General features: G+C 43.1%; 1 protein-coding gene across 1 annotated transcript; it reads left to right on the forward strand.

Annotated features, from left to right (window-relative positions):
* Positions 1-25,011: 25,011 nt before the first annotated feature.
* On the forward strand, positions 25,012-95,930 carry LOC143388185 (arf-GAP with SH3 domain, ANK repeat and PH domain-containing protein 1-like; the record flags this gene model as incomplete). Its single annotated transcript, XM_077108035.1, is given in 23 exon segments — positions 25,012-25,086; positions 25,605-25,654; positions 27,619-27,748; positions 29,209-29,294; positions 37,877-37,952; positions 39,305-39,391; positions 44,230-44,238; positions 44,785-44,859; positions 44,861-44,886; positions 48,942-49,011; positions 59,796-59,910; positions 61,972-62,020; positions 68,443-68,606; positions 70,019-70,152; positions 72,019-72,110; positions 77,837-78,023; positions 78,253-78,338; positions 79,891-80,006; positions 80,153-80,220; positions 81,712-81,819; positions 82,877-83,105; positions 91,688-91,858; positions 95,923-95,930. Coding segments are annotated over 23 exon segments (2,211 nt in total), but the record flags the coding sequence as incomplete, so codon positions are not given.
* Between the last annotated feature and the right edge of the window lie 14,545 nt (positions 95,931-110,475).

Below are 110,475 nucleotides of genomic sequence, written 5' to 3' on the forward strand. Positions count from 1 at the left end.
AGCCGGGCTGGGCAGAGCTGTGGGGTGGCTCAGTGTGAGGCAAGAGCCTGATAAGCTGCGTGTGAAGCTGACTGAAGGCATTGCAGGGGGAGAAACCCGAGAAGGAGGAAGGTCACCGCAGAAACCTGATGGGGTGGGAGAGTCTGCGTTTGAAATTTTAGGGAGAAGTCAGGTCAGTTTACCTAACTGTCCCTGGTTTGCTGATGCTAGACTGAGTGTGAAGGACCGGGAGTACAAAGATGGCTCCCAGACATTGCCGCGAGGCATGCAGTCTGTTAGAGGACACTCACAGCTAATCATGTTGTGTGAAATGTGACGTGATAATGACTTTTGACATAATCTAGATCTGGAGTTTGCCACACCAGCCTGGTGAAACAGGCTTTTGTTTTACAGATGAGGAGGGCTTAGGGGATTTGCTCCAAGAACTGGGCTTCACTCCTTGGCCTTTGGAGTTTAGGTTCCCATAACAGCATCAGGCTGTTTTCTCATTGGCTGGAAAAATTAGCCTAATTAGCTCCATCATCAGTTTATCTCCCTTCTCAAAGATGGATGGGTGAACCGGGCATGGTGGTACATGCCTCTAATCCCAGCAGCTCAGGAGGCTGAGGCAGGAGGATTGCAAATTCAGAGCCAACCTCAGCAACTTAAGCATCTAGCAAGACCCTCAAAATAAAAAAAGATGGATGGGTGAATGGTAGGGGTGGGTGGATAAATTAATAAATCACTTAGCATTGTTCATAAAGGAGGGTGTGGTTTCTTGAGTGCATACATGCCACCACCTACTTGGTCTAAGTTCTTCCTAATCTGAAACAACCATACCTGCTTTTTTCTTATGTGAGATTATCCCCCAACCTCAGTCAAAACGTCCTCCACCCTGTCATTTTACCCTCTATCCATTATCCGTGTAACCAATGTTTGCCTGTTCTAGGCTATGCCACAGGCAGGGAACATACCCAAGATGTGTGAAGTCCTCTCCCTGACTCCTTGGTGTTTATGTATTCATCCTTGATGAGAATCAAGTGATTCAGCTTAACACTCTTCCCTGTGTTCCTCCCTGCTCTGATATTAGGAATCACTCCCTCTTTTTGAGCAGTACCCTTGAAGGTCCTCCTCAGGTTGGTCTTCTGGGATGTCTTCCACAAACGGTGCTTGCTTTCCTGTTTTGATCTCTACAGTCCTCCTCAATCTGCACCATTCTCTGTATTATGAGGGTCTGTTTTCTTAAAATATTAATATATATCTTGTTAATAAACAGATGCCTAGACAAATGTCCCTTGAGGGTGTGAACTTATTCTTCCTTATCATTTCATAATGATGAGCACATAGATAGGGCTACGTTTGGGATGTTGAATGTTCCCCAAAGTCCCTTGGTCCCCAGGGCAGCTCTGTTGGGAAGTGGTGGACTTTAGGAAGAGGAGGGGGATGGTGAAAGGTTCTTAAGTTGCTGAGGATGTGCCCTTGAAGGAGATTGTGAGATCTTGTTCCCTTCCTTTTTTTCTTTTGCTCTTTGGCCGTGAGGCAATTTTACTCTGCCACACGTCCCACCATGATGTTCCACCTCACCACAGGCCCAGAGTCATGGAGGGCCAACTGATCATAGACTGGAATCTCTTAAACTGTGAGCTAAAATAACCCTTTTTCTCTTATAAATTGATTTTCTCAGGTATTTTGTTATAGTTGCAGGAAGCTGACCAATATAGATGTTAGGTTGTTTGCTCACTTGTGCATTGGTTTGGGCCCTTACATACCTTTTTAAGCTTGGTAAACATGTTGAATGTTGTGTATTTTGATTTCCTTCCTCAGTTTTGGTGTAGATGTGATGAATATAGAGCTGGGGTGTGACTCAGTAGAGCACTTGCCTAGCATGTAGAAGGTTCTGGAGCACTGCAAGCAAATGAATGATATAGAAGGATCTGGAGGTGATAATGGAGCCCCTGTTGAACACTGTGTGCATCAGGCATTGTCCTGATGCTTGCATGCTTTAACCATTGGTGCATACAGCTGCAGCAGCCCTCATTTGATAGGGGAGGAAACTGAAGCATGAAAGTATTAAGTAACCTTCTTGAGCAGGACTAGAAGCTCATGAATTCTGGCTCCTCACACCTGCAACATCAGCACACTCAGTCCAGAAAAGGGATCCTCTAGCTGCTTGATTTTGTGAATCACATTTGTGTTTTATGTCACACCAAGTGTTGGGCTCAAGCCTAAGGTAAACCCCAAATCTCTTGTATGTGCTGGGGAAAACAGCTGCAGAGTGAGTGCTAGCTTTGCCATTGGCGAATCCTGAACAACCCTGCGGATTCGTTTTGCAGCAGTTTTTACTTTGGTCCTGTTTTCCCCAAAGCTCGTTGCTAGTATTTTATAAGAAGCCTGAGACAGTGGCCTTTACAACGTGCTCTTCCCTCGGAGCCTCTTGAAACCTTGAGGAAACCCCAGCGCTTCTCCAGGCCTTGTTTTTCTCATCTGGTAAATGGAGGTGATAGTTATGCCTGGCAGGTCCCTTGTGAGGGAGGAAGGCAGTGCCTGTTACCTCCCAGGTCCCGACACCTGGGGGCTCCCAGTAACTGGGAGCTGAAAGCAACAGTAGAAACCTGTCCTTGCAAGCAGTGGGTTTGTTGGTTGGTTTGTTTTTTAATTTAGGGCAGGCACCAGATGATTATTTTTGTGCCAGCAGGGCCTTGGGATCATTATTTTGTTTATACTTTTTATCAATATTCGGGATTTGTTGATACTTATCAGCAGGAACAAACCATCCTCAAGTCACAGCAGGAACCAGAGGTGGCAGAGCCTCCACTGTGATTGGCATAAACAAACCTTTCATGTTGATAAGGAAAGCCTGGCCATCGCCTGCGGAAGACGTGCACTGGTGCACCCTTATTCCAGCGAGATTCTGAATGCCAGATTGACACCAATCGTGGCTGCCTTCCCGGGGCTTTCAGAAAAACAACCAACCTGATGTGTTTATTTTCCCAAAGATGTCCGAGTTACAATTGGCTGGGTGTCTGAGCTGCTACATGTGTCACAACGCTCTTCATTTCTGTAATTAGAACAGTTTGTTTTTTAAATGGCTGTTGAGTAGGTAAACAAGATGATGATTACATTTTTCTTTGATTTTTATTTAGACCACCAGAAATGTTCCTAATGATAAGATCATTGTGTTTTGGCCAACATGCAAAGGATCTCTTCATTCATGAAATTCCATGTTCGCTTGTGCTCACAAGCTGGGACCATTTCAGTTTTTTCTTGGTGGCTCGAAACTCCTGGAGTCTTCTACTTTTACTTGGGTTTCTAGAAGGGCATCATGGAAGGCTGACTACTTCAAGTCATCGCTGGGCTATCCTGGGGTTTATTTTGCTAGTACTTTCCTTTGTGCTCGCTGGTTGAAAGTGTGCGCTGGTTGGCAGCCCTTCTTCCTCTCTGGGGTCTGGTGGTTCACTGAAGTGGCTCACGTTTGGCTGGGAAGGAAGACTGCACTGTCAAGGAATCAGGAGGACCCCTATTGTTGGGGAGGGGTCTGTTTACTTTCTCAGGTCTGGAATAGGACATGGGTGGCAGAGTTTTCAGTTCCTTCCCCATGGGCATTGGGACTAATCTTTGTGAGCAGCCATCTGTCCTCTCTCTGCAAGTAGTTTAAAGAAAGGGGTGATCTGTTTTGTTACCCTCTAAGGAGAGCTCACATTCTTTGTGGCAGGAAGGAGACTCAGGAGGGCTGTTTTTCCATCTCTGGGGACTGAAGCCCTCATGCTTTGTCAGTGGTTGCTGTGATACAAGTGACCCTCCCGCCAAGGCTGTATCTTACATCACTCTGTACGTGTGGTCACCAAGTTTCATTGTCACTGGTTCCCAAACATAGGCAAGGAAGTGGCTGCTTTTGTTGGTGGTGACATTTGTCTTCCTAAATCCCCACTGTACTGGGCTCAGATCTCAGGCCAGCTTCACTCTCACTTGCTCTTCATAAAACTCGGCTCACCTGTCCTGCTTCAAGTCTGTCTTGGGTTCCTGCTCCCCGTAGGGAAAAGTTGAGTTTCCACAATTGGGCTTTTGCCTTTGTGGCCTTCCATTGCACCTGAATTCTGGGGGCTGAATTACACTGTCATTGCTTGATGTCAGCTATGTATGTCATTTTCATTTGCCCAGATAGCATTTTCCTGCCGTTACTACTCCAGTCATTGAGATCTTGGGTTTATGATTACTAATTTCCAGGTATTATTATGCATATTTCTAAAGGCATCTTTAGGGCCTCCAAATTTAGGTGCCTGCACATTTAGTTGGTCATGTTCGTCCCTTTTTAGGGCTGGGTCTCATCTTGGAGCATGTCTGTCGTCGGTGCCTGTGAACTGGGAGTTTAGGGAGGATATGGTGGTGGTGAGTCTAACAGAGCTGTCCAGATCACACATTGGCTCCCACCGGGTCATCCTGGATGGGAACAGGGAAATGTCCACTCTGGGCTCTTTGCTTCCTCGTGGTTCCTGGCATCTTCCTGCATCTGATGAGTCTCTGCGACTTGGGATCTCCCAGGAGCTTTGCCTTCCATTCAGGCCTCAGCAGCACCACTGCGAGGCCCTTGGTCTTTGTGGGAGTGCATCACGGCTTTTCTGTGTAGGCAGCTGCAGACTGATTCTGCTCTGCCTATCAGCAAAATTGGAATTCCTGTTCCTGGTTTCAAGGCCTTCTGTTTTTGCCTCTGCCGCACGCCCAGTCTCACTAATGACTAATGACTCCATGTCCTTACTGAGTTGGTGTCCTCTCTTCACTCCAGGGCCTCCATCCTCCTCGCCTGCTTTGGCCCCTCCACCCTTCTCCAGCTCTGTGTGTTGGCATCTTTTTAAGCCAGGCCCACCTGTCCCATGTTCTCTGCAGAGTGACCCCTACTTCTCCAGCCCACCTGGATGTTTTTCTCCTCTCCTGTGTTAGTTTCTGCATTGCTCACGAACTAGTGGTCCACTTGCCTCGTCCAGCCAACAGAGGTTTCATATGCTGTGCCAAATTTGACTTAATTTCTCTCATTTAAATTTCAGGAAATGTAACATAAATATCAGATTCTAGGTTTATTTTGAAAAATCTCTTTAAGAAAATCTGATAACTCCGAATCCCTTTTCCCAAATGGCAAAAGGCAGCTAAAGCTAATTAGTTTTCTTAAATGGCGAAGGCTGTTGTCACTTTGCTACAGTCACTCTCCCTATTATGATAACACAAGCTTGCTGCTCTAACATTATTTTCCTGCCTCTAATTAGCTTTTGAGTTGTGATTCCTTGTTTCTTGTCTGTACTATCCTCTTCCACCCACCAGTCTTGCTATTTTCAAATTGCTGTTTGTATGGTTTTCATGAGAATAGGGATGATACCCTTTAAATAATTATGTGTGTGTGTGTGTGTGTGTGTGTGTGTGTGTGTGTGTATTTATATGTGTTTGTGTTTCTCAAGAGCGAGTAATCTCTTGGATAATTAGCAAATAAGTGATTGATTGGTGTTGGCACTGTGGCTTAAATATGATGATTGATGTACATGTACCAGAACATTTTTTTCCTGCCTAGCTTAAGCAGTGTTTGAACATCTTAGTGCCCGAATGCCGTGGCAAACAAGCTCTATGCATCTTATTTCATAGTCTCCAGGGCTAGGCTGGAGCCCAGAGTGTGAGGGTAGGCCCAGCACAGGAAGGGAGCATGCTGGAGGTGAAAGGAGACTTGTGTTCTAAGTTTCTGTTTCAGCATCAACTTCTCCCAGCTCTCTGTATGGTGTAAATGTCCCTTTGTCTTCCCATGGCTTTTACTGAGTGCCTCTTTTCTCCTCTTTAGAGCCTTTGCCCACTGTATTTCATTTAATTCTTGCAGCCCCGTGAGCTAACTGCTCTGACACTGTTTTACAAGGAGGGAACTGAGGCAAGAAGTAGTAAGTTCCCTAACTGGTAGCTCAAATTTGTCCCAGGTTTGTCCCATTTCAAAACCAGGGTTTGAACCACTGATCTACCCACCTCCTGTCACCATATTAAGTGAAATTAGTCAGATTCAGAAAGGAAAGACAAGTATTCAGTGTTTTATTCCATACCTAGAAACTAAACTTTGAAAACAAGAACACAAAGGAAAAGGGGCTGGTGGGGAAGGGGAAAGGTCACAGAGAGAGGGGCGGGCAATGGAGGTGGATATGATCAAAGTTCAGCACATGTGTGTAGAAATGTCCCATTCAAACCCATTAATAATGTGTTCAATTTATGATTTAACAACAAAAAAAAATAACTGCCCCTTCTGTGTAACACTTTTCTCTGGACTGATGGATCTAATGCATATGATTTTGCTTTCCTGCCTGAGTTTTTGTAGGTCAGGTAATGGGTTTATTTCTATATTCCCAGCCCCTAGAGTGAGGCAGGCACCAAGGAAACGTTTGCTGGAAGGTGTGTGTGTGTGTGAATGTGGGGTTTTACTGTCGATTCTCGTGTCTCCTCACTTACAGTCTCATGTGGTCATTCTAGGCTTTTTTTTTCACGTCAGGTACTACTTGTAGAAGGAGAAGGTTACTGAACCTGGTTAGCCTTTGGTTTGGAGATCTTATTAGGTGTTCACAGGCCCATTCACACTGCAGGGTTGATGATAATGGGTGTGTGCCCAGTGCAGATAGGACCAAATTGGTGGACCACATATGGTTTCAGATGAGATTTCAAAAAGGTTTCAGTTTAAGTGTTTTTGCAAGTAGACTGATAATAATTAGGCCATTTTTTTGTAAATATATTTGTTAGTATACAAATATAAATGGAATTTATAGTTTTTACTACAGCACTTAAAAAATAGTCAAAATGTAATTTTGTTCATAGGTCTTTTTTCCTCTTTGGCAAAATAGAGAGATTATTAATTCCTAGATTGATTATTGGGTCCCTAAAACTGTGTAACTCTGCTTTGACAGTTCAGTCAAATGAAATTGGATTCTAATTGACTTATATTACAAAATTTAGAACATATGCAAGGCATATTTTCCTAGAGGAAAATTGGCTAACCTACCATGATTGTGTGTGTTGATTCTGGGTTCCCCACAAAGCCCCTATAGATGTGAGCCAGAGAGAATGCGGGGAAAAAAACCCAAAAAAAGTAATTGTTAAAAATTGAGTATATTTTTGAGGATGAAAACCCTGGAATCATTAAGAAATCAAGGACCAAATAAGGATTCCCTCTTTACCAGTAGTAAAATTTCAAATCCAGTATATATATCAGTTTTTAATGGAAAAAAAATCTAGAAAGTACAATGGCATTGATCATAGGAGATTTGTAAAAACTTAAAAGCCTGGGGAAAATCACATGGTAGAGAAACATTGTTTCTTTTGTTTTGTGGATCTCTATTTGAAAAAATAGAATGTTATTTTTTTTTTGGAAAAGTACATCTGTAAACACCATATTCATTCCCATCATCTTAGACAAAACAGTGTCTGTTACACTGCATGGATGTGGGTTACTTTAAGTCAAATGATGCTGTTAATGCCCAAGAACAGTGAACTGACAAATTCTCATTTCCTGTTTGTTACTTTTAAATTTGAATAACTTGAAATGTGGTTAAATTCTAATGTAGAAAATTGAATTCACTTTTGGCACTCTTGCCAGCCCTAATACCTAATTGTTCTGAATTTTAAATAAATAGATAATTTTTACTATTTTAAATTTTCATTCTTAAATGGGACCCTTGAGTATTTATATACCACTATCCCTCTTTCCTGTTGCATTTTGTTGACTTAGATGAATGATTTTACAACTCAAAGCTGTTAGGGTTCAATAGGGTGACTAAATTGTATTGCATGACAGCCATCTCCTCACAAATCAGCCCCACTATTGGGGGGTGCCCAGTAAGAACATTGTTGTCCAGATTCTGGAAATGCTCACATGATTGACTGCTTTCTACCATGGTAGCCTGTATGTCAAGGGCACCCCCCAGTAGTGGGGCTGATTTGTGAGGAGATGGCTGTCAAAATATGTGATAACAGTGATTACACTTAAGCTATCCCCAGCGTGCCAAAAGCACTGGGAAGTACGTCCAGCAGCACTTGTGTTCCGGGTCAACACTACCATTTTATCCTGATGAGCTCTCCTGAAATCCATCAGAGGAGGCTTAAAGAAGGTGGGAAGGGACAGCAGAGAATACTGGGAGGAGTGCTGCACAGTCTGTAATGTCATCTTGGTTCAGGTCCAGCTGTGCTGTCACTGGCCTTGTGAGTAAAACAGGCAGGTCTGCCTGCCGCCTGCCTCTGTTTTATTGTATTTCAAATAAAAAAAAAGGAACATACAAACAGCAGTTCGAGATATTCTTATTACTAAATTGAGACACGGGCTCAGCTTCTAATCTGGTACATAGTTGATGTTCACTAGAAATTAGTTCCCATCTCCTCTTTCTGAGCTGCAGATTTTCTGTTGATTTCTGGTTCAGAACAGCAGTGGGTTCTAAACAGAGCAGGGGTGCCATGGGGATCGATGGCCCCATTTCACTAACCTTTGTTCTTCCTTCCCACCTTCCCTTCTCTTTGTTCTCATTCTCTCTCCACTGTATTTCCGACTTTCTGATCTTTCTTACAGAAATGACAGGATGTTTTCAGAGTCAAGAGAGATCTAGTTGGACATCGTCTAGTCAAATACACTTACTTTGCACAGAAGGAAATAAAGACACAGCTAATAAGCAGGCAAACCTGGATTTGAACTCCTGTGCTTGTTTCAAAAGCAAATCCACTTTTACCATACTGTGCTACCTTTAAAAATTGTGTTCCTATGGAATGGGTCTTCCCTGCCCTAGTTTTAAAACATGGTTAAATATTTACCCAGATGTGGATATTTTGCACCTGCCACTGACATGCCCTGTGTTGTGAGACAACCCTCACATTTCTGAGTGTCATGTCCAGGGCCCCATGAAGGACAACTGATGGAGCTTCAGACAGGCAGCTGGTGGCAAAAAGTGTGAGTACTTCAGACACCCTAACCCCAGGTATAGGAATCAGACCTGGCCCAAAAGAGCAGTTTCCTTCTCTTCCCCATAGACTCCTGGCCTAAAGCAACCACACAGTTTCAAGAAGGATATAGGATTTATGTAATTGCATTCATGTTTTTCCCCTTAGTTTTATTGTGAATCAGCTACTTGCTGTTTGGGGGTTTTGCATGAAATATGGGCCGAGCGACAGAAACCTGATGCAATCTATTCCCGTTAGTTGTCTCACTTTTCATTGATGCCCATACATCAACTTCCGTAGCTGTGAAATGGGTTTCAGGCTGCCTGCTTTGTTAATCTCCAAGATTTGTTTTGAACAAACCAGTGAATGAGGAGGGGCTGTGGAGCCATGCTCAGTGCCTCTGTGAGGGCTTCTATGAACATACCTGGGTTTCCATTTTGATTCCTCAGCGTGGGTAGCTTGGTAAGGTGAAAAGCTGGGTGGCCCAGGAGCAACTGCAGTCTCTCCTCTGTTCCACCCCTGCACATCTCTATTTAGAAGGGATATTTAATGCCGATAGGTTAAATATTCTGGGAATTACTTAGGCTTTTTTTTAAACCCCAGATCACTCAACTCCTTTATCATGTGTCTGAGTATAGCATGTGGACTGTTAACTACAGCTCTGGGTGATGTATACCAAAGAGAAACAAGAAGAAATGCTGATTTGCATGGAAGACTTGCAAAGAAAGAGCAATGTTTTCTCATTGGCAGATATTGTCTTCATGTGTTCCTAATGAAACAGAAGCCAGTGGGTCTCTGGTTTATTTGTTTGTTCCCACCCTGACATTGATGATGTCAGCAAATAATGGAGTTCTTTTTTGGAGAGGGTTATTTTTTTTCTCTTTCCATTTAGCATAGAAATAGTAGATTCTACCTGCCACACCCCTTTAATTTAATAAAATGTGTTTAGGATATAGGGTGTGACTACAGTTTTCTCTGGTTGGTTAGATCCATCCTGAAGATCTAACCTCAAGATTATTTTGGAAAAGCTTGTGCAGCCTACGGAATATTTACTCTGCTTGTTTCTTCCATACTACTAATACCGTGGAGTTAAGTAACTTTTGGGGGCTGTTGGTGCTAACTTATGTGCTTAACTTTCACATGGCCCTTGGATAGTTTTCGGATTTTTAACACTATGTCTCAGGGTGCAGTGAAATAAATCTTCAGTCTCGTTGAGATTACTTCCTTTTGGGATTACTTCCTTTCATTGCTAAGCGTACTCTGACCCCCTTGAGCTCCACCCAGATGAGGCCCTCTCTGGGGGCTTCCTGTCTCTCTAAACACAATTTGAAGTTAGAAAAGCATCCTGGAGAGGGCCGTGTGATGAGCCTCAAGTACTGACAGCTCTCAGCAGACGCAGTAAAAGCTGGAAAGGCTTTTATGTATCTGATGACAAATGTGAAAACTCCTGTGAGAAATCTCACACATCACTTCCAAATGTGAGCTAATGGATGTTGGCCATGTTTCCCAGGGCGTTCGAAGGCCATTCCAATATCTGGACTTCCTTCATTCCCACTCATCAGACACATCGGTGCCCTGCTAGATTTTGAGCACTGCAGCACTTCTTTTGGATTTTTGTCATGAAAACACAATCACAGTCTTACATTGTGTATGTGTTGTGGGTTTTTTTGTGTGTGAGATGGGATTGCCTAAGCATTCTTACTTGTGGTAAAAAGGGAATTCATGTTTGAATTTGGTTTTGTTGCATCCTAGTCTTTGACCTGAGCTTTGTCTGCTTTAGCTTTATTCTTAAACTCACCAGGTGTTGAGAGTGAGTGTGGCTTACAGATGTTGGTGTTTGTCTGCTGTTGCCTGCACACAGTGTCCTCATCACAGCGTAGTGTTCACAGGGAACCACCTTGCAGGGAACAGCCAGACTGGGTGAAACAGACCACTTGGCTCCTCTGACTCTTCAGCCTGTTTGACAGCTGCTTCCTCCCTAGTCTTCCTGGGTTAACATGGCCTCTTGTCCCAGTCAGAGCATGCAGCAAAATCAGCATGGGGATTCTTCTCTGGAAGGTCTGGTGTGGGGCCCAGGTGCCTGCAGTTAAAAACAAAGTGATTCTCATGTGGGGTGGGTAGGGGGCTGCCCAAGGCCTTACTCCACCTACCTCTGGTCAGCTAGGCCCCACACAGTTAAGGAAATGGATTTATTCCCCGACGAGGGACTGGCCTCCTTCCCAGCTGGCAGAGCCCCCTGTCCTCTGTGCTGTGGCCACTGGGCTTCCTGAGCCAGCCAAGGTAACTCTGGCACCATGGTGCACTGCCCTCCCTGTTCCTCTGCCTCTGTTACTTGGCCTCTGGACTCACAGTTTCCTCATAGTTTAGGGTCACTCATGCTGCCATGGGGTTTTTGGGGGAAGCACAGGTGTTTCCAGTCCAGGCTCACATTATCAAGTGACATACTCTTCATTTTTCTCAGTTTAGGGTGGGCCTGCAGAACTGTCAAGGTCTGCTTGGTCAGGTGTTCATTTAAGATTTTCTCAGCTGTGGCTGAGATACTGTGACAGAAGTCCTGGTTGAGCTCATCCAGGACACTCAACACCAGCGTTGCTTTCTCAGCATATTTGTTAGTGATGTAGATCATCAGTGGTCTTAGCAGGCGTGCTCTTTGTATTCCATAATTAGCTATAAAAGAAAACCTAGGTTTGGATTTAAGAGTTCTGACTTCAGTCCTTGTTAGCACTTGTTAGAAGTATGGTTTGGGGCAAGTCATTTAACCTTTATAAAATCCCTACTACAGCCCTTACCATAGTAATGGAGTAGGCTGGGATTTATATGGAGTGTTCTTCTGAACTGAGACAAATGAAAGAGGTTGTGGTGGCTCAAGTATCCAGCTCCCCATTCTTTGACATTTCTTTTTTAAAAAAACAAATGAGGAACCCTCTTCTGAAGTTTGCTGTGTCTAGGAACACTAAACTTTGTTAACATTGCCCAGAATTGGGAAGCCAGTCTCTTGGGGCTCTTCTTGTGATACCTTTTTTCCAGTGAAGGCATCCATTCATGGAATTAGGCTGAGCCTTCTCCCTCTCCTCCCTTGGAAAGCCTTGCCTGTGTGTAACTTGCTCTTTCCTTGACCACTGTGTCCTAGACTCTTGCCTCTTGACAATGAAGTTGTCATTTTCAGTACTTTTACTTCTGCAAAAAGGTGGCTGGTGTGCCCTTCACCTTTGTGTAAGTGTCTGTGTTCTCTTCTAGCTCATTGCTCTAGTCTTTGTGAGGAATTAGGTTTTCTATGTCCTTTTTCCATTGGAGAGTCAGAACAGAAAGCAAATAAAATAGATTTATTTGGTCTCGATATGGCTCCTTTAATAGCCATTTTACTTCTCAGGATGAGCCCTTTGCTCTGTTGGTCTCTCTTTCACAAGTGCTTCTTGGTTCCTAGACTGGTCATGAGGAAAGCTCTGCAGACAGGCAGCTGGGGAGGTGCCTCAAGGGAGTGGTAATGGTGGAGAGGTATTGACTCTGGGTCATCATTCTGAATGTGCCTAAGTGCTGCCACCCAAAGCCATTATTACTGCTTTCCAGGAACGTTTGGTAAATGAATTAGTGGTTTTTTATTATAGTTTTTTTTTTCTTTAAGCTCTTATTGACCTTGAAAAGCCCTGCTTACAGGCTTTATTTATTCACCATTTATTTCCTTCTTTGGGGGCCAGGCATACAACCACATGCAGAAGTCTCCCAGCTCTGGGTTTTAAAGCATTTGGAAGGTAAGGAAGAGCTGCCCTTGGTTAACAGTTTACTGAAAACTAGCTCTGTCTCCTCATTTCATAATCACTAGTGCTGAAAATGATTATGCCTTCCTATGGCACAGAGTAAGTGACTGAGGCTAAGGAAATCAGAAAATCAGCCTAAGGTCACCCAGCTTTGAGGAAGCACAGCTAGGATTTGAATATGGAGCTGTAGTCTCAAGAGTCTGAAGCCAAGCACAGTGGTGCATGCCTGTAATCCTGGCAACTGGGGAGACTGAGGCAGGAGGATTGCAAGTTTGAGGCTAGCCTCAGCAACTTTTCAAGACCTTGTCTCAAAGTGAAAAATAAAAAGGGCTGGAGATGTAGCTCAGTGATAATGTACATCTTTGTTAAATCCCCAGTACCTAAAAATAATTAATAGGTAGGTAGATAGATGAGCAGAAGGAGAAGATGATAATGCTTAAGGCATCATGATTCATACGCTAGAATCATGTACCCTAAAGAAGTTTTACTGCAAGTGTTTCCTTTTTACATATAGGGAAACTGAGGACCAAAATAGATGCCAAGATTTCTGAGGTAGTTAGTAATGAGCCAAGACTAGGATTTGGGTCTTTTTACTCGAAGACCCAGCTCTGTGTCTATATCACGGTCTTCATCCAGTGGAGAGTGCTGGGACTGATAGGATTTTGAAAAAGTCTTGGGAATACAGAGTAACCAGCTTTGTTATCAGACCAGACCAGATAAATGGGTTACTTCTATGTGGCAACTATGCTTCTCCTTTCCCTTCTGCAACCCTGAGTGGAAGAAAGCAGGCCTGGCCTGCCATGGCACGTTTCTGTGAACTTCACCAAATTCACATAGCAAGAAAAGTGTTCCCGTTTCCCTTTCATACATATAGGAACCAGCATTGCACTTCTGGCTATGAGGAGTACCATCAAAAGGAGCAAGGACAATATATTCCCCCTCCTGAACTTTTTTTTTAAACTTCTGTCACATAAAACTTTGCTTTTTAAAATTTTTTCCTGTTTTTAAAAGAATAGGGCTTACATAACAAAGAAATGAATATTATCTTGTGTATAATATTTCGTAGATTAAAAACAACAATGGCATTTGAAAAGACAGCATCTCACAAGACACACATAATTGCAAAATGCATTTTCATCTGGATCCTTTTAAAAGAAGTTTGGAATTTTCATAAGACAAAACTGCTCATATTTATCCTTAGACATAAGGATTCATTTAGTGGTTATGCAGATCTTTTGTTTGCTTATATTTTTCTTTCATATTATTAATTTGGGGTAAAGTAATAATATTGGCGATATTCTGAGGAGTTTTAGTTGAAAACAATTCTTGTAGCTCTAAATGTGGGAGACTCCCTCCCCATCTTGATCCTGCCACTTTAGAATAGAATATGTTTATTAAAAGCTGTATTAGGAGTCTCCTACACCTCTGATATTGTGTAAAGTTTTTCTGATATCTAAAATCTAGGGAATGTTGGAAAACCAGGTTTATTATAGAAGCATGAAGTGGACACCATAGTTGAGTTGAGTTTTATGAATGTTAGAGACTAAAGGAAATTTAATAGTCCTAGAAAACAAATAGAAATGTGATATATGAGTTTAAAGATGACTTTTAGTAACTTAGTTGCTTTTAAGTCTTCATTCCTTCACAGTAAAACAGATCTACCGTTATGCCTTCATAGGAATAATTCAAGGGCTAGGAGTACTCCTATAGGGTACTTATGATTGAGGGTAGAGGGGTGTTGTGTGTACCTCGGTGGTGGAGTGCTTACTTAGCATGTGCAGCCTATTCCCATCAGCACAAAAAAAGAAAGGAAAAAAATGAAGATAGGATAGGAAGATGAGTCTGAGCTTAACAAATATTGTTGGAATATAAATCCTGCCTGTAGCCAACTCCGTGAGGCCCTCTAACTTCTCATGTGGATCATACTTTGTCCAAAGGTCTGAATCTGTGCCCTGGGAGGAAATGTTTTTGCTTTTTGTTTGTTTTCTAATAATGAAGTCATTGGGTGATCTACATGAAGATCAAATAAGGCCATCCCAAAACATTCAAACACATACTTACCTCCCACCCACCAAAATAAGTCATGCACAACACAATTAAGGATAAATAGTATAAGTTAGACCTCTAGTTGAATAGAATAGTTGAGGAGTAACTCATTCAACTTGTTAGTGATTCAGTAAATCTTGGGTTTTTTGTCTTCCAATGTAATAACACAGAGGGTTTTGTTAATTTTTTAATTCCTACAAAGATTTTTATGTATGGTAAAAAGAAACAGTAGAGCCAGGCTTGGTAGCACATGCCCACAATTCCAGCCACTTGAGAGGCTGGGAAGGACAAGTTCAAGGTTAGCCTCAGCAACTTAGTGGGATTCTCAACAATATAGCAAGAGTCTGTCTCAAACTAAAACATAAATAAATAAAAGTAATGAGGACATCACTTGGTGGTAAAGTGCTGCTGGGTTCAATCCCTATTGCTGTAAAATAAAAAATTAAATAAAAAATAGATAAACTGTCTTGTAAACAGTAGACTGGAGAATGGTAAACTAAGTTATTTCCCATCAGAGATGATTACACACAATTCATCGGGGACCATTTCAAATGATATGAAACCCCATCAGTGAAAGCAAGTTTAGCTCAGTGGGTGAGTAACCTAATAGTTTAATGTTTAGTTCTATTGTGAAAACCTCTTTGCTCTTATATTCCTAAAGGAAACAAAGATAAGAGCAGGAAATATCGATGTGAGTTGGTAGGTGAGGGAAGCTAAATTGCAAGGTTAGGCTCTGCACGTAGAAGAAATGCTCCTGATTTTTTATACCTTCCTTCCTCTTTGAAGTGGTATGGTATTCTTTTTTGCCAAAACTATATAAGGTATAATTTCTTGGTAAAGAAAAAATACCTAGGACTTAAACGGCATACAAATGGTACAGTCTTTTAGTAGCACACTACTATGTTTTGCCTTTTATTTTGTTGAAAAAGTCTAGAGTAAAGCTGAAGGTACTCGTGGGGTCAATGGTCTCTTCAGCAGAGTACGACCTGAAGGTTCACCCTTGCATGGGGATCGAGCCCTTGGTGGTAGAGCTCCGTAGTGAGCATAGTCACAGCCCTGTTCCCCACAAGAAGAGTGAGAGCTGGGGAGTGAGGGGGATTTGTCGCTCCCAGGACAGGTGAGACCAGGTCTGAGCAGCAGGTTGTACTGATCAGGGCCTCACTGGAGACCCTCAAGCAGTTCCTACACAGGAGCTGCCTGGTCCCCAGACTATGCCAGCGTTCAGGGACCTGGGAAGATACTGTTCACTCGTGGCTGTGTTGGTGACTCATCTTACACTCTGGGATGAGGGGCTTCTTGGGTAATGGCTATAGGAAAGATTTGTTTTTATAGAAGTAGAATTATTAGGAAAAAGTCACTTGAGCAAATTAGGAAAATAACTTCTAAAAGAAAGAGAAATGGGGGAATAAAGTCTGTAGTTCTTGTCTAAGGTTTGTTTTCCCCCAGCAGCTTCTGCCTGCTGGAGGGTAACCTTCCTGAGGTTCTTCTGTGTTTTGGAGGGTTTATATCTTTTGTTTTTTAAACTTATGTGTAAGGATTAAATTATCTTCTTCCAAAGAAATATACAGAGTGAAGATCTGGCCTAACTGCTTTAATTTTTAGACCCTTACACATGCTTTAATTGAGAGACTTAATTTTATCCATGCAGAACAAAATATCAAAGTAAAAATCTTGGAATATGTAAGATACTCATTCTTACAACTAGGTATTCAACTAACAAACTTTTTATATACTTTTTATTTAATTCCTTTGGTATTTTTATATTCAAAGCTGATCTCTAACTTATTAGAGATCACAAAGATCCGACTGAAGGAATGTTAGACTCTGGCACCATCAGAATTTATTTCTTTCAAACTGCAAGTTACAGAGTATTAGTAGGTCCAGAAATGAATTTAGTGTGATTTCCTGCCCCCAACCAAGTTTTATCTACTAAGATTGAGGTTACAGATCCAGATAGGGCAGTGGTTTAGTCTGGGCCTTTTGTCTTAAATGTTAGTAACTTTATGCACTTTGAAGGATTCCCTCAAAATATTGTGATTCTGAGAGCTGGAACACATACTTGGTCCCCTTATCTAATCCAGAGACCTGATAAGGTGACAGTTAAGAACTTTACTCTGAAATGAACGTAAAGGTTTATTCATAATAATCCAAGCCCCTGCCTTCATGTGCCTTTTCACTTTCCCAGAACAGTAACGCAGCTGCCAGAGACACTGAGGCTGCCGTTTCTTGTCTGAGCAAAACCTTTTTTTAGTTAGGAAACTATCCAGGGTACACAAGAGGCAAGAGAGACAATCACACGGTTTTCAAAACCCTCTTTTTCTGCATGATCTGAGATTATCACCATATCGACATGAAACAGAGCCTTGGTAGGTGGCACGTGTTGCCCGAATAACAATTTAGAATGTTGGCACGTAGGTTTTACATCTTTTTTCTCTTCTGCGGAGGCCTCCCTAAGCATGTGTGAACAGCCCTTTGGACTGTCACCACCTGTATTCCCAGGACATCTTGTTAACTATAGCTTTCATCTGCATCCTTGGAGCAGATGCACACTCAGGTCACACAATGGCCATATTATTTGCAAACCATATCACAGAAATCTGCACTGGCGTTCTGTCCCTGTTGTATGGGTAATTCTGAAAGCCTCGGATTTTACTTTCAAATTCATCCACAGCTAAACCAGCCTCTGCCTTTTTTACTTGGTCTGAAGAATGCATCTTAGACAAAAGGCCAATTTCAGTTGGCCTTAATTCTCCCTCTGCAGCATTCCTTTAGTTCTGAGTGTTTGAAATTCAAGGCCTGTTCTGGTTTCAAGTACACTTTTTAAAAAGTCTGAAACAGAAATGTATTATTGGACTGATAATGTCTCATGGAGGCCAGTAATGTTTTTATGTACAAGCCACAGTGCTTTTTTTGTTAGTGGCTTGAGTGCCTCTGACTGTTCCTTCTCCAACCCCTTCTCCTCCTGCAGGTTTCTCCAGTCGTGTTAAGTAACTTGATATCGCTCTTGTCCCGCATAATGCAAGCTAACATTGGCAAGACCCTTGAGGGAGTGCTGCAGGGAAAGAATTCAGCTGAACACACAGTAGTATAATTTTGTGGAGACTGCAAAAAGTTCAAGGTGCTAACAAGCACCTTGCCCAGGTCACACAGTAGGTAAACAGGGAGCTGGAAGTCAGATCCAGGCAGTCCAACTCTGCAGCTGGGCTCTAAACTATTCTGATATCTCAACAGAATCCCTTTTCCCTTAATAAAAATCTACTTTGTAATTAATAAATGAATTATATGTTGAAAGAATTCCTCGGCTGCATCCTTAAAGAAGCAGGGTGGAACCTACTAGCCCATCCCATAGAATCCCCTTCCTTCACAAGAGCAGTGAACTCAGCTGTAACTAATATATCCTCTCCTCGGGAAAATACCCTAAGGAGCTTGTTAAAAGGGCTATTGAGTAAGGCCCTCTCTAGCACAAACTCGGGAAGCCACTAGCACTGAGCTGGCCAGAGCAGCTGAAAGAGTACTCTTTTCTAAATCATGGCTTTTTGTGGCTGGTGGTGCTACACAACACTCGATGCAACATGGCAATCTAGACAAGTCCCATAAAGAGAGCACTCTGCTTCTTCTGTCCAAGCAACTCATTTCTGAGAATGTATCACACAGAAATAGTTCAATAGGAAAAAAACAGCTAATGACTCAAAGAATTGGAATATAGTGCTGGTGGCTATCAATCAAAAAATCGGCCATTTTTTCAGCGCTAGTAACAGAAATGATTTAGGAAATTAAGGAACATCTCTACATGACATTATGTGGCCCTCAAAGTAATGACTACAAGATTATAGTAATGACAAAGTAATGACTACAAAAACTATATACCCATCAACAGATGAATGGATAAAGAAAATGTGGTTTATGTACCCAGTGGAGTTTAACTCAGTTATAAAGAAGAATGAAATTATGGCCCTTGCTGAAAAATGGTTGAAACTGGAGAACATCATCCTAAATAAAATAAGCCTGACTCAGAAAGTTGAGGGTCAAATGTTTTCTCTCATATGCAGAAGCTGGAGCAAAATAAGGAGGAAATGGGTTGGTGGGGACCCCATGAAAATGGAAGGGACATGAGTGGAGGAGGGGAGGTTAAGGGTGGTGGGGGAAAGGGAAGGAACATGGGAATGAGGTTGACCAAATTATGCTGTGTGCATGTACCACAGTGAATTCCACCTTTGTGTATACCTGTAAAGTACCAATTTGTAAAACCAGTAAATAAATGGGTGAAGGCCAGGGGAGTAGAGGGATCATGCAGAGGGGAGAAAGGAGGGAGGAAGTAAGTACTGGGGACTGAAATGGAGCAAATAATATTATATGCAGGTGTGATTATGTCAAAATGAACCTCACTATTCTATATAGCTATAATGAATTAATTAAAAAAAAATTTCAAAAAGATTTTGCAGGAAAAGAGACTCGACTTTGGAGAACAGATCTTCATTATTAACTTGACCATCTATTCTGCTCACTATTTGATTTTAGGCAAGTTCCTAATTTCTCTGAACCTGTTTTCCTCATTTGTTCAGTGAGACTAAGACCCATTCAATAGAATTATTTTGAATAGTAACTTTAGATAATATGTTAAACACAGTACCTACTGTCGTTTTAAAAAACAACGTAATTCAGGCTGCTCTGCTTAAATGAAACAGGGTATAATGGGATCTTTCATTTTATAGTGACTGTCTTGCAGAATGAGGCCAGGAAACAAGAACTAGGAGACAGAAATGGAGAGAATGTGGTGTGATAAGTATAAAGAGTATTTTATAGCCTTAAAAATACCTGAAATATTATTATAGTTTGCCGGTTTACTTAGCCTTTAAGGTGTAAAGAAATCTATGAAAATAGCCTAGTTACATTTTTTTGAGTGTGTCTTGTTTCTGACATTTTGCATTCATTTACATCTATGGACTCTCTCGCAATCCCTTTGGTAGCATATGGAGTGGGTTTTACATTCCCACTTCACATTCTAGAAGGTCAATTCCCAAAAGGTTGAGTAATTTGCCCAGGTGCACATCTAGCTGTGTGTGAACAGTCACACTGGCAGCTGAGCAATATACTCTTCAAATCCCTGAGCAGCAGATCAGGTGGTAGCAGTAACCCACTCATGGATGTGGAAGTGCCCTCTATTTGTTAGCAAATATCCCTATTTTCCCTCAATGCCTGTGCAACCAAATAAAATCAGTCTTAGTTTAATAGGTCAGTAATGACTGGTAATAATTGTCCATTCCATGTATATGGTATATTTTTGTCTTTAGAATATTCTGGTATCTCTAAGAAGATAGTGTTAATGAACAGTTCATTGACTGTGGAGCTATACCTGGTTTATTGATTGATCCTTCCACTTAACTGGATGTGTGTGTTTGAGCAAGTTTCTTAATAATACCTTATGGGGTCATCAGGAGCCAATGAGGAGAGGGTGCTAATAAAAGCATCCAGCTCTGGGGCCTCATGTAAAGAACTCTTGTTAAATTTTATTACTGAAGACTAACGGTTTGGAAGTTGAGTAAATGGAAATAGAATAGTCAACAGAATTTTTAGCAGTGTGGATGGGAGTGAAGTGGTGCTTCCCTGGTGTCAGTTCTGCCTTGGTCCAGTCCAATGGTGTGGGCCAGTTAAAGAAAGTGCTGAGACACCAGCAAGGTCAAACAGTTTGCCAGAGCCACTCACTCCAGGAGTGTTGAGTGGCCAGGTACCTCTGGGTTTCTTTGTTCTATATCACAATATTATAGAAAGTGGCATACCGACAAGGCACAGTTTTAGATATTCAAGGTAGGAAGTACATAGAGCTGTCCAGGGTATGAAAGAGTTAACACATAGACAGAATACCTAATTTATACAAGGGAATTGCAGGCTTAGGCACTGAGAAATGGCTCATTATTTTAATTGGATTTTCCAGCATGTTAAGCAAGTCAGCAGATTTGCATTAGCTTTACTTGCAGAGAAACTGTTTCTATGTGTTGACCGGAAGAAGAGGGAGAACCAGTGGACAGCAGAGAGAGACTGTCAATTACCGCAAGGTGACAAAGCAAGCAGATTGCGTCCTCACTAATTAATAAAGTCTTCCATGCACGTAGGTGTGGTGGAAGTCCCCTTTGTGGGGATGTGCGGCTCTCTCCTCTTCTCAGAGGCAAGAAATGGAGGCATTGCTGGCTCCTGGCTTTTCCGCAACAGCAGCAGGGCCACTCAGGCGCCAACCAGCTGGCCCACGGAGGGACTCGGAGCCTGGCCGTGGCCTGCCACTGCTTTGGGACTCCTGCAAAGGATGAGCACTCATGGAACAAAAAGACCAGGGCCCTCCCTGCCCTCTGAGGAGAAAGGCAGTGTATCAGTAAGCCAACAGGATTGTTCCAAATGTGGTAAAGCTGAATAAGAGGGTGAAGAACTAAATCAAGGCAGACTATATTTTAAGTTTGTGTACTTAGAGGAAAATTTTTATGAAGTCTTTTTCAGTGGCTGGGATTGTGGGGGCTGTTTGTATAATATCTGTCAGCATTGAGCAGTTCTGAGAAGAAAATGGTTATTTTTATTACCACTAATTTTAATTACAATTATTTCTTCAACAGGTTCCATCTTGCATAATGAAGGATAGACCTCAGCCTCCCTTTGTCTGATTTATTTCCGTTTTCTAGTTAGGCTGGCTGTATTGGCAGAGGAAAGAAATTTAAATAGTAATTTTGGGGGGAAAGGAAACATATTTACCATACCTAAACATCATTCCTGAAATTGTTTTTAAAATGTTGTTTGATTAATAAACTGGAAAAAGTGGTACTCCTTTAAGACTTCTTTCAGACTTGAATCCTGCACAGAACTTGTTACTTCAGCATTATTGTTATAGGAAAGGAGTTGGTTTGGAAGTTGAGTGAATGGGAATAGAAGAATCAGTAGAATTTTATTAACATGAATGGTGAATAATTCCACAGTGGATTTGAAAGGCTTTTAAAGTCTGTTGAGATTGGTCTGCTTCCTCTCTGTCTTTGTGTTTTTATAATGGCACGCAGGGGGTTGCTAGTACTTGTCATAGAAGACAACCTTCTTTGTCAGTTTTTAAAAATAAACTTATTTTTTCCTGAGATGTAAGGTGGAAAAAGTTTGTAAGTTTTTAAATATTTTCCTGTGGCCTTTTAATAGGCTAGTCAATCACTGAGAATATTCTGACTTATAATACATAAAAAAGTGGGTTTTTTTAATTAGTCCCCAAGAATATGTGTATATATGCCAACAAAAGAATACCAAGAATTCCGCCAAGAATTCTTAATTCTTGAGCTTTTCAATCAGTGCAACTACATCCACACCCCATGCCTGACCACAGTGGTGACATAAAAGGTTGCTATTGTAGTCAGTACAGGACTTTGAAGGGACTTTTTCTTTAGAACAACTATCACATTCAGCACTAATTTCTTTGTTGGTTTGTAATACAGCTTTCATTTCAAGATAGCAATAACAATGTATTTTTTTCTTCATTTCACAAGGTATTTGAGGCATGGATGAAAACCATAATTTAGGATAATAAGTTTAAAAACATTTATAGTTGTATTCTTTTCATATTTTTAAATTTTTACCTTTTTTTAAACTAACAATATGTTACATTGCAAACATTTTTTTTTTTTAATGCAAAAGTCCCCTCTCCCACTCTGTAACTTTGCCCAGTTTTAATTCCTGGGAGGAACTTATATCAGCAGATAACTGATTTCATTTTACTAAAATTCTATTCTCATTTATTCAACTTCCAAACCAGTTCCTTTCCTGTAATGATAAAGTTGTAGTAACGAGCTCTTCTTGGGAAGCTGAGGCAGGAGGATCTCGAGTTCAAAGCCATTCTCAGCAAAAGTGAGGTGCTAAGCAATTCAGGCCCTGTCTCTAAATAAAAATACAAAATAGGGCCAGGTATGTGGCTCAGTGGTCAAGTGTCCCTGAGTTTCATCCCTGGTACCAAAAAATAAAAATAAAATAAAATTCTGTGCATGATTCAAAAATAAGTTAAGCGCAGACATTTCCTTCTCTTATAAAAATCCTTGGGGCTGAGGTTGTGGCTCAGTGGCAGTACTTGCCTCGCACATGTGAGGCACTGGGTTTGATCATCAGCACCACATAAAAATGAATAAACAAAATAAAGATATTGCATCCATCTGTAACTAAAAATTTTTTTAAAAATCTGTATGCACCTTAAGAACTGTTTTATACCTTCCTTTTAGTAATAATGGACAGATTTCCAAAGTTAATCATAAAGAACTCTCTTATTTTTATGGCTGTTTAAAAGTTCCATAATGTGTTAGCCAGCGCTCATTGGTGGGCCCTTCACTTTCTATCAGAATTAACAGCCCTATCGAAAATATCCTGGTGCCCACATGATATGTTACCTGCCTTCTGCAAGTCCTTCTCGTCCGACCCCTCAGTGCTAGGCAGTGTTCTGAAAATGGGGGCGATAGCCAACAGGTGAAGCATTCATACACAAGTGTTTAAGGAAGAGTACTTTGAAGAAAAATCACATGGGGATCTTCTTGAATGGGGAAAAGGTAGATTCTGGCTTGAGTAGTGGAGGGCAGGGCAAGCCCCAGCCTCACTGACCCACCATCCACACAAACTTCTACAGTCTGTGGGATGGTGGGCTGGGGACTTACACCCCAGGAATGGAATTGAGAACTCGGAACAAGTTGCCCATTTCGGGTAGAAGACAAGTCCTGTTAATCTTTATTTCTTCCCTCTCACGCCGAAGGCAATGTTTTTCAACTTCATTTATTTATTTTTTAACATCATTACCTGTACCCTTCGTCTTTTTCCCCAAAAAGCTTTTTTGGAAGTTTCCCCCCTCATTGTTCTCCACATGTAATACCATTTATATACTGTGGCCATTTGGAGGGCCACAGACGATTATAAAATCTAAGTGGGCTTTTTGCCCTACTTCCCAAAAACCAATGCCCTGAACCCTCACAGAACACGTGGACTCAGCTTAGCCTGTAGCCCTCAGGCTGTTCTCTGCACACACAGTGGCAGAAGCACTTGGACAGAATTGTCTTGGTAGGACTCTTTGTCTTTGCACTAAGAGAAGGAAAAGTGGTCGTTTCCACCACTTGCACTTGTGTGTAAAACTAGTCGGGGTTCAGGGAGAGTGAAGGGTTAGAGTGACTTAGGAGCTGCAGGAAGCCTGGGCTGAGAACAACAGGAAAGCATCAGGGGGAAGTTCAGAGCCAAAGGAAATGTCTTCTCTTTCCCAGCCCTGCTGTGTTCCCACGTTGCCTTACTCATTTAGCATCCCCATGACATTTAAAAAATAAACACATTCAGCACTTTCTGGGTTACCAGGGCGTGAACAGCACTTCTCACTGCCTCGGTTGACACATCTGCTCAGTCAGATCTCACACCCCACACTGTGGATGTGGTTCAGAGGGTCTGCACAGAGCCCCTTCGGGTCAGAGTTAGTCCTTCTCCCACCACATTCCCCACGTCTTGCCACATGCATGGCAGTGTGTGGCGGCCTTGGCTCCGCCCACCCCCTGCCCTTGGAGCACAGATCCCTTAAAGGCAGGAACAACATCCAGCTGATCATCTTACTCATCAAGCACTTGGGCCCAGCAAAGTGCCTGGGCTCAATCCCCAGGACCACCTAGTTTCTAGTGTAGTGTGTGGCCCAGAGTCGGTGTTCAGTGAGTGATGGACAGGCAGGTGAACAGACAGGTAGACAGACTGATGAGCACAGATTGAGTGGGAATGTTTCTTGAGTGAGGAGATCCATAGGCCTTTCCTTCAGTAATCTGGTCCTGCGGATCCCCGCAGCCTCATTTCTAGGTCACTAAAACTGATGTCGTCAGGGTACCAGGAGGCTTCTTAAAGAGACCAGGTCATAACCTCTTCTCTGTCCTTGTACTGCTGCTTCTTTCACTGTCCCCCACCCCCCGTTCTTCTGTTGCTCTTCTCTTCAGCTGAGCAGCAGCACCATCTCCTTTCAGACTCTCCCTGTACCTTTAAAGGAAAGAGCCCCAGGCCACTGCCTCAGAGCATTGGGAAAAACCTGCTCCCCTGTGGGGGCTGCACTTTCATCAACATGCCACTTCCATCCCCATTTCTCAGTGCCAAGTGGCAGTGGTTGTGCCACCTCCCCAGGGAGACATCCTGTAGGTTCTGTGAGGGGATACACACGCCGCAGCCTTCCAGAGCCTTCCTGAACCCGTGTGTGAGAAATGCTCAGTCAGCAAGAGCTGGTTTTATTGTCTTATGTGCTGCTGTTTTTTTTAACTGTCTTCCATCTTTCCTTTGTTTTGATTTTCAGCTCCAGGGTCGGAGCCACAATGTGATCTTCACCTTGGATTCCTTGTTAAAAGGAGACCTAAAGGGAGTCAAAGTAGTAAGTGTCCAGAATTCCAAACTTTTGATTTTCACTTTAACTGGAAGGATTGATAGTTTTTTTTCCTGTTAAGATCATAATAGTACTTGTACTTGAGAGGTACTCTGAACATTTTTAGCATTAAAATAATGTTCTTCAAAAAACGATCGTTGGAAATGATGTGCTGCTTGATACAGGGTAGAGAGAGAGAGAGGAACGAGAGTAGGCACTTTCAGGAGATCTGTGAGTGCCTCAGTCGGTGGGCCTGTGTTGGCTCCTCCAGTGTGTCCACGACTGACCAACCTCTTGGAATTTCTGGGTCCCACTCTGGGGCAGCATAATCAGGAACACCCACCTTGCCTCCCTGTCAGGCTTCTGTGTGTAATAAGTGGTATAATGTGCACCCAGCCTCTTGGGAAAAGTTTCAAATGGCCCATAAAAGAGGTCATTTTTGCTAAAATGTTATTTCAAAATTATTTGTTTTTTTTTAAGCAGAAATAAATAGAATTCAGGTTTTTTTTCTCTCTCTCTTTTCTAAGGATCTCAAGAAGCCATTTGACAAAGCCTGGAAAGATTATGAGACAAAGTTGTAAGTGTTTTTTGTTTTGTTTTGTTTTTGTTTTGGGTATTGGTGCTTTTTGTTTGTTTGTTTTCATAAGAAAGTAACTGGGAAAAGGCTAGAGCCCCTAATATCTTCTTAACAAAACACTTAGTATGCCCTTGGAAGACCTAAATTGGGGGTGCTGACCTAGTTTAAAAGTAGTTATGGCCAGGCCCAGTGGTGCACCCCTGTAATCCCAGCAACTCCAGAGGCTGAGGCAGGAGAATTGCAAGTTTGAAACCAGCCTCAACAACTTAGCAAGATCCTGCCTCAAAATAAAAAATTTACCAAAAGGCTAGAGATACAGCTCAGTGGTAAAGTACCCACGTTCAATCCCAAGCACCACCAAAAAGAAAAAAAGAAAGAAAAAGAAAAACACAATCTGGTAGCCATCAAGCTGGCATTCACTCCAGTTCTGTCTACCCCAGAGCCTAAGCAGCAGAACATGGGCATTGGGGTGAGACCAGAGGGAGGGATTAGGGAAGTGAGCACTTTGCATGCTGCCTGGCTGGTGTTTATACCATAGGTATTGCACCATGGCCCTTTGTTACTACTCTGGGAAATTTGTAATATCAGGCAGTAGAATAGGGTGGGAGATGTGTGTATTTTAAAGCTTTTAATAAATTTCTTGGCTGTAAAGTTGGGTAACTGTAAACATAAGAGAATAAAGACATTTCTGGAAGGCAGCAATAGCAGCGGAATGAAAAGAGAAGCAAAAGAAGAACAAGTTCAGGACTAAGCCTGTTTCCCAAGCTACTTTTGTAATTGATTATGTAACAAGTGCGTTGTTGGGCACTTGCCATCCTAGGGATGCTTCTGTGCATGAACAGCTAAAAATGCAGCTGGGAACCAAAAGGCTGTAACAATGGTTGACCAATGCTATGGGCCATTTCTTTCTGTATGAAAAGTGGGTCATGGACACTCACAAAAATTCAAATAGTGAGTTCAGTGGGTTTCAGTTATATGACCTTGAGGAAGGTTTTTGTTTTTATAATTTAAATAAATTATTTTCTTTCTTTCTATTTATTTTTTTAACTTATTTATTTTGCACTGGTGATTGAACATGGACACTTACTCCTGAGCTCCATCTCCAGTCCTTTTTGTTTTGAGAGAAGCTCTTGCTAAGTTGCTGAGGCTAGCCTTGAACTTGAAATCCTCTGCCTCCACCTTCCGAGTCACCAGGATTATAGGTGTGCACCACCACACCCAGCTAAATAAATTCTTTTCAAATAATTACTTTCCCAAATAGGTCGATTTCTTTCTTGTGGTGCAGGAAGGAAAAAAAACAAATTGTCTCTTTTGTGTAATAGGTCTCATTTGTTTACATCACAGAAAACAAAATGACTTTTACGTACACACAGAGAATCTATTATTACCTTCCAAATAACCAAAAAAGCCTGGACATTTTCTATTGTCTCCCCCTGCTATCCTCACTAGGGATTGAAACCAGGGTGCTTTACCGCTAAGCTACATCCCCAGTCCTTTTTGTCGTTATTTGTGTTCTGTTTTGTTTTTGAAACGGTGTCTCCCTAAGTTGCTGAGGCTGGCCTCAAACTTGCCTTCCTAGTGCCTCAGCCTCCTGAGTCACTGGAACTATAGGTGTATGCCACTATCCCCAGTTCACAGTCTTCTGTTTAGCACCCAGGAGGCAGTGAAACACAATGGTTAGATCACAGACTTCAGTATTTTTTTTTTAGGTTGTGATCTTGAGCTAGAATAGTAAAGTATGTTTTAATGATCCTCGCTTGTTAAATAATATGAAAATTACCTACTTCTTAAGGTACCGAGAGTTCCAATATATTCTCTGCCCCACTCCACACACAAAGCCACCCCTGTTATCATCAACCCCCATCAGACTGGTACATTTGATAGAATTAATAAACCAGAAGGATTCACTCTTGGTTTTGTGCATGAATGTGTTTGGAAAAAAATTATATCTGCTTTTATTATAGTACAAAAATTGAAAAGGAAAAAAGAGAGCATGCAAAACAGCACAGGATGATCCACACCGAGATAACAGGAGCTGAGATTGCCGAAGAAATGGAGAAGGAAAGGCGCCTGTTTCAGCTCCAAATGTGTGAGGTAGGAATGGACTTTTCCATCTCTGGCCTGGAGCTTGGTAACTAGCATCCTGCCAGTCAGCAGGCTGTTGGGGCATTAGAGGAGGGGACTCTTTCCTAAGGATTCTAATCTCCGTTTTTCTCCAAGCCTTTTGGGATCCATCATTGCCCTGTTGTCTCATATTTTGAGCCTTGGTCCTATGGGTCTCTTTAAGCCAAAACAGGATTCTTTGGTGAGAACCTTAATGTTGCTTGTGAGTGAGTGATTCGGGGGATAAATTTTGGTGAGAGGTAACACTGATGACATTAAAAATTTAGAGCATGCTTTTCTTAACCATGAATTCAGTTGGAATGAAGGAAAGACTGAAATGAAGGAGTCATTGAGGAAGTCTGAGTTTATGAAAAACATGCAGTCAAGAGCATGCTGCCTAAGCTTAGAGCAGTGATTCTCCAACTGAGTCCCCACCAGACACTAGCTCTGCTTGACCTCAGCCTGTTCTAACCTGTTCTAATGCTGGCTGCTTCCGGGTAATAGAGATGCTTTTGCAGTTTTTGGAAAATATTTAAAATGGAAAAATTTCTCATTTCAAGTTTTTCTCTCCTGAATTTTCTTTTGTGTTTTCTTCCTTGTAAACATTTGACTCCTTAAATTTGTTTGATCATGAAATCTTTTCTATGATAAAACAAAGTAAGCAAGAAACAATGTCAATAGAAAAATCTTGGCTAGTAATGAAAATCAGAACCAGTGCTGTTTAGTTAACTACATGAATTAATAACAGATTATTATTATTATTATTATTATTTTCATTTTTAAGTTACAAGAATTCTTTTTGATTCATGTCTTTGGATTATAAGTTTTGGTATTTTATGGCATGTTTCTTTTCTCTCTCTCTTTTTTTTAAGCAGATGTCAGGGGTAATATTAGGGATTGAACCCAGGGCCTCGAACATCCTGGGCAAGTACTCTAGCACTGAACAAGACTCCAGCTTTTTAAAATTTTTATTATTTATTTTGAGACAGGATCTCACTAAGTTTCCCAGTCTGGCCTTGAACTTGTGATCCTCCTGCCTCAACTTCCCAGGTAGCTAGGATTACAGGTGTGCGCCACTGCACCCAGTGTCACTTTTCTTGAAGGGACTCCTGTTTTCTGCACAGAGCTGTCTTTCAGGAGCACGTGAACTATAAGTCTGAAATGCATTGCACCGAGGGGGAATGCTTAGCTGTTCTAGAATGTTTTGCTGTGTTTTATTTCCACTTGTCTAGTAAACTAATTGTGAAAATTTATAAAATGCTAATGCTCTAATCTGTTTTACACTCTCTGTGACTGTGCCAAATCCTCATTCCCCAAATCAAGCTCACCTTGTCTGAAGCCACTGAGGCTCTTTGACTTGTGTAGCCCAGTGTGGTGGTTTGCCACCTGAACCCATGATTTAAGAACCCTGCCTGAAATTAGCAACATAAAATTCTCTTTTATCTCCACAGTATCTCATTAAAGTCAACAAAATCAAGACCAAAAAGGGTGTGGATCTGCTGCAAAATCTTATAAAGTATTATCACGCACAGTGCAAGTAACTAGATCATTGCAGTCATAGCCTTAGCCCGTAACCCAGGGAAGTCCCCTTTGCTTCATTGGTTTTCTTGGCTTTTTTTTTCCTTCATTTAGGGCTGTATATAACTATATAATGATATTCCACAGCTCAGTGGACAAGAAATGGTGTTGTGTTCTATCTTCAGAGTTTTATATAAATTAATAGCTCAAAATGGAACAACTGACTGGTCACTTGACACACTGTCTTCCATTGACATGCTGAACTTGCAGGCCAGCCTTTGCAGCCTGTTTCAGAGACACACGAGTCCTGTCCCAATGGGGGCCTTTCGATGACCCCTTTTCCTCCCGTACTTGTCATTTTACTGTCAGAGGGTCATTTACACCATGTATTCCCACCTGGATTTGTTTTGGGTGTTTTCTCATCATCTAAATAAGTGAAATCGACTGCTTTGGGCATGAAGATACTTTTCATTTGAACATAGATTTCTATGAAATGGTGTTATGTTCTGAGAGACATCCACTGTTGTATGCTGGCTCTACTTTTGTTTGTCTGCATTGTAGGGCTGCCTTTTTATTCTTCTCACGATTCTCTGGCAGCACATCTGTTTACTTTCTCTTTACTTGTTGGGTTAACTTGCATGAGTTTTCAGGAAGAGTGTTATGTGAAAATGTGCCAGTTACTATTAAAGTCTGGTATTAATTGGTAAAAATTATAGAGAAGATAGGGCAAGGACCTTTCCAAAGTGGTCCAGATGGCTCTGATATAAATTTATGAGTAGAATAATGTCAAGGTCATTTGGACTAGGTTACAATGCCTACTCTCCAAAACATTAAATACATAATTCCCTTTGATCTCTTATTCCTTTTAATAGTAGCATTATCTAGACAGATCTTTATATACAATTGAAACATTTAGGGAGGTCAGCATTAATCTTATGATAACAGCATAAGGCTCAAGTCATGTAGTAGATTAGATCAAGTTCTGACCCTGTGGCCGGGGACACGTGATCAGGTCCTTCACTATCAGGTTCTTCACCAAACCTCAGTGTCCTCATCTGTCAAGTTGGGGTAAGGTTTGTAGTACCACTCAGGGTTCTTTTGAGGATGTGTAATATATTTGTTGTTGGGATGTCTCTCTTTTGGAAAAGTTTTTTAATGATCACATTGTTATTTACATAAATTTAACTTGGTAACTTTTTTTCTTTTTTCAAAAAATTCTACCCTCGTATAAATGTGTATCAAAAATTAAAAGCATATATTTAAGTGGAAATAGCTTCCACATTTATAGGATAGTGTTTGACTTGACCGATGAAGGCTCTTACTAAAGACTAGGAACTTCCTTTTGACTTAGTAGTGGAGTAGGACAATTATGAAACTTGGAAGGATATTGTGGTGATCCCTGATTTTAGTTTTGGGTGGAATTTTTCATCTCTCATCAATTTCAATTTTATTAAGAAACATTGATTTGAAACTTTTGCCAAAATAAGTGAATCTCTAGATCTTCTGAATTGCAACCCTTTGGTAGCAAATCTGATTTAACCTGATTTTAGAAATCTTTTTGATCTCAGATTTTCTAAGCCTGAATGAGAGTTTGAGCTACACAAACATGAGTTTTCCAAATATAAGAGGCTTTGTAAAATACACACATTATAGCCTTATTAGCAAAGATGAGAAGAGCAACCCTAACTTGTATTAGCTAATGTGTCCTCCCTTTACTCTTTTATTCTTTGCTTCTCCCTGCTCAGAAATATTAATCAATCTCCTACCAAAGGCCAGCTACTTTGCTGGGTTCTGGGGAAGAAATTAAATAAGGGTTCTCTTCTTGGGACTTAATTGTCTGGTACAGGAATTAGGTCATGCACATTAGAAATAGCAGTGATTCTAAACAGTAACTGGTGACATAGACATAAAAGGAGACAAAAAGGAGACATTTTTGGCCAGGAAGGCTGAGAAGGTGGGTCACTGTACCCTGGAGGAGGTAGTGGTACTCACTATTGGACTAGGATGGCTGACTTTTTCTGGTGAGAAAGTCTTCCCCTAGGACAGAGAAGTATGAGCAGAAGAAGAACTCTGCACGTGAAGAACCTTGTGTGCAGTTCTAAGACCTCATGGTAGAACTGGGTTATACTGAAATTCAACTATAAGTTATCCCATGATTGGACCTAGAGTTCCATCATAGCAAGATGCCAGGGTGGGGGTTCTCTTTCAAGGAGCATTTTATTTTTTTCCTACTTTAGCCAGTCCCTCAGAACTCCTAATAGGCATGTTGTGGATCTATAAAGCATTCTCTACTCAGATTTTTGTTTTAAAACTTTCTTCTTCTGAGCATTTATTCCAGTTCCCAAATCATTTTCAATACAGCATCAGCCGGTACTCAAGAGTGAATTTGCAAGGCAATACCTCATGTGTCATGACACCGTAATGTGGATGCAGCTACAACAATGAAGAAATAAAGGGAGGAGGAAAGAGCTCTTGACTTTTTCTTACCCATTTCAGCTCACCCACTCTAATTACTCCTTACTTCAAACACCAGCATGGTTGGTAATGTGCTGCTCTCAAAACAAACACATCCTCTTGCTCACCTACTCCCTTTATACCACCTGGGTTATCACTATAATCTGCACAGTCAAGAGCTTTTACAAACATTGCTCTATTATCCTTCATCTTACAAACAGTAATAAAACCTGACATTTGCCAAGAGCTTATTTTATAGGCCAGGGTGTATAGCCTTTCCAGAATTCTCTACATGCATTTTCTCATTTCCTATTCAGAGCAGTCAGAAAATATAGCACAAAAAGGATAAAGAACTCGCTGGAAGTCTTGTTCATTCATTTGATAGATATCCAAAAAAAATGTGTCAATATAGACATAGCAAGCACAGAAAACCAAAGAAAGAACTGGACTCCCAAATTTATAACTTTGGCTTATGAAAGGATGTTGTCAAGAAAATGAGAAGACAGCTTAGAGAATGGGAGAAGATATTTGCAAACCACTATTTGATAAGGATCCAGTATACAGAATGTAGAAAGAATTCAACAAGACAACTCAATTTTTTAAATGTGCAAAGATTATGAATAGCCATTTTTCTAAAAGAGATACACAGATAACCCGGAGCAAGCCGGCTGCCCACTGCTGGGCTCCAGCGGTCCTGCCCATCACAAGCACTCAAAGGCATCTGGAGAGCAAGAGTCTGCTCTGAAGGAAGCCCTTGAGCCCATCCATGGGACAAGGGTAGGAGACACTCCCCACCAGGCCTGGAGGACCTGCTGCTCCCAGGGGGCAGAGCGAGGCCAAGGCAGCAGAAGGCTTTGGATTCTGCTTTGCCCATTTCTCTCACCAGACGCTATCCCTGCACACTCTGGTTCAGAACTCAGTGCCCCAGCTAGGAGGTGAGCAGGAGCCCCATAATAGGCTGGGGGCTGCCTCCTCAGGCAGTGTGTGACCTGCCTCTGCCTCTAGTCTTTGATGGGGCCTGTGACTGGAGTATGTGTGTCCTGGGCAGGAGGATGTGTTGGCCCAAAGATGGGTCAACACCTGGGAAACGATAAGGACTCGGCACTCTTCTAGAGAGCCCCGGCAGACATTTGGGGGTGCCAGAAGAATGTGACTTGTGATCTTACCATGGACACGTTATGGGGCTTGTTCGATCTTAGAATCTTGTGCCTGGAAAAATAGCCCAACATGGTTCAGGAAACAGAGAAAGGGTGCCAGACCATCTTATGGCAAAGACCAGGGCCAAAGGCCCCAGGATTGGGAAGAGACCAAGGAGGCAGCTTTCCTGAGGGACACCAGTGCTGTTTGACCCATTTTCCCCTGTTCCATCCATGTTTTCCCACCAGCCTCTGTGGCCAGAGTTGCTGCTCCAGCTATCAATATCTACTTCTTCCAGAGAAATAAAGTTAATTTCTATTTTATGTTTAAAAAGAGAGAGAGAAAAACAGCCCAAAAGTACATGAAAAGATGCTTGACATCATTGGTCATTAGGGAAATGCAGATCAAAATCACAGTGAGGGGCTGGGGCTATAGATCAGTGGCAGAGCACTTGCCTAGCATGTGTGAGGCACTGGGTTTGATCCTCTGCACCATAAATAAAAAATAAATAAGGAGGTTCGTTCACAACTAACATAAATAAAGAACATATTTTAAAAAACACAGTGAGACACCACACCCACTACAGCCCTGTAATTAAAGTAATAAAAATAGAAAGATTATATATATATCCATCAGCTGATGAATGGTTCAACAAATTTGATGTCACCACACAAGGGAGTTGTATTCAGCCGTACAAGAGAATGAAGTACCAATGCATGCTATAACAGAGATGGATCTTTGAAACGTGCTTAAGACACACAAGACCACATATTGTACGATTCTGTGTAAAATGTCTAGAAAAGGTAGATCCATAGAGACAAACAGCAGATTTCATGGTTGCAAGGGCAGAGGAGAAGGGAGGAAGTGGTGGACACTGCTGTGCACAGGACATTGGAGGGTGATGGAAGTCCTGGAATTTGTGGCGATGGTTACGTAATGTTGCACATATACTAAAAACTACTGAATAGGGCACTTTAAAACTGAAATTTATTATATGAATTTTATCTCGAGGGGAAAAATGAAATTAAAAAAACTATAAAACAACTTACCCTCACAAAACTTATAGCTAGAAAGTAATGGAACCAAATCTTAAACCCAGGTCTCCAGCTTCAGAGTACATGCTCCTAGACAGCATGCCAGAAAACCTTGATTTGGTAAGCTTGGGATTGGGCCTAGACATCCACGTTTTTAAGGCTTGATTTCCAGGAGTGGGTTCAAGAGTGCCACTTGGATCTGAGTTAGTGCTGTATGTTCAAGCTCATTGGTGTCGCAGATGTGCGGAGTATGTCTGGAAGGAAGTCACCCTGTTACCTGGAAGGCAGGGAATTAGTTCTTGACTCAGAGCCTGAGGCTGGGAGACCAGGCTTTCAGGTCTGGTGAGGGCTAGTCACTTCATTGTTTAATTTGTTTGGTAGGTTGGAAAATAGGTGTTCTCAGCCTTTAGTCAAACAGCATTTCTTTCTAGGCCAACTCAAACAGAATCTGACCAGAGGATCAGGGAGACACTCTTGTTTTGCTTGGTTTTCCTTCCCCATTGCTGTTTGGACACAATTAAGTAGGCTAAAAATGAAGGACATAGGGACTCTGGATGCTAAGGCTCTGATTTGTTTTCTGGAGATTGTTCTACCAGTGGACAGATATCCCTATTAGATGAACATGGCTTTGCACTTTGGGCTGTGGGTGTGTTATAGCCTGTCAGTGTAAATATGAGGTCCCTGTGCCCATCAGCTGGCAACTTAAATTTTCTTAGCATCCTGTATCATTAAAATGTGGTGATATGTATCTCAAGCTGCTTGATTAAGTTGTGAAGCCAGTCTTGTCTTCTCTAAGGTCAGAAAACTAATGAAGCTCATTTTGGCCTGGGACTGTCACATGTTGAACTACATGTCTGTGCCTGTTGTGATAAGCACATTATCTCCAGGGCTCTCCAGAACTCTCCCAGGCCAAGTGATCATCTCCATTTCCTATATAAGGACTAGTGATGATTACCTATTGTGTTGAGTTGCAGTGAAATTTTGTTTTTTTAACTTACTGACTTATTATAAAAGACACAAGTGACCAGGGTAGATGAGAGGCACATAGGGTGAGATCCAAAAGGGTCCTGAGTTTCTGTCCCCATGGAATTGGGTATGCTGCTCTCCTACACTAACCCAGAAGTTCTCTGAATACATCTATTTAGGGAATTTTTTGGAAGCCCCAATACGTGACATGCTTGATTAAATTATTGGCCACTGGTAATAAACTCAATCTCCAGCCCCACTCCCCTCCCCATAGGTGGGAGGAGAAGAAGGATTGAAGGTTCCTCTGCTCTAATCACACGGTTGGTTCTATAATAAAACTTTTAAAAAGAAGTATTCCCTGCATGGTGCAAAATAGTGACAGACACAGAGAAAATCTCAGTTCATGCCAGCTGCTGTTGTGACTGTTGTCATCATTCTCAATTTTCTGAAGATCTCATCATATTTCAGTAAATATGGACAGAGAACATGGCTGAGACAAGTGCCAGACAGGTGATTTCCTTCCATTTGGAGGATTTGCACGTCAAATTCCATGATAGGTAATCAGAGCTCACACTTGTGCTTCACTTCGCAGTTGATAGAACAATTTGTCTGTAGTAAGTAGCTTGTCTAGTGCTCCTCAAAGTTAATGTGCACTTGTGGAGGTAAGCATGCCACTCTTCATGTAGGGCCACTACCCTGCCCCAGGACTCAAATCTAGCAAGGTTTAGAGCTAGGACATCATGCTTCTTATTTCCCAAGCCCATGCATTTCCTTGGAACTGCAGCCAACTGCAGTGGAGAGGAAGAGGGGAAGAGAGATGCTGCTGCCCTCTGAAATTTGACAGGTAGTGGCTCTGTGTCTTCTCAAGGAGAGAGAATCAAGCATGCAAAGAAAGGAATCACCAGAGGGACAGTGTTGTTGGCAGCATGTTGGCATTTGCTCTTTATGGCTTTACTCATGACCCTCTTGGTCATTTTGTTCTCTCTGCAACCCATCCTTCATTTCTGCTCCTGTTTCCAAAACTAGAAATTGGCGCTAAGATGACTTTTTCCAAGGAACTTGCTTCAACATGTCCTCCTAGACTAAACATCAATTATTTAATCTTTTTTGCTTCAGTAATATGCCATGTTTTAGGGGAAAGTTTTTAGAAAATGAAGCTGAAGGGAAAAAAACACACATTTTTCTCACTCAAAAGATGACTGAACTTAGGTATCCCTGGTATGCACATCAGTGGGATCACACTGTAGATATAGCACTTTCTTTGCATCAGGCTCAGATCTGTTTGCTTGTTCATAGAGCAGCACCATCCAGTGGAGCTTCCTGCAGTGATGGACATGTTCGTATTCCTCACCGTCAGCCATGGGTTGAGAAGAAACAAGCAACTGGAAATAGTGTGGCATGGCTGCAGGCCAACAATTTTTGTTGTTAATTTTGTTTTTTTATTTTATTGCTTTTTGGTTTTATTGGTGGTGCTTTTGTTTTGTTTTGCAATAGGGATGAAACTCAGGGGTGCTTTATCCAACTGAGCTGCATTCCCAGTCCTTTAGGGTTTTGTTTTGAGACAAAATCTCACTAAGTCGCCGAGACAGGCCTCGGAGTCACAGTTCTCCTGCCTCAGCCTCTTAAGTCTCTGGAATCATAGATGTGTGCCCCTGCACCTGGCTTGGAGCCTAAAGTTTTTAAGGGAAAATATTAGAAGTTAAAATCAGAAAAGTATTCAAGGAACATAACATAGAAGTTCTTTAATTCTGTATGAAGAAGTGTCACTTGCATCCCTGTAGAATGTGGTGAAAACCTGAAAATGAGGACTTGAATATGTTTTCCAGTTAAATAGTTGACCAAAAAGTGTCATTCCCTCTGTCCCTTTTGCTGGAAGACTTTATAAAATAGTGTTTCTCTTAATTTGGTAAAATTTTTCCACCAAAAGATTTCAGCCTTAAAAAAATGCTGGCACTTGTAGAACTTGAGAAACCACTGTGAAGGCCAGTTCTGATAGGTCGTCTTATTGGCAATGAACGTAGAGAGGAAGTGTAAAATGTACCCTAAAATATCTTGCTGTTGCTTCATTTGTAGGAACTTGTGGAGTATCTGCATTGTGTAGGGCTGGCTGTGATATGGAGATAAGATCGTCCTCATTGTCTGTAGGGAGACAGAAAAACAGATACAGTCCACGGAGAAATAATGGACAGCAGGGGCATGATTAGAGAAGCTTCCAGTAGAGCAGTGGAATTCGTAAATACCAGTGTCCTGCAGCTTATTGTACTAAGCTGATGTTCCACACTGGGCCTCTGAGGGGAGTGTGCTCTGCCTGCAGTAGGAAGTCTCCCTCTGGTAGTTGACAGGCAAGGGTGCCGAATCAGGGAGGCCTGAGTCTCAGTCGTCTGTCTCTTTGTGAACAACCTGAGTAAGTCCTGTGCTCTCTCTCCTCCATGTATGCTTCTTAACAACAGGGATGAGATTGAAGTGCTTCATTCATTCTGTTGGCGTTAGCTCTTGTTAGGATTCAGGCCTTTCTACCTATGTGCTGACATTCTGTTTTCCAGGTCCATTATACTGTTGCTTTGAAGTCCTCTGTTTTAAGCATGTGTTGGAATACAGATCCCTCTGGGGGACTGAAAGAACTCTGACCTCCCTCCTGCCTGTCCCTCTAGTCCAGTCACATCTCTGTTCGTGGTGGCCACTTTGACTTCATGGATGCCAGTAGTGAAGATGTTTTTCTTTCTTGTATTTAAATGTGGCTCAACCAGGAGGAATTGTTCTACATGTAGATGGGTGGACACATTATGAAATAATCACGTGAGGACTGCAGCAGTAATTTGCAGTGACTATGATATCAGATGTGAAATACTAGCCATAATTTGTTGGTGGTGTGCATCTTTACAAAATACTGAAATTTGTTTTATACTTGTTTTGTGAAGGTAAATAAAAGGGTCTGAATTTTCAGATTTTTCAGGTAATTATAGTTCTTTTTTTTACATTGCTGATAAACTGCCAATGTTTTGTATTATAGTTTCTTCCAAGATGGCTTGAAAACAGCTGATAAATTGAAACAGTACATTAAAAAACTGACTGCTGATTTATATAATGTAAGTTCTCCCTGCAATACATGCATTTCAATTGGTGGCAAACATCAGTAAATTTGAAATCTGTTCGAGAAAGGTATCAAAAGCGTAAGTGATCCTTCTGTTTAGCTCAGAGCAATTACCACTGGTCAGATACTCCTCCTATGCATCTTTGGGATGCATAGGAGGAGCAGGAAGGGGAGTATATAACCTTTGGTTCTAGATGGTTCTCTGTTCAGGACTACGTAGCTTCAAATTTCAATGCCGGTTCTTCAGGAACAATTTTTGGCCATGGAAGGGATATAAATTACATAACTGTCTGAGTAAGCAGAGTCATGGATTTATTTTGCTTTTTTTTCCTTCAAAATATCAGTGTTTCACTTTCTTAAACCAAAAGGAAAACTTTTCTGTGGAAAAAAGCTAAATATAAACATATAAATGGCAAATTCATTACAAGCTCTTTGTAAGCAGTATTAAAAGAATGTATTTTATGAATCTGAGGAAATATCTTCGGATAAGATTTTGGCATTGTAAATAATGCCTTAAATAGGTTGAACATCCCTCATCCAGACATCCAGAATCCAAAATCTGAAACTTTTGGGGCATTGACTGACATGACCCTGTGACAGGTCACAGTCAAAATGTAGGTGTGCTAAAAATACTGTAGAAAATTACCTTCAGCCTATGTTTATAAGGTATATGTGAAATAAAAGTGAATTTCATGTTTATATTTGTGTCCCATCTTCAAAGTATCTCATTATATTGTGCATATATTCCAATATTCTAAAAACAAACAAACAAAAAAACACTCTGGTCTTAGATAAGGAATTTTCTACCTATGTTTTTAATATAACTTTGAAAGCACATAGTATTTATTTTCTTTTAATAGTTTATGTGGTTCAGATTACAGTTAAATTCCAAGTGAGTTTTTAAAAAGCAGGAGTCTCTTGTCCTCACATGGTATGGCATGAACCTTCATTGTACACTGGCCCATGGGATTCCTGGCTGTCCGTGTGCTTCTCTTCTGGCCCATCTAATCCCATCGTGGTATTCCTACCTCCACACTTTGAAAAGCTAGAAGCAATGATCTCAGCATTATATCAGTTTACTTTCCTGCTTCAGGGTTTTGCCTCACCTGGGTGTATTATTTAATAAGACAGCATGGTGCATTGTTCATGAATTCCAGAACTCACTGGTACTGCCTTAGGATGAGAAGACCATGCCTCTCATATCAAAAATAAGACTTTAGGAAGGACTAATAAGAAAATCTACTGTGTCATTGAATTGTTTGATGAGTGCTATATTTGGATAAAATAAAACTCTGCTCATAAAAGTATAAATGATAAGTAACAGAAGGTGATTTTTTTCTTTCATAGATAAAACAGACCCAGGATGAAGAAAAGAAACAGCTCACTGCACTTCGAGATTTAATAAAATCCTCTCTTCAGCTTGATCAGAAAGAAGTAGGTGGTTTATATGTTCCCAGCAGGGCTAACTGTGTAAGTGAGGCTGCTTATGCTACCGATACCCTTTCTGTTTCTTGCACTGCAAAACAGGCACATTTATGGCTTCCTTCCAGGGTGGTTGTGGGGACAAAGAGATGTGAGGGACCAGTGTGCACCTACAGTGATGCCCAGTGTAGAAACTCTATTTTAATTTTCTTTCCATTATATAAAAAGATACCCTGATCTATAATTCTGTGACTCCATAGAGTTCTAATTCTGCCCTTGAAGGAAAGGCAGTACACCCCATGTTGCTAAACCTTATATCCAGCCAAAGGGGCATGTCTCATTTTGCCAGGGAAATAAGGAAATATTGTGAGGCAGAATCCTACAGAAGCTTTGCCCCATAAATAGAAAAATTTGGGTAAAATGTTCCTTGGATATTGAAACAAAGTATACATTGCATGGTAAATGTTAGATGACTGCAGTAACCTTAATTATAAAGATCATTTGTTCAACCATTCAATTAATACCTACTGTGGACCAAGCACTGTTTGAGGTATTAAGCTGCAGTCCCTTCCATCAAGGAACTCATTATCTAAATCAGTATCAGTGCTATTCAGGATTTATTGGGAGGTAGGTTGCAGCCAGAGAGAAACTCAGAGGTAGGAGACTGCAAACAGTTTGAGGCAGGGTAGGTGGAAGAATAAGCAGTGGGTTTCTGAGATAAAAACTCAGTTCTGATTATGAAGGACCTTGAATGTTGGATTTCATAATAAGGGAAAATTGAAAAATAAGTACCATTTGTTACATGGAAGAAAGTCAAATGTGCCTGTTTATATTATGAGATTATTATGGATTGAATTTAAGTATTCAAATGCAATATTAATAGTCATTTTTTATATTGTCAATTTCTCATGCTATCTCACAACAGTAGCATTCTCACATTTTCTAATTCCTAAAATTTCTGAAAGGAATTTCTGAGTCCAGAACAAAGATGAAGCAACCATCCTTAAAATGTGGGAAGCCCTGCACCAGCCACACGGGGCCTATGCAGCAACCCTGGAGGTTTTCCTCGCTGAGTGAATATAACTTGCTGTTCTTCTGCTTTTCCAATGCAGTTTTTATATGCTTTGGGGTTTTCTCAGGTGAAAATACCTGCTCACCTGTGGTGAAGGCATGGTGGCCAGGAAGATCCGTGTGTTCTGAGGCAATATCTATACTCAGCAGTCTCAGGCACTTCCTGCACCTGTGATCTGAGGCCTTCCTGAGCATCAGATTGAAAATCATTCCCACCACACACTTTCTTAGAGAAGATGTCTCCTCCCTGAGTGATTTCTCAGTATGAAATCTGTTGAAGGACTCAAGTGGAAGGAGGCCTTGGGTAGATTGTGTCTTTGAGAAAAGTGAGAATTCTTACTGGTATGCACTTAACCACTTGCTATCTTTGTTTTTTCAACAGGATTACCTCTTCCTATATATGGATACTTTGTTGAAAAAAAAAGTCCCTTTTTTGTTTTGCATAGAGACTAATGTATTCTGCTTAAGCTAATAAAGAAAAAGTTTTTCTCCAAACAAAAGGAATATGTACATGATGCAAAGCAGATGTTTTGATTTGTTTTAATTCTACCCTAAATTAATAAGTAAGTTTCCATTAGCAGCATATCCAGAGTGTTTTACAAGAAAAATTGATCTTTCACAACATACCTGTCCCTTTCACATGGCTCTTTATTATCTCTTGTTGCAAACTATGTTTAGAAGCTAATGATTTTTAACAACTTAGATTAAATGTGAGAGGAGAGTATCCACCAGAGAGTTCTCATCATTGCACTACTTTCTGAACAGTGTAAAGTAATATAAAACGTTACCTGAGAAATTAAAAACACCCAACAAATCTTTTAGCCTGTCTCCCCTACCATGTTCTAACATGGCTCCATTGAAGGAAACTTTGAAATTTTTAATTGTGAATAATATTCCCAGATTTTTGGAAGGCTTTTTTTCCTTGTCAAAATCAAATTAAGTCTTTATTGTCTTTTGGCAGGTGTTCTATGAAATTAATTATCTTAACCTCTTACAATAGAATAGCCTAACCTCCCAAAAGAACTATTTGTTCCCTAACTATCTTTAGGGTTATGAATATTCTATTTTCAGTGGTGATGTCTGTCAGTCATATTCAGAGTGTACTGAATCATTTCAAAAATTCCAGCCTTTTGTTTGAGTCACTGATAGGCACTGAATCGCCATCACAGTGTGATTTGCAAATTTGGGGGATTCCATGCATTGCTCTTCTCTGTCTACTTTGCAGTATCTGGCACATTGCTGGGCACCCCAGAACTGCTTAATAAGCATTTAGTAAGACAAAACAGAAGGGATCTTTGCCCACCCATCCACACACTTAATTGAAAATTGAAGCAGTAGAAGTTTGGTTTTGAATTGAATACCAGAAACATTTATAACCCCCCATTAAATCAGTGAGTATAGTGTAATTGCTTGCAGTTTAAAGAGATTGAGATTTTAGTCCTTAATAATAGATTTTATGTTAATACGGTTTCAGATAAGAAAGTGATTTGTCTGCACTACTAATAAGAGGATAGGAAATTGAGCTAAAAATAATAGGGCAGTTTCATTCTATAGTTTACATTTCCTGCCTCACATCATGAAATTTCCCCAAGGATTTAAGTTCATTTTTTATTTTTAATATTACATATATTTGCCCAAATGAGTTTTCCATTTGCACTTCTCTTTTCTGAACACGTACTTAACTTCTGTTATGCTATGAATGAATTTGGGCTCTATTTCTTCATTTGTGTTTTTATATGATTGTGTTGATGATTTTCCAATACCTACTTTCTCAGAAGAGAAAATCCTTTTCATTTATTTATAGTACTCTGCTAAGCCACCTGAAAGGCCATCATTTCTCCACGTGCACAAATGATAATTGATAGAACTTTGTTAAGCCATGAAACTCACTAATAGTCATTTTGGTATTACTGATGCTTGACTTTTGCCACATATTGCTTCTTTCTGTTCAGTTTAATAAAATCAAAGCCTATAATAAGGCATTTTGTTTACCCTTAGAAATATGTTTGCCTGATGTACAGCAAACCCATTCAACTCAAGCACTTGTTATTTAGAATTTAAAGTTTATGTGGGCAAATAATAAATTATATGTAAGGAATATTTTCACACCAAGTTTAAAGATTATAATAATTTTCATACATCATTCATCTGAATCCATGTTTAGAAAAATGTATGAGTACTTTTATTTTTAAAACTTAGACTTGTATTTTAAAGGCTATCAAATGAGTCAAGTTTAGAGATGGTTTTAGGAAGATATCCAAGGAGATTTTAGATTTTGTTTTAATGTTTCTGGGAGACAGGGGAGGTCCCTGACTTTAAATCAGTAGTTGTAATTCTCATGTGATTTCACTGGAGTAAAGCAGAGAGTTTTGTGGATTTCACTAATCCCTGCCCTTATTTTGTCCCAGGCCTCAGTTCCCTGCTACCTGAGCTGATTTTCAGTCCTAATTTTTCTTTGTCAGGTTATAATGCCTCCCTCAAGAAAATTGTCCCAGGGCTGGGGTTGTGGCTCAGTGGTAGAGCACTCACCTAGCATGTGTGAGGTATTGGGTTTGATCCTCAGCACCACATAAAAATAAATGAATAAAATGAAGGTCCATCAACGCTAAAAAAATATATTTTTAAAAAAGAAGAGAAAATTGCCCCAACTGTTCCTAGGGACTGTAGCCGGAGACACTGGGAGGGCAGGGTCTCTCCTCTGCCTGTCTGGCATGTAGTCCAGTCCCTCAGTCCTGTCTCCATCCAGAAAGCATGGGAATGCCTACCAGGGAGGAGTCCATGAGCTCAGTTACTATGCAATTCAAGGCTCTGACCCTGTTTAAAGGTAAACATTTAGGAGAGTTTCACAAGAGATTGCCAGATTTTACTCCATGCCCCACTCTTGCCCATGTTAAAATTGTCTAGTTACATGAAAGGAATCTGGATTGTTAGAGAAATTACTCAAGAGTAAGAAAGTGACTTAAATCTGTGACCTCTTTAACATCAGTCAGCTTGCCTGGTGTATATAGTTGGCTCTAGCTACTTGATGAGAGAGCAGGACAGCAATGTGGTCAGAGTGTGAGCGTCCACCTGCACATCAGGCTGCATCCTCTGTTGGCCCTCAAGACCTCTGTCCAGGCTTTTAGTTTTGAACACAGAATTTATCACAACTGGAATAGCCTCACAAAAGTGCACAGTCATAGAAATTTTCCTCCCACTAATTTGCCTCACTGATCACACACTGTTTGACCCAGAGGACTGAATGTCTGAAAGAAGCCACCCTGGCCTTGAGGTGTGTTGTGCACATCCATCAAGAGATAACCAGTGTGGCTGGTTGAGCTTCCCACAGCACCACCACATTTTAGGTGTCTCTTATAAACTGGACGTATGCACTCAGCTCTCTTTATTTGAACTCTTACAATCTATGGCTCTTCTGAAGTTTACTAAGTAAATAATTTTGAGTTTCACTGAGTTATTGATTCCCTGACCACACGTATTGAAGCTTGTCAACACTGCATCTTGGTAACCTGTACCTCATGTTCTTCCATTCTGCTATGTTTCTGCTGTCACTCAACATGGCCCAGCAGAACCCTATAGGTATAAGATATTTACTGTCCCATCACCCAAGGATTATCATGATTCCAAAGGTACACGTTCATGTTTTCTGGTATTATTCTTACAGCAATGTTCTCTTTGTGCATTATATGAAATGTTATGAGTGTCAACATTTTCAACAAAATTAACTGTATTTTCCAACATTCTGCCTTTTCTCTCTCTGCTTTTGCCCTATCTGATCGAAGTCTAGGAAAGTAAGTCCATACTTCCTGTGAGAATGTATTGTCCTACTTTCATGTCTAGACACCCATGTTGTCATGCTACAGTCCAATATGGTTCACTTGTTTCTTAGGCTTTCACAACGTAGTGGCCACTTGGCCACATAGTCCTTAGAAACTGGGGTGAGGCACCAATGGCATGCCCCCATGGGTTGCACGGGTTTGTTTTGTGGTCAACCTGTCTTTCCATTGCTTCCTGTGCTTGCTTCTGCTGTTTGTGTAAACTGGGTTGAGTCGTCTGGTAGCCCACCAACACCCTGTGTGTGTTTGAACTCACTTCAGAGTAGAGCTGGGCTCTGAACTAGAAACAGGAGACCCAGGCCCAGTCCTTCCTCGGACTGGCTTTGTGACTGGCAAATGTTTTCCTGCCCTTTTCCTCCTCTAAAACCAAGGCAAAGACTTCATAACTCTCAAAGCTTCATAATTCTTAGACCAATGGGCAAAGACTCAATGGCAGGATAGAGTCGAGGATTTGAAAATTGTCTCCAGCTTTAGCTTAATTAGTGGCTTCTATTTTTCTAGGATTCCCAGAGCTGGCAAGGAGGGTACAGCATGCATCAGCTCCAGGACAATAAGGAATACGGCAGTGAGAAGAAGGGGTTACCAGCTGAAGAAGAGCGACAGGTGTGTATGGGCCTGGTGTCCCAGGGTGTGATTGGCATATTTACTAAGGGCTGTTAACTAGCAATTTTTTCTAGCCTCTCAAATTGGAAAACACACTTAAATGTTTTCTAATGCACTGACTTTCTTCACATAAGTCTGAGATTTAACCTGCTGTCTTAAAAAAAAAAAAGCAGTAGTAGTTTTGTGGCCCCTCCAAATGGCATCTGTAACCTGTACTTTTAGGAAGACAAGAAGTGAGAGGCCCTCCTCTCTACTTTTAGTTATTGCATTGTTCTCTGCCTGGGAGGTGAACCTGGGCATTCAAATCCCAACCTGGGGGGTCACCTTGACCTTTTCTGTTACAGCCAATCTGACAAAAGCCCTTCCATTCTAACTCTAAATATAATGCACCTCTAGCCGTCTCTGCTGCCCAGAGATGGTCCACTAACATCTCTCCTGGACTGTTGGTGCCACCTTCTAACTGGACTCTGTCACTGTCTTCTCCCTTGCCAACTCCCCTCTAACAGCTCTCAGAGTGGTCTGGTCTGATCTTTTTTTTTTTTTTGGTTGGTTGGTTTTGGTACAAAGAATTTATCCCAGGGCCAGTTTATCACTGAGATATGTCCCCAGTCCTTCTTATTTTTGAGACAGGGTCTCACTAAGTTGCTGAGGCTGACCTCAAATGCGTCACTCTCCTGCCTCAGCCTTCCAGGTCACTGATATTAGAGTTGTGCACCACCACACCTAGCCCAGAATGGTCTTTTACACATCCAGCACACCATGTCATTCATTCGCTTACATTGCTCCAGTGACTTCCCTTTGCATACAGAGTGTCTTGCCTGGTCTTTCTCATCAGCCTCCTTGTTCCACTTTGTCCCTGGTCCTGCCACACTGGCCTTTGTTGCTTGAACAAATGATCCTATTTAGCAGTAAGTGCTTAACTAGACTCTTAAATAATTTCCTTTACTAATTGGCATCCATTTTTAAAAGAAAGCTCCTTGTTTTCTGTTTGTGGGTATATGTTCTTGGCCTTATCTAAGCTATAGGTGTTTTATTGGTTTTGTTTATTGAAATTGCAGCCATTTCTCTTACAAATTTCTGGTGTTGTTATCTTTATGCTCATTGTATTCATGCTTTAAACAAGTATCTTTTGAGAATCCTCTGTGTCTAGACTCAAGGAACCTGAAATATAAAGCATTGAGCAAAAGACAGTCCTTACATTCTAAAGAAAGAAAAAGGCAACAATATACTATTACATTTCTTTCAAAGCAGAAGTATAAAATAATCAAATTTTTAAGCACTGTCACCTGAAATCACCATGATTTTCTGGAAATTAGAGTTGCCTATTTCTGAGTGGTTAACATCTGCATGTCCCAGGAAGATCAGTCTTTTCATAAGCATTGTTTAGTCTAGACCCTAAAATGCTCTTTTGTGAGCATCTGCTGAGTGCCTGCCTACCCTACTGCCAGAGACCCGCAGTCATCTCTGTGATTGAGATCATACAGACAGCAATTATAAGGGGCAGATTTGAACCTGCTATCTGACTTCACATCAGGAGTCTCCCCTTCATATTTCAAAGTGGTCATTACTGCTGTCAACCACTCTTGGCACACCCAAAACAAACTAGCCTACTCACCCTTCCACGTACCTTCATACATTTCGTAGGCATACAGAAAGCACTCTAGTGTGTGAGGCAGTCTGCTGGTGCTGGGGGGTAAAAGGTAGGTGAGAGATGGCTTTCACTCTCACCCTGCTACAGTCTGTTGGCAAGAGATTTGGGAAGAGCTGTTGCATCTTAGAGTTGGGAGGTTGGCAGTCAAGTGGTCCGAACTCCTAATAATTGCTCCAACAGCCCAGGTGAATCGCAATAACCCAGAGTTACTTCTGTGGTTACTTCTGTGGAAGAAGATACTGCAGTGCCTATACCTGAAAACAAATACATTTGCTAATAGTAACCACTGATACGTTGTGATTTTCTCCTAAGGGTCATTTGCATTAGTAATTTCTGACCCCAATTTCAAAATGTTTCTTGTTTCTTAAGGATTGTTACACAATTTGAAAAACAATCTAAAATGTCTAATAATTTAAAACTTTATGGTCTAGAGGCATTTATTAAGAGGCATGGGAGCAATTGTTTTACATATATTTTCTCAACATAATCCCAAAAGGAGGGCATTATTAATCTTCATGATACAGGCAAGGAAAATGAGTCCCTAAGAGGTGAATTAACATGAGTTAGGTGACAGCTTTGCTGGGATTATGCTAGCCAATGACATGGGATCCAAAGCCCAAATGATCCAGCACCAACATTGATACACAGTGAGTCGTGCAAGGCTACTTTTTAATAGAAAAGAGCTGTAGAAGATTTACAAAGATCAGGAGCTGCTGTTCTCAGTTGTGCAGGGGCATATCTTAATACTCTCCTCCTGGCGATCTGCAATGCCTCATTAGCAGTCTCTCGGCCAGAATGGTCAGTGCTTTTGTGTTACTTTCCTCAGCTTCATTAGCTGTGCAAGAGAATATGGATATTTATTTTATGATTCCTTAATACACATAAGAAAAACTGATGTATAAAAGCTTAACTAAATAAAATGATTAAACTGAGCAGGGAGAGTTTACCCAAGGTTGAGTAGTTTGACAAGTTGGTGGTTTGGTATTTTGAAATGTGTTCCTAGGAAGGATGGTGCTGGCTTTGGCTTAATGTATAGGGACTGCTTCTCCCATCTTCACAAGCTTCTGTGAGAGTAAAACAAGATCAGAACCACTTATAGATAGCTGGAACCATAAACCAAATTCAGGCATTTTCATTTGATAGATATTAGCGCTAATATCCTAGTTAGTACTTGCAAAAGAAAGTTTGTGATTTAGCTGTGATTTGAGGATAGTTCTCAATTGGTGGTTCTAAACTATCTCCTGAGGAGACTAGCATTTTGAGCATTGTGTTCAGTTTACATCTAGTCAAATAGAGTCAAATTCTTATCAAGCTCTGGAACAAACTATACTTCTGGTAGTTACATATATAAGACGACAGTGTTATCTGTGTTGGTTTTCAATTTATGTTTTGGAAATTTCCTTAGAGTATTAATTTATGATGGAAAAGAAAATGCAAGTTACAATTTTAAAGACCTGGGAAAGTTAGAATGGTCCTCTCTGGTGTCATTTGTTTCCATGGCAACAGAAGGCCTGCACAACCCTCTCCCAGGCCAGGGAATCCTATTCCCTGCCCATTTCTGCCTCTCCTGGGGAAGTGGTCCCAAGCAGCAAAGCTGCACCTGCTGCACGTGCACAGCTCTGCCTGACACTCAGCCTCTTAATCTCACCTGGAGCTTCACAGGAAACTCCAAGTTGAAATTAGTTCTCTTTGGAGGTTTCCATCTTCACCATCATCATTTTTTTTTTCAAAATGTGTATCACAACTCCTTCAGATGGTTTGACCACAGTTGACTCCTGTATGAATCAGGAACAGTTCTCTTTCCAGGGGCTCTGGCATCATTTTAGCACTGGAAGACCCCTGAAGGGGAGGTGTACGAGTCACCAAAACTAGATCATCTTGTGCCTTGGACCCTCAGCTCGTTTTCCTACATCTAAGGCAGCCTCACCCCTGTTCTTCTCCTGCATGACAGACTTCATAACTTTTTTAAAATTCATCTAATTGTAGAATTAATCAATTAATAGAGCCTTTTGGTAAAAGATTGACAGATATAGTTATAAGCATTACTAACATAATGCCTAATATAGGTCTGGGCCCCCTTTCCAGAGAATAGTATTTTTACCTATATTGTAACTATAATTAATTTTTAATTCTCCTGCTATTAAATTTCTGTAATTTCTATTTCTCATTTCACCATCAAAAACAGTGTTGTAATGAGCATCTTTGTTATGTCTACCTGTCTGAATTACCCTCTAGCTGGGGTATAAAAGGCAATCAGAATTTTCTGATTTATGTAACTTAAGGGGGGTCAGGATTTTTTAATATTGGAGTGGGTTTTTTTGTAATTCTTGTTCATCATACCATATGACTGTATGTCCCAGATGACTCAGACACTATTTACAGTTCTGTTGGGCTTGCTTCCTAGGATCTGGAAAGTGTGGCAAAGGAGGAAGTGCACCATCAAGAATGGAATTCTGACCATCTCACACGCAACTGTAAGTGTGTCTGTGGTTTTTCTGCCTGTTTCTTACACTTTCAGCCTCCTGAACCAGAAAGCTCCTGAGGTGATGTAACCACACTGAGGTTTTGCCCACATGTCGTTATGTGTGGATTTGGGTCAGATTATTTAGGATATTCTCTTATTATCTTGTCCTGTGGTAGCCTATGTCCTCTGTGTCACCCCCAGAAACCTTTTTTTTTTTTTTTTTTTGGTTTCCTCAACCTGAGTTGGGTATTGTTTGATCTTATAATTTTATCTTTGGAAATACCATCGGCTGCTCTAAAAAGCCTAGTTCCTGCATTATAAAGTTGATAGAGGATGTTCTTTGCATATAAAAGTAATGTAGGAATGTGTTTAGAGATGTTCAGTCATGCTGGCCGCAAGAGTGCACAGTGAAACAAGTTCTGTTTTGCCTTTTTTTAACTAGCAAAAAAAATGGGGTGGGGGGTTGTACCTGGGATTGAACTCAGGGACACTCAGCCACTGAGCCACTTCACCAGCCCTTTTTTGTATTTTATTTAGTGACAGGGTCTCACTGAGTTGCTTGGTGCCTTGCCATTGCTGAGGCTGGCTTTGAACTCACGATCCTCCTGTCTCAGCTTCCCGAGTCACTGGTATTACAGCTGTGTGCCACCATGCCCGGCTGCAAAAAACTTATTTTTAATTCTCAAAGATGCAAGTGTCCTAATGGAAAATGTATCACTCCGGGGATGGCAAAGTTCATTCCAGGTGTGTTTAAAAATGTGCGTGGCATTTAACCCAGTAACGTCAGTTTGGGGGACAAATTCATGATTGAACTGCAGTAGCCTGTGCCGAGTGGGGCCCTTGAGTTAGGATAAGCAGTCTGTTGCTGACAGAATAGTAGAAACAAGGATGGGCATTTATGGCATTGGCAATTTTTTATTACAGCTGAGTTTATATTTCTCTATCAAGGAAAGGAAGTACCACTTACCTTCAGCCCTTGTGGTATCAGAACCTTCCTTTTACAGATAAAGAAACCAGACCCTAGATCTGAACAATGCTAGTAACTGGTAGAATAAGAAATTCAAGCTTGGGTCTATCCAGCATTAGTCCATGTGGTCCTGCTATTGTCTCTCTTCCTGTAGAACCCAGCTGTTCTGCACTCTGAGCTCTCTACAGCTCTCTGTCCATCTTTAGCCAGGTACTCAGACCTAAATACACAGAAAATGATTGGTACCTCTTGTGGCCTAGTACATGATGGATGGCATGCTTCCTAAGGATTGTAGTTCTCTATGAAACTTGAGCAGTTTCCCTCCTCTCTGTCCCTTGACCCCTGAAGAACCCTGTGGTGAGTTCTGGCCGACAGCCCAGCTGAGATTTTTAACCATCATGCCCATTCTAGCCAGCCACCCATCCGATAGCAGAAATCCCGCCTGCAGAGTTGGACCCATTAGGGGTTGCCATTGAGACTGTCTAGCAGTTGTTCATATATTTAGCATTTGTTAACTAAGTTCCATTCACCCATGTGCTGGCCTAAGCATCAAGTTACATGATGGAAAATAGATAATTTGGACCTTCTCATCTTTAATTCCATATAGTTTTTACTAGAGTGAAAGTTTCTGATCTATTTTGACTATTTAGATCATGAGTTTTTGTTTGTTTTTTTTTTTTTTTTTTGGTCAGATTTACAATGTGTCCCCTAATTTTCATGACCTTCTGCTGGAGAACTCTTCCCATGGATTTGCCTGGCTATGGCCCTCTCAGCAAGCATTTGAGAGCGACATGTGGCCTTACCTTGTTCTGTCCGTTTACTTTTCTTGTGAACTTGCTGTTGAAAACAGAGCAGTGTGGCAGGAGATGGCCCAGTGATGAAGTGCATCAGCTGCACTGCTTGACAGTTATACGACCTTGGGCACATTGCTAAATATAGGAAATAAATGAGTTCTCTCTCACTCCCTTTTTCTTTTCTGCCAAAAGACGTTATTGTGGCTAAGCCAACAGTTTATGTGCTTTCTTTCTAATTAACAACAGGTATCGCACTGACCACATTGTTTGATGGCTGAGAGAATGGACTGTGGCATCCATCAGATGGGAGTCTGAATCCCAGCTCTGCCATTGACTGTATGACCTTGAGAAAAGTGTTTAACTCAAAGACGATGTGAGTATCGAGTGAGACAGCCCGCTGTGTGTGCCCAGAGTGGCCAGTCTCGCTGTTCTGTTAGCTCCTCACAGGTCACTGGGGAGTCTGAGCTCTGTTGATAATCCCCTCCTGATACAAACTGGGAGCTCTCCTGCCCCGGAGCAGCCCAGGGCAAACAGGCTCCTCCCCAACTGCTGATTCCCTCCCTGTTCCCCACTTTCCATTGGCTTCAAGACACTTTTTTAGCTGCCAGTTACATCACTTGTAATCATTCCTGCCTCCATGGGAAGATCTCTAGTCAGTTTTCCCCACTTTGCAGACACCATTGCTTACTTAGGATTAGCTTGAAAATCAGGACCAGTAGTTCCTGGGATAGCAAAAAGATGTAGTGACTTTGAAAAAAGTGAGGGAAAGAGCCTTTGGTTCTTTATAATCATCAATACTTCCTAATTGTGCAGATTACTGGGATTCACTGTGCTGTCTCCACACATGCAGGCATCGTGCGCTGATCACCCCTCCCCACTGCTACACCTGCTCTCTCGCCTCCCTGCTCTCCTCACTGTCAACTCCCCAGACCCTTTTCCAGTTCCTCACATTCCCTCTGCTGCTAGAGAAGAGTTTTTATTGTAAGAAAACCTGAGGCCTTAATTCAGGAGCCCTTAACCCCTGAAAATTCCTCCAGCTTGCAGGCCACGCCCACCCCCACCCCCCCCAGTGAATGTCACCTTTGCAGATTCTTCTACAATGTGACTCAGGAGACGACCAGGCTACCTTCAGATTAATGGCACACAGTGTCTTTTGACTTGACCACTTGAGTAATACCTGCTCCGGGAGAGATTCATCTCCCCAACTCAACTATTCCATGGAGAAATACTTTCTTACGTACACCTGAAAGAATTGCATACAGCCCATTCCTAGATTTCACCAACAGATACATTGTTTTTCATGTATTTATTCAAAGATGTGTTTTTATTTACTATTCAACGTAACAGCACTGTAGGAATCAAATTTAGTAGGAATCTCTGCATTTGCTTTCATCATCATCATCATCTCAGCTTATTTGTGAATATTCAATACATTTTTCTACTCTTATGGGTCATCTCCATTTTAAATGGAAGAAGTCTGAACATCCCGTAACCAATAAGTGCTGGAGCCAGATTTGAATTTCAGATCCTGGGCCACCTCTCACAAGGAAGCAGAGCATTGGACACTTGTCCTGCATCCCTGAGTTCATTGCCACAGCAAAAACAGCTTTATTTTCTCTCTCCATGCTAAAGAGCTCAGAGGGGCTAAGGTGCTTGCTCCTGGCTCCATTTGTAACACCAGGTCTGATTGCCTCCATGTGAGGTTTTTTTTCCCTCCATTCTCCTCGGTACCTTAATATATGAATAAATTGCTTTTTTAAGTTAACAGAACATTGCTTTGCTTCAGACATACCAAACTTTCAGGAGCTCAGTTCCCAATGTGTGACTCCATTAAAGCTAGGTATTGTGTAGTAGTCTCTCATGTGGGCATCAGAGAAGATCAAGCATTGCAGCCTTGATTTCTTCTTTTGGCAAAACCTCTGGAATAACAAGGGTGTCAGAGAGTTAATGCCTCCTAGGATTTAAGGACCTGCCAGATAAGTCTCTCCTGCTTTCATGTTGAACAGAGATTAGAGGAAACTCCAGCAAGAAACTTGTTTCATAAATGAAGAAGGGAGGATGAAATTGAAGATTTAAATTAAAAAAGAGCCTTCAGATCAAAACCTCAGGCCTCGCAGCTTGTGAGGGTTGTGGTCTCAAAGCCCTGCCTTGGAGGTCCCACACACAGCGTGTCATTCTTAGTGCTTCCTGTGCAGCTCTGTAATTCTAGTAGAAAAGTCAGTAGAGAAGAACCTCATTAATGTAGAGCCCACAAATTAAGAAAGCATATCCATTTGGTTACAGTAGATGCAGTTGGTTGTTCAGGGATAAGAAGAAGAAAGAAAATCCTGATTTTACAATTTCAAAGGTAGAAAACAAAAGCCTTGCTGTCTGAAATCAGCCTCCTTTCATGCTGCCCTGCACCCACCCTCCCTGGTACACAAAAGTAAGGTTATTTTAAAACGCTCAGCCTTCATCAAATGCTCTGCTAGAGCTAGCTGTGACCTTAACATGAAGTTAGTTAACTCTCTGTGCCTTGGTTTCTCATCTGTTAAATGTGGGGCAATTTGATGGGGCTGTTGTGCTAATTAAACGAACACGTGAAACCCTTGGCACAGTAAACGCCACACACCTGTCAAGAGACTGTGCCCTTGCTCTGAAGGACAGATGCCGTGTGAGGATGAGATGAGTCTGGTAGACATTCTCAGCCACTCACTGCCTGCTCTGTGGACAGTGTATCTGGGATCTGGAATGTCTCCCCAAGCTTGTGTATTGAAAGCCGGGTTCTCACATGCAGCGAGGTTCAGAGGTGGGGCTTTTAGGAAGTGATTGGAAGGCTCTGCCCTCATTAGTGGCTGGATGGACTCCTTGGAGGCAAGAGCTGGTTGGAGGAGCTAGGCTGTTGGGAGTGTGATGCAGGAATCATGCTCTCCCCAGCCCCTTACTCTCTCTGCTTCCTGGCTGCCAGATTGAGCAGCTCTTCTCTGCCAAGCCCTTTCATCCTGACGTTTCCCTTGGAGCCAGCCGAATATAGACCAAGTCCTCTGAAAATATGAGCCAGAAAAATCTTTCAAGTTCTTATTGTCAGGCATTTGGGTCACAGAAAATTAATCTAACACAATTGACAAAATGTAATGAGAATATGTTCCTTAAAAAAACAGACCAGGGCTCAGATGTTTTATCATTGCATTTTTTTATAAATATGGGAGGTCAGGAGGTTTTTGGTGTCTAACTCCTATTAAAGAACAAGTCATGGATCAAAGAGGCTACCACAGTTAGGAAATGTGAATTTCAAAATTCTTCTTTTACTGACCCAAACTCTATACTGGCAAATAAGCCCTCAATAAATGTTTGTGGAAATGCTTTAAAGGATGAAGAGCACAGTTTTCAGATGCAATAACAGCATCAGCCCCACAAGAGCTTCTTACCTAGAGCCCTGATCCACTCTTTCCCCCTATTTATAATATAGCACTGTTTAATGCTGATCCTGAGAGGAACTACATTCTCTCAAAGGTAGAGTAACCCAGCTACACCACTCCTAAAGAATTAAAGCCAGGATATTATAGTGATATGCACATACCATGTTTATAGCAGCACCATTCACAATAGCCAGACTATAAAACCAGCCGAGGCGTCCACCAATAGATGAATGGATATAGAAAATGTGGTGCCTGTACCCAGTGGAGTTTTATTCAGCCATTAAGAAGAATGAAGTAATGTCATTTGCAGGAAAATGGATGGAATTGAGAGCATTATGTTACGTGAAATAAGCCAAACTTAGCAGGTCAAGTGTCACGTGATTTCTCTAATATGTGGAAGCTAGAGAGGAAAAAGAAAAAGATGGAGAGTGATCTCATAAAAAGCAAAGGAAGATCAATCAGCTAGAGGAAGGGGACTAGAGAGTGGGATAAGGTGAGGGAGAAAAGAAGTGCTGGGGAGTGATACTGGCCAAATTGTGTTGTTATATTGTGAGCAGGTACAAATACGTAACAAATCCTATCATAGGTACCGCTATAACACACCAATTGAAAAGGGGGGGGGGTGGTAAAAAGGTAACAGTTCCTTACTGAAATGATAGAGAGTTTCTTGAAAACTGGAAATTAGTCCCATGGTTAAAGTGATTGGAAGGTTAGGGGGTTAGGGCCTTCATTATCTTCCATAGTGTAGAGAAGTATGTTGGTTAGATCATCACCTGCTTCTCTCCTTAGCTGCAGGAAGGATCACTAAAGGGATAGGGAACTTTGGTTTGGCCACAAGAGTAGTAATTTTGGAATGTGGAGCTTGTCAGGAACAGGTTTCTGGCAGGCCTGTTATGTGATCCAGAGGGAAATGAAAGAACTGGCCAGTCAAGAGCAGGAAGAACCAGGAAAGGAGGAACAAAATATTTTCTACTTGGCAAATTTTCCACGTCTTACCTGGACAGAGAAACAGTGTGATGAGTGTCTAGAGACTTGTTCTACCCCAGCTTTGCCTCTTTTGTACATGTGTCAGTTTACCCCACTTTCCTGACCTTGATTGCTTTTTAGTCCACTCATGTATGTGAAAAGAATACATCTGTGCGTGTTAAGAAAACAAGCATTTATAAAACAGTAAATACAGGTTTAATCAATGGATGCAAAAAGGGCGGGCACCTGGCATGCAACTTGTTAACATCAGGGTAATAACTGTGAGGATCATTGGGTGTAAAAGTGGTGTTAACAAGTGATGTTGAGTTTCCTCTTTCCTCCATCTGTCTCTTCATTTTTCTGCAGTGTCTCTGCATTATTTTAATGAAAACTAAAATCTGTCAAAGGATAGGCTCAGAAGAGAGCCTGGAACAGAGCCATAAAATCTTCAACTGACAGGTGTGACACTTGTGTTTAGAGAAGAAGTTCTCAGAACCTTGGAAAGAGGTGCTACCCAGGAGCACCTGCAGGTGCACCTGCCCTTCCCCTGTTTGCTGTCAGGTCTGGGTAATTTGCACACCCTGACGCAGTTACTCTTGAGTCACTCATTTGAAATCCTGTTTAGCCATCCCCAGCCTCGGGCACCACTGCTCTAGCTCTGATTCAGACTCTTCTTGCCACTCTTCTGTCCTCCTCTCTGAGTTGATATTGGCCTTCTCCACAGCCACATCCTGCAAGGCAGGTCTGATTGGTCACTGCCTGCTCAGCTTCCTTCCGCAGGTTGCCACAGCTCTAGGAATGGAATCCCTCAGCACCCTGTGCAGTGCCTCACCTGCTTCTCTGCTCAGCATCACCTGGGGCTGCTTGTCCTTCCTTGCACTCCTGGCCTTTCTACCTGAACCTCCAAACTCTTCCCACACATCTGGCTTGGTCCTACTCCCTCCTCCCCGAGGTCCTCACTGGAAGGTCCAGGATGCCTCTAGCGTGTACCCAAGAGCTGGGGCTCCAGGACTCCCTGGGCACCAGGCATGTTCTGGAACACATTCAGGTCTGTTTCTCAGAGCCTCTTGAGGATACAGACCTCATGTTTTTCAGATGTGCTAAGTATGTGGTAGAAACTTAACATCTGTCATATGAATGAGTAGTTCTTTCATGTTCTAAAATTTATCAATTATGAAAGTAAATCCTTGGGTGAGAATCAAATAACCTGAGAAAATATTAAGATACAAGTTAATCTTGGAACTTATGCTCTGTTGACTTGTAAGCTTTACTCTTCTCAGGAGCTCTAGTGCAGGGACATCCCGGCATTTCTAGGTCTGGGAAGGCCATACTGCTGAGTCTCCAGGTGTGCTCCACAGAGGAAGCAGAAGAGCATCAGGGCCTCTGATCCACTCAAACCACTTCCTTTCTGAGAGATCTTAGGAATGTTGCTTCTGTGTGCCTTAATTTCTTTGTCTAGTAAAAGATACCTATAAGACTTCCCTCCCAGGGAAAATGTACTTAGGCACCTGAATTAGTCTTTTCATTTGATAACTTTGAATACCTGCTGTATGCCCGGCACATTTTAGTAGGGGGTGGGGGGAGTGTACCCTTGATGGGAAGAAAGACAAGAAGCAAAAAGGGGAGATAAGAGGCAGGAAGAAATACCCTAGGGTAAGAAGGACCGCCATGGGAAGAGGGGCCCAGGAACAGTCCCCTGTGGACATGCTGATTGGTGAGCCCTGAAGGGAGGGAGGCAGGAGTTGAGGGCATGTGGGCTGACTTGGACAACAGGAAGGGCCAGGCCCTCCACCATGGTAGGAGCTGAAGTCAGTCGAAGGGGCATCTTGTGGCACCTGGAAGTCAGGGTACAGATTGGTTTGTATTCAGAGTGGGGCAAGAATGCTCAACAGCAAGGGACTCCATGCACTGAACTGTCTGTGTGTTTTTCTTTTTTTCCTGCCTATACTTAAAAAATATGAAAGTATTTCCTAAACTATCCCACCCTGATGTAGCCCAGAGCAAGTCATTTAGTTTTACTTTGATTTTACTCTATGCTGAAACCCCAGAGAAGATTACATCTTCTTTAATCAGTACACCTATAATTTAGTACTAAATGTCAAGAAAGTTCTCTGGAATTTTGGGAAGTTGGACAAACATCTGGAATGACTATTTTTACCACAGTGGTCTCCAAGCCTAACGCCTTGTCCCTGGGATTTGGTTGATCCTCCACTTCCCTTGCTGGCGTTGGCAGGCTCAGCACTGCTGGGTCAGCTGCTGAAGACAGTCAAACATTGTGTTCTTTGCTCCTGAAAAATCACATTTGAAGTGATAAGTCGCTTGTCTGATTCTTCCCTGGCAGCCCAGCTTGGGAAACACCCTGGATACAGGCTGTGTCCATGTCAAATACGGTTCTAATAATGGGCAAATGTCAGTCCTGTAGCCTTGAAGTGCTTCTGAGGGAAGAGAGATACTCCATTGCCACTGAAGTTATAGCTCAATCATGAATGACTCCAACCGTAGCAGACCCTTTCATCCAAAGCTTTCCAGAAAACTAGTGCCGAGGAGTGAGAGGTGGGTGGTACTCTTTAACCTGCTTGAATGCAATTAATATTGAGCTGAAGGGTTTTTCCTTTAAAAAAGATATTGTATCTGTTGTTTGGTATATGGGGGGGGACACACACACACACACCAGAGAACTCTAGATTTGGGAAGAATAAGAAATCACTGTGTTAACCCTCTGCCACATTCAGATGTGTCAAAATTCTTAAAATTTTCCAAGACAAATTTCTCTACTTAAGAATTCTAAAAACTCTTGTTGTACTTTGTCACTTAAAGCTTGAGAAGTTCTTTAGCATGCCTGGCTCAAATTTTCTACAATTTTTTTAAGTACATTTATTTTCATTTCTGCAAATGGAAAACAGCTGCCCAGCCTTCCAGTAACAACTTTTGTGAACTTGTAGGTGGTTATTAAGTCACCCCCAGCCACCTTCCTTTGGACTAAGCAGTGCCTTCAACCCATCTTCAGAGTTTCCACTTCCTATTCCTTTAATCGTCTCTCCATCTCCCTAAGCTTTTCTACATCCTTCTTTAAATGTGGGTTTCAAAGTGGAACAAGATTTGCACCATTAACTGGGTCACTTCCTTTTCAGATCATTGTACATTGCTGTCATTCATATGGGAAACCTGGCAATTTTATCAACATCCAGAGATGAGATTTAGGACTAGCAGTTTCTTTTGCCTTGGGCTGGGCTTGGTCTGTGGCTACAGATACCAGCTTTGGAGTCTGAGACCCTTAGCAAGCTAAACTCCAGTTCTCTTCTAAGACAGGGTGCAGGCCCGTGTCCCCTCCCCTCCTGCCTGAGTTCAGCAGCCAGTTCTGGAGCACAGGAACCATTTCCCAAGCACTGTGCCCTCCTAGGGAGGAATCACCCATACTGCACTCCAAGTTCCATTTCTAAATCAAGGGTACATGCAGTGATCATGAAATTCCATGGGATCTCTCTCACCTCCTCTTCTGAGATGGTTTGCTTTGGAACCAAAAGGGGATAAGGACATGGTTTTCTGTGTCTAGTGTCATTGAAATCACAGAGGGGGAGGATCTTGAATTTGGTCCGAGAGTACAGGAAGGTCAACACAATCGTTGAGGGCTGTTGTTTAGGAGAGATGCGGAATATCGCTGATTGTCTTGACTTTGTTCCATCTCTGTTGTTTGGGGTTTTTTGGACCTCTCTGTCCCTCTTCCCCTCTGTCTGCCTGAATACTTGGCATTCCTTGGGTGGAAACATGGGGATTTTTGGCGCTCAGCCAGAGCAGGCAGCAGGTCAGAGCAGACAGCTCCATTGCTTGCTCCCACAAGCTTCTGTATCCAAGCATAGCCCAACTCAGGCACTCAGGTGACTTATTCTTCAGCCCCTGCAGGAAGCAGCGTCCTTAAGTCAGCATTGGCCAGCAGGTGACCATGCACAATTGTAGGCAGGAGAGCTGGAATGTCTGTGTGTTGAGACTCCTAGGTAGCATGTTGGCTAATGTCAGGTCTGTTTTATATGTGTGGCCGAGAGGTGTGCTCATGAGTGAAGAGAAATCCTCAGAGTTCTCTCTGCAGATATGGGACTGATTAAGCAGTGACTCCCAGGTGGGACTCACTCCCATACTTTTGAGAGAAGTAATGTAATGTGGATTCCTGGGACATCAGGTTTGGGATGTTTGATTACTGAGGTCATTCTGAATCAGTAAATGCACTGCGGCTCCCCTACATGTCACTGTTAGGTACCATCTTGATACTGCCAGCTGTGGGTTTTGAATATGTATAGGTTCTAGAAGGTGCATTTCTAGAGACTCTGCCCAGTCTTCACTGGAAGTGAAATGAATCAATCATTCCTGGTTCCCGTAAGATGAATCACCAGGATCCCTGTGTGCAGTTAACAGACATTTATTTGGGCACCTAAATATTTTCCTTCTTGATGAGATTCAGAGCTCTAATGCAGGAAATCAAGACTTTACCTACCCACTTATATTTGAGGACAGAAACTTGCAGTACACTCAGCAGTACCCAGGTTTCTATTCTTCCTTGCTAAAAATGTGTCTTGCATCACTGAACAGGCCCTGTGAACTGCATGCTGTGCTGCAGGCACAGTCCGCAGGTGAAAGGGCAGTGCTGCACATAACATCTCTGCTTTCTTTTCTCCAGTCCAATACACAGCCAGCCAAGTTGAACCTTCTTACCTGCCAGGTGAAACCAAACGCCGAGGACAAGAAGTCTTTTGACCTGATTTCACATGAGTCCTTTAGAACACTTTTGGTAGGTTGTTGTGGGTTCTGACACCTGCAGATGTCCATCATCTGGATCCTGAAGCAATTTTTCCAATCAGGGATCCAAGGTCACCATGGGGGAGCTTCTGGTTATTCCTGCACCTGCAGCTTTAGATGGAGTCTTGCTCTGTTGCCCAAGCTGGCCTTGAATTCCTAGGCTCCAGCAGTCCTCCTGCCTCAGCCCCCAAGTAGCTGGCCTACAGAACATGTGCCACTGTACCTGGCTTTCTCAGGTCACTTAATTTGCACTTACAGTTGGGAAGGCATAGCAGTGTCAGATGTGACTGTGTTTAGGAATATGAAGAGTATGCATTTATATGTTGTCCTGGTGCATTGAGTCCACAGCTGGATCTTCTCAGAGGGTTGTTTCCAAGTATGTTCCCATTTCTCTGGATTTCAAAGATTCTTTGGTGTGAGGTCCAGACATAGGGGTTTTAAAGCCTTCTGTGATTTTTAAAGTGCACCTGGGGGTCAAGAAGCTCTGATGTAGACTTGGGAATACATGTGTAGCACTATACCATACAGCTAATTTGACTGGAGTTATATCCCTGCAAAATCAGACTCTTCGAGGAAAAGTCGTCTTGCTTCCAAGCAGGATGGCCTTCAAACTTCATGAATTACTGTCACTGTATCCCCTCACTTCCTTATGCCATATGGTTCAGAGTTTACTTTTCCCTTGAGGTGACAGCATAATATCCTCCCCCACACACACCCTGTAGCCTGTGCTGTCACGGTGAGTAGCAGCTGGGGAGTGCTGTTCTGCTAAGTTAGCTCCTGTGGGAGCACCTGCTGGCCACATTGCAGCTGAGCGGACACCTCCTTCTGCAGGGGGAGAGGCCAGCAAGGCCAATGAAGTGACTCACCACTGTCCCGAAATCCTGCAGGGCCAGCCTTAGGTATTGTCCCTCCTCTGTCAGAGCCCAACAGAGCAGGCCAGGAGCTGAAGTGCATGATTGTGTGGAAGCACAAACATACCTTCCTGCCCTGCAGTTCCGTGAATGCAGACTCAAAAACAGTCCGATCTAGGAGTTTGTCTGTCATGAGGCTCTTCAAGTGTAGAGCTGGTTTCTACAGCATCATGTAAAGTTTAGATTCCCATGATTTTCATGACTTGGAAATTTCTTGGGTTATTAATGAGAAGGAAATAGGAAAAGTTGAAATTATATGGTTTCAAAAAGCCAAGAACCCCTAGATATGAGAACCTATAGATTATTAATAATAGTTGTCAGTTATTGAGCATCTAAATGTGCCAGATACTTTTAATACATTATGGCTAACTCTCACAGAAGCCTTATCAGTTTTCCATTTTACAGAAGAGAAAAAACTAAGCTTAGGAGAGGTTCAGAGAATCGGATGAGGTCACACAGCCATAAGGTAGGGTATTTGGCCAGGGCCATGAAGCGCTCCTACCCATGTGTGTACTTGAACATACACATTGTCTTTATCGTGAAGGACAAGGGCACCCAGCCCAGAGCAGTCATGTAAGAAAGTGCTCAGTAAATGTTATTTCACCTTGAGTGTCTTAAAGCATCTTGCAAATCTTGGGTTTTAAGAAAGCACTTCTCTCATGGACATCTGTCCCAAATAGCCAATTTACACCTCATCCTCCCTTTCCTGAGTGGCAAAGTTGAGCCTTTCTTCCTGGAGAAGAAAGCAGGAGGCAGCCCAACACCTGGGGCAAAGTGGGCAGCAGCCACCCTGCTTTTAAGCCATGGAGAAGTGGCTGGTGAATCCTTGCTGCAAAGAAGATGCCACACTCTGAGCTTTGTCCCCAAAGCCCATCTGGCCAGATGGGACCTCTTCCCTTCTCACTTTTGTTTCAGAAGAGGTGGCTAATGTTTGCATGGTATTTGTGTTATTATATTCCTCTGGTACTTGAGAACAATAATATTGACAGAGCAAACTGTGCATCTGGCAAAGCATGGTGTAAAAAATAATCTTAGATTCCGACTCTTGCTGGATGGGGTTTTTTTTCCCCTAGAACTTTAAAGAGCTGCATTACACCTGAATAATGATGCTTTCTGAGGTTTCACTTTCTTTTTCTTTTCTTTTAGATAATAGGACATATCATTTTCAGGCAGAAGATGAGCAGGATTATGTGGCATAAGTAGTCTGTAGAGTTGTAGGAACCACTCCTGGCTCTCCAAACTCCTTTCCCACACTTTGCTCCTTCTTGCATCTAGAGTTCTCAGTCCTATCTGCTCAGAAAACATTGACACCTCCTGCCATTTTGGGCCCAGGCCTCTCTGCCTCTGGGGTCATTGTTCCCTCCTCTGTGCCCTTGGCTGCTTCCCACCACTGTTGTCCTCTGGTGCTCACCCATGGCCCTCTGGAGACCAAGAGCTTCCTGAGGACAAGGGCTGCACCTTACTTGTCTTTTAATTATTTCACCCACACTTAGAAAGGCCTTGCTCAGTGTTTGGCCAAATGCATGAGCCAGTGTGCCTGGATGCTTGACTGTGCCTACGAGAGGGCAGGGGAGTCTGTCCTTGAGGAAGAACACTGGCATGTGCCCTTTCCCTGGGTCACTGCATTGGGAAGAGCCAGGTTTGTGGTCACATGCTACTGGGAGCAGTCCCGAGCCACCTTCCTGTGGCTGCCCTGGGCTTCGGAAGGTGGTCTACGGCTATGATGTTCTCAGCTGCTCACAGCCCTGGTGCTAACGAGGGCAGTTGACCTTTATGCTGTTCAGATTTTTCTCATTTCTGGCAAGTCCCGGGGTAATGTGGGCTGAGTTTCACAAACTCTCAAAGTTCTGTCCCATCCATGGCAATCAGTATTGTCATTTTCCTTTTCTGATTCCTCCCAGAGGGCCACAGGTGCCCTTTACACCCAGTGTGCCTCACACACCTCTTCTCTTTCATTCACTTTCACACATGCTTCTCTGCAGCATTATTCTCATTATTCTCATTTATTTATGTATATAATGGATATAATTAATAGGAAATACAAATTGACATCTTGGTTACCAAAATATTTTTGGGAAGTTTTTGCCGTTTTCTGTCCACTCTGAGGCATCTTGTGGAGGGCTGCCTACCTCCCAAAGACCAGTCTCTGACATTGTTTAGTGAACTGGGTGCAACATTTTTCTCTTTCCCTTTGGCAGAGGGGAAATGGTAAAGGGATCAGAAAGAGACTAGGAATGGGTAAAAGGCATGTGGAGTTGGGAAATACAGCCAAAGAGAATAAAGTGGAAAGGCAGGTTAGGGAGACAGAGAAGGAAGAGCCATCTCTGTGTACCCACTCATCCACCTGAATACTTATTAAATGCCACTGAGATACCAAGAACAGTGCAAAGCACTGAGAACACAACAAGAAATGTAGCGGAGCCCTGCCCCGAAGGAGATGAGCCATGTGACATTGGAGCAGGCGCTAAGCACAAGGGCTACTGGGGGGAAGCAGACCCGGGGTGCTCACCTTCTGAGGTTCTTGCGGAAGTGACATTCTAGAGGAAGATAAGCTGTGCTGGCTCTGGCAGGCACGGAAGGGTGTAAGCACTCTGCCCTGCAGGCATGGTCCTGACGGCAAGAAGCAACAGGCAGAGCGGGGAGAGGCCCCTGGGCTTGATGTTCCGAGCACAGAGTTGGCAGAGGAGAAGTGTGACTCAGGAACCAGATGAGAAGGGGCCCTGTCAGGAGGGCTGCCTTCCACCCACAGATTCAGAAGCTGGTGTTTATTGAGGTTATTGTGCTTGGTAGGCCACAATCCCAGGAAGGAGGAACTTTGATCCCTAGTTTGCAGATGAGGAAACAGGCACAGTGTGCCTGTGGCCAGGGTCCTGGTAAACCAGGATTTCAATCCAGACAGAATTCCAAACCCACAGGGGAATATTGCTTCCTGAACTTCTCTGATTCCTCTCTTTCTTCTCTCCCCCTCCTCAGAGCTCTAACTGGAAAACAAATGAGAAATTCATGTGAGGTCGGGAGGGATCCACCTCATCTTTGTGGCCTTCTGTCTAAACCCAGGCCTCCAGTGTCTTACTGATTCTCAGGGCTTAGAGGCAGTTCAGCCCCATTTTGTTAGATGACTGGTTTCCTGCCCGTGGGACTCAGCACTCTTCAGTAAAAATGTTGCTTTGTCCATCGTGAAATTGCCACACATTTTGCACTTCAGCCTCTTCAGGTAGAGGCGGGAGGCTTCATTTTGAGTGATGTAGGAGGTAACTGCACAAAGAAATCACGTGCCCAGAGGGAAGCCTCAGTTCTTTTTTACCTCCAGGTTCACATAGAGGCAGTTTCACTGAATCATTGGGTTCCGACCCAGTGCAAAAAAAGTGTCCAGTGGAACTAAATGAAAAAAATTCTTTCTGACCAAGGAAGGGGGTGGTGTCAAGCAGCAGTGGCCTTTGCTGCAGGTTCTGCTCACCAGCGCCTTTCCCCTAAGTTATGGGGCCACGGCCATCTCTTCAGTAAGCTGAGGAGAATGAGGATTTTGCGAGTGAGGACGAAATGTGTGAAGCTCCTCACAGGGTGGCAATTTATTTTTTTTATCTTGTAAAACTCAAAGTTATTTTTAAGGTATTAAAATACAATTATGTATTGCTGCTTAGACTTTTTTATGTCTGTTACTTTAAAATAATTTAAAAGTTACATATTGTCAGAAGTAGTTACTTTGACTCTTGACCCTTTTGAAATATAGCCACTCCAATTCCATCAAATCTGAATTACTTCCCTGGAGACTTAATTGTCCTTTAAATCTATTTTTTTCTGATTATCCTGATAAACTTCTTTTTTTTTTTTTTATCCTGAGCCTTGGGGTGAAGAGACAATGTGGCATAATGGGAGAAATTTTGAAAGGGGGCCAACAAAATGGCTTTCCTCCCAGCCTTCCCAGTCCAGCTGCAGGGCCCTGGGAAATTCACATAACTGTTCTGGCTTCTGTTGCCTCATTTTTAAGGTTTTTTAAAGCCCAGCCTACAGGCTCTCGGGGAATTTTGTTTCAAAATTATAAGTCCTTGGCCCATGGTAGAGACTGGTCCATATTAAGGAGCCGAACGTCATGGTGCCTGAGGAAAGCAAACTGGAAATGTCTGCGATCAGCAGGGAGACCAGTAACAGGAGTCCAGCCAGCCAGTTGCACAGTAGCTAGTCCTGTCATACCAGTTTCTTGAATTTTTTTTTAAGAAAACAGTTTGTTTTCTAACTTGAGACTAAATAATTAAAGATACTGTTTAATTTAAAATGTATCGAGTGCCCTGCCCATTCCTAGACATTGGTTCTGAAGTGGTGTTTTCTGCATCGCAGTAGAAAAGGGAAGCTATTCAGGTGTGTCATGATGTCCTGAAGGTGAGCGCCACCTAGAGTCAACAGTGTGAGGTGCAAGCCAGTGCTCAAGCAGATAGTTTTAATTCTCAAATTTCGCTATTACTTAGTCAAACATTTTGTAGATGGTGCTTTGCTTTATATCAGCTTCATCCTACAATATATAGAACAAAATAACAAAAAAATACCCAGCATACTCAGTTCTAAACCTCCATATGGCGTTTTGAAGATAAGCTTTTATTTTGAAGCCAGTGGCTGGCATTGTTTTTCATTATCTTTTTTAAACTTTGGCTTTTTCTTTCTCATTTATTAAAGTAATACAAACTTATTTTAGATTAGGAAAATTACATAAAAGCAGAGACAAGCTATTTCTAATCAGTTTTTTCCTAAAGAAAATCACTCAGAGACAACCAGTGTTAGCATTTTGGTGAAATCCGTCCTTTTTAGTCATTACAATACCTGGCTTCAAATTATACAGCAAAGCTGTAGTAGCAGAAACTGGCATAATAACAGACACATACAAATGGTACAGAATAGAAGACACAGAGACAAGCCCATGCATGTACAGTATTCTGATTCTTGACAGGGATGCCAAAAACATAGACTGTGGGGAAAAGAGCCTTTTTAACAAATGGTGCTGGAAAAACTGGTTATCCACACGCACAAGAATGAGACTAGACCCCTATCTTTCACCCTGTACAAAACTCAACTTCAACTCAAAATGAATCAAAGACTTGGAAATTAAGCCAGAAACTATGCAACTCCTAGAAGAAAACATAGGGTCAACACTCCAGCATGTAGGCACAGCTAGGACCCCTAAAGCTCAGGAAATAATGCCAAGAGTTAATAAATGGGATGACCTCAAGTTAAAAATCACAGCACAGGAAGCAAGAATGTGAAGAGAGAACCTATAGAATGGGAGAAAATCTTTGCTAACTATTCTATAACAGGATTAATAACCAGAATATATAAAGAATTCAAAGAAAATAATAAATGGACACATGAACTAAACAGACTCTTCTCAAAAGAAGAAATACAAGCAATTGACAAATACATGAAAAAAAATGTTCAACATCATTAGCAGTTAGGGAATCAAAACTGAGAAGATTTCATCTCACATAAGTTATGGCAGCCATCAAGAACACAAATAATAATGCTAGAGAGGATGTGGAGGAAAAAATACATACCCAACATACTCAGTTCTAAACCTCCATATGACATTTTGAAGACAGTGGCTGGCAATGTTTTTCATTATAACTTTTACATCATTGGTGGGATTGTAATTAGCAAAACCCCCATGGAAATCAGTATGGAGGTTCCTCAGGAGACTAGGAAGGGAACCACCATTTGACCCAGCTGTACCACTCCCTTGTATTTATTGTATTTAAAGAATTAAAGTTATACTCTACCAGTCTATGCATACCCATGTTTATAGCAGCCCAGTTCACAATAGCCAAACTGTGGAACCAGCCTAGGTGTCCATCAACAGATGAATAGATACAGAAGATATGGTTTATATGCACAATGGAGTTTTATTCAGCCATAAAAAAATAATGAAATTGTCATTTTCAGGAAAATGGATGGAGCTTGAGACCATTATGTTAAGTGAAATGAGCCAGACTTAAAACATAGGGTTGTATGTTTTCTCTCATGTGGGAGCTGGAGAGGAAGAAGGGGAGGGGGTCTCATAAAAATCAAAGGGAGGGGGCTGGGGTCGTAGCTTGCGGGAGAGTGCTTGCCTCACACATATTGGGCATTGGGTTCGAAGGCACCACATAAAAATAATAAAAGGTAAAGATATTGTGTCCATCTTTAAAAAATCAAAGGGAGATCAGTAAAGTAGAGCACAGGGACCCAGGGAGGGAAGAGGAGAAATGCTGGGGACTAAATATTGGCCAAGTTATGTTTTATATTGTGTGCATGTATAAATGTGGAACAAATTCCACTATGTACAATTATGATACACTGATAAAAGGAAGAAAATAAATTGATAAATGCAATCTTATATATTTATTATCACGTGATATTTTGTTGCCACCATTTAAAAAAATCGAAGTTTTTAGGTAATTACATAGTTATGTTTTTACAAGTTCTCTGAACTGCTCAAGGTAAATGAAATTACTTGCAAAATGTTTGTAAGGTAGGGGACATTGTCAGTTTGTGTCTCCTGTGTTCCCTCGGGCTTTCTGTGAATAGACTATGATTTAATTGATTAGGGTTCTGCTGTTTCACGAGAGATCTTCCAGCTCCCCCAGGTCAGAGCCTTGCTTGTTCTCCACATCCTTAATCACAGTTAATTTACTTCCTGAGTCTCAACTTCAAAAGTCAGAAGGGTCCAATATCATCAACTAATGAAGGAGACCACTGGGGACTGTGGCAAAATAATATTTCATGCCCCTTCCAAAAGGGGCAGCTGCCACCAGACCACTCCAGATCCCACCAAGTTTCCCACATTTTGCTTTGTTTTCTCCCAAAATTGAACTCTAGAATGGCTCTACCCCTGTGCTACATCCAGTCCTTTTTGTTTTTTATTTCAAGACAGGGTCTCACTAGGTTACTGAGACTGGCCTAGAACTTGTCATCCTCCTGCCTCGGCCTCCTGAGTTGCTGGAATCACAGGATGTGCCTGAGAACTTGCTTGTTCACATTCCCCTTCGTGGTTATTTCATGCTTTATTAAGCAGCACCCTGTCTTTGGGCTTCTGGGTGGTTTTACACTTGGACTGGAGGCAGGGGGTTACTGGGTATAGGTGACGGTCCTACAGCATATGTTATCAGGGAGCCTTCACGCTCCATCATTCATTGTAAATGTCACTGTTTGATGTTCCTTTTTCATAAGCATAAATGTTATGGCTGCTAACATGATATTCCTTCATTTTCACCTGTAAGCGTCCTCACAGACGGGCTTCCACAGCAATGCCTCCGCTGAGCTCTGTCCCATTCCCTCCCCTTCTCCAGTGATCCCTCACTGGGCCCCTGCCCCCTGGCATCCCCTTGATTCTGCCTGCATAGAAACAAGGCACCACGTGTGTTCCTGCCGGTCCTTAGCTGCACAGGTTTCTACTTCTCTGTCTTCTCCTGTGTGGCTTTCCCCTCTTTAAGTCTTTCCTTCGCGTTTCCTTTCTCTCCTTTCCCTCATTTTATAGATACTTGGGGTGGGGGGGTCTCTTTTGGAAGCTCTTAATGAAAGAGGACTGTTTGCAGTGCAGGGAGAAAGCCACGGCCAACCCTCAAAGGCCTCCTGCCTCTGCTGTTCTGACCGCAGGTGGATATCGGTGCTGACCAACAGCAAAGAGGAGGCCCTGACCATGGCCTTCCGGAGCGAGCAGAGCACGGGGGAGAACAGCTTGGAAGATCTGACGAAAGCCATCATTGAAGAGGTCCAGCGGCTCCCTGGGAATGACGTGTGCTGTGACTGTGGCTCGTCAGGTATTTGCCCCCATGCTTGAACTGACCTGCTAAGCATCCACTCTAGATGTAGAATATAGAATAAGCTCATTACTTAAAAGCCTTGCCTCCTGTGGACACCATTGCACACGCACGCACAACATGTGTTCCCACCATGAACATCCCACCCTTTAGTTGCTCCTACCTACACCCTTTGCTCTGCCTGGAAAGCGCCCACCTGTTCTCCTTGATGGCCACCGTGCTCCCTTTCCTATGAGGATCAGTTCAGTAAGCACCAGGGACCTTAAGGGAAGAGCACAGAAAGGGTGTCCCATTATAGATCACAAGTCTGCCCTCAGGGCCTGGGTGATGTCAGGTCAAGTCCCTTTACCATTCTGATCTGCAGCTTCCTCATCCTGCAGTCAGGATAACACACCCCATTATAAGGCATTAATAACTGTGTGTGTGAAATCGGCTGACACATAGTACCTGACCTTCCTTCCTGCCTGCCCATTGAAACTTCCCAGCCTCTGCTTCACACGATGTCACCCTCCCACAAACTTCTGCTTCCAGGTAGCACTGTGTTGCCAAGGTGTTGGCAACAGCTAGCAATGGCAGAGTGCTTCCCTGTACTGAGGATTGTGCTTGGGGTTTTACTTAAATTATCACACTGAAGCTTCAGAGAAGCTCTGTGAGAAAATGCTGATGTCCCCATTTGATAGATGAGGATACTGGGTCTCAGACAAGGTGATTTGCGTTATGTCACCAAGACAGTAGAGGTGAGAACAGGGAGCCAAACCTGGTGATCTACTTATTGTTCTGCTTGTCACACTGGACTTCACAGGATGCCACAAGCACCTCAGAGAGGAGTCAGGTTTCCTGCCCTTTTCAGGTGTGTGTGATAGTGACTCACAGTGTGAGGAAGTGGCAGAATGAAGAGTAACTGCTCAGGTGCTGACTGATCAAAAAGAAATAACCGACTCTTGTGGTTGTGCATGATGTGGAGTTTCACTGGTCGTGTGTTCATATAGGAGGAAAGTTATGCCCGATTCACTCTACTGTCTTTCCCATTCCCCTCTCCCCACTGCTCCTGTCCAATCTGGTGACCCCCAAACCCCCACCCCACACTTATTGTGAGGCAGTATTCACATATCAGAGGGAACATTCAGCTGTTGGTCTTTTGGAGAGGGGATTGGCTCATTTCATCTAGCATGATAATCTCCGGTTCCATCCAACCACAAGAATGGGATCCTAGTTAGAATAAATTATACTCCATGTATGTATAATATGGCAAAATTCACTCTACTGTTATGTATATATAAAAGAACGATTTTTTTAAATGATTAAAAAAAAGAAACCAAGGAGCATCAAAGCAAGTTTATACTATTTTAGCTTTCTCTGTAATTGCATGCTAAATTAGATATCTTGTTTGTTTCATTAAATTGTTTCCACAGAACCCACCTGGCTTTCAACCAACTTGGGTATTTTGACCTGTATAGAATGTTCTGGCATCCATAGGGAAATGGGGGTTCATATTTCTCGCATTCAATCTTTGGAATTAGACAAATTAGGAACTTCTGAACTCTTGGTAAGTAATAACCTCTACTTTGAAAGAGAACTTAAAATTTATTTTTATGAATATATTTAATGTTTTGGAATTTTTGTCTCTGCTAGGTACAAAGAATTCTAATTTCCTGAATTTTTTATGAGTTTTAGGAAACAACTTTTTTTTTGATGCTGGGGATTTAACCCAGGGGCATTTAACTACTGAGCCACATCCCCAGACCTATTTTGTATTTTAGAGACAGGGTCTCACTGAGTGGCTTAGCACCTCGCTGTTGCTGAGGCTGGCTTTGAACTTGCAGTCCTTCTGCCTCAGCCTCCCAAGCCACTGTGATTACAGGTGTACACCACCTCACCTGGCTAGGGATTCATTTTTATAATAAGTTAAAATCACATGTTCACATTACCTAATGACTTATGTTATTAAAAATAATGACTAAAAAGTTCTTGATTTTATTTGTACTGTTTCTGTTTGTAAAAGTACATATGACTTAGAATTACTAAGTCACAATCACTGTCACAAAACCAGTTACTCCTTAATTCATAACTTCTTTACCTCATAACAGAATAAACAGTGTGAACTTGTGTTCCTTAGCTTTGTAATGTGGAAAAAAGTGTTATGAACAGTTAAATTTTTCTTTAACCACTGCTCCTCCCATCATGATTCACCTGAATATTGAGCCCTCATCAGATCCAAGTTAAATTGGTGCTGCCATAAATATGTCAAGAAAGGAAACAGAAGGCCCAGGTGGCATTGGCATGATGCCTGGAGGCCCTGAGCCTTGTCTTGACAAGTTTAACGCTGGTGCACTAAGAGCAAGTCTTTGTATGTAAAGTGAAAATGTTTAAGTAAAATAGAACTCAGAAGGGTCTCCCTGGAGCAGCTCCTGAGTGAACACGAGCTGAGGATAAGCTGATGATCTCGCTTGTCACTAGCCTTGTCTGGAGAAAAGTACCAAAAGCTCAGGGCAGCCAGTCCCAGCCAGCAGCCTGCCCCAGCTGAGGGTCCACTGTGCAGTGATGACCCTCCTTGTGCTGTGTGTGCCTCTTCATTCAGAAAATAGGAGATCGTGCTGACAATGGGCTCCCCGTTTCCCTCGGGATTGCAGAGAAAAGCTCAGATCTGATACCTAAGCACTTTTTCCTTTAGTGCACAGTTGGTGCTACTGAATAAAGTGCATCTCCTTGACTTGTGGAAATGAAACCCAGTCTAACACTTAGAAATAGGAAAGCCCAGTCCTAAACACTTGATGTGCAGTAAGCCCAGGCCTTGTCTACTGAAGGATGAGTACTTCTTCAACTTCACCTTGCCCTCAAAATTATGTGAATAACCAAAGGCCCTCCGGGATAAATTTTCTTGGAAATATCTTGAATCCAGAAACAATATGTTCCGTAGGTCCTCAGTTACCTGTAGCATCTTAATCTGTACCCAAATATAAAAAGTAATCCTACTTTTCTGCCCACTAGGAGTAAATGTCATCATAAAGAGGAGATGGGCTGGGGTTGAAAAATCTTTTTCTGCCCACTAGGAATTCAGCCTAAACTCACGGATGGAGCTTTCTCTCTCTGATCTCAAAGGGTTTATCAGTGTGTCGGACCAGATCCTATTCTATTCTGGCATTATCACTTGATATAGTAGATGTGATTGATTTTCTTGTCAGTCTCACTAGGGAAAAGAGAGCATGATCTGCCCATTTCTCTCATTCAGAGTTCAGTGCCTGGCATGTAGTAAGTAGATGCTCAGTAAATTTTTGTTGACCAGTTGAATGAATGGTTTATATTCTGAGTCAAATGAAGGAAAATATACATTCAGAAATCGCAAAAGCAAATAATAGGAAGCTTTTAACTAATAGTAAAGAGCTCACTGTATTGTGTTTTGTTTATGTTGAAGCTGGCCAAGAATGTAGGAAACAATAGCTTTAATGATATTATGGAAGCAAATTTACCCAGCCCCTCACCAAAACCTACCCCTTCAAGTGATATGTAAGTATCTCTAATATATTAAATTGTTCACTGTTCTATAATTGTTTTTCTATCCTCCCCCAAAATCTTCTTAGTTGTTAAGTTTTCCCATTACTGGGGCAAAGCACAGCAAAATGTATTTTTGGAATCCACAGATTCTTTCCACCATCAGTTTCCCCTAGGTAGGTGCAGCTGAGCACCTGCTCTGTGGAGCATAGAACTTCATGAGGATGAGGATAGTTTTCTACACTTGGAGCACGTTGTGACACATGAAAGACCTACAAAGACTACTGGAGCTGGGCACTGTGGTGCTCACCTATAATCCCAGAGACTCGGGAGGCAGGAGGATCACAAGTTCAAAGCCAGCGTGGACAGCTCAGCAAGACCCTGTTCAAAAAGCAAAAGAATGGGGGTTGTAGCTCAGTGGTAGAATGTTATTGGGTTCAATCATCCCTGGTACCAAAAAAAAAGAGAGAAGAAAAGGACCATAGGAGATTCCTGTCAGACTGGCAAAACTCCCAATGCTTTCCACCCCAATGCTTTCACTCAGTAAGTCTGGGAAAGCAGACATTCTACTAATATATTGCTGGTGGAAATACAAGATGGCACATTATAAAAAACAAATTAGTGAGATTGGGATTGTGGCTCAGCTGTAGAGTGCTTGCCTGGCATGTGCGAGGCACTGGGTTCAATCCTGAGCACCACATAAAAATAAATAAAATAAAGGTGTTGTGTCCAAATACAATAAAAATTTTTTTAAAAAGATTACCTATATTTACCAAAGCTATAAGTCTATTTACCGTTTGATTCAACTGTCCCACTTCTGTGAAGTTATTCCTCTTCTGTAGTAGCAAGAGTAGAAACAAAGCAAGTATCCACTTATAGGCCTCTGAATGAATGTTAGGGTACAGTCACACAGTTGAGCACCGTGTAGATCATTGTTACATAAAAGAAAGCAAGACACAGAGCACCAAACAAAATGGACTGCCCTGGGGAAAGGAAGGGTGCCAGGGAGTCAGTAAAGTACACCTGTCCCTTCAATCCAGACTCATGTTCAAACTTGGGAACTGAAATTTGACTCAATTTGTTGATCTCTCACTACCCACTGCCTAGGTCTTAGATTCTGATAGTAAAAGATGCATAAAGGTAGATGTTTATGAACCAAAATTTACTTGAGGGAACACTTGAAAGCACACAGGAAATCAATAAAATTGCATGCTTTGGGCAGGAGTGGGTGTGAGACTTCTAAGTATTCTTTGATACCACTTTTATGTTTGAGCCATGTAACTCTATTAATCTATTCAAAATGTTTTAATTGAATTAAACCCAGGATCTTACACATGGCAATCACGCTCTATCACCAAGCTATGCCCTCAGCCCCCACAATTCAAGTGTTCTCAGTGCTGTGTAGAGTAGGATAGAGACTGACTGCCCCGGTGGTCAGGGAAGGCCTTGGAGGAGGAAGGCTGGAAGCAGGACACCTCTCTTCCTTGGACACCGGATTTGAGAAACTACTCAAATTATTAGTGGGCACATTCAGTCTGAAATGTGAGATCAAGTCTCACAGAAGCCTCTTAGCAGTGGTCTTTTCTTGGATTCTGCAAATGCCTGCTGTGTGCTTCCTGTCTGCTGGGGAAACAGCAGGAGACAAACTGCATGCAGAGCCTATCAGCCATGATGCCTGGGGTCTGGAGGGTAGCATAGGTGTGACCCAGGGAGTGAGAGTTTGGGGTGCAGGGGGCTTGGATAGCTCCCCCACCTAACATGGAGACCATCTTGCTTGGTCTCCAAGTATATTGTCACAAAACTGCCGATGTCTTTTCCACACTAGTAAGAGCAGTTCACCCTGAGCGGTCAACTTGGGAAATCAGCTGGATCATAAAGCTGCAGTAAACAAAGAAATTCTGAGTCCCCTCACCAGCCTTCTGGCAGCAAGGGCTTGAGCACACAGAGAGCCGTCCTGCCCACGCCAGTGCTTCCAGAGTCTCTGCACACCCAGAATTCAGACCTGGCTAGGAGAGAGTATAACTAGGCTGCTGCACTTCAGATCCCTGCCCTCTGTGACTTGAGCTGTGTGACCTTAGGCTAGGCTTGAGCCTCAGTTTCCTCATCTGAAGACTGTGTCTACCTCTTGGGGTTATGCTAAGGCTTAAGGGACTTGAATTAAAAAATGACTGGGGACAGCACTCTGTATAAGTATTATTTCATTATTTGGACAGCTACCCAGAGAAATAAAGTGAACCTTCTGTAATATGCAGTTCATAATTTAGTCATTCAGCAAACAACTTTTTTTTGAGACAGTCTAAGCTCTTTCAGACTGGCCTTGAATTTGCAATCCTCCTGTCCCAGTCTCCCAAATAGCTGGGATTTCAGGCATGTGCCACCTGCCCTGTTCATTCAGTAAATTCTTATTAGGCCACCTCTATGCTCTGGGTATTGTGTTAAGTGCCAAAGATACAGTAACAACACAGAATTCCTGTCCTTACATTCTGACCATGGTGAGGAAAACAGAGAATTAAAAACTAGATAGTATAATTTCTCCTAGAATTAGGTGTTATAAAGGGAATACGAGAAGATGAGTAGTAGGAGGGGGTCGTTGGAGTGGAGAGCTGCAGTAGGTGGGCCTGAGAGTGGGCCAGGCTGATGGACAGTGGTGTGGGTGCAGGACAGGCGCAGCCATTCTAAGCTGTAAGACAAAGGCAGGTGTGACTGCAGGGACAACAGGAGGCAGAGTGTAGGAGATGGTATGTGAGGTGGGGCCACATCACAGGTGGCCTGTAGGATGTGTGATGTTTGGGGTTTTACCCTAAGTGTGACTGAGAGGTTTTAAACAGAGAAGCTTGATGATCTAAGTTCTGTTTTTAATGTGTCATTTTAGCACAGCAGTTCTCAACTAGGGGTGACCGTCCTTGGCCACCAGAGGACACTAAGCGGTGTCCAGACCTGGGCAGGTGTCACTGGCACCAGTGGGCAGAGGCCAATCATCCTGAGGTTAGAAGTCCTGCTATAGGTGATTGTGAAGGATAGATGGTGGGCCAGATGGAAGCACAGCCAGGGAGAATCTGGTCTGCCAGATCCACTGCAGAATGGAAGCAGTTCAGCTAGAGGTGGCAGCAGGGGGACGAAGCAGAATAGTTGGACTTCAGTGTGCTCTGAGGGGAGTTGCTGGTGGCTAAGGCCTTGCTGGTGGGTCTAAGTGTGGGGCGTTTGAAGAGCTCCCTGAGAAGGTAACCCGTGGGCTTTTGCCCAAGCCCCCAGGTACATACAGGGACCACTGATCGGAATATGGTTGATGAGCAGGGCCAGGTTTAGGGGGAGCTGTCTTTTCCAGCCCTAGGAGGGGAGCTCTGGTGTCTAGAGCTTTAGACAACTGACCTTTTCCCTCCCCAGAACCCCAGTGTCACAAAACCTGTGATTGCCAGGGGACTACAAACCAAGAGCCCTGGAAGAATTGAACATATCCTGTCTAGTGAGAGGCCACACACTTCCTGTGGCCACAGATCGGGTGACCCAAGGGTGGAGATCTTCAGGGTGGCCCAGGTGGTACGACACCCGAGTGTCCTCTGCATCATTTCTGCCAGATGGTCACTGGTGTTGGTGTGTTCCTTCCAGCACCTGGATGCAACCTGCAGAACTTGCTGAAGGTTAGTTAAAACACCAGAGGAATCCCTCCCACAGCTCTCCATCGTTGGTCCTAGTTCTGCCTTCTGGTAGCAAAAGGAAGACAGCTTTCAAAATGAGGCTTTAACCCATGCATCACTCTGTTCTGTACCTACTCTCGCATCCCTGGGAGGGTACATAAGGCAGGGGGCGTTAGTCGTATTTTACAGATAAGAGAACAGGCACATCCAGAACTTGGTCTATCAAGTGGTATCAGATTAAAGCAAGCTGTTCAGTTCTTCAGCCTGGTGCTCAACACAGTAGCTGCCTTCACACTTCATGTAAGTCACGAGGGGACTCAGAAGCCAGGCTTAGCCCATTCTTTCACCTTAGTGAAAGTTTTTGTTTGTTTGTTTCCAGTTTGTGTGTGTGTGCGTGCGCATGCGCGCACTTGGGATGGAATCCACATTCTCACACATGCTGGGCAAGCACTCTACCACTGAGCTACCCTAGCCCTCTTTAGCAGTCTTCTAGCACATCAGACTGTGGCCATCCAAAAAGGACTTGACCTAAGTATAAAGACACCCATGTGTGCTAGATCTTGGCTACTTAGCAGACGCTGCACAAAGTTGAGGAAGGGCCAATAACTGTGTGCTGTCCTCACCCAGCTTAGCTCTTTTGACCGTCAACCCAGAATGAGAGAACTGTACAGTTCTGAATTGTGTAGAACGCAGGGGCCAGCAACAGTTACCGCAGGTGTGAGAGAGCCATCTCTGAAGAAAGAAAGCATCTGTTAGGTGCTGTACTTTCTTTCTTTTTTTTTGAAAGAGAATATTTTTAATATTTATTAATTAGTTTTCAGTGGACACAACATCTTTGTTTGTATGTGGTGCTAAGGATTGAATCCGGGCCGCATGCATGCCAGGCGAGCGCGCTACCGCTTGAGCCACATCCCCAGCCCTGCTGTACTTTCTTGAATTCAAAATGTGCTAAGGAGTATTGTTCACCATTTTTAGATGAAAAAGCAGAAGCTCATAAAGATGAAGTAAGGGCACACAGCTAGCATGCTGCAGAACTAGGATATGAACTCAGACTCTGTTTGCTGTCTTTTTATTAACTGGCTCGTGGAACCAGGAAAATGGTTCATTCAAATTAGGGACACACTGGTAGGAATGTAACACCAAACACAGGAGGTTGGTATCTGTTCAGGTACAGCTGGATCTGGAATGGCAGACATGATCTTCTGACCCCAGCTCTGTCTCCCTATCTCTTGTCTCCTTTCCTCTGAGCTGACTTCTGTTTCAGAATTATCCCAAAGGTGGCAAAGATGACCATTGTGCCACTTAGGTTGTATTTTCTTTTTCTTTCCTTTTTTTTTTAGTGGTTGATGGACCTTTATTTTATTTATATGTATGTGGTGCTAAGAATCAAACCCAGTGCCTCACACATGCTAGGCAAGCACACTACCACTGAATCACAACCCCAGCCCTTAGGTTGTATTTTCCAGTGGCCAGGAGGTGGGTTTGGTCACACCAGGAGCAAGTGAACTGAAGTAGCAAGGGTGACTATTCAAGAAATGTCACACCCACTCAGACCTTGGGCTGGTTGTCCACAGTAGGCTACTGCTGCCAGCCTGAAACCTGTGCAGGGAAGAGAGTCATTGTCATCCTTTGGGGGTTACTGAAGACAGCTTTTCTGAGGCTCAGTAACATCAACTATAAAATGGGGTATTGTATCTGAAGACTAAAATCCTTTTCTCAAAGCTCTGAAAACTTTTAATTGGTCTTTAAGGAGTTTTAACTTTTTTGATTTTTCAACTTCTATAAATACTTACATGGATTTGAGTTTGAAATATTAATAAATTTCTTATGATCTCATGATGGGGAAAAATCAGTTATGGTCTATAAGCCATTAATTTTGTAACTGCACATTACCTGCATATACTAGTAAATATATATCAATTTCTTTCTTTTGTCTCTCTTGTAATAACTTGATCTAAAACCTGGTTTGTTTGAATATTGAAAAGAACCATATTTTAATGGCTCTTAAAAGCTCTTCTCAAAGAGGAACATCTGTCAGAACAATGTGTGAACCTTTAGCTATTGAAAAATCAAGTTCTTGGGTCATTTTGTTTTGTTCTGTTGTAGGACTGTATGAAAAGAGTGCATCACTGCGAAGTACGTCGACCACAGGTTCTCAAGGAAGACCTGCTCCTCCTCGTCAGCTAAGCTGAGTGAGTTGCTGGAGGCCATCAAATACAGGGATCTACTTGCACTCATTCAAGTCTATGCAGAGGGGGTGGAGCTCCTGGAACCACTGCTGGAACCTGGACAGGTAGGGCCTGTTAAAATCCCAGGGCAGAACGTCACAGCTGCTCAGATGATGTTATGTTACTGTAGCGCAAGATGATGGATCCTGATACCTTGATTGGACATGTCTAAACAGCGAGAATTCAAAGTGAAAGCGGTTCTCTTAATAATTGCTTAGTGCATGGATGCAGCTGAAGCTGCTGGAGGCAAGTGGGCCTGTTCTCGTCCTGCCATCCTTACCCTTCCCTTCTCAGGAGCTCGGGGAGACCGCTCTTCATCTTGCCGTCCGAACTGCAGACCAGACATCTCTTCATTTAGTTGACTTCCTTGTACAAAACTGGTATGGCTTTTGCTTTCTCTGTTGAATTTATATGACTTACACAGTAGCACAAATGGGTCCTGTTAGTGGCCTGGATCAGGACTGAGCAAGCTTTTTCCTAAAAAGTCAGATAATAAAAATTTGAGGCTTTGCAAGCCATGAGGTCTCTATTGCAGCTGTTCACTTCAGCCATTGTGGATTGAAAGCAGCTAGAGACAGCATGTAAATGAGCGAGCGTGGCTGTGTTCCAGGAAAATTTCATTTACAAAAACTGGGGATGGGCCAGATATGTTCCACAGGCTATAGTTTGCCAACCGCTGGCCTCGATAAATGTAAAATCCCATCTCTGTGTCCAGAAACCTGCTGCACTAGGACAAGTCAAAAGAAGGCGTAACAGCAAGGCCAGCCATGTTTTGTGAGTTTTCATTGTTCCTAAGCTCAGCGTAAGGCAGCAGTGTATGTGGCTGGATCATGGTTCATTCAAATTAGGAACACACTGGTAGGAATGTAAGACCAAACACAGGAGGTTGGTATCTGCTAAATTCTTTATTGCACTGCTCTGTAAGCAGCAGATGAGAGGAGGAGCTGGAGCTTATCCAGAGGGAGTCATCGAATGGGAAGAATGGTGCGTGGAAGGAGCCAAATGGCGTAAATGCCCAGGCTTCCTCCTCAGAAGTAGCAGAGAACTCTGAGCAGTGGCAGAGAACGTGGTCTCCAGACAAGTCCTCCTGTCCACGTCCCCACTTGCCTGTCCCTGTCTTGGTAGTCGTGAAAATAAGCACGTAGCCTCTGTATATACCTTGGTTTTTTCATCTGTGCACCTTGGTTTTTCATCTGTGCAATAGAAGCTATGAATAGTACTCATCAAGTGGGTATGAAGATTACATGTGCCATACCTAGAAAAGCTAAGAGAGTGTCTGTCCCACAGGAGGCACTCAGTAAGTGCCCACCATTCCTATCAGTATGTTGTGGACAAAGTTAGGTGTAATGTTAGGAATATGATTTTCCCTGTGAACAATAAGGGCTCATATTTGAGTCAGTTATTAACACAGAAATAAGTAATTATAAGGCTAAGCCTGGTGGCGTATGCCTCTTGTCCCAACTGCTCGAGAGTCTAAGGTTGGAAAATCACAAGTACCAGGCCAGCCTGCACAACATAAACAACATAGTTTGGCTCTGTATTTAAAAAAAAAACCACAGAAATGAGTAATTACAGTATTAGTTTCCCCTTAATCTGCAGTTTTGCTTTCTGAGTTGTCAGTTACCCATGGTCATCCATGGTCTGAAAATTCTAAAAATAAATAATTCATAAGTTTTCAGTAACTTTCATTACAGTCTATTGTTGTTAATCTCTTTCTGTGCCTGATTTATAAATTACACTTTATCCACAGGCATGTGTATATATGGAAAAAAACACAGTCTTTATAGGGTTTAGTACATTTTGTAGTTCAGGAATCTCCAGAATTCCTGAAATGCAGGTACATCTCTCCCGCAAAAGAGGGAGGAACTACCGTCGCACATGGTTTAAGTTGTAGAGGAAGTCAGTTCTTCCAACAATGTTGTAATTTTTCAGTGGGAACCTGGATAAGCAGACGTCCCTGGGAAATACGGTTCTGCACTATTGCAGCATGTACGGCAAGCCTGAGTGCCTGAAGCTGCTGCTGAGGAGCAAGCCCACTGTAGTCATCGGTAAGCCTGCCTCCGTGTCTCTTGGTAACCATTCTCTGAACATTTCTCCAGCAGGACTGAGACTTACATTGTACTTCAGTTATTGTTCCTTGACTTTCAAGATGTGTCCTAGATGATCATGTAATTTGTTTTTCCCCGTATTTCAGTTAACCAAGCTGGAGAAACTGCCTTGGACATAGCAAAGAGACTCAAAGCTTCCCAGTGTGAAGATCCGGTGAGCAAAAAATGGAATGGGAGATTTTTTTAGACATCAGCAGCCTTGAAAGTGTCATTTTGAGAAAGTGGAATTGGAGATAAAGGAAGCAGATTCATTCCTTTAAACATTTGCTAAAGAAATTCAGATAAGCACTAAGCTGCATTTGAAAAAGTGGTAAAATGACAAACTTGTCATCTGCATGTCTTTTGAATATAGTCGTGACGTGGGAGTGAGAGGCTTTGGAGAGGTGTCGATGCCAGCTAGGGTTGAGGATCAGGCCGTGTCCATTAGGCTTGCTCTGCAGCTAACAGTAAAGAATTGTAGGGAAGCCACTTTCAAAGCTGGCAAGTAAAGCCCAGTGTGCTGGTTTCAAGCGCTGAGCACACAGCTCTCCCAGCTCCCCAACCCACAGTGCATGCTCACCTTTGGACCCCACTAGCTCTTGCTTAATACCCTGGGCCTTCATGTCAGCATGCACTCCTGACCATAGTGACTCAGTCTGTGTCTCTGTTGCTAACAACACAGTACCACAGACTTGGTAGTTACAAAGAAAATAGATTTTTTTTCAGCTCTTGGATCTGGTTCAGGTCCAGGGGCCACATCATATGGTGGCCTTTTTGCTGGTATAACACATTACATGAGAGACTAAGAGCACGTGTGTCATCTCCCTCTTCTTCCAAAGCCATCAGTATTCAGTCTTAGGGCTCCACCTCGGTGAGCATCTTAATCCCAGTCACCTCCTGGAGTCCCCCACCTCTAAACATTATGATTGGATTCAGTCTCCACCCACTTAATACCTCACCATGTGGATTGGATTCTAGCATGAGTTCCAGAGGGGACAAACTGTATTCACACCATAGCTCATGGGAAAGGGAGAAAGAGGAAAGAAGAAGGCATATTCCCTCAAATTTTCTGCTGAGTGCCAGGTTCCAGGCCTCACAGTTGTATTTTTTTTATTCTTAAAAGGACCCTTTAAGACAGTTATCCTTACCCACATTTTATAAATAAGAAATGGCATGCCAATAATCCCAGTTACTCTGGACACTGAGGCAGCAGGGTTGCAAGTTTAAGGCCAACCTGGGTAACTTAGACCCCATCTGAATATTTAAAAAGAACTGTGATGTAGCTCATGGCAGAGCACTTGACTGGGTTCAGTCCCCAGTACCAAAAATAAATAAAGACCCTGGGCTGGGACTTTGTAAAGGCCTATCTCTTAAATTTGACAGACTCCTGATTTTGTTTTCCAGCCAGGAATTTGCAGTTCTGAGGTTTATTTTAATAATGTTAAAAATGCTTTTAGTTTTGGAGAAAAGCTCTGCCTTCAGTTCTCTGCAATCCCCCAAGCCCGTCACGTCCAGTCCAGCCTGTCCTATCAGAGTCGTGCCTACAGTGCAGCTACCCCTAATTTATTCGAAGCCAGGAATATGGTGTGGTTTGCCCAGTGTTTGTGTGACGTTAGCGTGTTTTGGCCTTTCAATTGAAATGGTGTACACTTGCTGTTACTTCCAGCTTTCCCAGGCTAAATCTGGAAAGTTCAACCCACACGTCCATGTAGAGTACGAATGGAACCTTCGACAGGAGGAGATCGATGAAAGTGATGACTATCTGGATGACAAAGTAAGTGTCGAGGGTGTTCCCTGAGCCCCACCTTCCCCTGGATTTTGACCCTGACTGACAGTGACCTTTTTTTGTGAGTTAATTTTGTTAATTTTGGTCTTAAGACCTGATGTACCAGATGTTTCTTGGTCTTGGATCCCCGTTGGTTGGGCACCACTTAACAGCTATAATCAGTCAGGGTCCTGCTGGGAAACAGCCAGTAAGATGGAGAGAGAGATGTGCTTCAAGGAAGGGGTTCACATGATTGTGGGAGCTGGCAGGGAAGCAGGCAGGAGACCCCAGAGGGATTTGATGCAGCAGCATTGAGGCTGAAGGCAGTTGGGAGGCAGAATTCCTTGTTCTTCAGGGACCAGTCTTGACTTTACCCCTCAAGTCACTGGTTGAGGCCCACTTGCATTCTGGAGGGTAGTCCAAAACCTGTTGGCATAAACACATCTAAAAACTTACCTACACAGCAACATCTAGACTGGTGTTTGACCAAACATTGGGATACCATAGCCTAGCCAAGGTGACACATCAAATTAACCTTCAAAACAGCTAATGGGTGTGTACTAACAGTTGTCATTTATGAAATACTTAAATGAGCCTAGGCTATGTTAAGTATGTATATTGTTGTTGTCTCCATTTTACAGAAGAGAACACTGTTCACAAAGAAAACTGAGCACCTTGTCTGAAGTCTTATAACTCACGAATATGGTCTCAGGATGAAACCAGTTCCCTGGGCCCTCGTGGGTAGTTCTTAACCAGCTCAGAAAGTTCATTCCTATGTTTATTCATCAGACATATGCTGGGCACTCCCTCTGTGCCAGGCAGGATACAAGGAATATCAAAGAGAGATCCTAAAGCCATTCACCACTTCAAGGGGAGATCAGTTATTACACAATGTGACAACTTTTAATGAGAGTTTGGGGAAATTCTGAAACATGTTTATTCATTTACTCATTGTTGTGAGGCTGTCTTAGAGCACAGGAACCTGGTGACCACCTGAAGAGGTCCTCCCTGAGCCTTAAGGACAGCCCTTGTTTATCATCTCACCCACTATTGTTTCATCTACCAGCCGAGCCCCATCAAGAAAGAGCGCTTGCCCAGACCTCAGAGCTTCTGCCACTCCTCCAGCATCTCCCCACAGGACAAGCTGTCACTGCCAGGTTTCAGCACCCCGCGGGACAAGCAGCGGCTCTCCTATGGGGCCTTCACCAACCAGATTTTTGCCTCCACGAGCACAGACTCACCCACGTCACCAACTGCAGAAGCTCCACCTCTGCCTCCTAGGAATGCTGGTAAAGGTACGGCTTGAGAGGGCTTTGTGGCTCCATCCTCAGAGCTGGTAGTCTGCCCCACTTTGGTAAGAATTCAAGGTACACGTAAGGGGCCAAGGACGAATGTGTTGTGAAAGACAGCTTGAAGTACGCACCTTGCCATCTGCCCAACACCGTCAGCAGGACAGGCAGAGTGGTGGGACTGTACACACATTGTCTGAGGTTAGCCTCACAAGAGTCCTGTGAAGTATGTGCTTTTGTGCCTCTTTTACAGAAGAGGGAAATATAGCTCAAAGAGCTAGAGTGACTGAGTCTTAGGGTTAGGGTGACACAGCCAGTTAAGTGGTAAGATTGAGATTCAGTCTGAGATCTGCATGTCCTAAAAACCTGGGCTGTTTGTAACATGGGATGAAATTTTGGTTTGCTTGATACTTCTCTCTGCACTGAGCTTGTTCTGTGTGGAAGATGCTACTCTAATGTATTAGTAATAGTGCTGGTTAACAGGATGCACTTTTCTTTGAAAAGCTCTCAGCCACACGTGCCTTGTCCCATGGTCTCAAGATAGGCACTGTAGACACTGACATTGTGCAGACAAGGGTGCTGAGGTTCAGAAATGCTGAGCAACTGTTCTGAGGTTCTCAGCTACTTGGATTCTAACCCAGGTTCTGTGCGACCAAAACCTATATTCCTGTACACTCTGAAGAGGATGTTTTCCCCCGGGGTGCTACCTGGAAAGGAATCTTCCCTGGAACAGTGTTTTTGTACTCCTTATCAAGTACTCACAGGACTGGCATCTTGGGCTAATGGTCCAGTGTCCTACTCTGTAACAACGGAGTTCTCATCCTGTATTATCTGACCATGGAGTGTTCCCTGTTCAGAAAGTCAATGTGCCCACCTGCATAGGGACAAGTTGAGGCACAGAAATGCCAACAAAGAGTCACCCGAGCCAAGGGAATTGTTGAGAGGTACCCAGAGCTGCAATTCCCAGTTTGACCTCTGCCAAAACCACCAAATGCAGGATTCTCCCTGCACTCAGCCTGTGCTAGCACAGGTTTTGAGGGCTCTCGGTACACAATGCCCTGCCTATTTGAATCACACAGAGGCTGTTTTCTGGGAAATGTGAGCTTTATTCAAAACTGTTTTCAGAGCTTATTCTTCCTTGAAAGAGTATTATAAATGAGAGCTGTGTTCCTAGGGAGACCCCAAATGGCCTCATAGATCATAAAATAATGGAGAAAAGTTAAAATAAGGCTTTGGAATGAATACTTCTCATCAAAGAGGACCAGTAGCCGCAGCAGTAGTAGCACATGTAAGCCAAATACGCAGGGGACAGAGTTCCCCGCAATGTGTACACTGTGCTGGAACACAGCCTTACACCCCCGCATCCAGCTGCAGGTGTGTAGGGCGAGTGCCCTGCCACTGCCTCCCTTGGGTAATGATGTGCCCCATCAGGGTACCATCTGACCATAGCAGAGACTCCCTCTCTGCAACCCAGAGGACACTGTGAAAACCTCCAAACCAAATAAAATGATGGGGGAAGTGAGTCTGACACAATTCACATCCCCTAGTTGTGGTTGCTGATGGCATGATGGCCTATCTGGACAGGTGGGACCTGTACCTACTCACACAGCATCTAGGTCACTGAGAATCTGGAATCTGGGCTACAGAACAAACTGACACCAGAGTCCTGGGGGCCCATAGACTCCCCCACCTTCTCCCACTCCCTTCTGTAATTTTGTCTCAAGGGCACAGAGAAATCCATAAAATACACTCTCTGGCTTAGTGCCAAGCATCTCTTGCCTGCCTTGAATAAATTCTAACAAGCCCTCTACCAGCAACCCAGAAGACAAAGACTAAATTTATTTAGTGATTCAGCTGCTGAAACAAGAGCTTAGAGACTTGGCCATAGCAACCGTGGTCAGCTAAGGACAGACTGCTCATCCCTCTCCCTCCAAAAAAGGCCCACGACTGAATGTGGAACCCCTTCCTGCTGTTCGGAGCACGTTCCTCTTGGCTGTGGGTAGCAGGACATGAGGTTTGGGCTGTCTGCTGGTAATTCGTGAGGAGTGCAGCTTTCTCATGTCTTCTATGAGGACCTGAAGCATGGCTCTCCTGTGGCTAGGAAACTGGTCGTGTCTAGAGTGGAGTTCCTAGGAGATGTGGGTAAAGACCAGATGGTGCTCTGTGCGCACATGGTTCTGTTTTGCGGCCCCGATGTGTCCTTCGCCTCGTCCTGCTCACTGATGGAAGCACTGACGAGGCTGTCTTGGACTGTTGTTCAGGCTGCTCACTCTCCATGGCAAGGAAGCTGTGGTCCTCTGCAGCACAGGTCACCTCCCTGTGAACTTAGGGATCGGAGGGGTAACAGTTTCCGGTGAAACAGAAACAGACACTCGTGACACAGTCCCCACAAATGAGGGAAGTACATAGGGGAGCAGTAGAAAGAATTCTCCTGAACCCAGGTCAGGAATATTTTCAAGAAATTCCAGCTGCCTCAAAATTCAGAGAAGTTTGACCTAAACTACCACCAGGCAAAGGCCCCTTGTGCTTGAGCATGCTCCCATAAGTCTCAGAAGAACTCAGCCATTCAGGACCCCCAAATCACCTTCCTTAAGCCACCTGCAGCAGAGTTTTGCTGCCTAATCCCTTTCACAGGTGAGGTCCAGAGAGAGTAGAGGAAAGCTACAGAATGGTGTGCACAGGTGTCTCCTGCTCCTGGTGAGCAGCTCTCTCCTGCCCCATGCCTTATGTTTAAAAACAATCCTTAAATTAAAATTATGTGTGGAATTTAGATTTTTTTTTAGAGCTACAAGAATGCCTAAAGATTTACACAGTCGGCATCCTATTAGATAAGGAAACTGAGCCCTGGAATGGTTAAGGAATTCACCTCAGGTCACATGGAGGCTGGATAGGATAGAAAATTTAACTGGATCTGTCAGACCAGATCTTGCAGTTTCTCCTTTCCTGTGTTGAGGAACATGGTCCATCTTTGTCTTACCTGCTTCACAGGGTTGTCATCAGACTCCAATTAGACAGGGCTGGAGTCGTAGCTCAGTGGTAGAGCACTGGTCTAGCACATGTCAGGCACTGGGTTCAATCCTCAGCAGCATATAAAAATAAATAAAATAAAGGTATTGTGTCCATCTATAACTGAAAAAAAATTTAAATCCCAAGGGCCTGGGGATACAGCTCAGTAGATAGAGTGCTTGCTTCACATGCACAAGGCCCTGGGGTTCAATCCCAAGCACACACACAAAAAAAAGCATAACCCTGCACTGCTCTGGGAAAACTTATATTCGGATTGTTGGGCTGTGGCAGTAGAGGTACCTGGTGTGGAAGGACGTCGGGGACAGCACAGTGCCACAGAACCCATCTGCACACCAGGGACTTGGAGATACATATTGCCTGCATATGTTTGGTTGATTTGTTGGTTGGGTTTACCTGTTTTTAATAACATTAAGCTTTTGAACTGTGACTTTCTATGGCAGTTCAAGTTGGTGCCTTTTGTGTAGCACACGGAACCCTCCGCCCCACTCTAGATCCAGTGGAGATGAGACGAGACATGTATGAAACATGTAGCTCAGTGCGTGGCACCTGGGCTCCCAGAGGGCTTCCACTGCTGGCACTGGTACCTCTGCAATGCCACAGCTATTAGCAGGAAATCCTCACAGGTGCTCCAAATAGTGAGACCCACACTGTGTAGGCACTTCCCCTCCAAGAAAGGATTTTTTAAGAAAATGAAAAAATCTGATCCCAAGAAACATAACGTACTTTAAAGGATTAACCTTTCAAGCTGTGGAGAGGGGAACAACTGATGTGCGAATTACAGTTCCCGCCTGTCGGCTGACAACCACTCCTGGAGTCAGGCTCTGTGTTGCCTCTGGTGTGGCCTGTCAGTCAGCCCTGACAGCCAGCCCTGAATTGCTCACATGTTTTCTGCCTCAAGCGGGCTCTAGCCTCGGTCTGAAAAGCCAGCAGACCATCTGGCATGGTGCCCGGCATCATAGTAAAAGAATCGAGAGATAAACAAACCTCTGAGGCATCTCAGTCCATGTCAAGCCGGACACACTGCCTAGGCAGCTGTGAACGTGTGAGAAGCCTTCAGACTTCCTCTTCTCTTCTTCCAAAAAGCTGCCTGTCCCTTGCCCCACAAAAAAAAAGACTGATCCTTGTCCACCAGGGCAGTCCTGCCTCTGTGTGTCTCATCTAACCTGAGAGATCCTGCTGAGAGTCAGTGTTCATCTGAAAAATAAGGATTGGGTGTCCAGCCTGCAGGGACACTGCAGAGAGCACGCTGAGCACTCAATAAATGGGAGTTTTATCTTTCTCGCCTCAAGTGTTCATTCCAGGGGCCAGAACATTAGAGGAGTGCAGAAGCTGGCACTCCAGGGGAGAAAAACCCATGGAATATGCCATCGGGCCAGTAGGGGTTACTGCTTGCAGTTCTGAAGAGGTGCAAGGAAGTCTTCATGCACTGTCCAGGTGAGGAGACATAGCTCGTCAATGACAGGCCACAGGCTGCTGCCTTCACATGCAGAATGCACAGAGCAGTTGCCATCCATGTCCATGTTTAAAGCATGAATAACGAAGAATCAGTGAAGGCACGTCCCAAAAGTAGGTGGCCAGAGCAAGGAGAAGCTAAGCTTTCTGTCCCAGAGAGTCACCTTGCTGAAAGCCTGGGTGTGAAATGGCTGCAGCAGCTGTGCCCAACAGCTGGGCTGGGATTCCCACAGTGCTTCTCCCACTTTTCTCAGAGTTTATAGCAGCAGTTTCAGAGGTCAGGGCCAGTGGAGCAGGCACATGCCTCAGCTCCCTGCAGGGGCCCACCATGAGGAGTGTACAGCCCTGGGAATGCAGAGGCATTTGGGAAGTGTCCATTAGGAGCATCAGTCCCGTGGTGGTGACTCCACAGTTTCCTGGGAATTTTAATCTCCTTACTGCTGCCCATGGGCCGTCGGCTTGGAGTCATATTGGATTTGTGTTTGGGGTTGTTTTGCTTTTGTCTTGGCCCTTGTCAGTTACCCCATCCTTTCTAAACTATTGCACACTAGTGACCTTGCCCCAGCTGAGAACATTGTGACTTTTGCCCTCAGCAGTGGCCACTGACTCAGGCCTTCTGAGTCTCCTGACCACCAGGGTATGTAGGGGATGCAGAGGAAATCCTGTTGTGCTTGCCTTTAGGAATGTGTGAGCAATTATTAAAAGAACCCACCCAAGGCCCCTGGAATCTGAGACTTTCTCTTATCACTGGAGTCAGGCATTGTGTTGCCTCTTGGTGGCCTGTCGGTCAGCTCCGGTTGTCAGTCCATCATAGACGGAGACTGAAAAACAAATGAGTACTGGTGCTGTTTTCTGTGTAGAGATGGGCCAGCAGTGGTGTGCTCTCAGGCACAGGCATCCCTCTGCCATGCTGGAACTGGCTGGCCCTGTCACTGACTTACTGACATGTCCCAGCACTCACCTTGCCGTGCCCACTTCCCCATCTGAACATGAACATGCTAACCACATGTTCTACATAGTCCTTCTCTCCACAAATGCACAGTACTCTGTCTTTATCTACTTTATAAAGTATTGAACATAAATTTTAAGCTCTTTTAAACTCCATACTATGAAAGCCTTTATAGTTGGAGGAATAAGTTCAACAGATCTGTCGTACAGTGTGATTAACAATAACATTGCATTCTTTTTTATGTATTTTTTTAGTTGTAGTTGTACACAATACCTGTATTTTGTTTATTCATTTTTATGTGGTGCTGAGGATCGAACCCAGGGCCTTGCACGTGGTAGGTGAGCTCTCTATCACTGAGCCACAACCCCAGCCCACGTATTTCTTTCTTGAGAATTGCTGGGAGAGTTGGTTCTCACCACAAAGAAATGATGAGCATGTGAGTTCACACATGTAAATTAGTTCAATTTAGCCATTCCACACTGTACACATATTTCCCACCAGTTTATTGTACACAAAAAATATAATATTTATTTGTCAGTTAAAATAAAACCATTAGAAAAGATGATAAAATTTTTATTCACGTTACCCTGAGTTGTATAGATGTAACTTCTATCATCACCCCTCTTTGTGTGGCATGCTAAAATATGTAAATCATACTTCTACAGACAAGTTTTTGAAGAACTGTCAAGATGATTTTTCAAGCTGTCTTCTAGTGTTGACTTTTCTCTTAGAAATTTTAAAGACACACTTTATTTGGCCTCCCGGTGTGGAAGGCCTCAGGGTTCTCTGCCTTACTGAGAACTGGACGCACAAGATGTTGGAATAGCATCCTGCTCACTTGCACTTGAATATTTCCAGAGATGTGAGTTGTGCCCAGCGTGTGCCAGGTGCAATCACTGGGAGATGGGGAGACAGACAGAAGGGAAATGATCTCCAGTGTTAGGCAGAGAAAATCTAGTGTCTTTAAGGCTTGGGGAAGTTCAGAGATAGAAGTGCTCTAGGGGTTGGGTGGATTAAAGAAAGACCCTAGATAGGGTCACATCTGAGCTGACCATTAAAAGATGAGGATAAGCAGTGAAGAGAGAGTGTAGTTATGTCTGAGTGTTCTAGCCAGAGAGGGCATGGCGCCATTCAGAGAGGAACTGGCGGGCTGTCCTCAAGGCTGAGCACTCACCTTGAATCCAACAGAGCAGGGTTCTACCTGGAACTTACTGTGTCTAAGTTTCTAGACTCTCTGAGGCTGGGTTCTGCTTGGCTTGTGGCGACTGGACAACTCTGGGGCGTGAATACCTCCTAAAGTCACGTACACAGCTGCATTAGTAATTTGTCTGGCAGTTTTTTCCCAGCCAAGATTTGAAATCTGATGAGTGACTTTTCAGATGCATTGCTTTTCAAAGTCCCTAGGTGGCGCTCAAGTTGAGATTACTCTAGAATCTCACCATTGTCTATTATCTATTATGCATTTTTTTCCCAAGAGGAGAGTTACACTTCCTGATACTGAACACTTGTTGTTGTTGTTTTCCTCGTGTGCCAAGTGCAGAAATGCTGCCCTGGCTTTCGGGAACTGACAGCAGGATGGGGTAAGCACCTCACCAGTTCCAAACACCTGTGTTGTCCCAGTTCCAACCCTCATGCCAAGCCCCCATTTTCTTAGCTGCAAAATAGGAACAGTACTGGATCCACTTACCTCACAGGGTTATTATGAAAATTAAAAGGAAAAACAAGCATTTTGAAAACTACAGAGCACAACCTTAGTGACAGTTATTTTAGGGTTGTAAAATTAAAATAACCCGGCTGAGTGTGGTGGTGCACCCCTGTTATCCTGGTAATTCTGCAGGCTGAGACAGGAGGATTACAAGTTCAAAGTCAGCTTGGGCAACTTATAGAGAGCCTATATCAAAATAAAAGTGAAAAGAATTGTAGTCATAGCTCAGTGGTAAAGTGCCAAAAAGAAAGTTTCAATCCCCAGTACCAAAAAGAAAGTTTCAATAACTTGATGCCATAGTAGGGCATTGATTTAGGGCAACCATAAGCCTTCCATCTTGTATTAGACCAGTAAGACAGAGAATGAATTACATAGTATGGGTATTTAATCCTAATGCAGATCATCATTTTATTGAGATAGCAGTATTTACTTCTAAGACTAGACTGTCTTCCTGTGAGTCAGTAATTTAGGTCAGTGTTAGTACTGACTAGGAATCAATAATGGGAAATTATCTAAATTTACCCAGGAGGGAGGCCAGAAGTAATTAAGCTTTTTTTGAATGCACAGAATGTAAAAAGCTCTTTCAGAGCCTTTCTGAATCACCAGGTATCTACTACCCTATGCTAAACGTTTGATGTGGCAGTGTTCCTAGCTTTTTCTTTTATTCCTTTTCTTTCTTTCTTTCCCTGAATGTTTGCAGAAGCAGTTGTCCATGGACATGGTTAAACCATTCACCTGGTAATATTGTGTAAAAAGAAAAGAGAATTTGTCGAAGTGCCCGGCAGGAAATGCTGACACACAGCAGCCTCTTCAGTGTCACTCTGAACAAACAAAATTCAGGACATATGTACTCCCCCCACAACTACATTTAAAAATGAAATCCACTACCTGTTGTTCGGGCTTCCAATGTAATAAATGGTTTATGATTTCTAAAACAATTCAGAATTGCAGCAAAAAATAAAAAGGAGTTTTGGGTTTTCAATCTTTGCCAGGTAACTTTACAACTTTTCATTTAGAAAAGGCCAAGGGTTTAGTTGATCCACTACTCTGCTCTTCCCCTGTTGATTTTGCTGGTAGTGCTGTGTGCCTTCCTCCTACGTAGATTTCGTGATAATTCCAGTGAGTTGTTGGTTTAAAATGTGTGTTTTATTTTTCCCATTGTACCTAAATAATGATCTAAACCCCTTAGCGTCTGTGTTGACTAGCGTTTTGTTCCTTAAAAGCACACTCTCTCCTCTGTTGTAATTTTCTTTTTTTTTTAACCAACAATTTCTTTTAAGTCCTGTTTTGAAGTTGGATTTAAAGATGTTGGACTGACAAACATGGTCAGATCAGCGTTTTGCTTGTCTTTGTGTGTCGCACCACATTTGGATGTGTGGGAATGATTGCATACTGGTGTCCTGTGTCTGTGAGCCTGGGATTAACCTTCCTGCCCCCATTCAATTTCCTTTCTAGGTCCAACTGGCCCACCTTCAACACTCCCTTTAAGCACCCAGACCTCTAGTGGCAGCTCCACCCTTTCCAAGAAGAGGCTTCCTCCCCCACCACCCGGACACAAGAGAACCCTGTCTGACCCTCCCAGCCCACTATCTCACGGGCCCCCAAACAAAGGCGCAGCTCCTTGGGGTAAGTTCTCCTGAAGTTAGGACCAAAGCCGCCCAGGGCCAGGCAGAGCGTGGGGCTCCCCTGGCAATGGATAGCGCATTTAGAAAGTGGGCCACGTACTGGATGCGGGCTTGGATATGTGGGATTATTCCTGCCTCTAATGGCCGAGAAACACTTTGAAAATTTTGGGGGCCCTTAAATACTGCTAATAGCAGTCAGTATAGTTGTTCCTTACTATCACTGGGATTTTGGTTCCTGGACACACCTCCCTCCCCCAGGGATACCAAAATCTGCAGATGCTCATGTTGCTTATATAAAATGGCATAGTATTTGAATATCACTAAGCGTATATACTTTAAATCACTTCTAGATTACTTATAGTATCTAATACAATGTAATTTTAATTAAAAAAAAAGTTCTGGACATGTTCAGAACACTCAGGTTTTTCCTCGATATTTTTGGTCCACAGTTGTTTGCTTGAATCCAGGGAGCATTACTGCAGATGCAGAGGACCAACCGTGATAGTAATAAAGTGCCAAGCATATCCAAACTATCATTCAGTCATAACAATGACCGTGTGGTGTAGGTGTTATTAATCTCACTTACAGAAGAGGAAGTAAAGGGCCAGAAAATTAAAGGAGTCCATTGCCTCAAAAGAGCCAGAATGTTTTTTTTTTATAAAATGTGAATCAGATCATGGTCACTCTTTTCCTTAACACCTGTAAAGATTTCCTATTGAGCTTCTAATAAAGTTGGACTCCTTGCACCAAGGCCTCCAGGGCCCTGCATGCTGGGGCTCTCACCTCTGCTCTGCCACTGGCCTCCCTCCACATCCTGGCTGCACTCTGGTCTTCCCTCCTTAAGGCCCTTCCACTCCCTGGAGCTCTGTTCTGCTCCCTGAAAGCCCAGCTCTTTTCTCCCCGAGTTCTCAGCTTTCATGTTTGTCTCCATGGTTCTCCTCTCTGAAGGAGCAGATTTCTTCCCAAGCACCTGATCATAGCAGAGAAATACTCTATTCACGTGTCTGTCTCCCCACTAGAATGTGTGCTCCACAGGAGCAGTGACCTTGTCTGTCTTGTTCTCACCTGTGTCTGCGTAGCCTGGAATCATGCCTGGTACACAGCGGATAGCCAGCAATCTCTTGAAAATGAATAGCCCTACTCAGAGTCAGCAAGTATAATCAGTTGAGTGACACTGATTGCAAATGTTTCCACAAGAAACATAATTTCAGAGCTGGGAATGTAGCTCAGTGGTGGAGCCCTTGCTAGCATGCACAAGGCCTGGGTTTGATCTGCAATATGGGCAAAGAGGGAACAGGAGGAGGAAGCAGCAGGGTAGATTCCATCCTTTCCTGCTAGCCTGCCTGTGTTATAGGGTAGGCCCATTGCCCAGCAGGGTCCTGGCCCACCAGCGGTCAGGTGCTGCTGAATGAACATGCTACTCTACCTTACTTCTTCCTGCCAGTGACTTTCATTGTGGCGCTTTTTTTTTTTTTGCATTTTAATTGTTTTGCTAGCTAATAGGAAAGTCCTTTTAATGCTTTTAAAGCCTTTCTTAAAAGCTTACTTCAAGCGTTCTAGGTATTTGAATTTGGAGAAAGTCGTACCATCCACTTAAATAGGTTGGCACACCCGACCACCATCTGGCCCAGATGCCACAGAGAGGGGAGCGTGAGGGTGTGCAGCATGCCTGAATATGTCTGTGTATTATCATAGTAGAGAAATATTTTTGACACAGCAGGGTTATTTAGGACACCTGCTTGGTCCTTCTCAGTCCATACGCTCATGGAGCCCAAGGCCCAGTAAGGGACACCGAGGGGTGAACAGTTCTTAACTGTCAGGTACTCATGTACCAAACACTGTTGAAATGCTGAGAAACAGTGTGTCTGTGTTCTGTGAGGGAAAGCAGAGAAGGCTTCACAGAGGAGGAGACTGATGTTAACAAATCAGCTCCCAGGGGAAACAAGCAAGGCAGGAAGAGTGTGTGCAGGTGTGCAGGCCCCTATGCACAGAAATACTAAAGATGTCCTGGACAGGTTAAAGGTGGCACCCCAAGGCCTTCAGGACCCTCCAATTTGTCAAAGAGAATAACAAGTAACATTCCATCAGAAATCACACGTTTCCTGTGTAGACTTTCATATCACATGTTGACCTTCTTTCTAAATTCCACCATACTTTATATACCTACATTCACTTTATAGGGACCCATGTGTTCCTCAAGAACATTAACCAGACTTGTTTTCTAGCTTGAAAAGCTGAACTTTGGTTTTTCCAGTGGCTCTTGGGATTGAGCCCAGGGAGACTGTAGCCCTGAGCTCGCAGTCCTCCTGCCTCTGCCTCCCAGTCACTGGGATTGGGAACCACTGCACGCACCACTGCCGCCAGCTGGCGGTTCTTTTTTAGGATTCCTCCTCTGCTCTGAGCTCTCAGTGGCAGGACTAGGCACCTGGCCTTTCTTTTTCATCTCCAGCAGAGGTGGAATGGGAGCCTTTTTCACCAAGAAGCAAAGTTGCTGTGGCTGGATGAAAGTTACCAACTGCCTGGTAGTAAGCTGGGAGCTTCAGAGACCTGCAGATGGGCCTCTCTGCCATCCACTGGGAGCCCCTTGCCACCAGCCAGCCCCAGGACAAATCAGAGTCTGTCCTCAGGAAAAGAGATACTTCTCCACACAACACAGCTCTGGTGATGACTTACACTCTCGAATATTCCTTCCAGAATTACCAAGGCTGTTATTTATGCATGGCACATATGCACGCGGCACATCCAGGGGAGGGTGCACCTGACCTCCCAGAGGCAGGAACAGCCTTCCAGAACCCTCTGCCTGTGGTCTGAGGTGGGTGCAGGTAGCAAGGAGAGATGGATGTGTCTGCCATAGAGAAACCCATAAAGAGCAGGCAGATGAAGACGCCCCAGCGGGTGGCAGAGCTGTGACCGTTTATGGGATTGCAAGTCTCTAGGAAGACTCGCTGGTATTTAAAATGCCATCCTCTCTGGAGTTCCGTGTCTGTTATGCTGCCCACTTGTCATCTCTGCCTGCATCTCGGAGGTGATCGGATTCAACATTCCTCAGGCGCTTTTGAAAGAGAGGCACACAAGATTGAGGCTAGGCTGGCACACGCCTGTAATTCCAGCAACTGAGGCTGAGGCTGGGGGATTGTATACTGGAGGCCAGCCTGGGCAACTTCGTGAGACCCTGTCTCAAAATAAAAAAAAGAAAAAGGGCTGGGGATGTAGCTCAGTGTTTGAGCACTGCTAGGTTCAATCCCAGTTCCCCCTGAAATTAAAAAAAAAAAAAAGGTTCATAGGTATCAGATTTGTTTGTTTGTTTTTTTTTTTTTTGGTGAATGTGAATATATTCATTAATTTTCTGCTTCAGTTAGACAGTTGAAATTGGCATCTTAAAAAATACATATGTCCCGCCCCACAAGTTTTCCCCTTTTTGCGGTTTTGGGGTGGAACCCAGGGCCTCACACATGCAGATCTGCCATCTTATATGTGTACATACGTGTTTCTGAGAGTAGACACCAAGTGGGCATCTTAGCATGTCACGTAGACATTGGTTGAGTGTCTAGAAAGTGCCTGGTTTTGCCTTTGTCTCCCGCGTCTGTCCCTGTGCCCGTGATCTCGTGACCTGGCAGGGGGCTCCCCGCTCCTCAGTGCAGTCGCTTGTCTTGCTGTGGATGGGTGGTGAGGACAGGCACCTCCAGCTGCTTGCTGAGCGGGGCCTGGGCTTGCCTGGCTGAGGGATGTGTGTTTTTCATTCTTCGGGAGGAAAATGCTGATGGCAGAGGCCTCCCCTGGGCTCACAGCATCTTGGTTGGAGCTGTCAGGTGCGAAGTGGCGTGGGAAAGCTCCCAGCTCATAGCAACTGCAGCGGCTCCAGGTTGCACTTACCTGAAGGTCCATGTACCTGTCCTGGCTGTGCCTCTGCCTCTGCCTCCCAAAGCTCTGCTGTCTGTTTGCTCCGGGGCTGCACGTGTCCTGCCAACCTAGAGGACAGGGTGGAGTGTGGGGACCCCACAGGAGGCCCTGGTCATCAGCTCCACTGACATGCCTGACAGTGCTGTCACCTCCCCCTGCCTGCAGGGCTGTGACTGCTCTCTGTGCCCCAGGTGGGGTCTTCTGTGCCTGCCCTCCCACTCTTCCCCCTCCCACTCTTCCCCCCTCCCGTACTGGGGACAGTTCCTGTTAGGGCAAATAATTGAGAGTCTGCTCTAGGGATAGACGTCTATGAATAGAGGTGCTGGGAGGATGCGTTTGGCCAAGTTCGAGCTGAGCCGAGTATTGTCAGCGCTGAATTCAAGATGAGCTTCCTGGCTCTCTCTTCCTCTTAGCGTTGACCAAGCACCAAGCCCTGCATCTTTTAAAAAAAGAGGAGAAAAGCAGGAAGAGAAAAAAAGAAAGGGGCTCGTATGATAGAAAATAAAGAGTGCTAACAACACCGGGCATTGGGGAGCACTTGGCATTTAATGCTTACACTGCCAACCAAAGGGCTGTCCTCTTCTGTTTTAGATCTACAGGCCAGGCTCAGAGTGGGCCTTGCTCCAGGAGTGTATGTAAAGTGAGTGCATGATTGTTTTTGTTTTTCAGAAAGTCAAAGGTCAGAGAAGTTGAGTGATTTGACTATAGCTGCACAGCGGGTCAGGGCCAGAGTGCAGACTTATGTTCTTAGCTCTGGCTTGAGTTATCCACTTGCTGGCAGATATGCACTTCAGGTGGAGAATTTAAAGGTCAAAAGACACAATTTGTGAAAGGCGCATTTACTGAGGCTAAGTCCCCCCTTTATTCTGAAGTCTAGTGGTATCCTTGTTACTCTGAGAACCCACCTGATCTCGTGGTGGCCGTGTAAACCACCTTCTCCCTCCCCACCCGACCCTGTCTGTTTAAGCATTTTCTCCTTTGTGTGACACTCACTGGATTTCCTCCAAAGATCCCAGAAGCCCCACGGGACTGTATTGTTTAGTGAGTTGAAAGTCAGGGTGGGGGCTGGGGATGTGGCTCAAGTGGTTGCGTGCTCCCCTGGCATGTGTGCGGCCCGGGTTCGATCCTCAGCACCACATACAAACAAAGATGTTGTGTCCGCCAAGTACTAAAAAAAAATAAATGTTAAAAAAATTCTCTCTCTCTCTCCCTCTCTTTCTCACTCTTTCTTTAAAAAAAAAGAAAGAAAGAAAGAAAGTCAGGGTGGGCTGGAGCTGAAGGAGAGAAGACATCATCTTTACTGAGAGGGGCCCTCCTGCTCTGTGCTGTGTGGCCCCGAGTGGGTCTTCTCAGGGGCAGCCATATGGCCACCCGTTCTTTCCATTTTATCTATGGAGATGGTCACTCATCCACCAGAGTCTTGCAGAGCCCCTTTAGGGTGCTGGGTGCCGTGTTGCAGGATCCTCACAGGAAATGCTACCACTTCCCTCCCGCCAACCCTCGTGGTCCCATGCTTGGGATTTGGCACCTTCAGACTCCTAGGATGGTAGGGGGCATTTTGAAGGTACAATACAGGTGGACTCACAACACAGAGAGCCTCTGCACCTCTGTCTCTTGTCCCTTCTCCTTTTGGGTCTTGTGGGTGAAACCTGCCCTTGGGCAGTCTCCTTTTCCCTTGTCACCAAGTGCTCATGCAGCATGAACTGTGTGCCAGGCTGTGGATTAGGTACCAGGACACAGATGAAGAGGAGACAGATGCTGCACCCCAGAGGGTCCCAGACTGGACAGAGGTCATTGTAGTCATACGCAAAACTTTGAAAAATTAAAAACATGCAAAGCAATGCTGCATGCTGTTTGGGGGCACCATCTCATACAGCAAAGTTTAAAGAAATGCACAGAAATGATAAATGCCAAATTCAGGATAGTGTTTAGCTCTGGGGTTGAGAGAGTTACCATCAGCAGACCTGGAGACTTTGTAAACACTATTTCCTTCATTAAGCTTGGTGGAGGATACAGGAGGTAGTTTTATTATTATTTGTATCTTAAATACTTTAATTCTGTGTGGTAAAAGTTTTAAGATAGAGTTGCAAGCCGGGTGTTATTTGGATATTCTCGCCTGGTCAGTTCTCTAGCCAGATATGGATGTTTCTCTTCCACCCTTCTAGCCAGGGGGAGGATTGTGTCACTCAGGAACTATTGACCTGAACTCTGCCTAGAGGGAGGGACAGGCTTCATAGAGAAGGTGACAGTTTGAACTGAGTTTCCAAGGCCAGGGTTGGGAGCAGCATTTTCAGATAGGTGCTAACGCAGGCAGGCAGGGGGCACTCCAGGAGTTTCAGGTGTGAAGGGGCAGGTTGATCCCAGCTTTGGAGTAGACCTTCACCTGCCTGGCTTCCTCCTGACCATTCATGCTCAGAATGGCTTAGATTCAAGGCTGGCTTAGGGCTAACCTGGGATGGACTCAAGTGTGGTGTTAAAATCCAAATAGTTGCCTGATAGTGCTTTAAGGTTTATCGGGCCTCACCATTGTGAAAGACGGGTTCCAGCCCCAAGGAGACTGGCTTCATTGTCAGATGCAGAAAGCCACCGGTAAACCGAGGCTCCCATGAAGGGACTTGTATTAGGCCAGTGCAGAAGCTCGCGAGACAGCCTCAGCAACGTAGTGAGACCCTGTCTCAAAATAAAAAGGGCTGGGGATGTATCTCAGGGTAAAGTACCCCTGGGTTCCATCCCTGGTACAAAAAAGAAAGAAAGAAAAAAGCTGGTGAGAAAGAAATGAGCTTCTGAGACTCTCGAGGTTGTCATTGTGTGACATGAAAGACCATCTGGAAAACCGATGCCTGCGCCGGGGTTGGGAGGAGGCCAAGGACCAAGCTCCCTGCTTAGGGGCTTGGGGAATAATGTATATTCAAGATGGTTTTCTTTGAAAACACTGGAAAGACGGGGAAGCTCCTAGGGGAGCCAGATGAAAACACTGATAAGGAGTTTCATCAGCGCTTAATCAAAGACATCGATTGTTTTCTGGGCCCACTGGTTCTCCTATTGTTGTCTTTAATTGTGGAAACTTGTTCATTAGGGTTTCATTAGGGCAGGCCCTGGGAGCACCCCTGCTTGCCCCTTTGATCTCTGAGACACTGTCCACTTCCTTGGGGAGTCCCTAGGCCTCCCCAGCACCTCCACATCTTTGCCACTCATCCAGATTCAGGCCGGACTCTTCACACATATCTCAGAATGGAGGTACTCCTCTGCACCCCAGTTCCTGCACTGAGGGTGTGGGAAGCTGTCTTTGGAAGGGACCTGAGCTGGTACCTAGTACAGTGGCCAACTGAGGAGACTGAGGCCCTCAGAGATGAGAAGACAGTGAATGTTCTCGAAGGGCATCCTCAGCTTCTGACACGAGCCTCTTCTCATCTGAGCACAGGTCTTCTGAAGGTGGTCCCTGTCCAGATGCAAATCCACGGGATTTTCAAGTGCGGTGTTGACATGTGGAACCCCATTAGCTGAATCGTGAGTCTCTGGCCCGGTCCAGAGGCGCTTAGCACGCATCTCCTGCCAGGGGAGCAATGACTTCTGTAGGAAGTTATGGTTTACATTTTACCCTGGAAACTCCAGCACTGTGCATAAGTGCCTGGGCCCTCGGAACATCCTCTTGCAAGTTGGGTTTTATCGCAGTCTTGATTGAAAGCCCACAGCGCTTCCCTGCTTCTATTAGCTAGGCCTTATCCACATTTCATCTGCTTTATTTAAACACTTTTTTTCGGGTCTGTGTTTATCGACCTTGAGTAAATGCAAATCCTTGACTTTAATTAGGAAGCCAGCAGTGTCTAGAAGAGGAGGCTCCTTCTGTTCTGTTGTGCCACGAATATTGGAAGGGGAGGAAACAAGACAAGGAGTCCCCTGGTGGATGATCCAGTAGTTTGGGGTTGCCCCCTACCCCCAGGACCATGTGCTGAACCGGCTTGAATACATCTTGAATGAATCACTTCACATGTCCTTGTGTGTCAGTCATTCATTGAGCAAAAGGACGGTCTTCCCACCACATTCCATGATTGACCTTAGAGGCCGTGCTTTTTGCCAGTGTTCACTTCTGCATCTGTGTCTACAGTGTCACGGGGCTCAGGGAGCATCTGCGTAATGAATAAGGGGGTACAGGCGTTCCATTGGTAGGAGTTCATATATTTTTTTTTAATCACAAGCTTTAGGGTATCTTTCAAAAATAACCCTGGAGGCTGGGTAACAGAATGCATTAGGTCCCCAATGAGTAGTTAGTCACAGGAAGGCAGATGGAACCCTAAAGTCCCCGGGGAGAGGGACTCTAAAAGCTGGCTGTGGTATGGAGTTGGTTTGGAAATCGGTATGGAGTTGGTTTGGAAATTGGAGCTGGTTTTACTAGTAGGCAAGTCACTCAAGCTTTGAGACAGATTTCTCCCCCGTAAATGGGGGAGAGAAAGGTAATGCCAGGTTCTTCCCTGAAGAGTCCTCACCCACCCGTCCCTACTTGGTTTCTGTTTCTCATGATGTAGCTCTCTTCCCACTGTGTGCCCTGGGGATGGCAAGGCAGAGAAGCCATTTTTCGGTGGTGGTATGGTGACAGTACAGGGTGCTGTGGCAGAGGGAGGCCTGGGTTGCTGTGGGTCCATGGAGGGTGGGCCTGAACCTGACCAGAGAAGTCAAGGAGGGCTTCCCAGGGGAAGCGCACCCAAGGGTAAGAGCTGTTTTTTCCTGAACTTGGATTCCTAGCTTTAAGCAAGTGCCTCACATATGAGTGGTCAGTAAGTGACCGATGACAGGTAACTATGTCAAAGTGTCTTATAAACTGGAAAGTGCAGTGCTATGGTGGCGTGGATGTTATTTGTGGAGGGTGGAGCTGAGTCACCTAAGACAAGCTGCATCTCCAGCTTCCCGAGCTCTAGCTGCTACCAAGAGCTGGGATCTGCCCTGAAGCAAGGCTTGTGGGTGACAGGCCAGCCTCTGCCTCGGTTCCTCCCACTGGGGACAGAGTTTTTGGTAACGAGCAGCGTTTCCTAAGAGGATCCAGATTTGGATACCCAGCCCTAGTCATCTGGACCATGGTCTCAGGGCTGGTGACTGCTCAGGAAGTCACTCACTAGGGTGACCTTCAGTAAAAACTTAAAAGGTCTGAAGCATAGATCACACCACTGACCTCTAGCCACCCCCCAGTACTGTTGCCATCCCCCAAAAGATGCTTCCTCTTTTATCGTCCTCTCCGTAGCCAGCAGAACTTTGGAGATCAGGGAGGGGAAAAATTTGTCACTGGCTTTGAACCAGGGGTGCTCTACCAAAGAACTACATCTCCCACCCTCTTCGTTTAATTTTTTATTTTTTACCTTTATTTATATTGTGTGGTGCTGAGGATCAAACCTTGCCTCACACATGTGAGGTAAGCGCTCTAACCCTGAGCTATAGCCCCAGCCCTCTTCATTTTATTTTTTATTTTATCTTTTCAAATATGTTTTTAGTTATACATGGTCACAATGTCTTTATTTTATTTATTTGTTTTAATGTGGTGCTGAGGATCAAACCCAGGGCCTCACATGTGTGAGGCAAGTGCTCTAGCCCTGAGCTACAGCCCCAGCCCTTCATTTTATTTTGAGACAGGGTCTTGCCATGTTGCCTGAGCTGGCCTTGAGCACTGGGTGAGGCTGGCTGATCCTGGACCGTGGGATTCGGGGCTCCAGAAGGACAGGACCTGATGTCCTTCAGTGCAGCATCTCCAGCATTTCTCCAGAGCCAGGCACATATGAGGTACTCATTAGGTAGCTGGAGAATGGAGTTGTTCATGACGGCAGAATCCTGGTCACCTGAGTGCTGTGCAGAGAGTTAGGAGGTGTTTCTTGTGCGCTGATAAGTGGGCAAGATGCAGAGGGGGATATTTCCCCTCCTCAAGTTGGCTCTTGTGAGACTTTTCAAAAGTGACGGTCAGACCACCCCTCTGCTTTAAACCCTCGACAGCTTCCTGTTGTCATTTAAAAACTAAACAAAATGCAAGGCCCTGAAGCTTCAGCCATCTTCCTCGGAGTCCCCTTCTCCTGTGCTCTTCTGAACGGGCTTCATTCTGTTCCCTGGAAAACATGCTGTTCCCTCTGCCCCACATTGTGTTCCTGGGTCTTTGCAAAGTGGCTCTTTCTCCCTCAGTTTGTCTCTCCTCTGACAGCCTTTCTTGTAGGTCACACCTCTTCCCCATCTGTGTGGTTTGCACGCCTGTTTGTTAGATCTCCCTATCACCCAAGGTAGGGGCCACGTTCCCTGCTCCTTCAGTGTAGCACCCAGAGCCTGGCACGAGGCCTGGCACTTGGTAAATATTTGCTCAGTAGCTGTTTGTTGTGTGAAACTAGGCTGGTGGTTCATCTTTTCGATCAAGCGATATCTATGGAGCACAGACTAAGTGCTAGGTGGTGCTAGGACCTAGGTATATAGCGTAGAACAAAGGAGTCACAACATCTGGAGTTTCCATTTCAGCTTCTCAACCTGTTCTGCCTTTAAACTGTGTTGTCTTCTGTACCAATTCATGCATGCATACCTATTTCTATGTATCAATCTATCTAAATGTTATACAGAACATTAACTGAACACTCACTATGTGCCATGGGTATATAAAGCATGCATTTTTGGAACACCAATTACATGCTTCACATAAGCACTTACATATAAAGCACGCATATTCAGCACATGCAGTCTATACGTCCAGGGTCTGTGAAACACCAGCTTGGTGCCCATACTGTGCTGGCAGTAGGAGAGCACAGTCCGGTGGAAAAGGTGGAGAAGGAAATGCAGTCAGTGTGGTGTGGGCAGTGCACTGAAATCCATTAGGATGAGGCTGAGAGCTGGTCCTTGCCTGCGATAGCATCACCACCTCCAAAAGACTTGGTGTGAGCTGAGAGGAGGCTCAGGCTTTTGGGGGAGAGCGAGTGAGTTCTGGTTGCTTGTTTCCGCTGCATGGATCGGGAGTCTGGCACGGTGCCCGCCCACCCTGTCCCTGCCGAGGGAGCGAGGCGGGGTGGCTCCTTATGTATTGATTTAGGTGCTTGCCAAAATCAGATCGTCTAGGGACTCACTTAATTTGGGTTCTTTTAAAATAATCAATGAGATGGAAATTTCAGAACACCAGGAGACTTAGATCCGAGTAGACCTAAAATTCTCTTTTTCCTTAGAACTGACAATAGTGTGTGTGTGTGTGTGTGTGTGTGTGTATGTGTGTGTGTGTATGTGTGTGTGTGTGTGTGTGTGTGTGTGTGTGTGTTGTGGGGGTGTCAAGTCAGTGGCAACTGAAGGCATTTCTCCCACTCGGCCCTCCTCCCCTCCCTCACTTACCCCTGGATCTATTCCCTAGCTCCCCTGCCAGGATTGTCATTCTGGTCCCATTCTCCCCTTGGCTTATGAGCCAAAAAGAGGAGGACCCTTCCAGGTCATTATGCTGTGAGTGGTGCACCAAGAGCGGCCCCAGGGGCTGTGTGAGTGGTGGGGATTCTAGACAAGACCCTGCAGGGCCCTCCGTGTGGGCTGCACCCTACACTGGCTCTTTGCTTTTATAACAGTCTTATGAAGATTGATGGCAGAGGGGATGATGGCCCCCCAAAGATGTCCATGCTCCAATCCCCAGAGCCAGTGAATATGGTACACAGCAAAGGGACTTTGTAAAGAGGACTAAATGTGTGTCTTGAGATGGGCTATCTGATAGGCCCTCTGCAGTTATTCGGTCCCTGGAGGAGGGAGGCGGAAGGGTTGGGACAGAGCAGACAGCGAGACACACAGAAGCTCGGGATGGAGCTGAGGCTGCTGACCTGTTGGCTTTGAATGTGGAGGAAGGAGCCACCAGCCAGGATGCTGGCTGCCACTAGAAGCTGTACAAGGTAAGGGGTTGGGTGCTGCCTGGGCTCTGTGGCCCACTGGAGCTTGGTTCTGACGTCACATCTCTGCGGCAGCTCATGAAGCCCATCCTGCTGACCTCTGAATTATAACGTGGACTGTTTTAAGCTGCTAAGTTTGTGATATTTAGCTGCAGAAGCAACATAGGAAATTATTGCAAGATACATTTTGCACATCACAAAATCTGCCTGTTTCAAGTGTATAATTCAGTGATTTTTGGTTACCTTTTTTTTTTTTTTGGTGCCAAGGATTGAACCCAGGGGCACTTAACCACTGAGCCACATATCCAGCCCTCCCTTTCATTTTTTTATTTTGAAACAGGGTCTAGCTATAAGTTGCTTAGGGCCTTGCTAAGTTGCGGGGGCTAACTTTGAACTCCCAATGTAGCCTGATTATATATGGTTTTGGAATATTTTCATCACCCCAGTAGGACCCTCTATGTCCATGTATAGTTGATTCCTGTTCCTACCCCTCTCCCCCAGGTAACCACTAGTTGTCTTTTTGCTTCCATAAGTTTTTCCATGGCTTTGCCTTTGGGGCATTTCCTATAAATGGACTCACGATGTTTGCTCTCGGGCCTGGCTTCTTCTAACTCAGCACAGTATTTCTGTGGTTCCTGCATATTGTACTTTGATCCTTTTTATTGTTGCATCATGTTCCACTGTGTAGGAGTTCCTGGCTCTCCTGAGCCTTCGATTCCTTATCTTCAAAAATGGTAGTGACACCCTCCACTAGTTGGAGATATCCCCCAGGGCCCAGCTACTCACTGGTGCAGTGATGGCCACCGGCTCGCTGTCTTTCCATTCCTGCCGTGCGGTGAGCGAAGGAGCAGCCCCAAGTCCAAACTCCAAGCTGCTCCCAGAGTCTGCCTTGCAGGAGGCCTTTCCCTGGGTGACTGTGAGATAAAGCAACACTGAGCAGGGAACGAGCATCCTCATGCCAACTCGCAGGGTCTGGCAGAGTGTAGACATTTCTCCAAAGACCTGCCACTGCCAGGTCCACCCGGGACGTGGAGACACTTTTCGTTACCCACCCGCTGCTGCTGACTGTGCTGCTGATGTTGGCAGTGCTTACCTCTGGTGCAGAGGGGCAAAGCCACCTGAGATTAAGGCCTGGAAGGCCCCAGTCATCCTGCCAGTGACTCACCAGACCCCATCTTCAGAGACCCTGCAACACAGAGCCGAGTGGGAAGTACATAGAGAGCTTGTCCGTGGCTTGCGTTTTTGAGTGAGTGTGTTAGGGTTGTGATTGAAAGGAGCGAAATGAAGACAGAGGTGTTTGTAAAGGTTAGCCAGAAAGGCTGAGAACCTGCCAGCTGTCCTGGTCTCTCTGTCCCCAGCTGCAGGAGAGGGGTCTCACTTCTTGGAATGTCAGTCTCTTCCTCTGTGAAATCGAAAGGTTTTACCAGAACTCTGAGGCCTGGTTTTGGAAGTAACTCTCCACACATTGCAGGTGTCGAAATCTGCTCAGTGTCAGAAGAAATTTTATTTGTGGACACTGGGTTGAATTTCACTTAAAACAGAATACCCCTCACTTTAACTGACGCAACAGAGGCCAATTTAGCTCAGAGCCTCTGTCTGTGGGCGGTGGGTGTTGGAAAGGCCCTGAGAATCCTGGAGGGGCAGGAGCTGTTTCAGAGGTCCTTTCCCCCTTCACCCCTGCCGCAGTCCGGCTGCAGCAAATTAGCCGGGAGGGGGGTGGGGTGACGGACAACTTGTGTAGACTGATACAGCAAGAATGGAAGTCGTTTATTGTAGGACTGGAGGTGTATATATACATTCCACACAGCTGATCTAATTAACATAAATTAGATACAGCAGTCAACCAATGAGGAATTTTCATATTTAATGGCTCGCTGGCCTTACTTCATAAATCATTCCCTCTGGCATTTTGCCAGGTGCCATCTAGACTTGTTTATAGACTCTTAACACATCCCGGCAAGGAGGAGCCAAGGAGTGGGGCTTTGACCCGTGTGGACCAGAAGTAGAACGTGAGGGGGTCGCTCTTGTCTCCAAAGTGCTCTTAGTGCTACCTGGGATGATGAAAACACTGCTCCTCTCTGGTGACATGCATGTCCCCATGTCAGGAGATGGAAGGACCTCTGTGCTGTCAGGGAATGCTCATAGATTCCTACACCTGAACTAGAGGCTTTGTGAGAACACAGGCCCTCAGGGTGATATGTAAGCTGTGTTCCAGGAACTTGCATCAGATCTGCAGACCCTGTGGAGCCACTGGAGGACTTGTGTATTAGAAAACGTGGCAGGTGGGAGATGGAGTCTGGGGTTCCACAATGGGAGAGGGATATTCAGGGCTCAAGGCCTGGACCCACCTCCGCGGTGACATCTGAAAGGCACAAGCCAGATCTGAAATGTGGCCAGGGCAGAAAATGGGGCCTGGTGGCAACAACAGCCTACCTGATCCACTGAGCTCTGTATTAGTCAGCTCTCTGAGTGACAAGTGATGGCAACTAAACTCCAGCCAGCCCAAGTTTAAAGAAATGGTTACTGTGTCAAGTACTTACCCCCAGGATTTGGAGGTCCCATTTCAGTATATCTTTCCACAACCTTGACTCTAGAACTTAAATCCATTAAAGGCAAACATCTTATTTTGCAACTTAGCCTTTGACCTAATGCCTAGGCTATGATGTCTATTTCTTCACTTGATATGAGGTATGTTAAAGTTTTAGCACCAATCCAATGTACACATGTCGGCATAAGTCAACACAATCTCAATAATAGTCCAGATTTAAGTTAGAAGAAAATCTGTACCAATAAGACAACTGCTTTTTTTCTAGAGAATTTTGTCACAACATATGACAGAATCCTGGTTTCCACTTATATAATTGGTGAATGACTCCCTCTAGATAAAGCTTATTAAATCACTATTGGGCTGGTTTATCAATTCATTCTGGACTTGTCTGGGTTTCTCAGAAGGAAGGTGTTAGCTGATGACTGCTGAACTTCAAAAGGTTACCTATCATCCTTCACACATGACACCTTGATTCTCTGTTTTGATAACTCTATGTCTAATGTGGGCTCATTATTTTGGACACAACAGGATTTGGAAAGCAAAAGCAAAAAAAATCAAGATCTTTTGCATGTGAATAACAGAGTATGCACATTCATTGTTACAGATGCCTATGAGTCAAAGAAAATAAAGAAATGCCAGGTGCAGTTGTGTCGCTTGTAATCCAAGAGTCTAAGGACACTAAGGCAGAAGGATTTGAGATAAAAAACAGCCTCAGAAATGTTGAAGCACTAATAAACTCAGTGAGACCCTGTCTATAATAAAATATAAAATAGTGCTGGGTCTGTTGCTTGGTAGCCTAGTGCCCCTGAGTTCAATCCCTGGTTCCCCCACTCCTCAATAATGAAAAGAAAAAAGAAATAGATATAAGGACTTAGAAATAGTACTTAGTTTATAAATACAGGGAAAAAGAAAGAATTGCTGGCATCTTGGAACTTCATATCATTCTACCTTTTTTTATACATAAAGCTTATATACTGTTTAGAAGGAAAGAAACATGTACAAAGCCCCACAGATATTAAGAATACCAGGTGGAATATAGAATCAACTCTGCATGACACCAAATCTCAATAGCTTCATTCAACCACATACTACATGCAACTTTTCTTATTCTCTGAGGTTTTAGATAAAGACATACCAAAAGGCAGAATCTGTGTCTATTTTGTGCACATCACTAGTGAGAATAATATCCTCAAGAGTATGCTTATGAAGCTTCTAGAAAGATTTGAAAAAATTTAACTAATGGCTGATGTATGAATTTAGAAAATTAATAATCAACAATACATTTTTAATTTCTTACCATATGAGAAATATGAAAATAATACAATGCATTCTAAAGGCATGGTGATAAAATATTCTATAAAAACTTTAGAAAGAGAACACTTCACCTGTGTCCCCCTAGTTCTAAACATGGAATGTTTGAAAACCCATAAATGATAGTGTAGGAGAGCACATCAATTTTAAACAAGATACTGAAGAATTCACTAGAACTCCCTGATGAGACTATCATCTGGGCCTATCTATAAAACAACATGAAGCTATTCAGAACTTGTGTCAATAAAAAAAGGATTTCTAATATTTATTCAAATGAAAATTACATTCCATGATTAAGATATATATGCATTGATAGGGCACCATCTCAAATTTAGTTGCAAGAATTATTCTAAGTATTTAATAGAGAGAAATCCAAATATTAGTTATATTAAAAAAAGATGAATAAAAATGAATGGAAAACAACTAATAAATTAAAGAAAAATCAATTCTAAGAAAAAACTGATGTAAGTCACACCTGTTACAAGAATGGTCACTGGTGTAGAGATGAAAATTTAGTTCCAGCTATCAACTGAACAAGCCACATTTATCCTAAACTTTACTAATTACTATCACTTCTGTTAATAAGCAAGAATATTTTCCAATAAAGCAGGTGAACAATATCTTTTATCTTAAAAAATATTTAAACTAATTAAGCATGCTGGCACAAACCTAAAATTCCAGTGGCCCAAGGGGCTGAGGTAGAAAAATAATAAGTTCAAAGACAGCATCAGAAACTTAATGAGGCTGTAAGCAACTTTGAGGGATTCTGTCTCTAAACAAATATAAAAATGTCTGGGAATGAGCTCAGAGGGGAATTGTCCCTGGGTTCAATCCCAGGTACCAAAATAATAATAATAATAATAATAATAATAATAATAATAATAATAATAATGCAAAAATATATATTTTTATTAAAAATGTTGTTTGAATTTTTCTCACTAGTTGTTCTTGTTCTTGTCTCATATAATTAAGCAATTTTTATTGTTGTATAGTGTATCTTAGTGACACTGATATACCCTATCACCTTAAGCATGATAATTACTTGAATATTCACGTTGTATATACGAGAATAAGATCTGACAGCATAACAATGGAAGAAAATTTAATATCTGGAAGTAAACTTCACAGCTGTGGTCAATTTAATTATGACAATTTTGTCAGAAAAATTAAATGGAGAATAAGTAGTCTCTTCCATAAGCAAGATTAACACAATTGCATATTCATGTATAAGAGCTAATAGTATAAAAATTAAGATGAAAACAATTACATATTTATGAGTTAGATTTAGGTGTGGAGTCTTAATTATGCTTCCAATGTAGAAATAAAAAATAATAAATTGGACTTAAAAAATTTTAAAAAAAACTTCTAAACAAACAAACAAAAAACCTTGTCATGAAAGTGAAGACAAAAATGTAAGGGTTTTCTTCTTGTTTTCAAAGACCTATCTTGATCTAGATTTTACCTACCCAGCAGTCAATCCTTCTTCTTAAGAAGCTGATTGAGTCCACAGCCCAGACAATTCTCTTTTTAGGCTCTCGTGCTTTAGTGCCACAATAAACCTTCCATAATCACCCCACAATAAGGAACTAAACATTAGAAAAATTCTATACATTGTAGAGACCCGCAAATTGTTCAAGCACTTAAGTCAATGATAAGCCCTAAAATTTATATGACTTCATACAACTTGAAATGTACAAATTGCCCTAGACAGTTCTATTTTTTTGTTATGCCTTTGAATAAATCACTAGGAATTTAATTTTTGGCATTACTCTTTTGTTCCTTTTGCCTATCTAAATGAAACTATTTTATACTATATAAACAAAAATTACTAACTTTTGGAAAAAAACCCTAAATGAATGAAAAGGAAAAGAAAAAATTGTCAAATATGCAGAAAATCAAAAAAGTTTTGCCTCTTTGATACAAAAATAAAATTATTTTGGGTTTCTTAGTAAAATAAAGAATTACTAGATGAACAATCACTTGCCTATAAAAAAATACCAAAAATAACTAGAAATGTGCTTAAATTGTAATTCACATAAGAATATTTATAGCTGAGCTACTCATAAAAACCACAATGTAAAATCAATTCAAGATAAACAGATAAATGAGAACATGTGTGTCTCCACAGTAGAATATTACTCAGCAATATTATGTGCATTGCTAGGAATTGAACTCTGGGACTCACACATGTAGGCAAGCACTCTACTTCTGAGCTATAATCCCAGCCATTTTGAGTAAGTATGTTTCATGAAGGCATTAAATGTTACAATCAAGATGTACATGAAAAGCTAACTAAAAAAAATTGAAAAACAGTCAAGTATTTTACAATTAATATTATATCTAATTTTCTGAACAAGTAAATTTATGAAGCTAAAACAAATTAGCCACTGCCAAGAGCTGTGTGAAAGAAAAACAAACAAACAAAAACTGCTAGTGGGCACTATTTGCTTTCCATCTCAAATAATTTTTGGAACTAAATATTGGAAATGGTTCACATGTGAATATACCAAATGAAAATATTTACAAAGTTAATTTTAAGTTTACATGTACTTTGCAAAAATGAATAGATATATTTTGCAATGCATAAAGCAGACAAAAATTCCAGCCAGTAAAACAGGCAAATCAAAATGTAACTTATGACTGTTCAAAACAAACACTGTATTTTTTTTTTATTATGAGATCCACTTACATTTATGTGAATATACTGTGGCTATGTGTATACAAATATAATTTTTGTTTTTCTTGTTTTTCACACGAAACCACTAGTTTATTTATTTTTTCATGGTGCTGAGGATCGAACCCAGGGCCTCACGCATTCTAGGCAAGTGTACTACTGCTGAACCACAACCCCAGAACTGTTTGGTTTTTTTTTGATTATTTATAATTTGTAAAAAATACATAAGAAAAATATGTACATCAACCACTATTGTAAAGTTGTCAAGTTTTTAATATAGTTATATAAATAAATATGCATATTTTGTGAGTGTGTAT

Source organism: Callospermophilus lateralis, unplaced genomic scaffold, assembly GCF_048772815.1.
Source record: "Callospermophilus lateralis isolate mCalLat2 unplaced genomic scaffold, mCalLat2.hap1 Scaffold_1167, whole genome shotgun sequence".
NCBI classification, from domain to species: Eukaryota; Metazoa; Chordata; class Mammalia; order Rodentia; family Sciuridae; genus Callospermophilus; species Callospermophilus lateralis.